We start from the raw sequence: 144,179 nt of genomic DNA, 5'->3' as shown, positions 1-144,179 counted from the left end.
CAAGAATGAAGACCAAAGTGTGGACACTTTGCCCCTTCTTAGAATTGGGAACAAAACACCCATGGAAGGAGTTACAGAGACAAAGTTTGGAGCTGTGACAAAAGGATTGACCATTTAGAGACTGCCATATCCAGGGATCCATCCCATAATCAGCTTCCAAACGCTGACACCATTGCATACACTAGCAAGATTTTGCTGAAAGGACCCAGATATAGCTCTCTCTTGTGAGACTATGCTGGGGCCTAGCAAACACAGAAGTGGATGCTCACAGTCAGCTATTGGATGGACCACAGGGCCCCCAATGGAGGAGCTAGAGAAAATACCCAAGGAGCTAAAGGGATCTGCAACCCTATAGGTGGAACAACAATATGAACTAACCAGTACCCCCCAGAGCTCGTGTCTCTAGCTGCATATGAATCAGAAAATGGCCTAGTCTGCCATCAGTGGAGAGGCCCATTAGTCGTGCAAACTTTATATGCCTCAGTACAGGGGAACGACAGGGCCAAGAAGTGGGAGTGGGTGGGTGGGGGAGTGGGTGGGGAAGCGTGTGGGGGACTTTTGGGATAGCATTGGAAATGTAAATGAAATAAATACCCAATAAAAGAAAAGAAAAAAAAAAAAAAAGAAGAATACCAAGCTTAGAGCTTTGCAGGACATGCCTAGACTATTCCAAGGAGATAGTCACCAAGAATAGTGTGAGGCAGGGGATTGTTCTAGACTGAGGGAAGACCAGAGATACATTTAAAGAAACAATGTGATCAACATAAACATAACAAAAATGTATCTTTTAGAAAGGTATCAAGTTTACCAAGCTTACTTGGTACCCCAAGCAAGAAACATGGTCCCAGAGCCTGAATTGAATTCTTGGGATACTCATGGTGGTGGGAGAACCCACTCCCTACAAAACAAAAAGACTTTTTGATGTGTCATGTTAAAAACCAAACAAGCGGGGTGTGGTGGCACACGCCTTTAATCCCAGCACTTGGGAGGCAGAGGCAGGCAAATTTCTGAATTTGAGGCCAGCCTGGTCTACAAAGTGAGTTCCAGGACAGCCAAGGCTACATAGAGAAACCCTGTCTAAAAAAAAAACAAAAAAACAAAACATAACAAAAACAAGCAGGGCTGGAGAAATGGCAGGCTCATTGCTATCTATACTGTGATGTGATGCCTTCTTCTGGCATATAGGTGTACATACAGATACAGTACTTATAGATAGAAAAACAAATAAATCTTTTAAAATAGAATAAAGTACAAAACAAAGAAAGATTTTTCTGAGGTTTTGAATTACATCAGTGAGTTTATCAGTTCCAGTATGAATTAACCTGGTCACAATCCTCCAAGAAACCATTTTCCTTCTAGAGTTAAGGGCTCTAACCATAAATTTGTGTTTAACAAGTATCTAGTGGAAAACAGCATGAATGTGTCCTAAGGAATGGAAAATGGAATTATTGAAAAACCTCTGCTAGGAACTGCTGAACCTAGGAACCTGCATGCAGTCGGCAAGGACCTGTTTGAGCAGAGCATGATGCAATGCCTGTGACTCCCATACTCTGGACGCTGAGCCAGGCGAGTCAGTGCTTCCAGACCAGCCTGGGCTACACAGTGAGACATCAGGAGCTGGGGATGTAGCTCAGTGGCAGAACTGCATCTCCCCCCACTTTACCTCAGCAAGAAGAATTTAGCACAAACCCTATCAGCCTCTGGTTTCACCTATCAGCAGATTCTGGATGCTTGCCATACGTTTTGAGAGTTGTTATATGAAAACAGGGGGTCTCCTTTGATTGGTTGGTTGGTTGGTTGGTTGGTTGACTGACTGATTCATAAGTCTGAAGATCTTATAACTTAAAAAGCAAGCGAAGCAAAGATCCCCGCTGCCATCCTGAATTGGAATCTGCTTTAAAGCACAATGTTAGAGAGCAGGAGAGGAAAAGGTCTCAGTTTTCACCTAGATTTGGCTTTCTGTAGCAAGCTATTAGATAAATGATGAAATGATTTGGTAAGTTAAAAAGATCACTTGTAAATTAGGGGTGAGTCCATATGAATGTCACAATGGTGTTCTTGTAACTTAGGGGAAACATGGCAAGAAATAGTCTCCTTTGGGTCATAGTGAAGAAGCCGGTATTAGTACCCATAAGTGACCCTAAGGTGCTATATAAAACAGAGGCTTGATGTAATAATGTTTACTTGATTATTTTCTGGGTTTCAAACATACTTTTCTTTGGAAAAAATCAAAGCACAAAGAGACTACATCAGCTTCCCCCCTGTGTGAACTACAAACCTAGCATATTTTAAGTGGGACAGGAAAGGTTGGGAGAGCAAATGAATGATGGGTGTCTTGTGAAAGGAAGCCATCCCTTCACTGCACTTCAAAGGGGGCACTGGGAAGCAGGTGGGCTGCCCCTTGGGGAAGGTGAAGGCAGTTGCTCTGTTGGAATGCACATGTGGCCAGGCGGCAAAGAAGGGTCCAGAAGATCAAAAGGAAACCTGAAAATCTCAAGTCACCCCAATCTGTCCCTCTCAACTAGGGTTACAGCACCAGGCATCTGAAAGCCAGCACCTGATCCTTTCAAGGTCAGGAGCCAGGACTCCAGCGCATCTGTAACAGATGCAAGACAGTCTGTCTCACTGCTGCCAGGCACAGACTGCATGGCAGCTGCAGAACTCGGCTCCAAGAGCTTCGGAGTTCACAGAGGGAACTTGTATCCCACAGGCTCTGTGCTTGTCTGAAGCCTCTCTAGAAGCAAAAGGATCTTTTAGCTCTGCTCACTTACAGGGACTGCTCACCAACAGCAACTACCGTTTCCCCCAAGCTAGCCCTCCTTCATGTGCTGGCATCCAGGCTGGCACACAGGATGACAATGTTGACAGCCTTGTGCCCTCTGCCCTGCAGAATAGTCACACACATGCAAAAAAGAAATTATAAATCCTTTCATGCATAAATCCGATCCAGTTCCAGTACCTTGCTTGTTAAGCCCTAGTCCTTTTTCCAGACCGAAATAGAAAAAGAAAGAGGAGAGGGAGGGTGGGAGGAAGGAAGAAAGAAAGGAGGGAAGGAGAGAGAGAGAGGAAGGGAGATAACTTTTTAGGTTGATTTAGATTTAATTTCCTATACGCAGTGTTAGCAGAATCAGGGAGTGAATAGCCTCTGAGATATAGCAAAGGGCCTGGTGGGAATGATTTCTTTGCACCTTATGAAAAGCAAAATAGCCTAGTCATTGATTCTGCTAATTACCTTTGTGAATACAAGCAACACATAGGATACTCTGCCCTCTGGTTTCTCACTTTCTCAAAGCTCTTAGTTCCAGCGGTGCATATGAAAAATGTTGACTAGGGCAGCATCACATCTTAAATGGCAGCTCACAGATTAAAAAGTCAGTCAATGTTTTGCTCATGTGTGTCATAAGAGATCCCATTTCCAAAATTAAATATTTGATGGACTTCTACTATTTTTTTTCTTTAAGTACTAACATTGAAAACACATGTAAAATATAGTCACAGTTTGGTGGAGTTCCTTGGAGGAAAGGGACTCCAGACTGAAAATAATTTTCTTCTAGTTGAAATCATGCTTGTGTGAGTAATATAAGGAACGTTCCATAAGGCTTTCCCTCCTCAGCCAGTGCTAAAGCATTTGGACAGGTTAGACAAAAGAAGACTTAGTTCTGTGGCTAACATGTATGGTTTATTACACTTCATATCTCATCTTCCATGATCCAGTGTGTCCTTCAGCCAAATTTCACAAAATAACAAATCCAGGTCAATAAGTGTTTAAGTCATGTTCTCTCCACCGAGGTCCCTGGTAATATTTGTTTACTTGATTTGATTGCAAAAGAGCAAATCAATAAAATGCTACTGCCAGAAAGTATCAAGCTGTGCCTACTCAATAAATGTGTTCATTCAGTTGTCAGGAAGCATGGCAAATTGTTGGGCAGAAAATCCACGCTAGCTGATTGTATGGGGCTTAAAACTGAAGTACCATGAAAGAGGAGCCAATGGTCCTTTGCTGGAAAACTCTGGTAGGGAAACTCCAATCAAGGACAATCAAGGGGCAGTCAAGTTTTCTGTTGAGGAATGTGTAAAGTTGGCTATTTAGAACCTTTAAAGAAAATAGGGGCTGAAAAAGTTTAACTCAGTTACAGAGGTCTCTTCACGGGGAATATAAGTGCCACTGTCAGTGAATGTCACAAAAGAATAACAGAAGATCTCATCACCAAATGGATAGATGAGGTGGGGTAAAGGGCTTGGCAGGGACAGCAAAGGGGCAAGGTGGCATGGTGTCACAGAGACATCCTTGCTGGCATACAGTGTCAGGGACACACCCAGGTTGTCATGGTGTCTCTTCACACTGTTTTCCAGCATCCCCATAGACTTCGTTATTCTGCCTGCGTTTCTGATAGATGCCGTCCCTCTTAAGCCACACTGCTCATTGCTACCCTGATTCCTACAAGTACAAAATCTGATCAAAGAAGAAATGTGTTGAATACAGGAACTTAAAAGTAGATCTGAGTGGGGGACGAGGAAAGAAAGCAGCAAGAAACCACTGGAAACTGGCTACTTATCTCAAGATGTGGGACAGCAGCTGACTAAAGAGTTCAGTTTTACAAATTGAAGAACTGAGGCTATATCAGCAGGAAATGGACAAAAATGTATTATGTTGCCCCATGCTGATAACACAGCAGGAGTAGGGGGAGAAATCTGGGTAAGAAGGTAGCCTGTTTGAAAGCAGGAGAGTCTCAGATTGCTTGGCTGCTGATGGTAATCATGTCCGGGCTTCCTCTGTCAGTGTCAAATCCCATCCTTCACACGGCGTCCTCTTGATTCACCTGCAACATCCCATCAAATCCATCGGAATAGAGAACTAAGAAAACTCAGTCCTCATCTGAGTCCTGGAGACGTATCACGTTCCTAAAAGGAGCATGTGAGGAGCCCCCATTCTTAGCTCTCTCCTCATAGGAACTGGGTTTCTCTTGATTCAAGTTGTAATCCCTGGCATTGAAACGCTGGATGGTCTAGGCATAACCACCTTATCTCTCATTCCTACTGGTACTACCAAAGTCACTACCACAGCCTCTTGGTGCCCACCTTCCTTTGCATTAGCTTGAAGTGTGCAATCCCACAATGCCTTGCCTCTTGCTCCAGCTCATTCTCATTTTTCCCCCTCCAGCTTTTCCATTGTGGTTAAATCGAGAGAAGCCAGGTGTCTTTAGTGGTCAAGGGTTCGCATCCTGAAAGTGTTAGACCAAGCGAGGTAGTCTTTTCCTCACAAAACCTGTTCCAAAGCTTGCTAGCTCCTACGGCCTCTCAGAAGACAGGCCTGTGAAACAGCCGTCAGCTGCATTGGTATCAAATGGGAGTGCGCTCCAGGTGCCAAGCCTTGATTGGTTCTTCCTGGGCAACATCGTTCCTATTCCTTCACCTCTACTTCTCTGGGATTGCTCTCCCAAATAATGCACTGATAAAAAAATATGAGACATGAATTTTGCTGGCTGTATTTTCTCTAGAAGCTGATCTAAAACATCCCTCATATCTTAAACTATATCATTCCAACCCTGACCTTAGACCTCAGCCTTTCCTCTTAATTTGCCCCCAAATTGAAGACATCCTACACTTAAGGTGGCATCCAGCTTGATACTCACACTGAGGGACGGCCTAGTTGCTAACCTGTGCTTTCATTTCTCTCTGCCGTGCCTAAGCTGACTGATTTTACTCGTGGTTTCCCATGACCTCTGCATCTTGAATCTCAGAACCCTGAAGAAAGGACACACACAGAGAAACATTTGTGAAGCAGGGACCTGATGGGGTTCATCAGTCACTACCAACACAATGGAGAAGCTTGTTAGGTACAGCAGAGGGGGAGAGGGTAGGTGGTCTTGATAGGAGGACTCTCTGGGTGGGCAGTCTCAGGCTGTAACTATGGAGAGGAGGATGCTACAGCACTAGTCTTTGCACACTGATAAATTATCCATACATCCAACACTCAGAGTGGACCTGCTGGCCTCTCTACAGCCTGACCAATACTGGTAATGGCTTTGCAAATTGCCCCAAGGGTTTGAGTACCTTGGAGTACTGTGCATGTGTCAAAGTACCCATTCCCTCAAGACTTCATCATTGAAGTTTTCTCTTCCACTCCCCACAAGGGCTGATAATCGCTCCCAACGCCCAATCCAAGAGAAGACCTTTGAAATCACATTCATCTTTAAAAGTCATACTGTGAAAATCTTATTTCTCTTTATTAATGGAATATTAACAAATACAGTTGATAGTGGCAGACTCACCATCAGAAGGCACACATGTGCATCAAGACTGTTGTTTCTGTCCATAATTCAGAGAAGAAGTCTACAAATGTGCCAGCCACACTTCCTCTGATCATCAGAGACATTTCCATCTTCCCCAGATATGGATGAGAAATAATAAAGTGACCAGAACTGATTCTGGTTGTCTGTTTTATAATACACGTACTTTTGTCATAGGGAGATGGTTGAATGAACACCCAACCATACCCTGGTGACACTTTCCCACAGTCAAGCACTAGGGCCTGTCTTAGTTAGGGTTTCTACTGCTATGATGAAGCACCACAGCAAACTGTCACTTGGGGAGGAAAGGATATATTTGGTTTATGCTTCCACCGCATTGTACAGGAACTCCAGCAGAGCAGGAACCTGGAGGTAGGAACTGCTGTAGAGACCACAGAGAAGTACTGCTCACTGCCTTGTTTATGACTTGCTTAACCTGATTTCATATAGAACCCAGGAGCAACAGCCTGGGTTCTCCCCCTATAGACCACTAGTTAGGAAAATGGCCTAGAGCCCGATCCTGTGGCAGCATTTTCACAATTGAGGCTTCCTCCTCTCTGATAACTCTAGCTTGTGTCAAACTGATATAAAATTAGCCAGCATAGGGCCATTGTGGAAGATCCTACTTAAAACCAGTCTGGGCTATATGTAGAATTCTATCTCAAAAATATAAGGTCTGGGCGTGCAGCTCAGCATTCGTGGGCTTACCTGTCACTCACACAGGCCTGGGGTTGATCCCCAGCACTGAAAGACAACAACAAAGCCCTTATTCTGCTTTTTAAATCTTCTGTGCCAGAGACGACCACAGTCACAGGAGTAAGCCTGTGCTTGCTCCTCATGTCTGAGGCTGTCACAGAGATCTTACAGTTACTTCTTAACACCATTATGTAATCAGAGTGTAGGTGTCTAAGGTCCAGATAGCACAGCTCTTCCATACCTTACCTTACAGACACTAGAACCTAAGGATATAGAAGGGCAGAGGAGGGAACAGAGATGGTGAATGTGCTCTTCCATGTATTTCTCTATGTATGCTCTACGTATACTCATTCTATGTATTTCTTGCATTTGAGCAAAGTCATGTCTGTTGCCAATGAAGTCCATCCACTGAGAGCTTGTCTTTTCTCGAGGTTTTCACCAGACTAGGGCACACTGCAGTAGATTATCAAGTAGATTCCACTATAGTGGAAAGCTATGCCTATCCCAGACCAGGCTGTTGAGAGGAGCAAATAAAACGATTAAATGTAAAATAAGCACAGAGATTATCAAAGGCAAGTCTTCAAAAATTAATTTATGACATTATTGATATGGAAAAGTCACACACAGACTCACAATGTGTATCTCGGTGTATCTATATCCCTGCTGTGGCCTTCCATTCTCTGTTTAAGTGGAAATCAGACAGTTGCCTACTCTGGTTTTTCAAGGAGAACAGAAACCAACTATTTTGAATTCTACTGCCTTGATGTGTGAAAGCTGGCACTTTCATGAACACTTGATGATAATGTATACAAATTCCACTCTCTTCACTGGGGACAGTGCTATTGGAGAAAAGTTTACAACATTGTACACCTTTTGGTTGTCTCAAAAACTACGGAGCTGTGCTAACATTCAGTAAGAACAGGGACTCCAGGTAAGTTGACAATACAAAAAGTTGTTCCATGTTCCTCAGAATGTCCATATCCACTTCTACCAATAAACAAACAAAACAAAACAAACAAACAAACAAACAAAAACCTTCATTGCAACTGTCTATAAACACTCAAGGTGGGAATCTATTTTTTGATTTATAAATTCCAGTGCATATCAACATACTTCTTTGAAAACTTAGAAACTTGGGAGGTTATGTGCCAACTGCAGTGCGAACACTTCAGCAGTTGAACAGCTTGCTAGGGCCAGATTGGTCCAGACGAGCAAAGGCTCTCCAAGCATGCCACATGCCACTGCTTTGTCGTGTGTCAAGGAGTCTCTGACCCCTGTTCTTTGCTCAGGTGCTCAGACTACAACGCTTTAGTGCTGAACTTACAAAGGCCTTTCTGTGCAGATCTTAACATCTCACCTTGCATTAGATGTGACAATTGAAAGGCAAGCAGAGATTTTTACTCTCTCAGACTCACAAAGCTTTCAGGATAATGAATTTGTATCATAGTTCATAACCTGCAATGAAATTGTCATTTATTTTTATACTAATTCCTAGCAGAATAACTGGATCACAGAGATCAAATTTCTTGTCAGAAGGGTAATTACCAGAGCCGGGGCTATATGTTTATTTTAAAGTTTTATCATTTAATTAAAATTGAAATTTTCATCTGAATATGGAGGTATGTTTTTCATAACACCTAGTGATAATATCCATTTTTATATTATGTGTTATGTATGTGCACACTACCATGTGTGAAGGGCAGAGACCACCATGCAGGAATCAATTCTCTCCTTCCACCATGCATGTTCAGGGAAAGGACTTGTGTAGTCAGCTTGGCAGCAAACTCCATATGTGCTGACCCATCTTTAAGATCCAATATACAATACCATACATACTTTTAAAATGCAAAATGTAATATATAGGTTGTTCTCAAAATTGTATACCCCAATAAATTACATAAAAGACAAGAGCTGAGTATTCTCTAGCAATGGTCACTTCAGAAGGCACCATGGTCTGTCTAGGGCTCCTGGGACAGCCATCTTTGTCTCTCTGCATTGCTATGGCACTTCTGTGACACTCGTGGTGACATTGTTCCAACATCAAGTGGAAAGTGGACCGTCCCCACTTGTTTTAGCCTATTCAAGCAATGTAGTTCTCTAAGGACACACTTCCAAGAGCAATGATTTTACTGTCTTGAGCCCCATCTCAGGATGGAAATGAACCCCAGCCATATGCAAAAGGCTCAGGTACACCCTTGTTTCTTCTCTTGACAGCTCAGTGGCCTATGCTCTCTTTAAGAATTATTAAAACACAATCTGATAATTTTTTTGGACAAATTAAGATCTCGTTTTCAATAGGCAGGCATCCTTAAAGCCTGGATAGGCTTCTAATCCCACATCTCAGTATTCATCTCTTTGCAACAGATGACCAGTTGAAGAATCCCCATCCTACGTTTGGTGGCACAGAGGTGCAAGGTTCAAAGGAAACCCTCCGAATTCTGTTGGCAAAAGCAGGAGCTTTTCATCAGGTTTGGTGTTGGGGGGGGAGGGGCGGTAATAGGTTCATTTGACAAGGTCCTGGCTGGAAGACAGAGCACATGGTATTTACTGACACTCTACACTCCACTGTTAACTGCTTTATTCTGTCACCCCGTGCTAAGACTGCTAGAAGTATATGACAGAATGGCAGGGTCTCTAATGTTAACCTTCCCAACACAGAGACCATCTCCTCTGCCTCTCATGCCTAACCCCAGGCCATGGCCAACACACTCAACACAAATACCAAATCCTGCACACCATGGGCCCTGTGCACCAACAGGGTTCTCTGAGGCATGTGAAAACAAAACCAAAAAGGTTTGAAGTCATTTGCATGCCTGTGCTTTTTAAGGAAAGTTTAATTCTCATGTTTGTCAAGCCCTCCAGTTATAAGGGCAGAGGTGATAACAGGCAGACAGGTTACACTTTGTGCAAAGCCCCCTGGAATTGCAAATGTTGTTTGGTTATTTATGGATATCCCAAAAGAATTTTAATACTGTCTGTGGGGAGGAAAATGTCTCTGAAAATAGAATACAAATTCGCACATAGGAAAAGACACTTAGATGTGGATGGAGAGTATCAAACGTATTTTTATAGTTAAATGTCTCATCACTTGGTAGGAGAGGTTTCTCTTACTTTATTTGGGATGGTTTCTTAATCCTTCCTTAACAGCCCCCTTATCCAAGAATAATGATTTGCCCTTTTCTGTTATTTCTGCACATCAAGCAAGCATTCCTCTTGAGGTATAGTGTTACTTTGTAATGGTACTTTTACAGAGTTACTGGAACTGGGGCCACCCTGTGCTGGGGTCCCAGGTTTGCAGTGCCATGCCTGGTGAAGCAGCCCATGTTTCAGAGGAAAATTCCTTCCACCTCATTTCATTTTGAGGTGAACATTTTTTTTTTTTTGGTTTTTCGAGACAGGGTGTCTCTGTGTAGCCCTGGCTGTCCTGGAACTCACTTTGTAGACCAGGCTGGCCTCGAACTCAGAAATCTGCCTGCCTCTGCCTCCGGAGTGCTGGGATTAAAGGTGTGTGCCACCACTCCTGGCTGAGGTGAACTTTTTGCTTTTCTGTCTTGAGTGTGCATACCCAGCAGGAAAGCAGAAAATTCCAAATGGTTGTTGGCATACACTGGTGGCCTCTGAAGTTGCAAGTCTTTCTCACTGAGCACTCCTTGGGCCTTTTCATGTGTGTTTGTTAAAAAAGCATAGTGAGGCTTATAGAATAGATTATATTTTGATTTTTGCTTCAGAATAATTTTGGAATTGCAAGGCAACTGAAGGACAACAACCAATACTGTATACCACCTTATATATTAACTAAAATCATAAACACCAGAATTGTTATTTGTACAGGCCTTTATACACTTGTGCCTTTAGAAAAGTCTCCAGAAATGTTTACCCATGGGCTTCCCAGCATCTTAAAGCCTGGGGCCAATACCTAGCACTGAGCTATATCCCAACTCTCTGCAGTTTTAATTTTGAGACACTAAATTAGCCAGGCAGCCCTTGTCTTAAACACTCCTCCCCTGTTTCTATTAACGCTTTTGTAAGCATGAGTCTTGTAGGACCCAGTGGGGAGGGGCAGAGAAATGGGCAATGGCACAAATATCACCGAAAACTCTGTGGTATGTGGGTTTGCTTTATAACCTTCAAGAGCAATGTCAGTGATTTCTCTGCTTCAGGTACGACGGTGACTGGCAGGAATTTATAAAGCTGATGATAGGTTTATCTGATACCATGTATTAATAATAACCCCAACTGCAACTGATGCAAAACTGCCCAAGTGTATCTCTAGATGCAGGTCCAGAATCATGACCCCTTAGCACTGATTACATCCAAGTGTTTATTAATATTTTGGTTAATACTTAGGGTGAATATGTTTAAAACTTCCTATTCTCACACTTGACTTACTCTGAAGAAGGAAAAACCAGCCAGACATGGATCAGAACTATAATCCCACTACTTAGAAGGTTGAGACAGGAAGGTCTGGAGTCCAGAGACAGCCCAGGTGATTGTGATTGTGTCCTACAAACAAATGGGACCTATGTTGGTATAACACTAAAGCCACACCAATGGGACCTATGTTGGTATAACACTAAAGCCAAACCATGTTTTGGGTCCCTGAGATAAGCTTGCTTCTTCATGAACTCTGCTCTGGAATCTCTAAACAATAGAACAAGGAGTTCAACTCCTTGTCCTCATCTGTCTGCTGCCAAGGCCAGGCTGAGAACAGCTTTGCCTTGAGCTCCTTGGTCAACAGAGCCCTGCATACAGAGACCCACCAGTTATGACCAGAATCTCTACCTCATCCCACCTAGAAGATAGAAGCCCCATGGTGTTCTGTTTTTAAGTCAGTACACCTGGAGTGCAGTCAAGGTGTCTGCTGCTTCAGCAGTGTCATCCAATGATTCTGAAATGAATCAATATGTCAGGGCATATAGATCAGTACCCCAGTACTCAGCATCACCCAGTGATTCTCAGCATCAGTCTGCCTCTGCATCCTCAGACTACCCCTCAATAAAATGGTGAACCAGGGCAATGTATATTAGAATTCAGGCTCTCCACCAGGTTTAAAGACATAGATCCCATGTTAAACCCATACCTGGCTCTCTCTCTCTCTGTTACAGGAGCTTTGAGCATCACAAATACTACTGTCACAATCCAGGCTTTGCAGTTGATGACTGCTTATGGGTCTGGCTTCATCATTAGCACGATGTTGTCATGAATAAATACTGGTTCTTCAGCCATTAAATGGATGCATTATCTATTTCATGGTATTCATTATTTTATTTTAATAGTCAATTTTACTGAGATTTAGTTACATGTGATGCATTTCAAAAATACAGTTTATGATCTGCAAAATGGCTCAGTGCACAGAGACACTGGCAGACTGACCTGACAACTATGAATTCAAGTTACCAGATCCCACAAGGTGGCAGGAGAGAACCGGTTCTTGAGAATTGTCCTCTGACCTTCAAGTGTGCACTTTGACATATAAATGTGTGCCTGTTCCAGTACTCAACTTCACCCACAGACTCACTCAATGAGCTTAAGAAACTTTTCCAGCTTTAAAATTGATAATCTGGGGTTTGGGATTGAGCAACTACAATGCATATAACTTTCTGACACACCATCAATTTTCAATTTTATAGCACAACAGTAAGTCTTGAACCTTCAAACGTTCCCTTTTCTGTAGTATCTCAAAGCAGCATTATAGTATTAACATGATCGTATCAAGGATACACACACCTGGCTCAGGGTTAGAAATACAGTCCCCTAACCTCCACAGAAATTAGGATGAAAACCATAGATAAGCAATGTGATGAAGACAGTTATAAAGTGATTGCACTTCAATAAAGTCAGCAACGTGAATTCTGGAACCTTATTGGGCTTCTCTCCTCTGGATTGGTTTATGGTGTTATAGAAAGCTCATGGCTTACCTTTTAAAGAACTTGAACCCGGCTAATTTCCCTAAGGCCTTATACATGAACATCAGAGTCATCCACCCAGGGGACCATTCCTTAAGATGCTGCTGCTCACTGCAGGGCAATCCCAGAGCAAGGTAATTAAAATGCAGTTTCCAGAGCCCAGCCTCCCACTGAATGGATCACAGCTGGTGCACTTAGAGCAGCTCTTCACTGGAAAGGAGGAAAGCATAGGAAGCAATTGCCTCACCTTAGCACTCACTTGGCCCCAGTAAGAACACAAAGTCTCCCTTTGTCTCCCTTTAACTTCTCTCAGGGTTGGTGCCTCAACATTATACAGAAAGATTGCCTCATCACTTTCTTTGAGAAATAAATTCTGCTCAGCACAGACAAGAGACCTAGATAAGGGCAAAGAAATTATTTCACCAAAGTCCACCTTGGTCAACCAACGAGTTGAATTTCCAGTTGTGTGGGCATCTCAAGGGTGGCTACATCAAGAGAGGGCAGTGTCCTTCTCCTGGTCGTCACTCACTGCTTGGCATCTGTGAAGATGGGCAGCACATGCTAGTGGGGCCAGTCTTGCATCTCCTGCAGGCTACCACAGCTGTTGTCACTGCAGGACGGCACTGGCCACACCATGCTTGGAGAAGGAGTTTTATGATAAGGCAGACGTTTATAAAATCAGCAAAACTTCTATAGTTTAGAGTGCAGTGATGGCATGCCATTTCTATCATACTTATCCTGGGTCAGATGCTATTCTAAATCCTTTATATATCAAGAGGCTAGATAATCACAGCAGTATCGTGTGGACATTATTAATATCAAATCGTTTGCATACATTCAAGGCAGTTCCCAAAATTAAAAGCCACCCTTTTTCTTAATACTCCTCAAGGCAAATTGATTCAGAGATTGTGGAGACATGGACTGTCAGACCGGTCAAAGCCAAATGGGTTACTTCAGCTCCCTTTGTAGCCACTCGTTGGATACTTCCATGTGTGACTTAACAGCTAAGCTTGTGATTATTAGACAAATATTTATGAAATGCACCATCAGCTTCCAGCAAACCAAAGGACAAGGATGTCATTAGATCATTGGAGTCTATAGCAGAGTCTTCCTCGCTTTGGCATAACCCACCTGACAGTCTCACCAAAAAAAGTCTGAAAAGTGTATTGATTTATAAAACCTTCAAGAAACTGTTATATTAGAACATGCTATTTTGAGTAAACTAAATGAGTGCCTCCAGGCTAGAATGACCCATTTTCAGCCCTGGAGTAAACTACCTCTTATTCTATCTGAGATAGATGCATTTTTGTATTAACAAGACCCAGTCCATGTGGATTGAAACCAGTACAGCCAACACTTCAACCACGGGCAGTTAACTCCTGAGTCTGCACTTCTGAACAGGGCAGTTCTTCTTTTTGGGAAAAATGACTTGATGCTAAAAGATGGGGGACATTTTTATCAAAAGTGGGCTGGTGAAAGAAACCATTCTCCCAGTGAAACACACTATGAAAAGTTGCCAGAAGCCCCTATTGAGCTGAAGGGCAAGATGAGGATGTATACCACACAGCCTTTCTAGTGAAAAGCATGTTGTTAAAAATAATTTGGGAGAGACTTGTGAATATGGTGTGCATTTTGGTGGCTTTCAGGTTAGTTACAAGTTGTCAGCTTTGCTTAAGAATAATTTACAAGTTGGAGGGATTGTTATGCATTTTAATGAACCCTTATTTCATGCCTCTTGGATTCCCAAGTCATCACTAGAAACATCTTCCTCGTTTCAGGAATGCCAAGGAATTCTCTTTTCTTCTGGTGCTCTTAAGATTCCTTTACAATGTGAATTTGTAGACTAGTTTAAGATTGTCATGACATACAGGTGGGATGTAAACATGCCTATTTATGACAACTCACAACTTTAACTTGTCTTCTTCCTCTGTCCCATTGTTCCCCACCTCTGGTTTGAGATGCCTACTCTCCTGAAGCAAATTCTCATACAAATTTCAGCCCAGTCTTGGCCTCGTTTTATTTCGGGGGAGGGTGTTTTCCATTTCTGAAGCAGCCTAAGGCCTTTGTGCTCAACTATCACTTTATTCCCTAAGATAAACTTATGGTGTGTCTAGAGTACTGCATTTTTACCTTATCATCCTGGGAAAGTCACAGAAATGCCTTTCCTGCCGTGCTTTGACCAGAAACAGACCTCAAGAAATACTGTCCCGGTCATGGGATTGGACCTCTCTCTGGATGATGTTCACATTTATATTTTACCTCCTTAGTTCTATAGGTGATTTAACTTTTGAAATATAGCAGTAATAAGAACCTGGACTAAATTCACTGTGTGTGGCTTGGAGTAGGAAGTCTAGATGGCCTCTAACTGGTGGGTCTGCTTTACTGTGGTACAAAGGCAAGAGGCATTCAACAGAAAGCAAGCTCGGGCGTTTAACCCTGGCCTCTTTCCTGTATAGCAATATGCAGTATATGGTGATGCTGGGAGGCAATGCAAGCCACACCCACAAGCCAGACACAGTCACAGTGACCAATATTCTACACAGTGGTTACATTAATGTTTGGGAGTGAACTGAGCACATTCTCAAATTACAATACCTTCAACTTAGAATGCGTTAAAGGACATCATTCATACTACCTCTGGTCATCTATGTCTACCTGGCATTGTCGGAAAGCTCAGGACTCAAAGCAATCTTTCAAAATGCCTAGGTATGTGCATCCAATGTTAGCCTCTAGGGTCTTCCCACATTCTCCAAAACGTCCACCAAAATTGCAGCTTTAAGAGGAGGAGGAGGTCATGAAGTCTACTCTAATCAAAGTCAATTCATATTAAAAAGGACAGTGATGTAGCACAGTATGAGAACTTGCTAGCATTTACAAGGTCCTAGGTTCAGTTATAGAAACAGAAGGCGGCAAGGAAGAGAGGAGGGAGGACAGAGCCTGACTACTCACACCGCAAAGCTCATCACGGGCCACGAGCTGACCCAGTGTTCCTTTAAAGTCCTTTATAAACCTCTGTTTGAATACAATAAATGTCCTGAGATTTTGAGCTTTGCACACCACACGAAAGATCCAAAATCTCAAGTTACCAGTAATGGGATGAGGCACTGTTCTTGCTGGTCCTCAGTCTTGATGTAATGTGGCCAGTGCTCTTGGCTTAATCCCTGATCCATGTCAAGCTTCAACATCACCAGCTGAATTGAGAGATTTTGTGTGTGTGTGTGTGTGTGTGTGTGTGTGTGTGTGTGTGCGCGCACGCACGCATGCTAGCTCTCACACTCACATGTGTGCATCCTCCCCCATCTGCTTTCCTTTCCCTTCCCCCACCCTCTCTAAGCCTGGACAGCTGGGAAGACAGGCAGCCACAAACAAAGTAGGTTAAAAGGTGTAAAATTCGGTGGAAAAATAAAAGATGACAAAAACAGGTGCCAAAGGGCTTTTGTACACAACTCCCCAGTTTCAGTTCTTTGTGTATGATTAGCAGCTTGGCTACAGCAGGGCACATTTCATGCTTATTTGCTCTTTTGATGTCCAGGAAAGAAGAATTAGCACCTGCTGCTGAGACAATTCCAAGACAATCTCCAGTGCAACTGTTCTACGCTAGGCAGAGTCCTAGATACTGGTCTTTTAGAAGCTCTTCAACAAAGATCGTTGAACCCTGTAATGGTGCCCCTTATTGTGACATACCGACTTGTGTGGTGTCTATCTAAAGCCTTAGCGTTCTATTAGGAAGCTGTAAGCTTTCATGACCATAGCATTGACTGGCTTGTCACAATCCAGCTGTCTTAAAGATGTTCTGTTGATTCATAAATTCTGAACCCACTCTGAAGACAATAGCTCTACAATTCTTTCCTATGCTAGTAGGCATTGGCCATGTCACCTGCACACCAACACTCAGTTGCTGTATGGCTGTTGTCAGGACAGGCAGCTGTATTTATGCCTCACCTCTTCTGGAACTAGTCTAGGAAGTATCCTTGTTGTTTGGCCTAATCTCTGGAACCCTTCCTTCCTTGCCTGCTCAGGCTTGCTGCATGTGTTAGCTACCATCTGTGGAATGTCCACCATGGCTGCCCAGGATCATTCTATCCTTCCTACACCTTATGGACTCTGGGTCACAGGGCTGTCTCTTTGTGCTAGCAATCAAATTTCTGATACCATTTGTTATCAGTATGCTGGGATGGCTCTTCTTGACCTACTCTGGCACGATAGCCTTCACCTTTTGGATTCAAAGCAGTAGAATTTAAAATAATCTACTGAGCACCAGATACCCCATTCTTCTCTTAGAAGCCTAGCATGCTGTTCCCCTTCCTTCTCTTGAGGCATACTTTATCCCAGAAGGTTCTCTGTCCATGCTGGGAGTATAGATAGCTCTGGCACGTCTGCTCACTTGTTCAGTCCTCAATTCAGCTCAGACCCAAACCAAACATCGTTGATCTTCTCTTCCTTCTGCTATTCCAAGTAAACCACCTTAGAAATTTCGTTTCTTCTTGAAATTGGAGCTCAGAATGTATAATCTTCATAGAAGTAAGTGCCTTCTACAGTCTTACCTCTGACAATTGCTTCCTTTCTTTCCAAATTATTGGAGTGGGGTAAGAACTGATAATACAAAGATGACGATCCATTCCTGACACTGCACACAAGGCGATGATGACATCATTGCCTCCAGTACACTGTGACCTCAGATTCATGAAACAGCCAAGCATTTATGTTCCCCTCTCATGGCCTTTGCTGTCAGGCTTTAGTGGCCTGGGTTTACCTCACTGTTATTCAAAATCCAGTCTCATTCCTTAGGAGCTAGGATTTCAACCTGGTCCTGTTTTACATACTATTTATAGGTAGAGTTATGTAGACACCGAGAACGAAGTGGAATTCTGGATCCACCAAGTCTCAGCAGCATGACTTTGCACAGGTTGGGTGTCCTGCCCTTGTAATTAAGTCTCTGTAGGTACAGAATAGGACAATACTAACATTCATCTCATGGTGATCCTTTCAATGACATCTGAGATAAAGTGTGCAAACCATTTGAATGTCAAAACTCAAGAAATATTACCAAGTATGATTAATCATCAGTCAAAACTCTAAAGGGCCACTCTAAACTTCAGTGTTAGAAGATGCAATGCTCTTCTTATGAAATGTTAAACTGAGTCCTTTCAAGTTTAACCTCGATGACTACACCTCCATAGAGATAAATGGACTCTGAAAGTAGAAGGCTAACTCACTCACTCGTCCTGCAGTTAACAGCAGAGGGTGGCCTCTGTGTACCGGCTGCCAGGGATAGACATTTTAAATATTTTACTGCTTAAACATTTAGTATTTAAAAAAAAACAAACAATAACAACAACAACAAAATTGGTATTTTACCCATGCAATAAATCTGTATTTTACCTAAAAATAATCTGTACATCAACAAATACTGAGAAAGTGCAAAGAGCAAAGGGCAGTGCAAACATCACTTACAAACAAGGGTAAACCTGCCCTGGCAGAGAATATCTCTAATGCTAGCAGAGGAAATATGACCTCTGAGTTCAAAGCTAGCCTGGTCTACAAAGAAAGTTTCTAGACAGCCAGGGCTAAAGAACCCCTATCTCAAAAAGCCAAAGAGGGTGAGATGTGGGCAGGGGATTTCTCTCTCTCCCTCACACTGACAGGAGAATAACTCCTAGGGAAACAGAGGGAGGGAGAAGTGCCAGGTCAGGATAGCTAGGGACATCATGTCTGCCAGGTGTCATGTGCCTGACAGACTCACAGCTATCCAAGATGTGCCTGTCCTCCAGGGACGTACTGCAGCAATCCTGCTGGTGAGAAGTCATTTTGGACCCATCTCTGGGCAGCACATCTCCTGTGACTAAGATTTTATAGTTTGGAAAAGTTTGTCCAAGGCAATGCCCCCCATTATTTCATCTGGGCAATGTGGTTTGGCAGCCACTCCGTCACTTGCCTTGGGGATTTCTCTCGTAAGAGCATTCGAGTAACCTGCCTGAGAATGATTTCTGTCAGTGACCAGAGACCTCACCGTTATCCTGGACATTGTCCCTTTATGATGCCTGTGGCCTCAGTGGGTGAAACAACTCATATGAACTGTGAATAGCAGCCACAGGCAGGAAGGGACAGGGTCTCAGTAAGACTAATAAAGGATTGTCTTTCTCCAGAATGACCCTGCAGCAGAAGGGATTAGTGAAGTTTTAAAGGCTTTTTCTTTTTTCTTTTTTTCCTGTCCAGCTCTGCTCTGGCATCTGAGGTTAGGAGACCCACACACACCTCTGTCCCAGCTGCAGTTTACCAGTGAAGGTAGAGAGCACACGCAACCCTTCAGCCCTGGGCTAGTCACCATTTGGGGTTAGAGAACCTGCCCACACTTCATCCTTAGCTATGGAGTTAGCCTTCTGAGGTTGGGGTTGGGAGTATACTCATACTTTACCCACAACTCCTAGTCACCATTTGAGGTTTGGGAGTGCGTCCTGATTCTGACCCGCACACCACATGGCCCTCCTCATCCAGGGCATCAATCAGCCAAGACACAGACCCACAGACCCAGTCTCCACCCAGCTCATGTTCCTGTACTTCACGCCTTCTTTTTGCTTTGTTTCTGCCACTGTCCCTCCTGTCTGCTGTGCCTTTAGTTCCTATCTAGCAAATAAACATGATTTAATCTTTTTAGCAACTGGTTCATTCTCTTTTCAAATTTTTTTTTGTTCAGTCACAATAAGTGATATATAATATATAATTATATATAGCGTAACATATTATAACTTCAGAAAGTTAACTGGGAGTTGCTCTTTAAATAAGAATTTATACTATAATTTAGAAACCCTACCCTTAGGATTTGTCAAAAAATTGCATACACATGTCCATAGACTTGTACATGAGTATTTATTCTGATATCACTTGGTTTTATGCTAATTTGACAGCTAGTCTCATACTCCACAGGCTTAAAACATAATCCAAATTAGACCTATCTTTATGTCTGATACCAGTTTTGCTTGTCAGTAAACAGGTCACTGAAAGTTTGGATCAACTGAAATAAATCGCACAGGATTTATTCTCAGGGGCTTTGAAAATTCAATAGAGTGAATTTAAAATTCAGGAAAACACTTTGCCTATGACTGTAGTATCACTACAATGGAAACAATTATGGCCAACCAAAGAAGGAGGTGGTCTTGGAGGTTGTGCAACACAGAGTTCCAGGGGGCTTTCTGTGGAGTCAGGTATAGCGATGGGGAAAGTGAACAAATACAGCAAAGCGCACATGTGCTAAGGTTTTCCATTGCCAAACTGAAACTTAAGCTGTTTGCTTCTGACAGTTGACCTTCATAGAGATGGAAATGACAGCTAAGGCCAGTGAAGCCAACAAGATTGCTTATATCTTATAAAAATGTCCCGCCCACTGCTTCTTGTCTAATCTTCCCTCTGCTTTCTGCTGCCTATAAACCATTTGCTCTCTGCAGTTCACTGGCACTCCGTCTGATTTTGCAGACAGGATGCTGCCTGATTCACAGGTCATTTTAAAAAGGCAACTCAATCCTGGAAACTAAATCTGCTGACATTTTGTTCTTTGTATTCATTCTGCCCATGTAATGTGCCCTGCAGTCATACAAGCATGCTGGTCTATCCAGACTTCTTATTGGAGTTCCATTTCTCTTTCACAGTTGACTTGTCATGACTCAAGGTCGACCTTCATCTCTTTTTCTGGAGAGTAGATCAATCCTAAGTCATCTTTTGATGTTTTTTAATTTTATTTATTTACATTCCAAATGTTGCCCTCCTTTCCTGGTCTCCCCTCTAAGAGTTCTTCACCCTATCCTCCGTCCCCTTTGCCTCTGAGAGGGTTGATTGACAGGACACTCTTAATACCCAGGAAAACTTACAAAACAGAATCCCTTCCAACACTTGTGATAGTGTAGTGAACAATTACCAAAACCTTACAATGACTCAATTTTCCTCCAACTGGGTAAATGGATAAACTGTGATGCATCCAAATAATATGATTTTATTAACAATAAAAAGGATGCAACAACACAGATGAATTTCAATAATCATCCAAAAAGGATATCAGTATGCACCATCTTATAATTTGAAACTGCAGAGGCATAAGAAGTATCTTTCACAAAGCCCTGATTCAGCTCAGTTTTCATAACATCAGAGCAACTACTGTGTAGACCAGCTGGTTCTTTAGGGTAAGGAGCTATAGAAAGGTAAGAAACATCTGTAGCCTCTATCCATTAAAATACAGGTAGCACCTTCTCCAGTTATGACTGTCAAAAATGTCTACTAAATACAAAGTCCAGAGGCAAGTACAGGGTACTTCCTTTTGAGTTTTTGACCACAGACCGCTCAGAGTCTAACCCCTCACCCCACACATACACCAATATAAGTAGATGTCATTTTCTAGGTTGCAACTAGAACAAGATACAATCCTGCTAAAGATACCACATACTTTGGTCACAGAACATGGAGATATCAAGCAGGAGCTGAGCTGGAAACTTGTCTCTCTGATAGCTTTTATAGTGCTTAAAGGTGCTATACAGACTAATGGGAAATTCATTAATGGTGTTAGAAAACTGTGAGCCCTGAAAGTATAGTATTAACCTGCCAGGAAAGATGTGCCCATTGATGGAATAGTGGCAATGTCTATTAAAGGGGTAACCAATTGATTCCTTGTAGGACTCCAGGCATGCACTCTACATGAGGGAATTCACACCTGTACTGCTAATCCCATTAAAACTCCACACATGGCCAGGAAGGTCACAGGCCCTGGATGGAATCTACTACTGTTATTGTGCTATATGGACATGTAAAACTGGCTTCTAAATACTTATGTTTTTACCTACAGATTGGTGCTGTGCCCAGCCTTGGTCAGAGAAGTGCTTCTTGCAGTTGGCTGTGGTTAATGCACACACTTCTAACTGGAGATACTGAGAATGATGGTTCACTGCTAAGACCTAAGTAAGACACGTGTATTACCTCCTTCAGTGCTCAGGGAACATCACAGAAGACGAGGCTGAAAACATTTACGAGCCGGAAGATGGGAAAGGGTGCTATGACAAGCTGTCTTCTGCTGCATCCATGAACTCACAGCGGCAGTGGTTACTTGTACAAGTCTTACAGTGTGGTCCCATCAATACTACCATGGAAGTGGGGCTCATAAAGCCCCACCCAGACCTTCTAAGGAGCTACAGGCAAGTTAATGGTTACTGGGGAACTGGGATGATACTTACTGTAAGCTGCGGGTTAGGTTGTCCTTGGTCAGGAAGTAAACCCCATCCACGGTCAGGCCAAGTGACCTATTTAAATGCAGTGAGCAATAAACCAGCTGGCAGAAGTAAAAAGGTTAAGGACATCTCAGATATCTATATATAAGTATGTATGTATGTATGTACATAAACACATGTATTCAAGAATTAGTGGGTCTAGAGGTATTCTCAACTATTCTGTGGGGATGAAATATATTCCAGCTTGGGAGGGAAAACCTCCGAATATATTTTTAAAATATTACCAGAATCTTAAAATCCTTTGTGGATACAAACAAAAAACCTTCTTTGAACCACCTAATCAGAGTTAGAAAGTCAGTACTCAAGTTGGGCTTTCCAAGAGAAAAATACAACCAAGTTTTAAATGATTAACAAGTTTACTATCGCTATTCACTTTAGGATAAATGTCTATGGTTATTTTAAATAAATATTAGTGAATATATATACTTTATCCAAATAAATTATACCTTAGATTTACCTAAGCATCTCCAATGTTTACAGATCAAATTACAAACACTTGCATTTTATTTTAAAACCAAATGGTATTAGCATTCTTCTTGCAGGTATTCGATAATATGTGTATTTTGACTTCTTGTAATCCAGCCATTGAGAACATTATTTTCAACCTCTTTCTTCACCCACTTTCATTGCCAGAGAGTTGATTCCCATACAACTTAAGCTAGCAAACTTATCCACTCCTGTTTTTTGTTGAGTACTAAAAATTATTTGGTTCTCTTAAATTTACAGCAATTCTACTTAAAGTGGCTTGTTTATGTCAACTTGTCTCCACTAAATTTAAGACGACCTACTGAGTATGGTGGTACACACTTGTAAGAGGGTCCAGAGGCTGTAAAGTGGAGAAAGAGGCTGCCTGAATCACACAGTGAGAGTCTGTCTCAAATATTTCATATTCATGTGATATTTTTACCCAAGCCTCACGTTGCCTGGAGATGCTCGTGCCTTTAGTGAGGACTGCCTCTGTATTTCACTATGTATGTATCTTTTGCTGGTTAATTTACTAAGCATCTGCCCATAATCTGGCTGCCTTTTAAATGGAACTTTTTTCAAAACTAAAGCCAAACTTCTCAGTGTGCTACAGGTTGCTATGAAGTCACCAAGTTCCACATAAGCTGAAAGCAGTCTCTCAAATGAGCCATCTTATTCCATATTCATTCTCACTGGAGAATGAATACAATAAAGCCAGGGGAAACTGCCTGAACTATGAACTACAAGAAACAAATTTCATTGTTTCTATACATCACTATATGCTCCCCCCCCCTCATTTAATAGTCTATCTTTTCAGATCAGGTTTGCACCTCCTTGAGAGGCTGAGAGATGAAGAGAGTCTATGCCAACTGCACATGCAAGGACTACAATCACACTTGTAAAGACTACATTTCCCAAATCTAAAAAAAAAAAAATCACATTCACACACACACACAACTATGCTTTTACACCTGCACCCATAAATCAAAAATCGAAGAACAAACTTACCAATGTGTAGCAGGTGACAGCTTTCTTTCCCCAAAGCACAAAAAGCACTTTTCTTGACCAGCTTTAAAAGCTCACAATACTTCATAAATAAGACAAACACAGACCATTTTACCACTTATAGAGGAAACTGATAAAGGCTGAAACATGAACACCTGACTCCTGCAAGGGAGACCAGCTGTTGCCTGGGATACCCAAGTGCTTAAGGCAGGCAGAGGAACAACACAGACAAGAATGCTTGTTGGGAGACCAAGCTACAAAAACTGGCTTCTAAATACTACCTCTATCAATTAGGGGAAAAGCAGCTTTGCACTAATCAAAACCAGAACCAGGATTACAGGGACTGAGGGGCCAGGAATCAGCCAGCATGGCACAGGATTCCTCACTGCAGGTCAGGAGGTGTGCCCCGGGGGCCAGCGAGGAGCATCTTGTAGTACCAGCACCTGGCATCTCAGTAGGTTATCCACCTGCCAAAAGAAAGATCTTGGGAAATGTGTTTTTAAATTCACCTTCATGTAAATCTTGTTGGCCATGTTTCTACCTGAGGGTGTAGATGCTCCAACACTGAAAATTACAGTGAAGTTAATTTTCAGGCTTTAGAAGGAGAGGCTCAAAACAAAAAGGATGCTAGATATTTGAAAGAAGCATGTCTTTTGTAAATGCCACTGTTCCTCAGTTAAATAAGCAGGTAACCTAGGAAACAAAGGATCAATTTTCTCATATAACTCTCTGTCTCAGCCCTTGTGTACCTTGAAAACCCTATTTTCTTTGCACCTATAAGCCCAGTTGTGGAGTGGTTCTGACCTGAAGGTGAGGAAAAAACTGCTTATTTCTTTCTGCCTTCACCCCACCCTACTTAAAGCATGAAGGAACTCACTTACCTTTTCTTAGGGAACCACAAGCTTGTCAGGTCTTTTCTCTTTGAGCAAAGACACTCCGTCTTGTTGTCAGGATGGCTACCACATGTACAAAACAGCACAAGATGTCAAGTGTCTGTGTTGAGAAGCCAGACTGTCTGGGGCTTCCGTTTTAGTACATCCCAGTTGTGAAACTTTGGAGAACCACGTCCCACCTATAAACTGGAGTAGGCTAAACAGGACTTAAAGCTCTTGAGGCTGCTGAGACCATCAACGAACTGTTCACTCGAGTAGTCTTTAGTACCATTCTATTGCAACAAACATTAACTATGGAACATTCTCTCTGTTCACAGTCATTTACATCTTTTCTGGCACGTTTCTACTTGAGGGTGTAGACATTTCAACACTGAACAACTTACCCCTTCCTTGGAACAACTGTGCTAAAGAAGTGGTAGAGCTGGCCTAGCTGTTGCCCCTGTAAGCAGGGCTGTTGTTCACCTTGCTCCAGGGCTCAGCTGTCTGTGAACTTTGTTTTAGGAATGTTCCAACTAGTAGGATAGCTCAGTAAACCTAGACTGTATGAAAACCACGGTTCATACAGAGTGTGTGTTTTCTTTGAGTCTGGACTTTTAGTAGGCCAGGAAGCTGGGGAAGAGGGATGTCAACGATTCTGTGCTCAATGAAGTTTAGGAAGTGGGTAAGGACTGTTAGCATTCTGGCCTTCTGGACACTACTTCTGACAGTTCTGTCAGAGCACATCTTAAAGGACATCGTAAAGCACAGCAACTCAGCTTAAGGGGGCTGATGGTTACAATAGTATTCTAAGAAATAGTATGCCAGTTCTTAGTAAGGCAACAGGTATTGATTTAATGTCTGAGCAGTTTCTGGATGTAGACCAAGAAAGCTATACATATTTTCACCAACCAAGCATATTACTGAATGTCAAAGCAACTGTCTTTTAGAACAGAACATGTCTAAAATATCAGTCAAAATGTGAATTGCAAATGACATCAAATAAAAGTTGCTAAGTTCTAGATCTTTGTCTTTCAGAAAATCACTACCTAACTTTATGTGACAATAAAATAGAAAGTTTCTTTTAAGATTTTGGTAGTCAATGGTTTATCCCATGAAAGAAATTAAATGCAGCTAGTTTTAATTATTCTGTGGTTCATCTATAATCTTGAAACTTGACTGCTCAAATTCTAAATTGAAACAAAAGTGTTCAGAGACTATAAAAACAAGACCTCTGAACAAGCATTTTAAAAAATACATACTGCCAAGTAAACGCATCAGAGCTGTTTGTTAATACTTTATTAGTATTTTCTAACAGACAGAACATAACACAAACCAAATAAAAATTTTAATTTCTGTAGTTAATAAAAATAACTGACATTCTGATTCTTTCCCCTTGGTTAGAGGAGAGCATTGATAGAGCGGTTAGGCACGATCGACACTTATATACAGTGATATGCACAAGGTAATTTTTAACAATTAAAATCCTAAAATGTGCTCTTTAGTTTTCCCTTATAATACAGGAGCTATGCTCCCATAAGCAAAATTTTCTACTAAGAAAAGAATTTTACAAGGAGTGACAAAAAGACTTTTAAAACAAGTCCTTAATTAAGGTGCAGCAACAACGGAATGAAGTTGTTGGGTTAAGAAGACAGTTAAATTAGATCTCAAAACATTAAAAATGTAGTTATTATACAATTACTCAAACATGCATTAAATGAAAATATTGCACAAAATTAAAACTGTCGATTGTGAAATTTATGTTGTTCTTAATTTTTTTTCTAAAAAAAAGGTACACTTTCATTGCACTTAACTCTTTTTTTCCCCAGACACCTGCAGCAAACTTGTAGTGATCAAACTGATATATTCAAGAAATTTTGTTGTTGTTGTTTAAATTAAGGCTAACAAAGTGCATCCACTGGTCAATGGCACAACTGTTTCCAGCAACTGCATGGGACACTTGAACTATAGGAAATGCTCATCTGAGTGCGACATTTAAGTCATACAATCAAATTTTAGGTGAATAAGCTGTGATGGATTTTTTGTAGTTTTACACTACCTGAAAAAAAAATATCAGAAAACCCAAAAGAATGATTAATTTTGACGGGTCTTGCCTAAAGGCACCACTACTGACTTAAAAGTGTTCAGCAGAAGACATAAAGCCTCTTTGTGTCTATGTTCATCTGTGCAACAAGGGCACTAAGTAGAATAATTTTATTAACCGTAGAACACTGTACTCTGCTTATCGGTTAAACACTCCACAGCTGGACCAAGCCTAGGACCAACGACCACAGATGTGCACAGACACGTGGCCATTTGACATTTCTGCTCCTGAAATATAAAAGCTTCTCAACCGAGATTCCTTTAAAGAACTACTTCCTCCAACAGTTCTGGTTTTGCTTTGTTTTGTTTTGGTGAGGTTGCAGCTGTCTTGCAGGGCTGTTAGAAGAAGAATCTGCATTTTGTATGACCTCTTTTTCCCCTGGTTGACAGTTTTCTCACTTTATTTTCACATGTACACACTAGGCTCTTGCATGAATCCTTCTGTATACACTTAAATGTATTCATGTAAGAATATAACTGAGACAGGAGGCTGTGTATGAATTATTGCACTTGTGGCCATGCTGAGGCTTCCCACAGACCTGATGCATCCAATTTTAAGCCTGGGGCCGAAGGGCCGGCAGGGCAGGAGCATATGATGAGTATAGGAAACATTTCTTCTGCCAGAGAAAGAGAATCTTCCTCACTTGCAAGTTTTGAAAGGGGTTTTACTTATGTAATTCTGAAGGACATGCAATGCATGCTGAGTGTGTGCATGCTACACATATGCACACAGCACTGGTGAGCATCGGAAAGCCTTACAGGAAGGCTTCCCTCTTATTACTAGGCTGCACTGGGTAAGAAGGATCTGAAAGACAGCAAGATAAATCCCATTCCAGCCTCCAAGCTCCCAAAGAGCTGGGTTATCAATCCTCTGTCCCTTTACAACAAGCACCCAAACGTTCTTTAGATATCAGGATACTGGCTCAGTGGTCTGAAAAGTAGTCTCACTATTTTAAGGTTTTAGTGTTAAATATTTTTAAAACAAAAAGAGCTGATATATCCAAACCCTTAGTCATTAGAAGTATTTAAAAGTACAGAAATCCTGCATATATGGGATATGAAGACTTCCTAATGGACAAAATGGAGAGAACACTAGGAAATGCAAAGGCTTCACAGCTGGAAAAGGTATTTTTGTTTCACTGATATAAAATATTAGGGCGTTAAATGTATACACCAAAGGGTTTTGAGTACTAGCTTTATTTAGAATTTTACATTATGCGAAATATAAATAAAAGCATATTTTTTAAAAATAGTACAGTTCTGTTTTCATTATTTATTTTTATATATGTACACATATAGAATTAGGCATTTGTATGTTTACATAGGACTAGAAGCTCATTAATCCTTTGATTTGCTATATTGGTAGTTACCTAAGGCATGTCTAGATCATACAATTTAAAGTTATCATATGGTAACTTTCAATAGAGTACTGTTTTAATTTCCAATTTTTAGAAGGACAATGTATTTGGCAGTTCTTACAATAAATAATTTCCCTTCTATATAATCAGTAATCTGTTAAAAGATTAAAAAATGTGAACTCCTAAGAGAGCTACCACATGCTTCTTCTGCACAGAATGCCAAAGGAGAGGTGGAGAGGTGAGGGCTGTAAGAGCAAGGCCGAGCCCTTACAGCACATCACCAAAGAGAATCAACCAACATTCCATCAATGAATAATAAATCCAATCAAATGCTAGTTTTGATTGGTTTTATTTTAAAATGCTTTACACAGGACGGTAATTTGGGAAGGGTGATTTCCTGCACTAAGGACATTCTTTCTCTCACTTTGCCCAGGCCACCTGGAAACAACTGGACAATTGTTCTGAAGATCACTCACCTGCTAACCCACATGATAGCAAAATGCTGATGACCCACAAGATCCTTGAGTGAGACAAATCTCTCCAGCTCCGGGCTGCGCTCTGCAGCTACCACAGTAGTTAGCTAAGTTACCTATGGCCCATTGCTTTGTGCTTCCCTCAGCTCCCACACACACTCTGGCACTGGCAGAGAATGCTGATTACTCTGCAACAGAAGAGACCGACTCCATTCTTGAACGAGATGGGGCAGGATCCTCTCGATGTTGCAAATAACGCAGCAAACCATGAAAGACGCAGGACTCTCTTGGTGTTGGTGGATTACAGTTGAGAAGGAGAACCAGTCTTACGATGTACTAGGAATCCGTTTTCAGACATGGAAAGACTGGTGTAGACACAACAGTACGTGAGTTACACCCCAGGAGATCTGTCCACACCATTAGTCCTGGACAAAATGAACACCAGCTTCACACGTTGGAGTGTCACCTTTTTTGTAAAGAAGGCGCTTGAGTACTTTGAAGTTTTTGTTTATATTTCTGCATTTGCTTTGACCTTGAATGAAGTTTGTTGAAAAGTTCACGAAATTTATACTGTGGAAATAAGGTTTCTAAAAAGCCTTCTAAAAAGACATACACCATTCTCCTATTTAGCTGGTTGTGCTGAAACATTTCAAACACACGAAGAATGCCTTTCCGTGTTGTCTCCGCTCCAATAATGTGCTTCAGTTCATCTGAATGAAGTACAGAAAAATACAAATATTCCTCAGAAGAAGGAAATACATACCTAAATTATGATCATAATTAATCTAAAGCATACAGCAGAGTAACTCATAAATAGTAGGTATACAATTAACAAGCTCTGTATAACTGAGTCTTAAAGCCTACCTAAACTATAGAAAGACAATACAGCACATGAAAGTTGGTAGCCATACTCATAGATTACAGATTACAATCACAATTCTCTCTCTTAAATCCCATACACTTTTGTTCCTCTACTACTGAAGATTTCTAATAACCAATACCCTTATAGTTGTACAGATTTGTAAGACTTTAGTAAGATGCAGAAGCAATGACTGTAGCCGATTTTGTTATACAGGCAGGCTGAGGATAGATACAAGGAAATCAAGGACTATCCCCAGTCACAGAACATCAGTGACCAAACAGGAAGCACAGAAAAACTGAGGTAACTGAGGTAGAGAAATTGGCTGACGTTTAGAATGCCTATTAGAGAAGGTAAAAGATAGAGACATGGTCTGGACTGTGAGAGCAGGCTAGTGTGGCCACTTACATGAACAAACCAAATTATCATAGAGAGAACACTAGAGAGCCACATAGGATTGTCCTGGAATTATTCATAAGGACCCCCAAAACAAAGCCATTATTTTGCTGTGTTAGAAAGAAAGGGTAAAATGTGTAATATTACATAAGTAAGGCCACACTATGTCAGAGAGAGAAGAAAAACCTCATTCTCCCTCACATCCAGAATCAATGCAATGCAAGTGTCTATGTAAACAGAGAAACACGCCTGTGCTGTGAAATGTAAAGCAGTGAAGACTAAACACTAGATGAGGAATGGCTGAAAGCAGGTGATGCACACGAATTATGAAAAATGATATACAGCTAATTGATTTTCTAGTTCTAAATCTGTTGTGGAGTTTTCATATTTTGGTGGTAAATAAATACACAAAAATATATTCAATAGTGAAAGAACAATTATCTAACTGTATAGAAATTCACTGAAGTGTATAGGCTCGATATGGTGAATTTTGGTGTATGTATTATGCTTATTAGCATTTTTGGATGTATTGGTTATTTTATTTATTTACATTTCAAATGTTATCCCCCTTCCCTTCCACAAGCCCCCATCCCCTCCTCCCTCCCAGCTGCTTCTATGAGGGTGCTCCTACATCTACCCAGCCACCCATCCACCCATTCCTGCCTCAGTGGCCTACCATTCCCCTATCCCGGGTCATCAAGTCTCCAAAGGACTAAGGGGCTCCCCTCCCAGTGTTGCCAGATAAAGCAATCATCTGCTACATATGCAGCTGGAGCCATGGGCACTTCCTATTATGTATTCTTTGGTTGGTGGTTTAGTCCCTGGCAGCTGGGGGGGGGGTCTGGTTGGTTGATATTGTTGTTATTCCAATGGGGCTGAAAACCCCTTCAGCTCCTACAGTCCTTGCCCTAACTTCCCCACTGGGGTCCCTGCGCTCAGTCCAATGTTTGGCTGTGTACCTCCGCATCTGTATTGATACCCTCTCAGGGGACAGCTCTATCAGGCTCCTGTCAGTTGAGTAATTCTTGGCATCAGCAATAGTGTCTGGGTTTGGTGTCAGCAGATGGGATGGATCCAGGAGGGGAAACTGGTGGTAGCCACTAGAAAGTCCCAGATGCCAGAGACCCAAGAGGTTCCCAGAACCCAACATGGAGGACATTAGTTGAAAAACCAGTGGATTGGCATGGCCCCCAGTTGAGAAATGGGGCCACCCACCCACCTCAAAAATATTAATCCAGATTTTTTCCTGTCAAAAGGAAATGCGGGGACAAAGAGTGGAGCAGAGACTGAAGGAAAGGCCATCAAGAGACTTTCCTAACTTAAGGATCCATCCCATCTGCTATTTGCAAATTTTTAAAAAATTTAAAAAATGAAAAAAAAAAAAACCTTGCAACTTCCAAAAGGTCATCATTAAAAGGTCATCATTGAAGCAGAGATACACTTTAGTTTAGCAAATATATATGACCCTACTATAAAACACAGGCTTAAGTATATATAAAATCACATGGTTTTCATCCACCATCAACCTCTTTTGGCCTTCTTCACAACAAGAGCTTCTCTGGCAATTCTCTCTGTAGCTGGAACTCATGTGACACAACTTCTTCTAGTGTACTATCTTTTTCTTTAGAACCTATCACTAACACATTAAGTTTTATTTGCTTGTTTTGTTGTTCCCTCTACAATACTACAAGCTTCAGGAAAGTAAAGCAACGCGCATGAACGCCTAGCACCGCTCCATACTTTTCACATAAGTACCTATGTGACTAAAGAGTTCCTGCAGCTGTGCTGGGCCACAGCACAATCTGCTTTATTATAAAGGTGCATGAGAAATAGTCTAAGTCACAGTTTCTTTTAATTTTTCTATAGTGTCATTTAATTATGCCACCAAATTTAACCACATATGGGGAGAAAGTGATAGCAATGTGGCAGATTTCTAATTTAAGATAGAAAACTAAACACTGAAAATCTAATTTAAGTATAAGGAAAGTCAGGCACATTGGCTTATGCTCATGTCTACAATCCCAGAGTTTGGGAGGCTAAAGTAGGACTGCACTGAGTTTAGACCATCATGGGCTACAGTGAGAATCAGACCAGTCTGAGCTACAGCAGGAGACATCATCTCAGAAATAATAAGAAAAAGAAGAAAAGAAGTAAGAAAATAGGTAACAACAGATGAGAAAACTTATACATTCATCTTATCCATCCTCTACATCCACAATTAGCATGGAGGAATATATCTAGGCATTGGCTAATAGTTAGGCGTTCTTAAAGAGACTTGTGACCCAGTGACAAAACTTCCCTAATCATCTCCTAGTCAGAAAAGCCCATTGATCACAGGCTCTCTTTCTCAGAGGAAAAAAGGACAAATAAATCTATATTAATGATACAGGAAAATCACAAATAAATATTCAAATAAGACCATCAAAGTGCTCATTTAAGAATTATGCTTTAATAAGGTTTAATTATATGATCATTTGGTTACCTGTACAGAAATGGACATGATTATTCTTTCTTAAGAATTCCTACTTTCTTTTGTTTTTTCAGTTAGAGGAATAATGTAAGCACGCTTGCCAAGTGCTAGGATTAAGGACAAGTGCCTGTGATGCTCACTATAGTCTGGGCTAGGGATCAAAATATAAGGCTTTGGCAATGCTAAGCAAGCACTCTGTCAACTGACCTACAACCTCAGCTCTACTCATATCTGTCATTCTTAAAAAGGAAGGAATAAAGGAAGGCAGGAAGGTAGAGGGGGAGAAGGAGGAGGAAGAAGAGGAGGGGGAGGAAGAAGGAAGGAAGGAAGGAAGGAAGGAAGGAAGGAAGGAAGGAAGGAAGGAAGGAAGGAAGGAAGGAAGCCACTGTTAGTGGCTTGTTTCAAAGGACTTGTTGGGGTTTGTTAGAATATATGAGAAACACCTACATATTCCTTGGTAGATCATAAGCCATCATCTGGTGGTCATTATAATAATAAAACTGAGCTAACTAGCATAGTATAAATGTCAAAAGTCAGAAGAAATACAAATAAGTCAAATTTTAATTAAATGTGTTCACTCACCTGGCATAATTGCAAATAATTTTGTTTTTCCTGCAATTCTTGTTCTCATTCGAATAGCTTTATCTCTGCATGGGACAGTCTCTGCTAAAATGCCATTGGGCCAAAATGCATCTCTATTTAAGAAAATGAAATGTTTGTGAGCAGTTTAATTTGTCTAATGACAGTAGTTGATAACTCATTACAAACTGCTAAAAAATAAAATATTCAAACAGAGACAGCATTTCTAAAATTTCATTTAGACAAAAACCAAACAGCATCCAACAGAGGGGTTTACTTTAGGGGTAAAAGAATATATACACAAAGAAGTAGCAGATAAATTCCACCCCTGGTACTTCACAGAAACTAGTAAAACGGGATTATATGGATCAGCACATGATGAACATTTACTCTCAAAAATGGGGACCTGTTAAGTGAATGTGTTATGCAAACCCACCAATAGCACCCTGAAAATGGACAGCCTAGCATCTTAGCAGCTCTTCTCTCTTGGCTATGCCATTCCACTCTAATCCTCTCTAACTCAGCCAGCAAGAATCTCAAGTTGGTGTCTAAAGTGTATTCCACACAATCAACTCATTCTCCTGAACTCTGATCCTGCTTCTTATGGTTTTGTTCACTGATTCCTATAGTGAACAGGTCTGGAGGAATGAGACTCTATAGGCTACCAGAGGTGTCCAACCTTTTGGGATAGAAACATCATCTCAATACTGTCATCTACAGATGTGCAAAAAGCCCCTTCCATTGCTATCTGGGCTACGACTTGGACATGCCTGCAGAGAAATCATTTTAACATGCCCTAGAAACACTTTGTGTATCAGGAAATAAAACCACCTATTGTGCAGACCTTCTACCTATTAAACCAAGTCAATCATCTCTGGAGAAAGGGTGCACACAGGGTTGAATGTCCCAGTTGGATCCAATCTACAGTCAAGGCTGAGAATTGGTGCCACAGAATTCAGCTGCCCTAACTGAAAAGAACAGGGCAGCTAGTCCAACTTTTAGAAACAATGTAGTCTAAAAGGAAGAAACTTTGCTTCTAGGCAGAAAATCAGATTCCCCTTTTCCTGTCACAAGAGCCTTTTGGCAAACTGCTTTTCTTCTTTAACCCTCTGCTGCCTCACAAGAGCCTTTTGGCAAACTGCTTTTCTTCTTTAACCCTCTGCTGCCTCACAATCAAATGAAGACAAGCTGTTAACCAGATGAAAAGGATATAAGATTAGAAAGCACATGGGGCTCAGGGAGAAACCAGTTAGTACAACACTGAAGATTCCTTTCTCCTTCCTTCCTGACAGGCAGCAGTACAGCATCAGAAGTTCCTAGGCTTGCTTATCTTCACGTTTACACACAGGGTTTACTTCTCTATCGATGAGCTGGGCCTCAGCTTCTCATCCTCTGGCCTCTATCCCAAACTCCACCATGCCCAGCTTTCTGCCTAATACTAATTTCAAAGATATTCTATGGGATAAAAATCTAGCCTATCATTTTAGAAATGTTTCCTTTGCTAGTCTACTTTAGAAAAAAATCAATCGCTCTACAGAATTACCATGTGAGTACATGCAGTTATGTATCTGGGGGTGGGTGGGGGGAGGGTACATGGGCCACAGGGTATGCATGGAGGTCGGACGACAACTGTATAGGAGTTGGTGGATTCTGGGATCAAACTTGGGTTGCAAGGTTGGTATGACAAGTGCCTTTACCCTCTGATGTTTCTCAACAGCCCCAGATACTTATAATTCTCTTAAGTCTTTGCTCATCACACCCCACGTTAAGGCCAGTGAAGAAACAAAGGCCATAAGTAAAAGTCGACTGGCTGGGTACAACAATGCTAAACCCTGCACTACATGGAAGAAGTGACTGTCTTAAGATACCTGAAACGCTTCACCGAGTCAGCTACTTGTTCCGGTGAGGTCATCCAGTCAACATGGTCAACTATTTTTCTGAAAATAAAGGATTTTGAATGAGTAAGCTTAAAGCCTTTTCAGCAAATATTACTGTCACAAGTTTCACAGAGTAACACTTTCATCTGAGGATAAGCTGCTTCTGAGAAGAGATATAATGATCTTTAAAAGCCCGGAGAGAAAGTCCATGATAAAGGGCTTGCAAGTCATTTACAGAATTCAACTCTACTCATCACGGCTAGAAGCAGAAGGACATGAGAAACGGTTACCTGTTAATAGTATCACCATATGTAGCTCTAATAAGCTGCTGGAGTAAATTCTTGATATTCCTTCTCAACCACTGGTTTCTCTCTTTTAAGTCAAACACCTCATCCATTAGAAGCAGCATTACCCTAAGTGGGATATTGTCATCCACCTGAAAAAAGGAAGAAAAAATTAGGATAACTGGTTAGCTTTCTACTGTGAATGGCTACTTCTATTGAACAAACAACACCATTGAAAGAAATCAGGCAATGCGACATTACAGCCTCCAAAAGCTCACATCACACACTAGTTCAGTAAAACATATTTCTAACAGCTACCGTTTTATGGGATCCAGAATTTTACAATTCTCTAAGTTCTTAGGCTGTAGTTTAAAAAAAAAAGCTTCTCAAGTGGATTCCTGATGATAGTCTTATAGAAATAAGGCTTAGGTTTAACTTAGCAGTCTGGTAATGAAATGCTAAAATTGAGAGTTATTTTCTGGTAACACTTTTTCATTACAATAAAATTATTTGGCAGGGTGGTAGTAGTGTATGTCTTTATTCCCTCCATCCAGGAGGCAGAAGCAGAGGCAGAGATCAAGGCCACCCTGGTCTACAGAGCAAGATCCAAGACAGCCAGGAATACATAGGAAAACTCTGTCTCAGATAGATAGGTAGGTAGATAGATAGATAGGTAGATAGATGAAAATATCTTTGTTATCTATATTTAACAAATGAAACAATGAAAAATGTTTTGCTTAAGATGTATACAATTACATATACACACATACATAATAACTTTTCAGAAAAAAATAAGCTAAATTACAACCCAGTAAAAAATTAAGCTAACATTATAAAGCATGTATTCTTATGAAAATTTTATGCCTTAATTGGTATAATTAATATGTTATTAACATTAGCAGAATTGATAGTTATTTATTAAATATGACTAGAAACTTAAACTAATTTAATTAGTACTAATTTAATTAGTACAGCTAATTCTATTCAGCACACACACTAATTAATACACTTTCCACAGACTCTTCATCTCACAGGGCTGGGTTTGGGCACTTTTTGTCTTACTGGTCTTTTGCTGTATATTATGGTTTCCAATTTTGTGTTTTTATGATTTGGGAGTTTTATGCACGTGTATCTTTCTTTGCTGAAAGGACCCAAATATAACTGTCTCTTGTGAGACGATGCTGGGGCCTAGCAAACACAGGAGTGGATGTTCACAGTCAGCTATTGGATGTATCACAGGGCTCCCAATGGAGAAGCTAGAGAAAGTACCCAAGGAGCTAAAGGGATCTGCAACCCTATTGTTGGAACAACATGATGTACTAACCAGAACCCCGGAGCTCTTGTCTCTAGCTGCATATGTATCGAAAGATGGCCTAGTCAGCCATCAATGGAAAGAGAGGCCCATTGGACTTGCAAACTTTATATGCCCCAATATAGGGGAATGCCAGGGCCAAAAGAATGGGAATGGGTGGGTAGGGAAGTGGGGGGCGCTATGGGGGACTTTTGGGATAGCAGTGGAAACGTAATTGAGGAAAATATGTAATAAAAATATTAAAAAAATAAAAAAAAAATGGTTTGTACCAGAGACCTGGGGGGTGAGAGTCTCTCACGACTCAAAGGGAGGGACTGTAGATAAAATGCCCAACAGTAGGGCGAGGGAACTTGTAGAGCCCACCTCCTGCAGGAAGACAGAACATCAAGCAAGGGATGAGGTTGCCATCCCACAGTCAAAACTCTGACCCATAATTGTTCCTGTCTGAAAGAACTACAGGGATGGAAATGGAGAGGAGCCTGAGGAAAAGAAGGTCCAGTAACAGGCCCAAAGTGGGGTCCAGATCAAGGGGAGGCCCAAGGCCTGACACTACTACTGAGGCTATGGAGCACTCACAAAGATGGACCTACTATGACTGTCCTCCAAAAGATCCAACAAGCAGCTGAAAGAGACAGACGTAGGCACCCAACCAATGGACAGAAGCAGATGACCCCTGTTGTTGAATTAGGGAAGGTTAAAAGAAGCTGAGGAGAAGAGCAAACCTGTAGGAGGACCAGCAATCTCAATTAATCTAAACTTCCGAGATCTCTCAAACACTGGACCACCAACCAGACAGCATACACCAGCTGATATGAGGCCCCCCAACCGACATACAGCAGACGACTGCTGGGTCTGAGTTTAGTCAGAGATGATGCACCTAACCCTCAAGAGACTGGAGGCTCCAGGGAGTTTAGAGATCAGGTGGGGTGGAGGTGGGAGGGATATCCTCATGGAGACAGAGGGGCAGGAAGAGGTATGGGATGTGGAACAGTTAGAGGGTGGATCGGGAAAAGGATAAAATCTGAGAGAAGAAAGAAAGAAAGAAAGAAAGAAAGAAAGAAAGAAAGAAAGAAAGAAAGAAAGAAAGAAAGAAAGAAAGAAAGAGAAAGAAAGGAAAAGAAAAGAAAAGAAAAGAAAAGAAGGAAGGAAAAGAGAAAAGAAAAGAAAAGAAAAGAAAAGAAAAAAAAGAAAAGGAAGGAAGAAGAAAGAAAGAAAGAAAGAAAGAAAGAAAGAAAGATTGATTGATTTTAAAAAATGGTTTGTTTTCTAAAGAATGAGCAAGTGGACTGTGGAGTTGGGTGGATAGGGATGTGGGGAGGACCTGGAACAAGTTGGGAGAGGGAAATGTATGGTCAGTATATATTACATGGAAAGTTTTTATTATTAAAGAATAAAATAAATTAAAATACTTTAATTTGAAAGCCTTCAGTCAATGATATACAAAATAGAAAAAAAACAGCTAGAATGCTTGTATGTGAAAAATTGTGCATGCCAATAAATAATAGTTACTGATTTAGAACTATATATAAAACTGATCATTTTATGATTTTCAATACTTTACTGCTCACTCTCTAATTAGTGCTTTAACTTAAAAGATGAGAAAAGGTGTGGGGCTTAATCATCAGGGGAATGCAAATCAAAACAACCCTGAGATTCCACCTCACACCAGTCAGAATGGCTAAAATGAAAAACTCAGGTGGCAGCAGATGCTGGCAAGGATGTGGAGAAAGAGGAACACTCCTCCATTGTTGGTGGGACTGCAAGCTGGTACAACCACTCTGGAAATCAGTTTAGTGGTTCCTCAGAAAATTGGACATAGTTCTACCGGAAGATCCAGCAATACCACTCCTGGGTGTATACCCATAAGATGCTCCACTATGTTCATAGCAGCCTTATTTATAATAGCCAGAAGCTGGAAAGAACCTAAATGTCCCTCAACAGAGGAATGGATACAGAAAATGTGGTACATTTACACAATGGAGTACTACGCAGCTACTAAAAACAATGAATTTATGAAATTCTTAGACAAATGGATGGATCTGGAGGATATCATCCTAAGTGAGGTAACCCCATCACTAAAGTACATACATGATATGCAGGCACTGATAAGTGGATATTAGCCCAGAAGCTCAGAATCCTTCTTAGAAGGGGGAACAAAATACCCACGGAAGGAGTTACAGAGACAAAGTGTGGAGCAGAGACTGAAGGAACAACCATCCAGAGACTGCCCCACTTGGGGATCCATCCCATAAACAACCACCAAACCCACATACTATGGCAGATGCCAACAAGAGTGTGCTGACAGGAGTCTGATATAGCTGTCTCCTGAGAGACTCTGCCAGTACCTGGCAAATATAGAAATGGATGCTCACAGTCATCCATTGGACTGAGCACAGGGTCCCTAATGAAGGAGCTAGAGAAAGGCCCCAAGGAGCTGAAGGAGTTTGCAGCCCCATAGGAGGAACATCAATATGTACTAACCAGTACCCCCAGAGCTCCTTGGGACAAAACCACCAATCAAAGAAAACACATGGTGGGACTCATGGCTCTAGCTGTATTATATGTAGCAGAGGATGGCCTAGTCGGTCATCAATGGGAGGAGAGGCCCTTGGTCCTGTGAAGGCTCTACGGGGAATGCCAGGGCCAGGAATGGGAGTGGGTGGGTTGGGGAGCAAGGGAAGGGGGAAGAGGATAGGGAATTTTGGAGGGAAAACTAGGAAAGGGGTAACATTTGAAATGTAAATGAAGAAATTATCTAATTAAAAAAAAAAAAAGGAAAAGGTGTGGGATTTTAGTTTTTCACAACTAGGTTGTAAACATGTGATTAATTTTAATGCCATGAATGGACAGTTTATAACTTAAATAGTCCAGAGGGGAGAGGGACTCATTTCCTCACTTCAGTAAGTAAATACTGTTCAATTATCTGATAAAATAAACTCAGTTTAATAATATATTTTTGAGATGTAACTATACAATCCAGAGTGAAAGATGTTACAGATATTATACATTACACTCATGAAGTATCCTAAAATGATCTTAAAGAAGGAAAATATACACATATATGAAACTTTATTATTAACAAATCTATCTGGAAACTGAAAACAGGAAATTATGTTTAAGATAAATCTCCTTAAGAGCCCTAAGCCTGGATTCAAAACCATTTAAGAACAGAAGCACACATATATGGTAAGGAAGACAACAGCAAACAAGGAAAGATGGACCTTTAGGAAATGGAGATGAGCAATCTCTACAGATAATTAATCAGAGATGAAGTGCAAATTTAAATGTTGCCATGGTAAAGCAAGAAAAACTGTATAAAAAAAAATCACAGGCCAACATATAGAGTTACAAAAGCAACAGACAGCACAGGAGGTGGGTACTTCAGAGATACATAATATACATCATGCATATGATACCTCATGCTCAGATAATATTCAGTACCCAAGTTAATATAACACACAAAAAACAAACACAGCTGAGTCAATAGAAAAATGAGGAAAAGATTTTGACACCCACAAGACATGACCCTGAATGGCTATCATACATGAATCTACAGAGATATAAATACTGACTCTAGCCAGATGTAGAAGATTAAAACTCATATCGTGCTAGTAATAATAAAAATGATACAGTTTTGGAACATTATTTCGTAGCACATACTACAGAATATATAGACCTATATATATTTTGACTCTTAAGTAGAAGGATATATATTTATTCTTTTCATTTCTATAATATGAATAAAACTATTCAGAGTTCTGTGCATAATCCAATACAAATTAAAAGACTAAATACAAATACTGCAAAGATACAGGTATTGAGAAAGAACTAGTATATTACAGCATAAAAAACTGTCACATCACCAGGTTGAACAACAACAAAGAAAAACAACAGGCATAAGGGAGACTATCCTTATAGTTCCATTTAAAAGTCTCAAGTGTAAAGCAGGACAACAGTCAGGAGAGCAGTAAGCCCACGGCAGAGGAGCCCACGGCAGAGGAGCCCATGCGGGCAGGGAGGACTATAGGTTCTAGGGCCCTGGTAACTGTTTGCTTGTTTGTTTAAATTAAAATGTTGAAGTCAGGAACTGTGCAGTCTGTAAGAATTTACCATGTTTAACATAATATGGAAATCTGAATGAATGAAACATATGCATATTTATTAAAATAATCTGCCAAAACTAATTTGAATTACAGCCTAAATAAAACTATAGAATAAGTTAACTCACATTATCATCGAGCTGAGCTGAGACTCGACAATGTTCAGGATCTGAATCAGTCTTCGTAATTAAAGGAGGGACCTGTACATTTACAAAAATAAGAAGTGAACAGAGAAACACTGCAAAATCCCAGAATCTGACTTCAATATTGGTGCAATGTATTAAAAAAGCTTAATATTCTATATTCTGTACTAAGCACACCCAGGGAACAGAACTCCAATCTTCTTTTAAGATCTCTTGAAAATATGTTAACTAGTTTAAGCAATTAACCATTATTCAATAAGGAGAAGAAGGAAAGAAAAACTAGAATCAGCTGAACCCCCTGCAACACAGGAAAGCCTATTACCAACACATACGGCCTGGGAAGGTCATATGAGTGACCCTCAGCAGAAGCAGTGCTGACACTCACATCAATGCTAAGGACAAGCAGCCCTGAAAGGATAATGGTGAACAGAAAAAAGAACTGCCTCTACACACAGGAAAATATGTCTTTAGTAAATGGATCTGTGCTATTCAGACAGAATTAGCTATAACACTCTTCTACAACTCAACTTTTAGGTTTATGGTTGGTCATTTACAGCTTTGATAGCATCCTTGCAAAGAAATAAAAAACTATATCAAAATTATTTTACAAGTGTAAACTGGAAATGCAGCAAAAGTACTTAGTCTAGTCCCATTATGGAGAAATCAAATGGAAAGGCTTCCTGGAAGCCTGTACTCCACCCAAGTATGCACATTAACGACAGGTGGAGACACTGACCAGGCCAAGGACTTCTTACTTTGTTGTCATGGGTTACTGTTTGAATAAGGAAAAATTAGACTTTATATTTCTGTATATGTTAAGTATAACTCATTTCCAAATATAACTCATTTATTTGCAAAGGAATCTATACCATTAAAGAATCAAAAAAGTCTAGTGCAATAAATTGATAAGAAATATTAACCTTGCTAATTTTAAATATGTATTGTAAATGAATTTGTTAAATTCTACTACAACAAAGACTGATGAATAAAAGGATTTTTAGTGTCAGTTTCTGACATAAATTTGGCCTTTTAAACTTTTTTTATGAAGTCTGAAAATTTTGGAGAAGACGCTCAATATATCTTAGGTGACATAAAAACAGTTTGCTTTAGAGACCACTAGAAATGTCTTTTTACCTTAAAAAATGACTGCTTTATGTCTTGCCCTAATCTCTCTGACATCCTGCCCACGTTGTCCGACATTTTTGTCACTCCTTCTGCCAAGCTATCAGGAAGGGATTTGACTGCATTTGAAACATTCCTCATAGAGTTGCGAAGCGGATTTACAAAAGTGTCCATCTAAAGCGAGAAAGAAATTATACTTAGATCAGTTACATAACTCAGAAGCCTAAGAAAATATAGAGTGCAACCATGAGAAGATGAAATGATTTTCCAGTCAATAATATGTCAATGCCTTAAAAACAAAACAAAACAAACCAAAAAAAAAAAACTGTTGACATGGTATATCTTAAAAACACATCTTAATACACACATGGATGGTTTAAAATTTTGACTGAGGAAGATACTATCAGGTTAGGTAAACCTTCACTGTTTGCTTATTAAATTCTGAATACCTTCCCAAACAAAACTTGATACAAAAAGAATTAACTACTCTATACTTTCACCATAATCCAAAGAATCGGTGAGACATTTGCCAGAGCAGGAGACATCTGCCAGAAAGCTACAGAGACAGTGGTACTAGCCAAGAGAAGAAAGTTTGCTGCAAACTTCAGTCAGCAAAGCTGAAGGGTGGCACCATAAGCCGTTGACGTCACACATGGAACTAGAGCTACAAAAGGCAGTTTTCCTGCTCCGTCTTCCTCACTGTCTCCTGATCCTCCCTTTTGGAATGGTAATGTAGATTCTGTGAAACTGTATGTTGGAAGTATGATTTTTCACAGGGTTACAGTTAAGAGATGTTGTAGTTTGGGGCTGGCATGGTAGAGGATTAGAAGCTGTGGACTGAAGGGTAGAGAAAATTACAACTCTCAAATATAACATAATATTCACTAAGGAGAACTCCATAAGCATAGGGACACGTTTTGAGGTTTAAAAAGAGTTACACCATTCAGTATGCTATCTGACACCTACTTGCAGATCAAGATATAAGCTCTGAGCTCCTGATGCCATGGACTCTAGCCCTATGAAACCACATAAACTCTTTCATATAAAAGCTGCCTTGGTCATGGTGTTTTATCACAATAGAAAGTAACTGAGACAGCCAACCAATAAAGCAGATATACTTTATGGAATAGTCAATCTTACTCAAGAAAACACAAAGAGAATTCATTTGTTTTTTTGTTTTTCAAGAATAAGTTTCTTTGTGTAGTCTTGGCTCCTCTGGAACTCTCTCTGTAGACCACACCAGACCTGGAATTCAGAGATCTGCCTGTCTCTGCCTCCTGAATGCAGGGATTAAAGGCCTGCACCACTATGCCCAGCTCAGCGTGCAGAATTCTAAGAGATGCCTTATGAGACTCTTTATGAAGTATTTATCATATTTAAAACATGCAACTATGGAGAAGATTGCAACTCTCAAATATAACATAATATTCATTAAACAGAACTTCACAAGCATGAGAGTCCACTCTACATTGCTCCTACAAATACAGGATTTGTTTCAAAACAGACCTAAAAGGGTTCTGAAAACAAACAGGAAAGAAACAAACTTTAAAACTATGAGGCACAGGACGAAATCCCAGAGAGATAGCACAAGTACACCCTCAGCATAATTTATACAGGGGCTGTCTATATAAGTTGCCAGCTCTCCTCAGTTCCACGTTCTAAGTAACACAACATTCCAATCGAATTTTAACTTAACACTTCTAACTATGACTAAGAATGACTTCAAACCACAACATAACCTTAAATTAAAAGTTACATCAAGCAGAGAAAGGATGCTTATCACTTATTCCATCTATGAATTAACTGTTCTACAGATTTTTAAGAAGAGAAACTGACAAAAATCAATGGTTTCTAAGGCATTTGTCAAGCTGAGAAAAGCCTCTCATAAAATGCTTGCAGATTATTTAATCCAATGATTACTTAGAGGGGTTTTCAGACTGTATTAGTAACTTAGAATATGATATGCAACTAACCTACAAGTGTTCCTGCTGATTATTTAAAATGATGGGGCATATTTAATAAAAACTGTTATCAATTCTATAGTTAAAATTAATATAATCACAAAACAGAAAATAAGGCAAATATCTTCATGATAGAAAACTGGAACACATCTCTATTGACATAGAAGATTGCATCCTGAATACAATTACAAAGGAAATAAAGCATGAACATATGCACATGTATGTGTGTGTGTGTGCATATACACATATGTATAGATACATACACACATTACTATTTTAAAGTCTATATATAAGAATTTATTTTTAAAACATTCAACTTAAAAATGTTAGCATCCATTAAGATGTTGAAATTTAACATTCTAATCATACAAACTCCTATTTATAACTCCTAAGTATTGTTGATTATTTTGCATCAATTCCCAAACCTTTTGTTTTCATTTTATTTTTGTTTTTGGGTTTTTTGTTTTTTGTTTTTTTAGTGGTAAGATGGGGAGAAGTGTGGTTGAAGCTTTTTAGTTTTTATTTTAAAATCATCTATGACTTCTAAAAAGTTGCAAAGGATTGCTGCACACTACCCTAAATTTTGCTTTTGCTCTTATTATTACCAGCAAAGATTAATTAGTTATGTGTGTGATACGCTTAAACACAGAATAATATCTTACTTGGTTTATGCAGTGGCTTAAAAGAGAAAAATCTTGACTTCTTGAGAAAACTAAAGTAACAAAATGAAAAATACACTGATGGTCCCTAGCAAAGAAGGAAGCAGGACTTTGAGAACTGTTTATAAGGCTTCTTTATTTTTAATTAGATATTTTCTTTATTTACATTTCAAATGCTATCCCGAAAGTTCCCTATACCCTCCCCCACCCTGCTCCCCTACCTACCCACTCCCACTTCTTGGCCCTGTCGTTCCCCTGGACTGGGGCATATAAAGTCTGCAAGACCAAGGGCCTCTCTTCCCAATGATGGCCTACTAGGCCATCTTCTGCTACATATGCAGCTAGAGACACGAGCTCTGGGGGAACTGGTTAGTTCATATTGTTGTTCCACCTATAGGGTTGCAGACCCCTTCAGCTCCTTGGGTACTTTTTCTAGCTCCTCCATGGGGGGCCCTGTGATCCATCCAATAGCTGACTGTGAGCATCCACTTCTGTATCTGCCAGGCACTGGCATAGCCTCACTCGAGACAGCTATATCAGGGTCCTTTCAGTAAAATCTTGCTGACATATGCAATAGTGTCTGGGTTTGGTGGCTGATTATGGGATGGATCTCCGGGTGGGGCAGTCTCTTCTGTTGATACCACGGTACTTAACTCAAAGTGCAGGCCTGGAACCATATTTTAAATTAACTAAGATAGTTTAAATAACAAGCACTTCACCCAAGAGGTAAAAATACTTTCAGAACACATCCTATTTAACATTTTTCTTGTGTTTAATTCAACTGAAACACATTTCCTCCCAGTAAAATACACTGACTACTTAAAATAATAAAAAGCTTGTAACCTACTTCAGGCAAACTTTTCTTAACTTTAGAAATCTGTTTCTTTGTTTTCTTTCTGTCAAGCGCCACTAGATCATAATGTAAGCTTGTATATAAGATATGATGAATCAGCCTGTCCCCATATTTGGCTTAAAAGCCAACTCATACAAAAAATAAACTAGATTCATTCTTGCTTGTGATTACATCTGTTTCCCAAGGATTGGGCTATATTGCCTTGCTGGAACCTTAACTACAAATGGTTTATACTGCTCTTCCAATGACAGCCATGTCTTTGTTTCAAAAGCTTGTTACAACCATCTTGCAACTGTATCTTTGTTTCCAGAGGTCTTTATGACTGCCTGTTGTTATAACTCCCTATAAGAGTATCTTTGTTTCAGGAGGTCCTTCCTTATAGCTAACTTGTTATGCTTATTCTGCTCCTGTAACCCTGACAAATTTGCCTGCCAAATCCTCCATTTGGAAACCCTCTACCGCTCAGCAATAAAAACCTTGTCTTCTTCACATCCATTTTGATCTCCTGAACTCCACTTTTAGAGAGAAGTAGTCCAATGTACACAAATTTTAAAAATGATGCTTTAATTAACTGCTTGCATGAATTAATGTGGTCATGATGATTTGGTCAGTGATCTTTCATTTGCATATTTGGTATTAACAGATACATCAAGCAACAGCATACTGACTAAGCCAACATGACAAGACATACTTAACAAATCATTTTAAAATATATATGTCTATATTTTCCTTTATTAAAAAAAAGCAAGAAAGATCTTAAAAGGAAATTCAATAATATGCTAACCTTTCGAGCAAAATCGCCCTTCCCTTTACTGTAGGCTTTGTTCTCAAGGAAATCATAGACACAGTGAGCCAGTGCTGGGGATGCCTTCATCATTTCAGGAGTCAAGAGTAACTAATAGGGAAAAGAAGAGATCTTAAGATGGTAAAATAGCATTGATGTTAATTCCACTTTATAAAATATCTGGCTCTACAGCTTATCCACATTAGAAACTGCTGTTTATTATAATACTGCTAAAGTTTAAGAGTAATGAAAATAGGATTTTATAATATATATGAATAGAAACTTTCAAGTGTTATAAAAAAATCCAAAACATATTCCTTTTATGAATGCAAATAAACTCAATAATCTTAATAATCTAGCTTAGTTGCTTCTAAGGCAAACGTGGTGACATACTGAGTCCAGGAGCTGAAAGTATAAGAGAGTCAGTCACCCTTAAACTTATAGTACCACAACTGGGAAAAGTCATTTTATCAGTGTACAAAACTGTTAGGGATCTTAACAAAACTAAAACTGAGTATTTTGAAGTAAAGTGTTTAACAAGTTTTATCAATGCAGCATTTATGCACTGCACTTTCCCGCTGGGAAAGAATGAAGTGACAGCCAGCTGTTCTTCCTTCCCCTCCTGGCCTCTCAATGCACAGCAGCAAATTATAATTATTATAACTTTAAATCTGCTGCTTGTGAAAAATAAAACAAAAACATACGAACAAACAAAAAACCCAACTACCAGCTAGAGATATAAATCCGTGGTCTCAACAGGTGGCTTCCTGCTGCAGTCTACTGACTCCTTTCGTAGAAAACAGGAAGCTAGATAATGGAACACTAACTAGGATGAACTGACAAGGTTCATTACTCTACCTGAGCTTTGGGTATTCAGGTGTAAAATGTATCTCTAGGCATTTGACCAGCCTACACAATATGTAACTTGTAAAATATGTTATTTCCTGTGAGGAAATTTTATGACTAAGATGATGAGCCCAGGATATATCTTCAGCTCTATTTCTCTCAGGAACTATTCTGAGAACAAAAATGAACTACGTTCTGTGGTAACCTAAAAAGCTATCGTGTATTAAATTATAAGCATTTAACTTCTGGGTACATCATACTATATATCTAGTTATAATAATCTGAAACACTATTATACATACTCATCTAAACACAAATAAGCAAAAGTCTTTAGTGCTTAAAAAAATGTCTAACATTAAATACAGAAACAATGAACTACTTAAAAGACTACATATCATATTTGATACTACTAAAATTAGTTATTCGTCCACAATTACAGCCAGCCAAACTATTCGGTTGTGTTGTTCTCACTGCTAACAAGGCTGGATGTGGGGTACAGTGTCACAGGCATGTCACACACATGCTGCACCAAACATACCTCAATAAAGACATCTAGTCTACTCATGTGCTGTAACAAATGAAATCTACAGGCAATACTATAACCACCTTACCTGCAAGTAGGCATTTAAATCCTTTTTCCTCTTTTCTAAAAAATCTCTATCCATATTGTTAAACGTCTTTTTACCAGGAAGCTTCAATATGCTTGACAGATTTTCAAACTAGAAGAGAAAAGACATTCAATACTTCTTTTTTTAAAAGAAATAATCTCCACGTAACAATTTCTCTACATGTCAAAGAATCTTCAGATAATTTGGGGCTATATTTCTTATATTAAACAAAACATCACAATCACATTGTCCACAAAACCCAAAATACAGTCACCCTTTTTTATCGTAAAAAATTGGCAATGGAGAATAAAAGTGGATAACTGATGAAAATGGACACTCTGCCATATCAAGTTTCATTTTGCAGTTCTAATTTTCAGATCAAAATTTAATAGTAAAGCAGCAATACTTTTCCTAGCCATTTGACTCATGAATAGAGTATTAAGAAAGTAAAATTTGAATCAAAGTTATGATATTATGGCTTGTTAAAATCTAAGAGACAATTTTAATATTAGTGACTATAAAATAATCACTGTAATATATATCCTTAAAAAGCAGAAAGACAAACTACTAATTATAGACAGGATCTGTATTACAACTTTGCATATACTTATATTAAATATTAATAACCTTTCCTCATCATATGAAAAGTAAACTCATAAGTGACACTGTGAAAAAGACCCAAGAGTCACTGTCATGCTATTGTTTTCTTTGTAATGTAAAAATACAGAGCAATATAGCAGTCTTGGTTTTGCAGACTTAATATGAGGTGCAACCATGATAGTAATCTACTACACCCTCTCAAGCACAAGCTGTTGCTATGTCTATTGCTAGGATGGCGTAAGGCAAGGCCTGGCCAACAGCCAGCACCTGAAACTTTAGGCAGTCTCTTCCCTCTTTCCATATTACATACACTGAGACAAGCAAAGCTGTTTTTTTTTAAATCCTTTGTTTAAAATACATTAAGACCAATTCCTGCTGCAAACATTAAGAGAGAGGAAGATGAAGAGAGAGGGAGAGAATATATGAGACTCAGAATCATTTCCATCCCAAACTGTAAGATTCTGACAATTAAATGCAATGAAAAAATCTAATTGTTTAGAGTGAAAATGTGAACAAATTCATTACGCAACATATGTGTAAAATAATAATTTTGCTTCAATCATTATCAAGACAAAAAGCAAATAGGGGCAATACATTGAAAGTATTGAGTAGTAATGATAACTCAGAAATTTAGCTATAAATAAAGTCAGAAGAAATAGTCTTCATTGAATACAGTATGCAAAATAGTTTCTGTTGCATCTATGAAAGCTTGAAGAAAATTACACCTTGTGAAAGTCAATAACCTATGTTGTTTCCAAAGATACACAATTGACTAAAATATTACTTATGCATTTGACTCTAAATTACTCACTCATGTTTTCAGAGTGCATAACATAGCATATCCTTTCTTACCAAAGAACAGGGGTCTGAACTGCATTTATCCAAATTCACATGTGGAAGACCTTACCTTATACAGTACATAACTTAAGACAGGGCCTCTAAAGAAATAATTAAATTACTCCAAGGCCAGCTGACTCTGTGCTGTACTTACAGTACACACCAGGAATGCACACATACAGGCAAGAGGTCATTTTCTAGTCTGAAACAACTGAGGAGCCGTAGGAGAAGCCAAACCTTTTAACACCTTATCTTAATACTTTCAGCTTTTGGAATTGTATCAAGTTTAGATTCTTAATAAACTGCTAAATTTGATGATGTAGGTTTAAAATTATGTTAAAAAATTCAAAATGGGGGCTAGAGAGATGGCTCAGTGATTAAGAGCACTGAGTGATCCTCCAGAGGTCCTGAGTTCAATTCTCAGCAACCACATGGTGGCTTACAACCACCTGTAATGGGATCCAATGCCTTCTTCTGGTGTGTCTGAAGGCAGCTACAGTACTCATATACATAAAATAAATAAATAAATCTTTTAAAAAAATTCTAAAATGTGTTAATACTCAAACACATAACATTTTTATTCATTTGAATAATGAATATTTAATATCATCATTGGCATCAGTGTGTTTGTGCACTTATACAGACTTTAAAAGGGGAAACAGAAATATGCAGTGTCCACACAAATGCATGTAGAGTCTGCCTGTCTGGTACACTGTTATTTTCCTAGAACTGAGAAGCATCAGACACACAGGAAAAACTTAATAAAAAATTCTCCAATAAATGATTGGGCAGTTCAGGCCATTTAAATGCATAAACACCTCTTGTTTTTAATCATTTTAAGGCTATTAGTCTATCTCTGTCTGCAGAATATTTATTTTAATGAGATTATCATGGTACCAACCATATTTTTCTGAATATAGTAAGTGAAAAGAATATTTTCTGATTTCTACAGTATATGTTATTTGAAATCTAATCATGTTATCTTTTTTAGTGACTTGACACTACTTATACAACTAAATTTTGAATCAAGACTTTCAAGAGTAAAAATAAGCTCCACAGATTATCTTTTCTATATCATCTGCTATTGTTTTCTTCTAAGATAAGGAGAAGAAAAAAGTTCTTATCAAAAATAGGAACAATTTCTTTTCATTCAACTTTAAAAATCTTTATACTTACTTTTATAAAACAAGATTAAATTTAGTAAGAATTTAAAACAGTATTTGATTAATGTCAGGTTCATTGTAGACTGCGGTTCAAAATAACTTAAGCAAGGGATCCAGGTTTAGCAACAATGTTGAAGGGAAGCACCATTCACAACAACAAAAGCTTTGACTTATGCCTGCGAAGCCCACGGCTGTGTTCAAATGAGATAGAACAGTCTCCTTCCCTGTGCAGAGCAACTCCTCTCAAGCAGAGGCTCTCTCTCATCCCCCTTCCACCCACCTTCCTTTCCTCACAGATCAGAAATATACATTCATTTAACTTTCCCATTGGAATTACCATTGGTGCTTTGTTGTTACTCCACAATGAATTAGATTGGTTCAAGTTTCCACATCTCATTTAGTGGTTCACTGCTCAAAATCATGCCCCCAATAAAGCCAAGTACAGAAATGATCAATATCTTTATATAATACGAACATCCTTAGAGAAATGTAGGCTCAAAGCTGAACCAAGAAACAGTGTAAAGGCCACAGGCTTGGCCACAAGCTTTAGAAACCCCATTACCTGCTCAGTGATTCTCATGTGGAAGTCATGGAAGTCACTATAACGCCGATAGGTTTTCCACATCTCCTCAGTGTTTAGGTTGCGCCGGTGTACAGTGATGGCATATAGTGCATATGTCTTGCCATGATCATTACAAACGCCTGCCACAGCATATGGGTCATAGTCAGCATATACTAGTCATTTCAAACAAAATGAAGAGGAACAAGACACAAAAAGGAGGGAGATGAAGAACAAAAACAAACAAACAAAAAAAAAGACAACATGAAATGAAGATTTTGAAATGACAGACTGAGACAAAAGAACGGCAGCAAAGGGTAAAACAGATTCCTATCCTCTGTGCACTCATGCTTATGGTATTATAAATGATGACTACAACATAAAATATCCTCAAAGTTTTATGATGACTCCAAGAATTGGTGTCTGCATTGAATTCACTTTCCAAGAGATTTTATTCACTATCAAGGATGTTGCACAGTACTCTTCAGAATGAAATAGTATAGTCTCCTAAATTTCATACCCCAGGAACCCCAGAAATCAAACAGTAAGCTTTTACCATACCTTTAAATCTAACGAAAACCTGTTCACGAAACAACAACAAAACAGCTCAGGGTAAAGCTTATCCTCTGGTAATCCTGTTCTCAGCTGTATGTTATGTTGGGAAATTAGCAACAGCAGGAGAAAAAATAAAAATGAAAAAAGTGTTTCCAATACCATACAAGCCTTTAAAAAGCAAAATCTGTTCTGTTTCTGATCTTGCTACTCTTAGATAAAGAAAAGAACTCTGAATTCTAAATATGTTTTCCAGTTCATTCTTCATAACTGTAATTCTGGTACTGTTATGAACCATTATGTAAATATCTGACATGCAAAATACCTGCTATGCGACTCCTGTGGGCACTGTGACCCACAGGTTGAGAGCCACTGCTCTAGGTGTCCAAAACCTTGCTGCGTCCTTTTCCTATCTATCAAGTGTGTGTGCATATAGATGAGCAGGCATGTGAGTATGTGTGTGTGTGCATGTAGAATAACACAATAGATATATATCAGTCTCTCAACAGAACTTGGAGTTGTGCACAGAACTGACTAGACTAGTTAACCAGCAAGCCTCAGGGCCACCCTGCCTCTACCTGCCCAACCTCTACTAGGTTCTCAGGGGCAGGCTACAGTGTTGGAACTGTACATGGATGGTGGGGATCTAAATTCTTTACCAACTAAGCCATCATATTTCCTCCAAGCCGATGGCACCTATATACTAAGTCCTTCAGCCACTTTGTCCTACTGCCATGTGTGGCAGACATCATGGTGTTTTCCCATCAAGGTCTTAAATAGGCCACTCATTTCAATCACTGTATTTTTTATTTTACATATTTATTGGTTCTTTTTGTATTTGTCTTAGAATTTATTCTTCTAAATAATTTTCCACATATTTAAAACTATTGAGATTGTCATTTCTGATTTATGAAAAACACAACTTTCCCTTACTGTGACTCTTATTTCTTCCTGGAGCTGCTTTCTCAAATTCACTTTCCACCTTGGCCATCTGAGTGTTCTGTACTTATGAAAGGACACATCAGGACTGCTGTTACCGCTGTATGCTATTTTCACATACTCAGCTCTTCGAAATCACCCAACTGAGCATCAAAAATAGTTTTAAATGTGCTTGTACTAATATGTACAAACTTTTTTCTTTCTTTTATTCTCTAGTCAATATATATTCCCTAATCACCAATTGTTTATACAGCATTTTACTGCACTGGGTTATAGAACTATTCGAGAGATGATTCAGAGTATATGGGAGGATATGCATAGGTCACATATAATACTCTATAACTTTATATAAAAGAACATAGCATTGTTGCTATGTGAAGAGAAATTGTATTACGTGTCTGGATTGAGACCATGAAGCAAGCACATGATAACTAGAGACAGTAAACTCAGGTTACACTCAGGCTTCGCCTTTCTGTGGATATTGGATACGGTTCCCTACTGTGGTCCTCACGGTCCTCAGTCTTTACATCTAAATCTAAAAAGGTTCCTGGTTCTTGCTTCATGCCAACCTGTCCTTTATGATACTAAGTTATAAGTAAAGAACACAGCTCTGCTTTTTCTAAACCCGAGGGCATGAAAATGCCATCAAAGCCAAGATGTTTCTATCCTGTTCATGTTTCTATCGTCTCTAGGCTTCACTGCTCCTTCACTTCCCAGAACTTGTTCTTCCTCATGACCTACAGTGCCTGGATACTGCTTCAGCTATTTTATAACACTGCCATATGTGGGTGGCATTGCGGCAGCTTACACTATCATATTAGCCAAAAGTCTAAAAATGATTGATATAAGGATAAATTGCAATGATCTGTAATTGTGAATACAAAAATAAAAGAGGGTTTAGAGCTAAATGCTTTTCTGTCTTCCAATCACCCAGCAAAGCAATTTCTATATACCTTCTTAGTAAATTATTTCAATAAAATGAAAAATAGATACCTATATTATCAAATAACAAATACACAGAACTCATTCTAACTATTCACAGTAACTTTTGTAAAATTTGTACTTCCTACTTAAAATTTGCTTTCCTTCCACATATATATATGTGTGTGTGTATATATATATATATATATATGTGTGTGTGTGTGTGTGTGTGTGTGTGTGTGTGTGTATATATTATACACATATGTATATATATTCAATATTTTTGTTTGGCCAATGATAATTATACTGATGATAATATTAGTAATAAAAATACTCTGGTCATCATATTCTACACATACATTTTAGCTCTATACACTGCTAACACTTTACTGTCAACTTTTTCATACAGACTCAAACAGAATCACAGATACATTTTTTTAAATCAAGTTAAGAATCTAGATTTTCTAAACACTATTGACAGATCAATAAAGAAATGACTTTATCAATTTTGATCAAGACATGTTTGGAAAAGGTAATGTAGAAGCCAATTAAGTAGATCATCATAACTACTAATTAATAAGAACAAGGAGGGGGCTGGAGAGATGGCTCAGTGGTTAAGAGCACTGACGGCTCTTCTGAAGGTCCTGAGTTCAAGTCCCACATGGTGGCTTACAACCATCTGGATTGAGATCTGACACCCTCTTATGGGGTGTCTGAGGACAGTTACAGTGTACTTACATATAATAAATAAATAGATCTTTAAAAAAAAACAAGGAGAATACCAAGGAATAGAGAATATGTATTAAAGGACTAAAAGAATCATCAGGATCTGTCACAAATTGTTAGGGAGCAGAGCCTACCCAGGTACGTGTACAACAGGAAGAAAAAACAAGTTAATGTTTTCAAATGCAGATAACAATTGACTTGATTTTAAAGGAAGACAAGAAGCTACTGTGTATTATAAATGTTAAGAAGATGGAGACAGAACTGGAATATTTCGTTTTAATAAGGCTAATGTTACTCACAGAAGCCATATACACATGGCTATGTAAAGAATTTTTTAATTAGGTATTTTCTTCATTTACATTTCCAATGCTACCCTAAAAGTCCCCCATATCCTCCCCGCCCCCACTCCCACTTCTTGGCCCTGGCGTTACCCTGTACTGAGGCATATAAAGTTTGCAATACCAAGTAGCCTCTCTTTCCAATGATGGCTGACTAGGCCATCTTCTGATACATATGCAGCTAGAGACACGAGCGCCAGGGGTACTGGTTAGTTCATAATGTTGTTCCACCTATAGGGTTGCAGATCCCTTTAGCTCCTTGGGTACTTTCACCAATTTAAATCTTCATCATGCTAATCACATGTAGCTAGTCAATATTTTTTAAGGATGAAATTTTTCTTGATGAAAGAAGACCAACCTTGGACCAGCAAGGCACTGGACTGTAGTTTTCATCTTTAATAACAGAAATTTTAAGGACATGAGATCATGAATCAGTGTCCAGTTGGGAAAATTTTTAATAAGCACCCATATATGATGCCTGTCCCACGTAAGCAATTGCCAGTGTAACTAGACAGACTTATAGGTATCCCACAAGATAGGCATTTTTATCCAGGTTGCTCTTGACAAGGAAGAAATTCCAGTAGAAACCTCAGAGAAGTTCATCTAACTGAAGCTGCAGAGTAAGCAATTTGAGCCCTGGCAACTGTGTTCTTAACTACTCTATATAATGTTGCTTCCCCAGAATTTCTGTGTTTGAATGAAAGAAAAGACAATTTATTAAAAACATTTTGCCTTATGCTTTCACGCCTTTAAAGAACAGTATATTGTTGAAAAATAAACAACTAAATAAAACAACTAGAAAATCAGAACAGCCTGAAAGGAGAAATATTAACACCAGAGACATGAACATGAATGTCTTCCTCTAGATATAAAATTTAATATTCCTAAGAAATAAAGATTAATATCTGAATAGATATTCTTAAAAAAGCCACCAACAAACATGGAAATTTTTTCAAATGTTTAAAAATTTATGGACGGAAAAAGGAATCAATTATGTCAAAAATTAAAGAGGAAAGAAACAATACCTCTACTTTGACAATGTGCTCTCAAAATGAGACTAAAAGGAGACTAATAGGTATACTCACTACATTTAAAAGGTGAAAAAACCATAGGTGTGTGGGTTCATTTCTGGGTCTTCAATTCTATTCCATTGATCTACCAGTCTGTCACTGTACCAGTACCATGCAGTTTTTTATCACAATTGCCCTGTAGTACAGCTTAAGGTCAGGCATGGAGATTCCTCCAGAGGTTTTTATATCATTGAGAAGTTTTTGCTATCCTAGGTTTTTTGTTATTCCAGATGAGTTTGCAAATTGCCCTAACTCAGTGAAGAATTGAGTTGGAATTTTGATGAGGATTGCATTGAATCTGTAAATTGCTTTCGGCAGGATGGCCATTTTTACTATATTAATCCTGCCAATCCATGAGCATGGGAGATCTTTCCATCTTCTGAAATCTTCTTCAATTTCTTTCTTCAGAAACTTGAAGTTCTTGTCATACAGATCTTTCATTTCCTTAGTTAGAGTCACACCAAGGTATTTTATATTTTTTCTGACTATTATGAAGGGTGTTGTTTCCAAGGGAGCTAAAACCATCCAGTGGATAAAAGACAGCATTTTCAACAAATGGAGCTGGCACAACTGGCAGTTATCATGTAGAAGAATGCGAATTGATCCATTCTTATCTCCTTGTACAAACCTCAAGTCTAATTGGATCAAAGAACTCCACATAAAACTACAGACACTGAAATTTATAGAGGAGAAAGTGGGGGAAAGCCTCGAAGATATGGGCACAGGGGAAAAATTCCTGAACAGAACAGCAATGGCTTGTGCTGGAAGATCAAGAATCGAAAACATGGGACCTCATAAAATTTCAAAGCTTCTGTAAGGCAAAAGACACTGTCAATAAAACAAAAAGGCCACTAACAGATTGGAAAAGGATTTTTACCAATCCTAAATCTGATAAGGGACTAATATCCAATATATACAAAGAGCTCAAGAAGCTGAACTCCAGAAAATCAAATAACCCCATTAAAAAAATGGGGTACAGAGCTAAACAAAGAATTCTCACCTGAGGAATACCGAATGGCTGAGAAGCGCTTGAAAAAATGTTCAGCATCCTTAATCATCAGGGAAATGCAAATCAAAACAACCCTGAGATTCCACCTCACACCAATCAGAATGGCTAAGATCAAAAATTCAGGTGACAGCAGATGCTGCCAAGGATGTGGAGAAAGAGGGACACTTCTCCATTGTTGGTGGGATTGCAAGCTTATACAACCACTCTGGAAATCAGTCTGGCAGTTCCTCAGAAAATTGGACATAGTACTACCGGAGGATCCCACAATAACTCTCCTGGGCATACATCCAGAAGATGTCCCAACCGGTAAGAAGGACACATGCTCCACTATGTTCATAGCAGCCTTATTTATAATAGCCAGAAGCTGGAAAGAACCCAGATGTCCTTCAACAGAGGAATGGATACAGAAAATGTGGTACATTTACACAATGGAGTACTACTCAGCTATTAAAAACATTGATTTTATGAAATTTTTGGGCAAATGGATGTATCTGGAGGATATCATCCTGAGTGAGGTAACCCAATCACAAAAGAAGTCACTTGATATGCACTCACTGATAAGTAGATATTAGCCCAGAAACTTAGAATACCCAAGATACAATTTGCAATACACAAGAAAACCAAGAAGAAGGAAGACCAACATGTGGATACTTCATTCCTCCTTAGAATAGGGAACAAAATACCCCATGGAAGGAGTTACAGAGACAAAGTTGGACCTAAGACGAAAGGATGGACCATCCAGAGACTACCCCACCTGGGGATCCATCCCATAATCAGCCATCAAACCCAGACACTATTGCATATGCTGAAAGGATCCTGATATAGCTGTCTCGAGTGAGGCTATGCCAGTGCCTGGGTAATACAGAAGTGGATGCTCACAGTCATCTATAGGGTGGAACACAGGGTCTCTAATGGAGGAGCTAGAGAAAGTACCCAAGGAGCTGAAGGGGTCTGCAACCCTGTAGGTGGAACAACAATATGAACTAACCAGTACCCCCAGAGCTCATGTCTCTAGCTGCATATGTAGCAGAAGATGGCCTAGTAGGCCATCATTGGGAAGAGAGACCCCTTGGTCTTGCAAACTTTATATGCCCCAGTACATTGGAACACCAGGACCAAGAAGTGGGAGTGTGTATGTAGGGGAGCAAGCAGGGCAGGGGGAGGGTATAGGGAACTTTCAGGATAGCATTTGAAATGTAAAAGTAGAAAATATCTAATAAAATTTTTTTTTTAAAAAGGTGAAGAAATAACCAACAGATAACAGTCCAAAAGTCTAGCAGACATTAAAGTATAAAATGCATCTCTAGTACCACTGAGAATCACAAGAAAACAAAGCCAATTTTAAAAATGCAGAGTATTTCATATCAAAATCTCTTTTCACTATCTAAAATGTAAACTAAGTGAAATTTAATTGATGCATGTAGCTGTATAATTCAGCATGTAGGAATAGCAAAAACACTTCACAATCTGGGAACAGTGAGAGGACAAGGAAGAAAACTGTAATTTCTAATACTTGTTAACATTATTAAATTGATGATCATGATAAGGATTTTATTTTATGTATTTATTTTTAATGATCTATCTGTCTGTCTGTCTGCCTGCCTGCCTGTCTGCCTACCTACCTATCTATGTATCTTTGCCTAGTGCAGAGTACTAGGTTACTCAATCCATTAAAGTATAGGTGAGACTTTGTGAGGAATGTGTCCAGTTCCGACTGCCTTTGTATGTATGCCAACTCTTGAGTGCATGAAAGCAAACACAGATCAGAGATCTTCATAAAAAAAAAAAGAGAGAGAGAGAGAGATGGGAATTAGGAAATGGATTATCAGCAACATTCAAGCACAAAGAGGAAAGGACTGGCTTTTAGAAGTATTTTCAAATGATACAGGGGCAACCTTAGAAAAGAAAAATATCCAAATATACAGGCAGCCAAACACTACAGTACTCAATGAAGAATGTGCCTCAAGGAAAAAAAATTGAAAATATAACCATAAAACAAACTGAATGCAATAATGAATGTAAAAATAACAGGGATATTACAACAACCTATATTTAAAAGTAGTGGTTTCTACAAAGTCTCTTACCAGTGTCTGAAATGTAGGCATGAAGTTGTACAGAATCATCAGAAGTCACACTTGAAAGGTCATCTAAAGACTGAAAGAAAAAATTGGGTAACAAAATATCACAGGGAAAGTATTGAGAATTGTAAACCACACATCCACCATTCCTATCGCCTCACATACCTTCTATAGTACATGTTCTTCCACCCCACCTTTTACCATGATGCTCTTCATTTACACTGAGGGAGCTAGGTAAGGAGGCTACATCCTGTGCTCCTGGCATTTGGGAAGCTTAGCACATACATATGATCTACTTTAGATGCACATTTCCCATTAGCTTACCTCAGACCCCTAAGACAATACTGAAAGTCATTAGTGAATGTGATGTAAATGAGCTAAATGCAGTCATCCTTTCCACACGTAGTTATTTTATACAACAAATACATTCCACAAAAAAACTAAAACAAGTATTTACTGACAACTAATAAAACCAAAGTTCTCAAGATAAAATGGCTTTAATAACAGTTTCATATACTTCAAGTCACTGACTTCCAATATGATATTTGATCTAGAGATTTCTGGATCTCTCTTGTAAAAGCTCCTACTTCAGAAATGGGGCAAAAATCATATTTTATAGTTTAGATATTTGTATAAACACTATAAATAGGAATATTCAAATATTTACAAAGCTGGAATATTTATAATATTGAAATATTATGCTTTATATACACACATATACATGTATATATGTATATGTATGCATATGTGTACATATATGTGTGTATGTATATACATTTCTTCCTAAGAGTATTTTAGGATAAGTTATCCAATGACAAGAGAAGATATATAGGAGAAATAATGTGTTCATTATTGAGCATAACATCAAATATCACCAGTGGAATTTATAGGCTAAAAACTTATCATTCTTAATTCTTAATCTAAATAATGAGGTATTATTGCTATAAAATTCTGAACACAAATATTTTTGTAATGACCAAATTGTTTTGATGCACACTTCAATACAGATATAGTTTGAATGAGAATGTCCCCCAGGGGTATATGTTTGCATGTTTAGTTCTCAGTTGGTACACTGTTTGGGAAGGAACAGGAGGTGTGGCCTTACTAGAGGAAGTGTGTCTCTGGGGTAGGCTCTTGAGTTTCCAAAGCCCACAGCAGTCTCTTTGTCTGAAGATCAAGTTGTAGCTCTAAGCTACTTCTCCAGCACCACGTCTGCCTGTCTGATGCCCCAATTGCCCTCCATAATGATAATGGACTAAGGCTACGAAGCTACCTAGAACCAAGCCCTCAAATGCTTTCTTCTAAGAGTTAACTTGACCATGGTGTCTCTGAATAACAACACCACAGTACCTAAGTTGAAAGCTATCCTAACAACTTAATATAACTTTTGAAAGTAAGAGAAGGAATTTAAAGTTTAAAAGATAATAACTATATAAATATAGTATTTGAAATTATGAAATTTAATTGCTTTTTTTTTCTTTTAAAGATATGGTCTCACTGTCTAGTCTTAACTGGCAGGAAGCTCACTATGTATATCAGGCTGGCCTTCAGACCATAGAGAGGTCCTGCCTCTGTCTCCAAAGTGCTGGGGTAAAGAAATCAATTCCTTTATACAATGTATCTGCAGGATGCAGGTGTGACCTAATCACATTTCTTAAAAATGAAAATTCAAAGTCACATATCCCTTATAAAGTTTGTATTCTTTAAAAGCTACACCAATGTCTTTTCATTCTAAGGAGTAAATAAAAGCTTCCAATATCATTTATCCACATATATCAAAAACCTGTCACATTATTTTCAAGTTACTTTACTAATTAAAATAGCCATAAGTAGTACTTACCAAATTTATGCTTCCTGTAGGAGACCCATTAAAAGATTCTATAAAAGAAAACTACAACTTAATATATAGAAGCAAAAACAAAATCTGACAAATATGTATAAAGCTGTTGTTTAATGTTTAAACATCAGTAACACTGGTCATATCCAACCAGAGCAACAAAAGAAAACTCTTTTCCACTTATAAGTATCTAACCTCTTAAATCTCCAAGCCAATTAGGCATATGAATAAAAATATGCATGCACCTGACATGTGCAAACAAACAAACTCACATTCACGTACTAGGTAACAATTAGTAATCATTTTTACACTTCTTCTCCTGTACCACATGATATTGTTTAATGCAATGCAAACACATGGCAAGAACTCAGAGGTGAAGCCCATTAGGTAACTGCAGAGACTAAGAAATGATATAAATAGTATCAGTCTTCAGTGTGAGATACAAATACACTGGTTTTTAAAGTATTTAATAGTCCATTGTTTCCTCATGGATTTGACATAAAAATGCTGAAGTCTAGATGCTAAAATTATTTGTATGAAATGTCATTTAATTAAGCAATAATGATGAGAAAAGTTTTGTTTTGTTTGGTTTGGTTTAATGAATGTTAGGAAAGAAGCTGGACCTGAAGATGGGTGTTTGCAAAGAGACAGAGACAGAGACAGAGTCAGTAATAGAAGAGGAGGAAAACAAGTACAAGGTGCCATGAGACTCACTGCTTTGTAAGGTGACTTTAAAAACAAAAACAAAACAAACAAACAAACAAACAATTTTAAGCCTTGGAAGAGAATTTAACTGTTAGAATAAAAATAAACATTAGCAAAGTAATCAAATAAAGATTATTAACATGCAGTAATCTGCTCTTCTTTCCCCCTTGGGCTTTATTATATATCTAAGCAAATTAAACTTTCAATTTAGTTTAAAAACAAAAGAAAACACTATGCTAAAACACTATTCATATATATAAAGTTAATGTACCTCTTCCAGATCTTAACTCATTTATAAATTTAACGTTCTTAAATGAATCTTCAAAAAGACTGAATCACTTATAATTCTGAAAGGAGTAGCTGATACAGCCTTCTGTTCTAAATAACATGTTATTCTAAATAACAAGGAACACTGCTTAGTTCCCCAAGCCTCTGACAACAAAAAAAAGTACAGAAAATTTCATCTAGGAATTTCATCTTTGGTTTATAAACAGAGAATTCTTAAAGTAAATAAGTCCTTCTTATGGAATAAAATGTTTCCTACCTAATCTGTGGTCTGGCAACCCCTTAAGCCTTGCCAGCAAAGTAAAGTTTCAAAAATAAGTAGTAGAATAAAGAGAACTAAACAGGAAGAAGACAACTTGTGACGCTAGACCTGTGGCCTAGAATCTAAATGTAAAAAACAATAAAGCTGACAGGCATTGAAAATCATTCCATATCATACTATTCCTCTACTATGATTTGGCTTTCACAACTGAATATTTTCTATGTGTAGAATGTATACAAATCTACCAGTTAATAAAACATTATCCTAAAATGTGGACAACTAGATGCCTTAGTGGATTAAGAGTGATGGCTACAAATTGAAAGGAGAGAACTGATCTGGCAAGGAGTGCTCTGATCTTAATATGTGTGTCTCACAAACACACACATACACACACACAGTATAATTACAAACTACGATCAGCGATTTAATGTGAAGTCACTCAATAAAGGATACATGAGAGAAGTGTATATACTTTAGAATAAAGCTAATTCAAAAGATCTTAACCTAATTTATGTATTAAAGTAAAAGGTTTGGACTGAAAGGCTAGAAAAGTGAACTGAACCAGTAAGAAGCCAGCTGTATTCACATAGAATATACAGGTACTATCAGAATCTTAAATCACATAGCACTTAGGTCACTTGACCATGACTCAATTCATCTTGTTCTATTCTAGATTACACACGAATCTACTTCAAAGTTAACAACAACAAGCATTCCAAATGGGTGAAATCACTACAGACGGATGCTTTACAATAGTTACTATAGCACGGTGAGCTGCCAGATGCTTTTGCAAACTTCATAAAACATCTAACATTTTCCAGCAGCAACAAGACAGACAGTAAGCTGTACAGCTTTCCTCTACCCCACCCTGAAAAACAAACTACACTCAAAAATAATCTACTTCCTTAACTACACAATTATAATTAAAGGGTTGAGTGCAACTGTATATCTGTTTTCAAATGATCTTGTCCAAAAAGCTTATGGATAAGTAAATGGTCATACTCAAAAGACTTTCTTACAGTAGTAATTAGTTCATCTAAATTTCCAACTTCCTTTATCTTTACATTGATTACTTATTTAGAACATATTAGAAAGTCCAAAATCAGAGAGCTAATTGGTCTTTAGAACAATCTCTGAATTAAATCACAGTAAAATGACCACTGGATTTAGGAGTTTGTGTATGAAAGCCTCTTGTGCCACCAGAGTACATTATTTTCCACTTACATAACTATATGGTTGTGCTTTAACTCATAAGACATTTTAACATAATTTTCACATAACTCTCATGAGAGAATTTTGATGGTATGGTGATGGAACATCACTCCAGATTGACAATTGACAAAAATGAGGCTTGCAGCAAATAAGCTGCTGCACACGGGTGCTGAGTGCAATGAGGGTTTGTCTAAATGCCCTCTGACTTGACATTTCAGCAACACATGGCACACAAGTCCACTTCATTCTCAGAACCATCATTTGAAAACCATAAAAGCTACAAGTAAATGACCCCGGGGCTTCCAGTAAAAGCCTCGCGTATAAGTGAGCATAGTTAAAGAGAAGCAGCTCGAACCCTGTCCAGGCTCTCCAGCCGGGGCACTACTTCTCTCCTCAGTCATCATTCTCAATTACTCTACCTGGCATATAATTCCTTAGTAGCAAAAGGGAAATCATCATAAAAATATTTTGACTGACGCATATTCAAAAAACATTCTTACTCTTGACATTCATTTATTCACTTTAAAATATATAACCATTTATATTTAGGGTGTAAAAATATACATCTTTCATCATGTTTCAGAGGTCATTCGTTTGGTAATCAGAATATACACTGAGACACAAACAAGCACTTTCTACCTTACCTCCATCCCCATCATCTGATCCTCTGAAACTAGGATCTTTTAACATGTCAAGCTCAGCTAGCATTCGCACATAGAGCGCATTCTGCCTAAAGGAAGGATAAAATCTTTCATCTCGTAGCATCAGTTCATATACCTGTTAAAATAATTTAGGTATTCAAAAATTAATGCACATTAATTAATGCTTTTACTAAAGTATTGCTAAAGCTGATTTTTTCTACAATGCATCTTTAAGTGTCGACAGCGAGATAGTACAACTAATGATCTAATATTCTGTAACTTCCAATGACTAAGGAGCCCTTCCTTAATATAAGTTATGTGAAATTACACCAGTTTTATTCTCTAGGAAAAGTATTTCCTAAGAAATAAATACATATTTTGAAGACTTACATCAATATGAGATTTTGAGGCATATATATATATATACATATATATATATACACACACACACATATCTAACTACTGACTTCTAAGACTACTCACTATCTGGCTCTTCAGATTCAAACAAAGCAACTCAAAATAAAGATTTTTCTCATTGGCCATTCAAGAAAATAAAAAAGTCATCTACATTTCTGTAATTAAGTTATTACTTCCATAATATCATTTTAGTAACTATTCTACTTTTCAAAAAAACCTGCATGCAAACAAAAATATTTTCTCAAGAAAGAAACTATTAGTACCTTTCTTTGAATGTCATCAAAGATTTCTGGAGTTGGATCTTCATGATTCAAAGTATCTGCTAATTTTGCTACTAAATAGTCATCAACAATAACTCTTGGAGATGCCTAAGGAGAAGAAATGTTCTTTGTAATTTCTAATATAAGTAAGCACTAATAGGAGTTAATAACAGTCATATTAATTTTTAATTAACTAATTAATTAATTAATTAATTGGTTTTTTGAGACAGGGTTTCTCTGTATAGCCCTGGCTGTCCTGGAACTCACTTTGTAGACTAGGCTGGCCTTGAACTCAGAAATCCGCCTGCCTCTGCCTCCTCAGTGCTGGGATTAAAAGCGTGCGCCACCATGCCCAGCTCGAATCATATTATTTAATGTAACCAGCACTTCAGAATCACTGGTTTCTAAATGAAACTTTAATATTTAAGAAAGCTAAAAGACCTATAGCGTTTTGTCCATTCAATAGTTTGCAGGAAACTGACAAAGATTTTTTTTAAGAGTTATTTACTTTAAATGTCTAAGTATTCTTTTGTTCTCTGTATCACAGGTGTTCCCAGTGCTCAGAGTTCAGAAGAGGGTGTTGTACCCCATGAGAATAGACTTACAGGCAGTTGTGGGCCACCCTGTGGGTGCGGTGGATAGATCTAGGTTCCCAAAAAAAAAAATCAGCCAGCGCTCCTACATAAGCCATCTCTCCAGCCCTTGCAGGCAGATTTAATTCTTGATTTTTACTGAGCAAATTTCCTCTTACTAGGCCTTACTCCCCAATTGGGAAAATGGAGATAATTCTACATAAGGTTATTCAAGACCCACATTAAGGATTAATAAGGACTTACTTAAGAAATACTGGTAGAGTGTGGCACACAGGCTATACTGTCATCAGGAGTTTAATCAGTCAAGCAATTAATAGTTAAGAATGTAAGAATTATATGACTCACTTATTTGATACCAGGTAACCCTTCTGATTGATTACCATTAACTGAAATTTGTCTTAGTAACCAACATTGCACCCAGTTCCAATGTGTTATGAGAACAAACTAAATCTGAAAGACGAATCTGTTACTAGAACTTTCATTTCAAAACCTATGCTACAAATGCAGATACAAAATCTTGTCTGTCTTTTTATATGGTACTGGGACTGAACTGAAGGCCTGTGCAAGTGAGACTGGAGCTGTATGCTAAGGTCCATCTGCAGCTCTCTTCTGCTTGCTTTCACATGGCTTATCTCTGTATCCTCACTTCCATCCATCATGTCCTTAAATCGAAAGTGACTACCAGTCTTGGCATAGTATTAGTATTTCCATGAACTTGGACATACTTGTTTGATTTTTATAAACATTAGATTCTTCTCTAGAGCAATGAGAATAAAAATACACAGGAAGATTATCCTTAGGTTTCAGCAAGGAAAGGTGACTGAAGCTATCATGCCCAGTATAATAAGTATCACACAAATTATTATGAACGATACTGCCAAAGATAGAAAATGGTGGCCATAATGAACCCTTACCTTTTCAGATAAATACTGCTCATAAATTCCAACAGCTGCTGCTCTTAAAAGACCTTTGGTTTGGTTGGTCTGCTGTTTGCCGTCTCTCTGGCGACCTGAGAGAACCTCGAGCTGTTGCTGGGCTGTAACCCGGTACCCTTCCACTGTCATCCAGAAGAAGAGATGTGCTTGGCCTCCAGTTTGCTGCATATAATCTACCACACAGAAGCCATGGCAAGACAGTTACTAATGGCAGACTTACAATTTCAAATATCCAGAACTCTGCATTTCACATACTGAAGTGGAGTAGAGAAAGCCCATGTGTCCTCAAGCCTACACAAAGAACTACAGCAACTCAGAAAAGTTGAGAGTGGGAGAAATAGTCTTTTCCAGGGAAGAGCACACCACCTGGTCAACCAATACCAAATAAATGGTCAGCCCTGAAAACACCTACACGTAACACTGTACAGACAGATCAGGCTCTACTGTATATTAAGGAATATGTATGTATATATGTGTGTAACGACAGTTAAAGAAAAAGGAGATCACTGATTTGAAGAGCAAGGTGGGGCACATGAGAAGGTTTAGAAAGAGGAAAATGGCAGAATTATATTAATCTCAAAAAATACAAGAAACAATTAAAAGCAAAAGGTTTATAAGTCTCGAATGTAAAAAGGTCATGTTAAAATCTAATTGTAAATTGGTTAAGCTAAATAACAGTTACATAGGAAACAGGAGAATGCTTTTTCTGTTTGTTTTTGAGGAAAAAAAAATCTCGCTAGTAATCCAGGCTTACAACTAAAGATCTCTACTTAATCCTCATGAGTATAGGCACAAATCACTATGCTCAACGTAAAGATTTTTAGTATCTTGTCTTGATAGAATTTCTAGTGAACAAGCTTCATGAGACTTTATGTTACTAACTGCTTCATCAACACTCAATATCTAATCTGAATGAAATTTAGTAATAACATGAAATTTTCTAGAAATATTAAAATTAAGATTAGCACTGTATGAAACCACATATACTTTGATTAAACAAAAGATGACTCAAGGATTTTTACTGGAAATGTCTGCCATAGAAAAATAATTTTAATGTGATATTAAAAAATAATAAGCAAGTACTATAAAATCAGCATAAAACAAATCTCTCACTCACAAATAAATATAATTTTACATATTATGTGCTCCAAATAAAGTATTATTTTTTTATGTTTGTTTTGAGACAGGAACTTATGAAGCTCAGGCTGGCCATGGAACTGCTATATAGCTGATAACCTTGTTCTCCTAATCCTTCTGCTTCTATTTACCAAGTACTGGGCCAAGAAAATAATGTTTCTCAATGAATTTTAAAGCATACTAGAACCTTCTATTATATATAATAATAATAATAGTTTGCCAAGTGTTCTTTAGTTATGAAAAACATTTTCTATTTCCAAACAAATAGCTACCTCCATAGTTTCTAAAGAAAAAGAAAAAAATGAGCTCAAATTGGAGTGCAAAATAATCATTCAAAATTCACTAATACTTTAAATTATAAAACTACATGCAAGGTAGCAGAACAGGAAGCCAACTCCATGAAGAAGTCCTGGCAGGGCCTGACAGAACTCTAAGGAAGACTGAGAAAAGACCTGGGAGAGTGAACTAGCTAAAATGGAAGACGGGACAGTCACTGATAAAAAGTATAGTGGGTCTTCAAAAGTAGTACACAAACTTAATATGATTCACTAATACCACTTATTGTTATATATGTAACAGAAATGAAAGAAGAATCTTAAAAAGCTACCTATACATCTATGTACACTGCAACCTGACTCACACTAACTAAACTACAGAAGCAACCCAAGATTCCTATGAGGATATGTGGACATGCAAAGGGTACTGGAAACATGCACATGCACACATGTGTTTATGTATGTGACAGCCTTTGGAAGGAGAAAAATTCTGACAGATGCTACAACATGGAAGAGTCCTGAGGTCACTTTCATAAGCAGGAAGTCAGCCTTATCCCAGAAGAATCAGTGTAGAGAGATAGACACAGGATGCTTGTACCTCAACAATGTATGTAATATCACTGAACTATATTTTTATTAAGTTTTGGAGTTTTGTGTTACTTTTATCTTTACCACAAGTTTAAAATCCAAAAAAATTTAGTGTCCCTATTATTTAAATGAAGTTTTACCTACCCATAAAAAATTGTAGTGCAACATTGTCTACAAGAATGCTGTCCAAGGGGACTGTACAAAGTTTCCCAAAGTTTGCTGCTAGCTTCACAGTATTTATTTCCTACAAACACAAGTGAATACAAGTAAGGACTTCAGTCATCAATCATTAGGGTAGGATGTTTATATGAATATAAGAAAATGCAATATTCTATCAAAACGTGACAAAAGCAAAGATTGTATTATGATTCCCAATAAAAACTCTGCTCAGTAACTCTAAGTGCTTATTCATTTTAAGAAATAGTTACCAAATAATCATTTAAAATATAACACTGATTTTCCCCAATATAAGATAATCTATATCATTGTTTTTTCATGTATTCTCTATTTCTACATATTCCACAATAAAACAAACATTATAGGAAATAAAAGCAAAAGACTATGTTTGAATGTTTCATGTACCTAAAAATCCATAATGGACCTCATTAACTTTACATTTTGATTAGCATTTATCTAACAGCTTCCTGTTATATAAAAATATATCCAAAAAGCAATGTTGCTTTTTACAGAGTAAAACCTCTGTTGCTATTAAACTATATATTTCTTTCAGACTATAAGAGGTAAAATATAGTCAAAGCAATACAGTAAGAGAAGAGGCTCAAAGTGTAATGAGCATTTAGTGCCAGGCACTACCCTGGATCCATTCCACATATAACTTCATTTAAGCTGAACAGCAATCCTGTTGGTTAGTATCAACCTGACTTTACAGACAAGGAAAACAAACACCAGAAAGGTTAGTTATGGTCTAAACTGATCATGCATGTGGGAGGGTCCGGCCCGCTGTGGGTAGCAAGAGAGCTAGACGGCTTGAGTCTGTACTGTATGGGAAACTGGCGTTGTGAGCCAAAGAGCAAGTCAGTAAGCAGCATTCTTTCACAGTTTCCAAGCTAATTCCTACCCTGACTTCTCTTAATTACGAATTGTGACCTAAAAGTGTAAGACAAAATCCTTCCTTCTCTATGTTGTTTTTGATCAGTGTTATCCCAGCAAAGAAAGGCAAGCAAGAACTCATGTGAAAGTGCAACTTGACCATCAACACACACTCATCTCTACTCAGCTCCAACTAGGCTTCAGATTTTGTTCCCACGAACTTACTGAAGCATTGTGGGCTAGCAGTAGACCAATATACTATGCTGTACCATTTCCTGCTACAACAATTTGCACATCAGATGTTGGCAGTGCGTATACAGATGCTGTGCCGACTACCATATCACTCTATATGCTCATAAGCAGGCTCAGAAATTAAACCTCTGCTGCTTCTAACAACCATCATCAATATTTGGGTGTTTTGTACTTATTTTTGTCCTGATTCACCAAGTGTTTCTGAAACAGCTGTCAAATACATCTTATCTTCACATAAATTTCACTAATTATTGTTTAAAGCAAACCTTATTCTTGACAACTTTAACAAACAACATTCTATAAAATGAGACCTCTCTCCATAGCTTAACAGAGATCAGCAGAGTCCTGCAACACTGCAGAGGGGAACCTTTCAAGCAGTGTTAAAAATCAATCTTCCAAAATGCTTTAGAAAGAATAATACTGTATCATATAAAGTTATTGTTTTGGGGGCTAAAAATACACTCAGTTGGCAAAATGCTTGCTGTGCAAGCTTGAAGATCCCCAGAACTTATACAAAAAAAAGCCAGCCACAGAGGTTTGTTTCTATATCCCAAGTACTGGAGAATGATACGGGAGAGACAGGTTACTTTCAGAGCACAGTGGCCAGCATCTGCAGTTCTCAGGGGAGCTCCAGGTTCACTGAAAGATCCTATCTCTAAATAAGGTGGAAAACAATGGAAGACACTTCTATCACACATACACACGCGCACACAGACACACATGAGCAGTGCAGGCACACACATGCATGTGCTCTTTTTGTTTAAGTCCTATTGTAAATAACTTCATTAATTAATATCCTATGTTTTACCACAAACTAGACATTTTAATCACAATAAAGTATTTACAACTAGGCATTATTTTACAAGTATGTTATACTTACTTTGCCTGACTGTAACCGTTGTATTCTTGAATCACATACTTTCTTTACAAATAATAAGCTATTTATTTGATTTTTTATAGTGTTGATATCTGAAAAAAAAACCAGATTTAGTATAAACTAAAAATGGTTGAGGTATTTCAGAAATACTTTTATTTATTGTAATTCAACAAAATAATCAATATAGCAATTTTGTTTCAATAAAAACTGTAATTGCTTCATGAAATTATTTAATTTAATCATATAGTATGTTAGGGAAAATAGCAATACCATTACCCTCAAATTTAGAAAGCAATGTTTTTACTCTAAGAACATGTTAATACAGGAAGGAATGCTTAATTTGAGTATTAAAAAGCAGGTATTTATGATTCTACTTATGTAAATTAAGTTTGATTAAGGCTACGGTATTCCTTGAAGAGACTCACTTACCATCACCGGCTGTATCTAAGGATCTAAGATACTGTAGCTCTTCTGCTGCCTTATCTCTGACTGCCTCTAACTCTCCAATATTGTCACTTAATTTAATAATGTTCATAAAGGCCTCATAGTTGCAATTTGAATCACGGATCTGAAAATAAAGTTTTAAAGAACAGGTAGGCAAGGGATTGCTTACTAAGAGAAAAATTCAATATGAAACCCCAGGCACACACCACTCACTACAAACCAAGTGAGTACACCAAAAGAAAAAAGCAGAGTGTAAGCAATTACAATAAAATGGGTCACACACTATAAACAAAACAGAAGCCACACATAGTAGGTACTGAAAAGCACAGAACGATGCTCAGAATGACTGAGGGCAGCAAGGAAATCAAGGTGGCTGAAGCTACATGAGAAAGACCTCAAAACCAGAAGATGAGATCAACAGGAACGGAGTAAAAGTTCTTTAGTGCTGTAGGGGCTTGAGCTCTCACTGTGAAAGAAATCAAGTCAACTAGGATTAGACACTCATCTGTTCTCTTACTCTGTCTTGTAGCTCTTGGTATTCTTCTTGTTTTTATATTTCCATTACTTCCACCTTCAATAAAACCCTATCTTGGTGGTATAGGGAAACTTTTCCTGGGACACCCAATACGTGCATGTCTACTCGCTCCAGAAAGGGAAACCATGACAGACCAAAGTCAAACAGACCAATGGATTGTTATTGGTACCACTAATGGCGATGTGGACAAGGGGTTTCTTATATGGAGCAGGGATGATTTATAAGCAGAACCCCAACATGGGTAATAACTTAGAAAAGCTGCAGGTCTTAGAGGTAGCTCTGCAAGTTTACCAAGTTTCTTGGCCTGAGCAGGTATGAGTAGTCCCAGCAATAATTCATTGTTTGTTTGGTGTAATTATGACTTTGGTCTGCCATGCGCTCCCTTTCTGGAATGAGTAGACACACATCTTGGTGTCCCAGGAAAAGTTTCCCATACAGCACCAAGGCAGTTGTTTGTTTGTTTGTTTGTTTGTTTTTAATTAAAAGGTGGAAGTAACAGAAGAAAAATACCAGAGTACAAGCCAGAGTAAGAATACAGATAGGATGAGTACTCCTTTATGAAAGTACACTGAGGGAAGACCTCCCTCTCATAGGCACATTCAGCAACTACAAGAGAGGATTATATTAGACTTGATCATGGCTTGGTTATCACATGGTGAGTACCTGAGCATTTAATATCTACACAATAATCTCTATGTTAATCTCTGTGTTGGATAAAACACTTTCATCTAGGCAAAACAACAGAGCTACAGAAAGGCAGCAAAACGTCTGTGACTCTTCAGCACAAAGCCAAAGGGCGGAGACTGCAAAGGCTCAGAACCACAAAAACAGACACAGTCACAATACTGACGCTTGCTTTTCATTAGAAACAAGGAAAGCAAGAAGACCAACTTATTTTTCCAATCAAACACCTTCAAAAGTACTAATATAAAACAGTCAAGCACTCTAGAGAAAACAGAAATATGTAACCTTATAGCAAGCATATTTTCCAATAAGCAAAGGCTTAGTGAGTTTGATGCCATTACTGCCATCAAGCTTAAAAAGTATACAATTCCTTTAAGAAACTGTTCACATAAAAGAAAATAAGAACAAATTTAAAATTATAAGAAAACAATGTGGATCATTAAAAATGATACATGTAGACTAGTACTCAGAAGTTTTATTTTTCCTTAGTATTTTTTTAAAGAAACTATGATATAAAAAAAAACCTAAATTGCAGTACTGAATAAATTAAGTATATGTATAAATATATAAACTATCTGTGACATGAGCCCACGAGACAAGGAGTTGAAATGATTCTGCTGGCAAGGCTCAGATTGGATATGAGACAGTGAAACACTGTTCTATGCATATGCTGTTGAAGCAGCTCATTCTAATTTTTATAACAACCACTAAAATTGTAATAGTTACAAAAGAGAAGGAAGAAATACTAGCTAAAAAGCTGCCTGACCTTCTAAAATGAAATACTAAATATTACACAATTAACTAAACAAACAAACAAACAAAAAAAGAAGCCTGAAGACCAGAGTATTAAAAGCATAAGCCTTATACTTTGAGGACAGCAAGGCAGGTCTTAAACACTTCAGATAGGTAATCTGTAGCATATAGGAGCATTGTTAAAATCTTCCTAGACAACACAGGCAGTAAACGCCATTACTTAAGATAGATAGTAGCAACACCATAATAGAAAGAAAGGTACCAGAAAATGCAGAGACAATTTAACACGTTCCTTTTATTCCATTTCTTTCATATACTGTTGGTTAATCACTTTGATCTTCAGACAATATTTTTACTGCTAAAAAACTATTTTAAATACTCAAATACAAGTCACAATATTAAAAGGTACTTACCATCCATATGACATATTGATTAATATAATCAGGATCACTGAGTTGATTTATTAATGGAAGAAGAATTCCTCGTGCAAGGATTTCCTAAAATTAAATTTAAAATACATACCTGAATTTAGCATATTCTCAAATCTAACAGTGGATTCCTGAAACAACAGTAAGCGCTATAATACACATGGAACATGGACTCACTGCAGCCTTATAAAAAGGTGAGCTACCATGCTAGAGAGATGACTCAGCTGCTAAAGGCTAGGCTCACAACCAAAATATAAAAGGTGAGCTACCACCTCCACATCAAAATACATTAACTTAAACACATCTCTTTGACAATTAGAAGGGAATTATTTTTAAAAACACCATAAAAGGACACCTCTGGCTTGTAAGTATTTATGTGAATTTCTAAAAGACAAAATATTAGAATAAAGGTGTTTATAGACTAAAGAACCTAGTATTTAAAAATAAAAAGGAGAAGATACACATCAACTTGAGATTATGTTTATTTTAAGTGATGAGATAGAACAAGTACCGTGTGGTATCAATATTAGGTAAATCTGCATAACTGGAACACAAGTGTCTCCTCTACCTGAGTATTATCATAGTAAAAAAAAAAAGTGAGAAATAAATAATAAAATCTACCTACACTGTCTACAGTCCCAGGCCTTGCAGTTTTTATGCTCTCCCAGAACCACTGAGCCTATGAAGTGTGTCCTGAGAGTTCCAGCTCATCTTTCTCACTTGCAAGTTTAAAATACAGCTGTGCCTGCATTTCCAGCTCTGTCTCTTAGAAGGATTCTTATTTTACATCTCACATTTCTCTCACATGGTAGCACTGCCTAGGAGCCTCCATGTATAAATGTAATTCCTCAACTAGTCTAGTTATTTACTTATCTTTAAATATATTTACCCACTCCTCTAAGCTATTTAAGTCCAACAAGGGCATATATTTACACAAATAGAAATGAAGACATAAGAACTTAGAACTGATACTACTAACATAGACTTTTAAAGCAAGTTTTAGTCATAGTTTAATGCCTGTGATATCTGAAATTAACAAAATTCATCCTTGAGAATACTCATAATGCTAACAATACAACATTAAAAGACTGATTCTCTTAAAAGACCATTTGCTCTGTGTGTGTGTGTGTGTGTGTGTATGTGTGTGTGTCCATATGAATCCAGCAGTCTTTTTTTCTTTAAAGAAATACTGTATAATCCTGCATGAGCAAATATTGTCACCAACAACCATTATCCCATACTGAATTAGTTTTTAACAAGCAGTAATGTAGGCACCAGTAACTTCTAGACACTGTTATTGAGAGTCTTAACAGTTCTAGATTATGAGGAATTGATCCTTTCAGAGTGAGCTGTAGCTTCTAACTTTTTTTTGTTTTTGTTTTACTCCTGAGACAGAGTCTCAGGTAACAGAAACCGGCCTCAAACCTTTTATGTATCTGAGGTTGACATTGAACCCTCCTGCCTCAACCTCCTAACATTTGAGATTATAGACACAAGACACTACGCCAGGCTTTCTACTGTCTTTAAAGATATATTTATATATGAATTTCTTTCTTCAAATTCTGTTTATGACCTACATGTTCAAAATTTAAAATATAGTTTATAAGGAAAAAATTCAGTCCCCAAAATCAATTTTCTAATTACTTTTCAAAATGAAAAAAAAAAGATTGGAAATAAATGTCATTTTATGTTTATTATTTAATATAATCAGTGAATCTGTCTTAGAAAATTACTCTGGTCTTCTAATTCTCCTCAATAAATGTATGACTAGACAAAGGTTTGTCACAGGATTGTACTGCATCCCTGTGGTCCCAGGGATGCACAATAACATGCCTCTGGCTTGCAATTCTTAGAGCAAGACCCCCAACCTTTTCACACTTATTATTATAATATGGTGGCTGGGGAGACACAACTCAACACATGTGGTCAGAGGAAAATTTGAATGGACTCCTCTTCCATTATGTGGGTTCTGGAAACTGACCTCAGGTCATTCTTGCTGGTCCAAGGCCTCAAATTTCTAAAAGATTGCACTAAATTCCAATTTAAGTTACTGAGTCATGAATCCTTCAGTGAATAAACCACAGTGATAGAAAGAAAGTAAAAGTAGTTAAATAGCAATTACCTTAGACAATTACGGTATTTGTACAATCTATGCATTAAAAAGAACAAATGCAAGCTGGGCGTGGTGGCACACGCCTTTAATCCCAGCACTCGGGAGGCAGAGACTGGCCTGGTCTACAAAGCGAGTGCCAGGACAGCCAGGGCTATACAGAGAAACCCTGTCTCAAAAAACCAAAAAACAAACAAACAAAAAAAAAAAAAAAAAAAAAGAACAAATGCATACCGCAGAAAAACCTCTTAATTATTTAATATAAACAAAATTACTCTTGTGAAAGTTTAAATTTAAACAAACAAACAAAAAAAAACCTGATAAAGGGCTATAAGTGAAATGAACAAAATTGACTTGCTGAAATCAGTGTTGTACTAAAGTAGATTTGACCAAAAAGAATGAAATCTATCATAAAGCCAATCTACAGTGATACAAATACATTGACTACCTTTTTGTACATTTTTAAACAATAATGTCACTTCACAAAGCAAATCTTCATTCTTGGCTCTGCAATAGCATGTATGACACAAACACCAAGAGGACACTTCATCTTCCATCACAAGATAATCACTGGTTTGGTATGAGCTATATTATCACAGTGAGCTAACCACTAGACTCACAAGAATATAGATACTGACTGGTATGGACTCAGCTCCCAGTCCATTATGGAGAAAAACACCAATTGAAAACACAAAATCCAATTTATTACTTAAAATAACAGTGACTACTACAAAGGAAAAGAACTCTGCACTGCCTTCAGTCCTGGGAAAAACAGAACAGGAGCTAGCTAAGAAATTAACAAAGTCATTCTGAAGGAGAATTGAGAAGCATGAAACAACTGTCAGTGAGTGAAAAGAAACTGGTACTTCTGGGGGAATAAAACGGGTGTAACTACAGTTGCCTGGTGACAGCTTTATCTTCAACCCAACTCTAATTAGTTACTTACAGGCTCTTCCAAATCAGACCTCAACCTGTTTTCATCATTGTAGCAAGCAGTTTAGCAATAATCCAACCAAAGGTGTTTAGCTAGACTGCCTCCACCCTCAATCTCTGATCAAACTTCTCATCCTCATTCGTGCTATCTGATCATCCTGGCCCTCCTCTAGCAGGAATCTAATGAGGGTGTATAACCTGTGGCCACCCCTTATCTTTCATCTGTCATAGTTAGCTTCAACTATCATCTTGATAAAAAATAGGAAAGCTCAACTGAAAAACTATCCAAATCAGATTGGCCTGTGGTCACTTCTGTAGGGCATTTCTTAACTGATGTGGGAGGACACAGCCACCATGCCATCACTACACAGGTTGGCCTGACCTATAAAACTAAAGTGAGCTGGCATGCTGGTGAGGATGTGGGGTAAAGGGAACATTCAACCACTGCTGGTGGGAGTACAGTAAATCACTGTGGTGGCTCCTTAGGAAGCTGGGAATAGATCTACCTCAGGAGCCAACTCTATCACTCTTGAGCATACACCAAAAGGACCCTACATCCTACTACAAAGACACTAGCTCATCTATGTTCATTGCTGCTCTATTCAAAATAGCCAGAAACGAACAGACTAGACACCCACCAATAGAAGAATGAATAATAAAAATGTAATATTCAGTGGGTTCACTGATCACCTCCCTATTCCTTGACTATAAATTTCCATTTCTTTTTTTTATTAGATATTTTCTTCATTTACATTTCAAATGCTATCCCAAAAGTCCCCTACACCCTCCCCCTGCCCTGCTCCCCAACCCACCCATTCGAACTTCCTGGCCCTGACATTCCCCTGTACTGGGGCATATGATCTTTGCAAGACCAAGGACCTCTCCTCCCATTGATGGTCAACTAGGCCATCTTCTGTTACATATGCAGCTAGAGACATGTGCTCTGGGGGTACTGGTTAGTTCATATTGTTGTTCCTCCTATAGGGTTGCAGACCCCTTCAGCTCCTTGGGTACTTTCTCTAGCTCTTCCACTGGGAGCCCTGTGTTCCATCCAATAGATGACTGTGAGCATCCACTTCCTTATTTGCCAGGCACTGGCATAGCCTCACAAGAGACTATGGTTCCTGTATCAGGTTCCTGTCAGCAAAATCTTGCTGGCATATGCAATACTGTCTGTGTAGTCCTATAATGAGGCTTTATTTCCCCCATTTGAAACATTCCTGAATATAATCTCTTTTTGGAACTTTACTACACAAACCAGAGATGATGCTTGTTGCAGTAGAATGGAATTTGCACAGAGACACGCAACTGGAAATAGGCAGAGTGTGAGTCTTTGGCACACTTAGTCCTAAAAGTGTTATTTTTACCAAATCCTTCCTTTCAGGGTTCAAGGAACTATGCAAAGGAGGAAGCAAGAGGATTTTAAGAGACAAAGGTGATGGATGACTTCAAAGAAACATTATCATCCAGCCACAACAGGACTCAAATATGATCTCAAAACCTGTACAGGATCAAGACAGGCAGGGTTCCAGCACTAAGAAGGGGAAATAGACACAGAGTCCCACCTGTAACCAAGAAGCTATCTATAACTGATGCTATTGGCAAAGAGAAAAATCAACTTTCTCCCATGGAGTCTCACTGGGTATATCAACCACACTTAAGGGAAGGTCCCAGCCCAGGAGTAGCTGGCCAACACAAAATGAATGCAATGATATTTTGTGGACATCATGTTTTGTTTTGTTTTGTTTTGTTTTGTTTTGTTTTTGTCTTACTATATTTCTGTTAGGGTGTTGTGAGATTTTTCTATGTTTCTTGATTTCTGTTTTGTTTTTGAGAGTGACACAAAAAAGGAACATGAAGTAGGGTGGGTAGGGAGAATTCAGGGAGGAAACATGATAAAAATATATTGTATGAATACTTTTTCAATTTTAAAAAAAGTTCTATGTATTATAACCAAAGAATAAAGTACCTAACTCTAAGGCAGTTCTCAAAAGTAATGGCTTGTGACTCTGGAGAATTCAGAAAAGGTCCCCAAGGTCATTTTTCCCATTCAAATGCTACCCAGGCCCAACCCTGCTAGCTTATGAGGTCACACAAGGTTGGTGAGCTCAGGGTAATATAAATCCAAATGTTTTTCTCATTTCCTTTTTACTCTCAGATTCTAACAAGCATACAGTAAGACTTTAAAAGGAACAAGGTGGCATGTCAGTGACCTATCAGCTAAACGAGTGTATACTTACATAGTCAGGGTTCAAAATTTCATTTTGTAATTTATAACACATATATATAGTATAGATGAAGAATCACATTTTAAAAAGTTCTTTGATACTTCAATAATTATGACGTTTTACTGGGTCTTATGGCCAAAGATTTTTGAGAACTATTGCGCTAAGTTCCTTTATGTCATTATTTGATATGAATTTAGGCTTACCCTGACAAAGTATCGCATGATCTTGCTCTGGAAATCTCCAGGAGGTAGCAATAAATATAATAAAACCTCACACAAATCCCTTAGGAATCCTAAAAACAGAAAAAGTAGCTATAATGACATTAGAAAATCTAGAGTCTCTATCTATTCTTAATATAAAAAACATTTTAAAGATGGTTCGTATTCATCACAACTTCCTTCTTTGCTACTTACATATGTGTTCACTAAACTGTCTTCACTGTTCTCCAGTATGACCTTACATTAATCAAAGTTCTATCGGTTTGAACCAGTCTTATTAATCATGAGATCTTTTAATGACAAAATTGTTTTTCTCTAAAACAGTTTTAAGGGCACAATGTATTTTTCATTTCTATGTATTAATTATTACCCTTGCATACTTAGAAGTTATTTGTACATATAAAGATAACCTAGTAATTATTGATGGAAAACAGCACTTGTACAATTTCAGTATGTAAAAACAATGTAGCCAAAAGCTCTTCTAGTATGCTGGTTTTAGGAAGCTCACCTCACATGCATACTTCATAGCACTGCAAGTGCCTGTTACTTAACTACTTTCACACAATTTTTATGAACTGGCAGTGAAAACTGAACTTAATAATAAGTATAAACAGGAAAAAAAATAGAAAAAATGGGGAAGAATAAAATAATAGTAAAGGTGAGAAAAGTTTAGCATATTCTCAAAACTGAAGAAAATCACTTCCAGAACTACCAATTCTTCATTATTGCTGTTCCCACATGGAAATTTCCTGGGAAACAACTCTAAAGCTAATCCCATTGGTAAAAATACATGCCATAGGAAACACCTAATCATGAGACTAAACTGAAATTAAAAAAAAAAAAACCTCTACCAAAATTTGTCTAACTTCTCATCAAGAGGAAATTTTATATAAACATCAAGAAACACTTATTCCAGTATCTAGTCAAATAAATTAAACAGCATATAGCAATCTAAACATTTTATTTGAAATTAACTAGAAATGCTTTTAGGATAACAGGTATACTCAGGGTAGAGATAGTAAATTGAAATTAACTATTGTTCTCAAAATGTAAGTGTTCAGTTATTTAAAGATAACCGTCAGGATGAGAAAAGGATGCAGAAGCTATTTGAAAGCATTATAATAAAATAGTGTTTTCTATATAAAGCTATCCTGTGTAAGAAAAATGCCACCCTAGAACTGCTCTGCCCCCTTGTCTCTATCCTGTGACTGGACTCAGAAAGGTTATAGTAAAAGTGAAACCTTCTTCATCCTTGGGAGAAGTGCACACTAGATCCCGGCAAACATCCTTCTCCATTTCAACTTCAACTTCAAAAAAGGTTTCTACCAGATCCTCTGCTGTACCTAGAACAACAAGGAATAACTGAGAATACACAAAGAAATAAGACATTTTTACATCCTGACTTTCAAATGAAATAAAATCAGTACCTTTTACTTGATCATCTTTCTCTGTTACTCTCTGTTGAGCCTTTCTGAATACTCGTAGGTGAGTGCCAAAATCATCTACAATGCGTGTAGTAAAATAAGGCTGCCAGTCTATTTCTTTTGACCTTGTAGAAAAAAAAAACAATAAATCATTATATAAGCGCTTTACAAAAATGTACATCTACTTTAATGAAGGTAACTGTCAGAGCCCCTGGAGCGAGAGTTATAGCAGCTACAAGCCGCTAGTCATGGGTGTCAAGAAGCAAACTCTGGTCCTTTGCAAGAGCCGAAGGTGCTCAGAACCACAGCGCATCCCTTAACATCTCATGTGGAGATTTTGTTCCTTAATTACTTTTCTATCTCAGAGTTTATGACATAAGATTCTTAAATACGTCAGCTCTTATTTCACTTTGTCTTCTGACAACATATTTTAAGTAATGTCCAAAGGTATAAAAATTCAATTTAAATTCTTAAAATTAGCAAATGCAGTAAAATGGTTTTAGTTACATATGAAATAAGCCTCCCCGTAGATCCATCACATAATTTCTCAACACAGATATAAAAACACCTGAGAGGTTCAGACTGTCTACTTGCTTAAGATGTTGCAGACATTTCTTGGTTTCTTCTGAATCCCTTCTAAATTTTCCACACATTCTTTTAGTTACACAACCTATCTTCTGAAACCAAATGTATATGGTAACTTACTTCTTTTTTGTATATACCACCACTTAAGACTACAGCCACTAAATAACAAGACACACAGAACTGCTTAGCTTAAAGATGATGGTCAGCATAGCATTACAAAACCGTTTAAAATACAAAATGTTGAATATTGATCCTATAAAATTATCTAGTACAATGTTTCAACAGCAGCACACGTTAGGAAACATCTTAGTAACTAGTCATAATATAAAAATAGCATATAACTCCAATAAAACTTTCAGGGTCATACCTAAGGCAAAGAGAAGTAAGATATGCTCCTGAAGAGGATGGTCAATGAGAGACCCTAGGCTAATGGGACCAGGGAAGAACACAAACTCACTGTGACCACTGACAACACATATGAAATGAACAACTCAAGTGGATGTTTATTTGATGGTTGGCACTGCGTTTCTTCTCAGTTAGAGGCTTTGCATTCTAGCAAATAAGCCATCTTTAATAAGAAAGACGAGGCACTGATTAAAGAGTCAGATAAGTGGCAAAGACAAGATGAGCATTCTGCCTTAACTATGGATATAAAACTATGGCCAAACACTGGCAGTCCTATCCGTAGGTAGCACACAAGTAAATGTCCACAAAACTCAAATCAAAACAGACTGCTGAGTGGAAACATTGAAGAGCAGTGATGACATTGAAAAGAGTATGGATTTTTTTCCCAAACAAATCTTGTCTATTAATTATAAAGGCACATTTATAGTTTGATAAACAAACCTTAACTAGTAATGTAAAAGCACAGTTACACTTTGACTTACATGAGAAGTCAAACAGAAATTAAACATAACAGTGTTTCGATCTTTAGAAGCTGCAAAAGAATCAACAGTCTCAAAATATAAACACATGTTTAAGCATACAAATTAACCTGGCATCAATATTATGACTCAATATAAAATATGAAATAAAAATGTAAACCATCCCCTATGCCTTATTCAAACAAACAAACAAACAAAAACAAAAAACAAAAAACAAAAAACAAAAAACAAAAAACCCAACCCAGTCCGTCATGTTGACACACATGCACTGAAAGCAAGCAGCAGCTGAAGGATCTCAAATCAGAGGTGAGTCTAGGAATTCGCACTGAACCTGAGACCTGCGTTGGCTACACAGTGATACTCTGGTTTTAAGAAGTATTTAAGTCATAGTTTATGTGAGCAACTTCCAGTTTTATAATGTAAGTGTACTTACTACAGGCCATTAGGTAAATGGCTCCATCTAAAAAGTTTGGAAGAAAAATATTATACTATTTCATTTTTGTTTTCATTGTAGGACAAAACCATTCATTACTGAATTTTTTAAATGACATAAAATTTGCCAAAATTGAAAGGCATTTTAAAACCCATCTCAATTCAATAGAACATTTGACATTTAAATTAATAAAAATCATCCAATAATGCTATTAGTATAGACAATTCAATGCTAATCTAGATTTCTACTTCTCAAAATAGAAATAAAAGGGTAACACTCCCTCTATTTTGAGTTTCTTACATTATTTGCAAAATTAAAAGAAATTTGAACTCCAAAGAATTCCCTATACTAAGAACAACAACCACACTATTGTTTTTCATTTATATTAGGAGATTACACTAAAAGTGTTTAATATCTGTCTCGACAAAAAGCAGAAAAGTTAAATAATGCAGTACTTTATAAAATGGTGCATGATTAATATGTGAGGAATGAGATGATTATGAATAGAAACCATTCAACTACACATTCTCAACACAGCTTCTTAGGAGACTTTTTTATTATTATTAGATATTTTCTTTATTTATTTTTCAAATGCTATCCCGAAAGTTCCCTGTACCCTCCCCCGCCCTGCTCCCCTACCCACCCACTCCCACTTCTTGGCCCTGGTGTTCCCCTGTACTGGGGCATATAAAGTTTGCAAGACCAAGGGGCCTCTCTTCCCAATGATGGCCAACTAGGCCATCTCATGCTTCATAAGAGACATGAGCTCTGGGGGTACTGGTTAGTTCATATTCTTGTTCCACCTATAGGGTTGCAGACCCCTTCAGCTTCTTGGGTACTTTCTCTAGCTCCTCCATTGGGGGCCCTGTGTTCCATCCTATAAATGACTGTGAGCATCCATTTCTATATATGCCAGGTCATAGCCTCACTCGAGATAGCTGTATCAGGGACCTTTCAGCAAAATCTTGCTGGCATATGCAATAGTGTCTGGGTTTGGTGGCTGATTATGGGATGGATCCCTGGGTGGGACACATGCTCCACTATGTTCATAGCAGCCTTATTTATAATAGCCAGAAGGTGGAAAGAACCTAGATGTCCCTCAACAGAGGAATGGATACAGAAAATGTGGTACATTTACACAATGGAGTACTACTCAGCTATTAAAAACAATGAATTTATGAAATTCTTGGGCAAATGGATGTATCTGGAGGATATCATCCTTAGTGAGGTAACCCAATCAGAAAAGAATACACATGATATGCACTCACTCATGAGCGGTTATTAGCCCAGAAACTTAGAATACCCAAGATACAATTTGCAAAACACAAGAAAATCAAGAAGAACAAAGAGCAACGTGTGGATAATTCATTCCTCCTTAGAAGAGGGAACAAAACACCCATGGAAGGAGTTACAGAGACAAAGTTTGGAGCTAAGACGAAAGGATGGACTATCCAGAGACTTAGGAGACTCTTAATATCACTCACTCTAAAGTTACAGCCAACGCCGCAACGTCTCTCTGTTCACGCTGTTTACAGTACTACTCCCAACGATACCTACTGTAGTAAAATCATGCTGGTTATTGCACAAGGAGTCTGACAACCTAACAATAGCCCTGTTGGCCAAATGGCTATTTAATGCACTGTAACATCACATAAGGAACCCAGTTCTACACTGGGTTCCAACATGTGTGGATGCCAAAGTTCTGGGTTTTCCAAAGGACTTGGATCTCCACAAACAATGAGCACAGTTGTTAGATGAACACATACATGCACAAGATGGAACCTCTAAATACTTTATCACAGATGGGGGAGAGACCCCCGAGACCCTCACCCCTCGGGACCTACTGACAGACAGTGGTTACTAGAGGGAGTGTCCTTTTCTTCAGTGGAGTAGCCTGATGCTTTATTCACACTCCAGTACTGGGATTATAGATGTGCACTACCATGTCCCACGGGAAAGTATGGCCAATAATAAAGTACGAGTAACCTTATTTTAAAACAGAGCAAGGGCATGCCTAGACATCTCCTTAGTGTTGACATACAATGACTAGTAAGCATACAAGAGGATACTCAATGTTAGCTTTCAGAGAAATGTAAGGCAAAACCAAAATGAAATGCTATCTCACTCCTACTAGGTAGCTATAATCAAAAATGATACAACTGTCAAAAAGAGAGAAAAATGTTAAGTTTCACACACTACTAATAAGAATTTAACAATGCAAACACTTCATTTGCATTTACTCAAGATATTAAATATAACTGAGGTATTAAATATGTTTTAGATATATGCCCAAGAGAAATGAAAATAATTATTCATATAAATAATGTAATCATTATATTCCATAATAAGTCTACTTTTCTACTTATCTTTTAGTTAAAAAATTCCCTTTCATTTGGAAGTTGTTTTCCTGTTGTACAGAATGACATGTATGAATTTTTTCTATATAAGTGCAACTTACCTAGTAGCAAACTGAATGAGCGCATTTTGAAGAGTTTGCCTAATTTCAAGAAGAAATGACTCATCATCACTTAATGTATAATACCAGTACTGGACATAATCCCTCAAGGAAAACTGGATAACCTACAGCAAAACATTAAGAAAAACAAGTTTTTAGGATTTAAAAACTAATAGCAAAACAAACAAAAACTAAGACTTATATTCTTCTTCTATAAATCTTAAATTGTGATAATAAATTCCTATCATCTCTATAAAAACTTCATATTAAAAGCCATTGTAAAAATGTTTTACAACCCCAACTCATTTACTTCTAATTTTTAAGCAAATTAAAACATCATCTAAAGCTACCTACATTCAGACAGAGAGTTTGAAAACATTTTGGAGTTTGGAAAATGTTTGGAAAACATTTTCAGTCCTGTAATATTCTGAAGAGTTCAACTCAGTTCAACTGGATGAGATGTAAATAATGCTACCAGGCATTAATAGAAACAAATATTTTGAAGATGCCCTCATAAGATCCATTGTAATCAAAGTATATAATCAAAAATATTTGTGAGGGGATATCATTATCTAATTCTAATTAACATTTTCAACCAAGTAAGAGATAGAAATTTTAAGGAATAAAAATAACTCAAAAGTCTAATTTACCTAACCAATGGGATTATTCAATAAGACTGACATTAATATTTTAAATTATAAAATTAAGAATTTTTGATGGTGGCAAACTTTTTTCTAATCTAGAGCTAACCTATAATAGATATCTCACTATATAAACCACCTCATTAGAGGTACCTAGTAAGTAGAATTTTTAAGTACAAAATTAAAAAAAAAACATTATTATATAATTTCAGGACACTGCTTAAATACCTAAGAGGTGTACCTTAGCAATTGCAAAAGAAACATACATCAAATACAATAGATGGAATTGAAATACCACATACTGAAACTCACTTGCTGGAGAGGCTCATCAATTATATTGGCACCCGTCAATCTTCTGTCAATCTTTATAGTCCTGGCTTCCCGTTTCATTTCTTCTAAGCACTTAAGGGAAATCATGATCCATTACTGAATAGCTCCTTGATTTCAGATCTCTCCAACTTGCTTCAAATTGAATTGTTATGAATACTTTCCCGTATTTTCCAGCCATTAAATAATTTAATAAAATAAATATAAGCCAAATTTGATTACTCGGGGCAAAAAACTGTTAGATATCTGGGGGGAGGGGGAACGCTATTAATTTTTATGTTACATTAGCAAAAGTGATTTAAAACAAAAAGGTGTGGAAACAGAAAAGAATGGTAATTGCCATTGTTCAACCAAACCTTTAAACTGTGCAATTAATATTTATGATCTGTCAATTTACTATCTTTACTGATACTCTTAAGTGTTCCTTCCTTTTCTAGCTACCAAGAAAACACAATCAAACAAAACTTCATTTTAAAGTTTATTCTTAAACAAGGAAAACATAGTTCTCTCCTCTTTAGCAGTCATCAGAATGATCATTATGTTGGAAATAGGGAAAAATGAACTAGACGTCTCTTAACTAAATCTAAGGATCAATATAGTCATACATCAAATAGCACGTCAGGAACTACGGGCCAAGCAGCCGAGACGAAAAGGAAACTACAGATGACATGAAAATGAAATACACACACACAAGAGCATGCACGCGCACACACGTGACAATTTATAGCCTAAGATTGAGTTGATGGATTTCTGCATATTAAACCATCCCTGCATCCCTGGGATGAAGCCTACTTGGTCATGATGGATGATCGTTTTGATGTGTTCTTGGAAACTTTATATGCCCCAGTACAGGGGAACGCCAGGGCCAAGAAGTGGGAGTGGGTGGGTAGGGGAGCAAGGCGGGGGGGGGGGGGGGGGGGGGGGAGGGAAGGGAGGGGGGTATGGGGGACTTTCGGGATAGCATTTGAAATGTAAATGAAGGAAATATCTAATAAAAGATTGAAAAAAAAAAAACTTGAAAGCAAAAACCCTAACACTTAAATGGTTTTATTACACCACTTTTCTTGCTTGTTTGCTTTGTTTTTTTGTTTTGTTTGGGATAGCGTCTCACTACATAATCTTGCCTAGCCTAGATCTCACCATGTAGATCAAACTGTCCTCAAACACAAAGATCCATCTGCTTGTGCCTCCCAAATGCTGAGATTAAAGGCAATTAAAGGAGTGTCCCATCACAAAAAGGTTAGACCACAATTTCTTTGCTTCTTTTCAGTTTAGATAATGCCAATATTTATCACTGCACTAGGGTGGTCAGAGTGTTTAGTATAGAAACATACTAAGCAGTGTGTTGTCTAGAGCAAGATTATATATCCTAGGTAGTCAATAGGCTATACCATTTAGATTTGCTTCTGCACATTCTATGATACTCATACTAATAAAATCCCTTAATAATATACTGCTTAGAATGCAAACTTACTGTTCAAGAATGCACAACTATATTTAAAACACATTTTTAAGTATAATATGAACCAATAAGGACTGTATTCCATAGACTGTATTTACAAATCACACATTTAAATAACAAGTCAAAACTTATAAAACTGATTATAAAAAACATAACTATCTTGACTTTATCACCATGCAAAATCTTAATTCTTGAAATGTTTCCTATTCTTTGTTATGCACTTTCTAAATGAATAAAAACTACAGACAGCTAAGAAAGAAAAGGCCTAATTCCTTAGAGTTTTGTAAACAAAATCAAAGGATATGTAGTGATAAAAGTTCTAAAGGAACAGAAAACAAGAAGTTCAGGTAATTAAGAAAGTTTTAAGAATTACATCTAGCTGTACAACTCCAAGGTATTCATCTATGGAAAGATAAGTCAATATTCAGAGGTAGGTGCACAGCCATGGTTACTGCAGCACTACTCCAAGATCCAAGACTAAGTCACCCCAAAGATAAGTAAGTCAGTACAGGCATACAAGAAAGTATTACTGTGCCATAACAAAGAAGGAAATCAGGCCACTTTCAGAAAAAAATGGATTTATCTTGAAGACAATGTTTTAAGCACAATAAGCCAAACGACAAATGACAAAGGTTTCATGGTTTCTCTGATACCTAGAAAGCAACAGACAACCTGAAAGTATAGAGGGACTATGAGGATGAAGATGGAACTGGGGAGGAGGGAAAGATGAAGAAAGTAAGCCAAAGGGTGAATGTGATCAAAGCATGTTTATATAGAAATTTTATACTGAACGCACTAATGTGTATAATTAATATGCTCTAATAATTACAATAAACAGTATGAAGAGAAGTTTTTAAAATGTATAAATGAAACATAAGCAAAACAGAATGGAGTGGGATGCTTTCATTGCTATAATATAATCTAACACTGTACATTACTTACTTGCACATCTGCATTTTAGCATTCATGTGACTGCAAGGTTAAATCACTGGCAAACCATTTGCCTCCCCACATAAAATGAGAGCCACATCCCACACAACTTGAAGGTATAGCACTATGAAATGTATGTACCCACAGAACTCAATATCTACTTCATTTATAAAACCTGATACTTTACTAGAAAAATAGCATTATTCAGAATGAGAGCTTAACTGCAAACTATGCTTTCCAAAGTAATTAAACAAAAAAAATTTACATTTTCTGTGATTCCTATTCAATTTATTTCACTCAAACCAAACAGTCATTGGCATTCTTTAAATTATATAAATGTGTTTGATAAAATTATATAAATGAGTTTGATATTAATCAGGAAAACAAATTAAGCTAACAAAATTTTATCTTTTCCTCACATTTGCATTCCCATTTGTTTACATAAAATACTAAGAACGTTTTCAAGATGATGTTTAAGATCTCAGTAAGTTCTCAGTAAGATCAAGCAGCTCCCAGGTACACATATGTGAATGACAGCTTGCTTGGCCATCCAGATGGTTACAATGATCGCTGCAAAGAAGTATACTGTGGGCTTCACATTCCTTTGCACGACCTACCTTAGGAACCCCAGATGATGTTGGAGGAAGAAATGAGTGTTCACACTGTTCTAGGTATTTTTCTGAGTTAGTTTTCCCATACAGAAGAGTAACCACTAAACCCCTAAGGGGGGAAAAAAAGTAATTATAGATTAAAAAAGTATTTCTATACTTTATCATAGTCATTACTAAATATACTTCTTGGGTTTTATGGTTTAGCATTTCTTAAAACTTAAGTCTTGACATTTCAAAAATCAAGATTGACAGATTTCTGTTAGGCTCTAAAACTTAGAACAGCTAGAAGTATTCAGTGAATTACAAAGTGTTTTTCAAAGTTTTACTCAAATAGCTTCTAATTTTAAAACCTTCAGTCCCAAGAATAATGGAGTACGCCTTTAATGCCAGCACTGAGAAAAGAGAAGGGCAAGCAGATCTGTGCACTGGAGGGCAGCCAGAGAAATGTAGAGACCTTGTGTCAAAAGACCAAAACCAAAGTAAATCAAGGGGGAAAAGGGAAGAAGGTCAATACAGAAAGAGGGAGGAAAGGTAAAATAACACTGATGATGTCTAAGAAAGTCCATATTGTTATTATTTATTTGTCTAAAATTACATATAATACATATAAGCATCTCTGTGTGGTGTGCTTGTCTTCAGAATTTTCTATACATAACGCCTATGAATGATATGCCCTTGTGTTTTGGTCCTATATATTCAGTTTAATTTGATTGTGAGAAGCACTTAGAAAGAAAGTAATTATTTAAGCTTGTGCTCTTAAGATCATGACTGATAAAACACTAATCTTAGCCTCTGATACAACAGTGAGAAATCGAGGTCAAAGAAGACTTGTAACTATAAACTAGTTAATTCTTTTACTTGATGCTTAAGTACAACAAGAAGCTACAATTGGCTAGAGGATAGCTGAAGCACTAAGGGTTTGACTCACAGTCAAAATCTAGGGACTACAAATTTTTAAATAATCCATCTAGCTGGCTATAGTGGTGCATGCCTATAATCCCAAGCACTTGGGAGGCAAATTCAAGGCCAGCCTGATCTACAAGCAAATTCCAGGATAGCCAAGGCTACACAGAGAAACCCTGTCTTGGGGAAAAAAAAAAAAAAGGTAAATGAATAAACAAATACCCACACAATAAAACAGCAAATGTCTTGAAATAATACTGACATTACCCCATGATTTGACAACAACCACCTGTGCGCTTCCCCCATCAAAGTGTTTTTCTTAAGATTGCAAATAAATGATCAGCTTTAACTGTAAGGAAAAGTGTCTATATCATCATCATTTTATATGAATACACTAACTACACAACACTTCAAAACTTAAGTTCTTTTATCAAAGAACCACATGCACTGTTCACAGGAAAACCTATTCCTTTCTTTTTTTTTTTTTTTTTTTTGGTTTGGTTTTTTTTTTTTTTTTTTTTTTTTGAGATAGGGTTTCTCTGTGTAGCCCTGGCTGTCCTGGAACTCACTTTGTAGACCAGGCTGGCCTCGAACTCAGAAATCCCACTGCCTCTGCCTCCCAAGTACTGGGATTAAAGGCGTGCACCACCAGGCCCGGCGCACATATTTAAAATTTTAAGAAAAAGCAAAACCAAACTAGGAAATTACTTTTAATTTATAAAATATCACCACTTGACTCTTAAAAAAAATCTATTTTGTTACTTAAATTTACAAAACATTGAATGATACAAAGTTTTACTGAAGGGACAGTCAGTCAGCATAATCAAGGTCAGGAAAAGAGAAGATACAATTCAAAAAATGATGACCTTGGTGGCCATAAGGAAGCATTCTGAGAATGTCTCTTCAACTGGGTTTCAGGGGAAACAAAAGACCCTTACTATGTCAGGGAGCCCCAGTGGGTAAGTGAACTAGTACAGAAGCACACTAATTCACAGTACAGCAGGAGTTTGCAATTTCACACTCCATCATACAACTATAAACGTTACTTCCAATGAGCTATCTTTATCTAAAACCTTTATAGAATTCTAAGTATCCAAACCATTTTTGGAAGTTATTCCTTGATAAATTAGAAAACTCAATAAACTTGTAGTAACTGTGTAGAGAGTACATTCCATTTATCAAATTCTGTGTGTAATTTACTGTTAAGAAATCCTTCTCAAGTGGGGCAGTGGTGGCACATGCATTTAATTCTAGCATTACAGAGGCAGAGAAGGTAGATTTCTGAGTTCAAGGCCAGCCTGTTTGAGTTCCAGGACAAGCAGGGCTACAAAGAAATGCTGTTTCAGAAGTGGGAGGGGGAAGGAGGGAGAATGGAGAAAGAAAGGGGAGGGAGAAAGAGAAGGAGATGGGAGGGGGGAGGGAGGGAAAAAGGAGGAAGAGAGGAGAGGGAAAGGGAAGGGAGGAAGAGAGGGAGAAGAGAAGGAGGGAGAAGAGAAGGAGGGAAAGGGGAGAGAGAAGGGAGGGAGAGGGAGTGGGGAGGGAGGAAAAGGGGGTGGGGGAGAGAGAGAGAGAGATCCTGTTTATTGTCTTAGAACTCTCACCATCCTCTCTAAGTCTACAATTCCTCTTTCCAAAGTAGGAAATACTTTAAAATAATTTTCCTCCTGTCTTGAAAAGGGGCTTATTTTAATTATGAAATTAGTAGAACCTCTACCTTTCAGATTCTTAAAAGTTTAGAAAAGCATCTCTTTATGAAAAATCATCTTTCCAGTCACTAAAAGCAGCCTTGATCCTGTGGTGTAAAGTGCAACCATGCAAGTCAGTGTAGTTAGAGATCTCTTACTGGCTTTGAAGGGCACATTTAGTTTCAGACATCCTGTACCAATATTTTCATTAAAGATATTCTGAACTCTGGGTCACCTGACTCCTGCGGCTGAAATAGATTTAAGTATTTCAGTTCAAGGTACTGCATCTAGGTAATTACCAAGAAAATATTGAATCTAAAAACAATATAGTTTTGTGGCAGAACTGCCCAGTAAGCAATGGTGTGCTCCCTAGAAAACAGCCACCCACGACTTTCACTGTCTACATACATACACACTGCACGTCCACCTCAGGTAGGACGTGGGTAGCACGTGGGTAGCAGGTCCCCTCAGGAGTCACCCCTTCATATCGCACAGACCCTGTGTCCTGGTTTACCTGCTCAATCAGGTAAAGCCACCTCCAGCTCTATGTTCAAAAATCATCCAAATGGAGGTTTCAAAATACTTTCAAAAAGTATTAGAAGTGCACACTGTATACTAATTACATAAAGTGGACTTGATAAACACAGCACAAATCAACAACAAATACTTACTCTAGCTGAGCTAAACTGGGCGGTGTCTCACAGGACGTTCACCACCTAGACTTTCCTCATAATACCAATTGTTATGTGCACTAAGCTATAATATGGTTTGGCTGGAATCTTCTTTATAAAGGCTTATAACTTAAGGGAAATTACAATACGATATATCAAGTAACCATAAAGAGGAAACTATAAAAGCAAGTAGTCATCTGAACTGTCTGGGCCAAAGTAATAACATCCATCTGAAGACACAATGATTACTTGACATCTAATGATACAATGAAACAGTATCTCCTTTAATGTAAAACTAGATGTGTTATCTCAGCTGGTCACAGTTTACCAACAGATAATAAAATTCTAACTTTAATTCAAGAATATTAATTTATATTATAAAAGATACTTCATGTTTAGTAATTAAAATTTCATTATAAAAGATAACCACCACATACAAAAGGATATCTGAATTTTACTTGATTTTTTTTATAAACTTTGGTAAACAAAATTTGGAAAACAAATCACACTCCTAGCTCTCATAGTCAATTTATTTCTATTTTAACAAAATATCACACACATAAAATTATAAAATTTTCATTGCGTATACTTACCCTCCCACAAAGCAGAGGATATAAAATGCCAAATAAAATATTACAAAGGGTCCAAAGGTTATTAGAAAAAGGACAATGCCAAGGCTTCCCCATCCCCATATGGATAGACTGGCCTGAAATAAAGCAAAGGAACAAAGGGGACGTAAATAAAAACAAAAGAAAGAATTCTTCTGTAAATTAGAAGAGTCACTTTTCAGAAGGTTTTAATTTCTCCTTTTAAACACCAATGATCAAAATTTTTCATTTTATACATTTACAGTGTATTTTAGTAAGCATTAAAGTATATACTTTTGGAAATGTAATATATCCTTGGAATTCATTTCCAAGAAACAATAGTCAAGAAATTTAGAGAGATCATCAATAAATACTGAGGGGGGAAAAGTTGCAATAAGAGATAGTAATACAAATTATTTAATGAAAACCTGCATAAGAAATAAAGTATTTATAAGATAATTGAATATTTACATTTGTAAAAGCATTCAGAAAAGTATTAGGATAAGTAACTAGTTTACTTAGTTATTATTTATAATACTTTAAAATTAAATCTCAAGGACTATTTACGTACTTTTAATTAAAATTTCAATATACATTATCTTACTGAAAATTAGATTTTTATTGTATCCAAGTATTACACAGAAACTCAAGAAAATATACTTGAGAAAACTCCAATTTCTATCACCAAAGCTAGCCACAGGTTTAACAAAGTATGTCCACAATCTTCATCTTTTTCAAAGAAAAGAAAATTAGTTATAAAGAAATACGCTGTTTTATACAGTAAAAGTATTCCTTTGTTAAAGGCAAATTGGATTTCAGCAACTTAAGTCTTAATGAATAAATAAAGACATTCAATTCAAATAGTTTCTCCATAAATTTGCTATGCACTGTATACAAAGATGGTATTTGTCTCACTACTGTTACCAAGAAGAACAGAGAAGAATGGCTTATAAGACAAAACAATTAAGACACTGAGCCAAATGAAAGAGAGAGAAAGGAAGAAAAGAAAAGAAAAGAAAAGAAAAGAAAAGAAAAGAAAAGAAAAGAAAGCATGCATTACAAGATGTTACACTAAACAAAATTAATGCCAAAAACCTACAGCACAGCCAATACATATTGTCGATTATGAATGAAAGGGTTTCATGCAGTCAGTCACTGACTCCTTCGTGCATAGTTAAGCAGAGTTGAAGGTGCTGATACTCTTAAGCAGCAGAGCACAACTGTGTACAGAAGCACAGGCATACATGTGTATATGGCTCCACATGTTTACATTCTCAAACTATGAAAACAGTTCATCAGGTAGGACAGCTCCTCCAGAGAAAAGGACAGCCAAGAAGAGAACACAAGAAACAGAAGGCTCTCCCACAACTGACTTAGGAGGAATTTATTTATGATGCTGAGCTTTCCTATTTATTCATATTCTCTTCTATGTTCCTCATCAGAGGCTTTTTGCTATCACCACCTCCCTGGTTGGAAGTAAAGCAAAAATCACCCTTTTCCCTTTTCCCATTGATCATCACTAAACTCAACATACATCTCACCACAGTATTGCCATATGCCCACCAACAAGCAACATTCTGTCCACCAAACTGTTACCAACTTCCCCCAAGAGTTCTGTCTGGTAAACTCCCCTGAAAGGTGAAACTAGACATGGCACAGACAGGTATTGCTCAGCCCACCTTCTCTAGTGTAATCTGACTTACTACTAGCATTAATACCCTTTATGTATACAAATTGATGCTTGTTCTTTTCAGAACTAAATAATTTGTCAATTAATGATATATTCTTAAGTTTTTAAAACAGTAAAATAGCTTTCCTAGCTTGGAAAACAAGAGAGTCTTCTCAAATACTTACTCACCAGGCTATTTAGTTCTAATTTTATATATCTTCTACTTAGTTTTATGTTTGAATTATATCTTTCTCAAACAGATTTTCAAGGGGCTGGTAAGATGGCTCACTGATAAACGTTCCTGCAGACCTAAATTCCTATCTGGGATCAATATGAGAAGAACCAACTCCTGCATGTTGAACTCTTCGAGTGCACACAGTGAGACGTGTACATACACAAAATAAAAAATAAATGCATAAATAAATATGTAATATTTGATTTGAAAATAAAATTTCAAAGTAATCACAATTAATTGTATTCATTACTAAGCTTAATTAACAAAACAATTTCCAAGGAAGACACAAAATTTGTATTAAATGTCAAGTTTTCTATAATGGGGGTAAGGGAAGAATGCCTAGACAGACTATACTCAAGACTGGCCTCAAACCAGTTATACATATAGTCTAGACTAGCTCAAATGCTAAGCAATCCTCCTGTTTAAACTCCTAGTAAGTGTGCATCACTACACCCTCAAGTTTCCAGATTTTTCCAAGTCTAACAGTAAATTAGTATTTCTTACACATAAGAAAAAGTCTACAATGTTAACTTAATTAAGGAGAGAAATTTGGTTTGGTTTGGTTTGGTTTGGTTTGGTTTGGTTTGGTTTGGGTGTGCTAGCTTGTTCTGTTATTTCTTCTTTGCAGTTTCATTATGTGTATGCACACATGCTTTGGTCATACTCTGCAATGCCAAGGGTCTAAGGCAAGGGTTTGTTCAGAACTATATATAGCTCCAGACCCAGGGAAAAGTTTAAAATCTTACAGACTAACAAAATTAAGCATGTCCAATTAAGTCAAGAAATTGTTTGGGTGTTAATCTCTTACAACTATCTACTAATTTCAAATTTAAAATTCCTTATTGAAGCATCAGAACAGTGCATTATCAAAAATAATATTTTTTCATTAAAATATTTACCTAATACTAGTTAATCTAGTTAAACAGTTATAACTCTAATAACTTCCTAAAATGATCATGGATGATGAAATTTAGGATAATTCTGACTATGTCAAAAATCTTCACGAATTCAGACAAATAAAACCTAAAGATGCCAGAAAAGAAAGAAATCTACATTTACATGAAAGAATCCTCCATATAGTACCATTTTCTTTGCTAAATTCACAAATCAACACTGAAATATCCATGCTGATGTATCCTGGAACCCTCACAACTCAAAGGTGGAAACCTTGAGTCTATCACAGGGCTTCTCAAGCGTCAAGTACCTAAGCTGCAGATTCACAGCGTTGGTAGCTGAGCTAGGGCCCAGGATGGTTTTCCCTAACACACTGTCAGAATGCTTTATACTTTAGACCAAACTATATAGTTCCAGATCCAGAAAACATTATATACGATTCTAAACTCTAAAAGGCTCTGAAAATCAAACTGTACTAAGCAGTAAATTAGAAAACAGTCAAGTAGAGGTGTACGCTGATACAAATGTTTCCTGGGCTCTGGAGTTCAAATTCCACCTGTCCTATTGGTTAGCTGTGTAATCATCACATGCTCTCGGGCCCTCACCCAGGTTAGGTGCTACTGTAAAGAACACGTGAGCCCAGGCCCCACTGGCCAACTTTAATTCAATCATTGTCATTTCTACTTTAATAGTAAAGAGCAGCTGGAGATGCACGTAGCTTAGTTGCTAAGTTTTTACCCAGCACACAGGAATTCTGGATATGGCCCTCAGCACAGTATACAACCAGGTGAAGTGTTATACGCCTATAATCCAGGACCCCATGGTAAAAGCAGGAGGATCATCAAGTCCGTCAGATACAGTGAGTTCAAGGAAAAATTGGGCTACATGAGACTTTGCCCCAGGAAGGAAGGAAGAAAGGGTGGGTGACACACACACCCACATTAAAGAAATTAAGATATAAGGATTTGTTTCAATTTTCAAGGTCACACACCTAATACTGGAGTGGATGACAGTTAATACAGAAAACTCTAACTGGCCAAAATGGTAAGAATAAGTGTTTGGTGATAAATGGGACATTACTATCGTCTCTCCAAAGTTTCAGGGTATAGGGAAAGTATCATGGAATAGGGAACAGGAAAACAAATGTGATACCATGAAGATGGCAGAACCCTGTAACAAAAAGATGTTGTGAACATGATATAGCTATAGCATTCATGCGTTCACTGAGGCTGTGGATACATGCACGAGATGGAACCTCTAAATACTTTATCACACATGGGGGAGAGACCCCTGAGACCCTCATCCCTCGGGACCTACTGACAGACAGTGGTTACTAGAGGGAGTGTCCTTTTCTTCAGTGGAGTAGCCTGATGCTTTATTCATATTCCAGTATTAAATAAACTCCAACCCACACTCCTGCAAGCAACTCTAATTTAACTCAGTGGGGCAGGCACACACAGAAAAAGGGCTTGAAGACAGGGACAGGTTGTTAAGACTCAGATGCAGATATTTACACTCACTCAACCAATGGACAGAAGCCAGAGACCCATGTGGTTGAATTAGGGAAAGGCTGGAAGAAGCTGAGGAGGAGGGTGACCCTGTGGAAGACAAGCAGTCTCAACTAACCTGGGCCTCCCAGATGTCTCAGCCACTAGACTACCAATGAGGCAGCATACACCAGCTGGTATGAGGCCATGACACATATACAGCAGAGGACTGTCTGGTCCTGGTCCAGCCTCAGTGACAGAAGATGCAGCTAACTAACCCTCAAGAGACTGGAGGCTCCAGGGAGTAGGGAAGCAAGGTAGGGTAGGGGTGGGATGGGGACATCCTCTTGGAGAAGGGGGAGGAGGAATGGGATAAGGAACTGTTGGAGGTTGAAGCAGGAGGGGAATAACAACTAGACAGAAAAAAAAAAAAGGACAAGAATAATAAGAAAAAAAAAAGAAAAAATTCCTTCAAAGGTCTCACTATCAAGAAATAGAATAAAAAGGATCATAGCAGATAGAAATAATTCATCTTTTGATACTTTATCAAAGCATACTTATGTTCAAAATTTGAAGTTCGTACATACAGCTGGTACTAGAAAAGATGTATTTCTACAAAACTGCTGTTTCTTAATGTAAAATTCTTCATAAGAGATCATCTCTCAAGTCAGTCAGTCTGACCATAGACAATTGTAACTAAGCAACATTATTCATAAATACACTGCATATTCCATTCCAGTCAGTCCGAGAGCATCCTGGCATGTGAGAAGCAGGGCCAAGTGAAAGCAGCTGTTTTTGATCAGCCGGTGACAAGCTGTCAGAATTCCCATATGAAGTACCTTGGACTCTGATTTGAGTTACTACATGAGATAAACTACTCTCAGAGCTATAAAAACCAAGTACACTCTTCAAATTTTTATTTATTTATTTTATGGGTGTTTTGCCTTCATGGGCATCATGTGTATACCTGGTGTTCACAGAGATCAGATGAGGGTGTCAGATTCCCTAAAACTGAGGTACCGACGACAGTCATGAACTGCCACTTGGTTGCTACGAATCAAATCCAGATCCTCTGCAAGAGCAGACAGTGCCCCTACCTGAGACATCATGCCAACCCCCAAGTACATTTTAATACATTTCATGGCAGAGGGTAACCAAACAAATGGGGCCAAGAATCAAAGCTTATACAAATTTAATGCCAACCTAAGAAATTATATATAGTTCAACAACCAAAACAGCCATAAGAGTGGCATTATCACAAGTCTAGCCTGTCTTCCTCCCACCTAATTCTATCTATAGTAAGCTGGAAACTATTCTCTAGGAATTTCAATCGAATGTTATCTTGACAAGAGACCCAAGCTTCATTTAAGGCTATAATATAATCAAGATCTGATGTATACATGCCAATTTACTAAATATTAATCCATTTAGTAGCTAAAAAGGAAAAACAGAGACTAGAGGAGAGAGAAGTCAAGGGTAGGATAAGGGGAAAGAATGTAAAAAGCAATGCACCTCTCCACCTGACCAGATGGCTTCAAGCATCATGTGGTCATGCCAGTACAACCCATGCCAACACCCCACTCTCCAAAACAAAACCAATTCAGAGCTCCATCCTCCTTCTCCCCAGGGAATAACACATAAAAATAGTAGCAAGCTCTTGGCTAACTCCACATACTCTGGCACAATTTATCTAACCACCATGATTTGCAGCATCTGAAGTAGTAATGTTGTGCTAAGAACCCAACCTTCACTTTTCATGCTCAGTAACAGAAAAATCTTCCACTCACCCAATTCAAGGTACCTAATGTACCTTTGGGGAGGATGCCAAAAGATGGTGACATGGTCTAAGTTTTCAATACAGCTGTTGAGTAGACAGGGACAGAGAGAGGACTTGTGAGGACAGATATTTCAGTCAGGCACTTGGGTCTCAAAGCTAGCTAACTGGGAATACCCTCAGAGTTTCTCCTTCCTGTTACAACTGGAAGGAGAGCACAACAAGTAAATTATATACATACATACGTATTGCTTCTTTGGTAATAGAACCTGTGTAGATGACTTCCAAACAAATCCTTAATATATTTATTACAGTAATAGTAAGAAATTACCTCTCACAAGCCAAGAGAACCTCAAGAATGTAATAATAAAGAAAATATGTGATAACAAGCTGCTATGAATTCAGTGGGTTTTAAGAGTGTATGTATTCTTGTTGCGTGTATGCCTGCTGTGCACACGCACAGGGTCAGAGGACAACTCTGGAGGGCATGAGGATTTCCTTCCACTTTTGCATGAGGTTTGGTGATAAACTCAAGTTTGTACAGCAGTACCTTTTTCCAAAGAGCCATCTTGTATGCTCAAACTCTGTGGGTTTTATAACAAGAATTTATCAATTCAGGAACAGTTACACCAAGTATAAAGTAATAGCAGGCAAAAAAAATTATACACACACACACACACACACTATTTATTTATTAGGCATTTTTCCTCCTTGTTCCCATAATGCAAACAGCGGAATCAATGAATTAGGGACCAGAAACAACTAGTGTTAAAATTAAATTTAAAAATCATTATTTTTTGAATGCCTCCTCTGATGCACAAAGAAATGAAGACTACATAAAATGCTGATGGAGTATATAGAAGTAAGCAATCCTAGCAGACTTCTCACAAACACTCAAAGTCAAAAAAGGTACAACTGGTTTGCTACAATTTTCTGGATTTCTGATAAGAGGTTTAACAGACAGTGAGGAAGGAAACAGACTAATCAAGAAAATACTAGAAATCAATTTATTATAATAACTGTCAATAAAGAGTTTTAAAAAAAAATAAAATTTTAAACAATTAAAATTTTAACACTCAAAGTTTTTGGGGTTTTGTTGTTGTTGTTTTGTTTTTTGTTTTAATTAACTTGAGGGCTCAGAAGTTAAAGGCACTGACTGCTCTTCCAGAGAAGCTGGTCTGATTCCCAGCACCTACACAGTGACTCACAACCATATATAACTCTAATTTCAGGGATTCTGACACCTCATGGCTTCTATGAACACCATGTGTATATGTCTGTGTGTTATGTGTAAATAATTAAATAAGTAGATAATTCTTACTTTTTAAAATAATGTCTTTTTACTTGATGTACAACAGTGTTTTGCCTGCATGTATGTCTGTGTGAAATTGGAATTACAGGTTTGAGCCGCCATGTAGGTGCTGGGAATTGAACCCAGGTCCTCTAGAAGAGCCACCAGTGCACTGAACTGTTCAGCCATCTCATCTCTCCAGTCTCGTAATTATTTCTAAAATAAACATCTCAATCAATATTCATCTAAAAACAAAACACATACACACACGCACAGGAACACACATATACAAAATAACGATGCCCTTACCTATACATTATGCCACAAATGTTAGTTAGTACATGCTATTAAAGAATGCTTACTTCAGGGTGGGGAGGATGGTAATCTTATGACAGAATTTTCACCATTTAGAAAACATGTTGCTATTTATAAACATTTCCCTTTGCCAGATTAAGGTCAATTTTAAACTCTTTAATAATAACATTGAAGTATACCTTATCCAAAAATTCTCTTAAAAATAACTAAAATCAAAAAAAAATTGATTGAAAGCAAAAAATTTAAATATACCAAAGATTAAGACACTTAAATTTCCACTGTGAGTAAATTATGAGTTAACAGAATTCATTACACCAAAAACAATCAATTCTATTTATTTTGAATAACTTTTTTCTATCAGCATATTTATTCTAATTATTTTCGCTAAATAAAATTGTATACTGTTAAAATATGCACAGATATCAGAGAAAATTACAATGCTCCCTTTTCAAAGGAAATGATAGACAGGTTCTATCAGGCAGTGGGATACAGGGGATCAGTTGAGTGCTATATATTTCTAAAAAAACCTTGTTCTATATATGATCTTCAAACAGTACAAATATTTTACATAATTATGAAAACTACACTCAGTGAAAATAATCACATATAGAGAAACTCCTTCCAGTGTTTTCACAGTATGGCAAACTAATGGTGGATTTTAATGGAAAATAACATAAGAATAGCAGCCAAAATTCTTCTATCACTTTAAAGAGCCTTAAGTATTTTACCTTTCCGTAAAAAGCAATACTGGCAATAATACGCATCAAGGCTAACTGGAAGAATGACTGATCTCAGTCAGGGGCAGAAACGTTCTTAGGATGAACCCTCTAGCACCAGAAGATGGCCCACTTACACTAGGAGGATTCCAAAGACATCCACCTCCCCACCCATGGCATGGTCAGAGCAATGGCTGTGATGGACTGGCCCAACTCTGCAAAAAGTCCCAGTGATCTCTTCTAAAGACTGACAATCCTGTCATTTGTCTTAAAGGTAAGAGAGAATTAAACATCTACCAAGTCACCACTGTTGACAAAAAGAAAGGTTGTTAAGAAATATTTCATATGATGATGGATGTACTGCAATTCTTAATGAATTACATGTCTACATAAATCTAGCTGCTAATTCTTGAATGAAAAAGTAACAGAAACAGATGCCTCATAGAATAATGCGATACAAACACCACTATCTACGGATTGTGCTACTGGGAAAAATAAAGTTAAACGTGAGCCTTACTTTAAGAATGCAGAAAACTGAGAGAATGTTACAAATGCCATGGAGATGAATCAAGCAGAACTCATATGGTGGGAAAAACCAGAGGGTAAAAAGCAAAAGGAAACAAAGTTTCTTCAACAAGTGAAATTCAAAGGAAAGAAAAAGAATGATGTGGAATAAGAGCAGGAAGCAATCTGTAGATTAAACCAGCATGCATTGAAATTTCTCAAACTGATTTTAAACAAAGTATGGCAGAAAAAAAGAAAGCAAGAAAAAAGGAATTTGGTAGTTCTAAGCATTGTTAGTATAATGATATTAATAAAATGGAATTATTTTAAGCTGGCATAATGATAATGTGGTTTTTAACAGTGAATTTTTAAAATATATTTTCAAGATGAAATCAAGTATGTGAACTATTCTTCAAGATCACCTTCAGAGTTCTATTGAAGAAAAAGTAAAAAGCATGTAGCTACAACAGCCTGTGGGCTGACAGGAGCACAGGGGGCTTGGTACACTGTTCTTCCTACTTCCCTGTTTGTATATGATGTTTCCTACTTTTAGACTTGATATCTTTCACTGAAATATTTTTAAAACACAACAATCATAAGGCTCAGTTGGACAGTCAAACATTTACTCTCAAGTAGTCACTGCAGGGAGATAAATAATGCCTAAACATGTTGTATATTTACAGGCCAGGAAACTCAATCTGAGTTAGTCATTTCCTATGATTAGTTAACTGTGGTGCAACACACATGAAGCTATTCCACTAAGAAAAATATTGTTTTAAATACAGAACTACTGGGCATAATGAAATACACCTTTAGTCCCAGCACTGAAGAGGCAGAGGCTGGTGGAGTTTGAGGCTAGCTGATCAGGTTCCAGGTCAAGAAGGACTACACAAAGAAATCTGTCTCAAAAAAAAACCAAAAAAACAAAAAAAAAAAAAACAAAACAAAACAAAAAAAACAACAAATCAATAACAATAATGAACTAAGTACTGAGCTCTAATAACTTGTTTTATATATAGGAAAGTAAACTCTTGACATAAAAACTACTGTCCTTCAAAGATTGTTTTGGACATTTCAGACTGATTGTATGATAACTAGGTCTGTGTCAAGCCTTAATGCTGAAAGCATAAATAAAACAGATTCTGCTTCCAAGGGAAAGAGGATAATATGAACTTGGCATGCTGGTTTGTGTCAGAATCCCAACATTAAGGAGCTGGCTACCGAAGGATCCAGTCTGTGGCCTGCATGTCCTACAGTATAAATGAGGATGGGGAAGGCAGCCATATGCCTCAGCAGGCTAAAGACGTCTGTACACACCCGGCAACCTATGGACAGGAGAGACTTCACTCCAAGTCATTCTCTAACCTTCCCATGATGCACTGTAGCATGCACACACACACACACACACACACACACACACACACACTACAATACATTTTTTAAAGAATGAGGAATAGTTTTTTAATATAAGTTAGTGCTTCTAAACCTGAAACAGTTCTCAAATTCCTTTTAAACTGTCTTCAAAGGGTAGTCTTGTAGCCTGGGAATATGTATCAGAATAGAGTGTATACCTAGTCTACACAAGAAAAACCCATAGAAAAAGCCATAGCCTTAGTTGCCAGTATCAAAAATAAAGCTAACACTAACACAAACTACACTTTTGTAGTTTGGCAAGCAATAAATAAATAAATAAATAAACAAACAAACAAACAAACAAGATAAGATAAAGTTCATCCTAGTGCTATTTTGCTAAATGGGCATGTTGTCAAGCTGCCTTCTAAACATTTATGCTTACCCACTTAGGGTAGTTCTGCTCTCAGTCGTAGCCAGAGATTCTTCTTTGTGCAGTGGACGGCAGTTAAAGCGGTGACTCATAAGTGGTCAAAGCGCTGACGGTAACTTAATGTTCAGGGTTCAGCCCTAAACAGGGTATCTACAACTGCGACCTACTCACCCAATCGAGAACATCGCAGAGGGGGGCAAAAATACGTAAGCTCCAGAGGATGTTCTGAAATGTTGTCTGCTGGATATGATGAGGGCCATCATATTCAAACAGTCAGTGCACAGGCTCAAGCCAGCTTGCTCAGTCAGCATTAGAGCAGGCTCAACTAATGAATCCTCAGGATTACAAAAAGCGAAGAAGAGGAGAAGACAAAATATGAAGGTGAAAGGAGGAGATGCTGGGGATTACCTGAGAGAGCAGAAAAGGGAATTGAAAGTGGTATTATCAAAATATATCAAAGAATAAACAAAAGGTATGAAAGTAAAATCCAGGAATTCAGCCCATCTCCTTTTCCACTGTTGTCAAGAATATTGCAAAATGCTGTAGTAGATGATGCTGCCTTATGCTTATTACAAAGAATTTAAAAACTGAGAAAGGGTTCAGAAAGTCAGCCCACTTCATTTGTCCAACATATATATTTTCCTTCCCTAATAGTCTAGGTTCTAAATAAAATTTTAAAAATCGCTATGAATCAAGGTTTCTGACTTTTTTAAAAAAAAAATCAAAAAATTCTGGCTGGGATCAATAAACGTAAGCTGTAATCAGATAAAGAAACTGAACTGTTTCAGGTTTAGAAGCACTAACTTATATTAATAAACAAAGCTGTAATCAGATAAAGAAAGTTCAATAGTGTTGTCAACCATGAAAATGAACATGGCCTGCACTAGAGCCATGGTCTCCACACATACTAAAAGGTTTCTTGATGCTGAGTCTAATTTTGTTTGAAAATGGTCTCTCACTAGGTTACCCTTTCTGGTCTTGAACTCCTAGCCTCAAGTTAACCTCCTCATCGGTCTCAGGAGTAGCAGTCAGGCTGCAAAGATAAAATTTTACTCCTCTTTTAATGAGAGAAAAAGACAACTGTCTATACTTAAGTCACTATCAGAGTGAGAAAACACAAGAGTAATAAATTGCAGAGAACCCATTTCTTAGTGAAGGTTAAGGCATAAACACATGCCCATTTCACAAAGGGCTTTGACTTAAGCATTCTTTCACCTTAGTTTAAATTTAGAATAAATCCAATTACCTCAGGAATAATTAACTCAGTGGAATAAGGGAGGAAAGATCAGAAATTACAAAAGGGGTTGCACCCAGATAATGTCTGTAATGTGATAAAAGTGAGAAAGGGGACCAAGACAAATAAAAATTACTCTGTAAGTATACCTGTGATTATTTCTAAACACAAGAAAACATACAATCCTAAGGATTGGCCTTACAATTATGCACATAATCCTCAAATATTCTTTGTTTTCTAATCCATCCTTTTCCTGAACATATAACACCAAGTTTCAGAAACTTACTCAACTACACTCTATTTATGCCTGAACTTTTCATGAGTACTATAAACTCATCAGCAAAATTAAATTGGGTGCATTCACCAAGTATCTCCTTTATTCTCTCCCTTAAAGAGACTAATGCCTGCTCAGTTATTAAAAAGAGAAACATCAGAGCTGTATTAAAGCATCCTCTTGGAACTTGCTCCTCCTATGAGTGGGCAAAGCCTGTTTGTGTTTTACCCTTTATACTTCCTGGAGCCTCCCCTCTTCACTGTCACAGCCTTAGGCAAATCCTTCACTGTAACTACCTGATGGCTCTGGGTAAGAATGGGTCCATGTGCTCATCTATTTGAACACTTGACTCACATTTGGTGGACTGTAGGTAGGGTTAAGATTAAGATATGTGACTGTGTTGGAAGTGTGCCACTAGTGGTAGGTTCTGAGGTTTCAAAAGCCCACACCAGGCTCGGTCTCAAGATGTCTCTCTGCCTCCACCTTGCAGATCAGATGTAAGCTCTCAGCTACCACTCCCATGCCAGACCTGCTTGCTGCCACCCATGCTTCTGCCATGGTGATCATGGAGTAACCTTTTGAAACTGTAAGCAAGCCCCCAATTAACTGCTTTCTTTTATAAATTGCCTTGGGCATGGTGTCTCTTCCGAGAAACAGAACAGCAACGAATACACTGACTCTCCTATACTCCCCTTAGTGTCAAAACTATCTTTGATAAAGATTAAAAAATACTGTTCCATGAGCAAGACCAGTTAATTCTCTTGCTTCTATCTGCTAGGATGGAATACTTTTCCACTCTAGAAAGATTCTCTCTCTAGCAAGTTCTTTCCAAGAGCCAGCACAGTGTTATCTTTCATGAAGCAAACCTTTCCTTTTAAACATCTATTTTGGACAGTTTTATGTCCTATTGATATGAGTAAAATTATCTGAAAGGAGAAAATCTCAATTGAGAAAATGCCTCCATAAGATCTGACTCCAATTTTCTTAGTTAGTCACTGATGGGGAAGGTCCCAGCCCATTCTGCATGATGCTATCCCTGGGCTGGTGGTCTGGGTTCTCTAAAAACACAAGCTCAACAAGGCATGGGGAACAAGCTAGTAATTAGCACCTCTCCTTCAGCTCCTGCTTCCAGGTTCTTGCCCTGTTTGGTTTCCTGTCCAGTCATATGGAAATGTAAACAAAATAAACCCTTTCTCTCCAAGTCACTTTGGTCATGGAGTTTCATTGAAGAAGTAGTAACCCAATCTAAGACAGCCACTGTGCATTCTTAAATCCTTAATTCTAAAAGAGTCTAATATTTTTCATAATGTAGTGTGTAGGAAGTTCAAAGAGCGTGAAGTCCTGGGTGATGTGTATTTTGGCATGGGCATAGCCTGTTGAGGACAAGACTAAGTGGCCCATGGGAAACTGGCCAAGTCATTACCCATATGCTAGGCTGAAGAGAAAAGACAAAGCTGCTCTCCGGAGTCCAGTATGAGTTTATGAATGACTGGTCATTGTGTGAAAAGACTAACAACTTCGGGGTCCTCCTCCCTGATGTCGACAGCCTGAGGCTGCTAGCCTACTGAGCTGTTCGTTCTACTCATATTAGCCAACCCTCCCACATCCGGTAGCTAATAAACTTGCTGAGATCCCAAGTAGCCTTGGAGCACTCCACCTGATCTTAGTTTCAATGTGCACATCTGTGTGCCTGTCTTTTCTTTAATGTCATATCATCCACAAGTAATGAAAAACAGAAGGCTTGAATTTGAAAGAAAGCAAGGAAGGGTACATAGGAGGATCTGAGAGATCCTTTAACCGTAGGAAAGCAGGATGCTAAGGCTCTTTCATGCTTGTGGTCCATCTGAGCCTTAGGTGCAGATCTATCGGCTCGATAGGATGAGTACTAAGTGCCATACCGAGCACAGAGTGTCAGTAGTCAGTGAGTCTGCATCCCTCAAAGCCTGCAATGATGCAATATAAATCTATTCCCCTTTATTTTTATATTTATATGTACTTTTATTAATGGGATCATACAATATACACTAAATATCTGACCATGAATAGTCCATTTAGCAAAATATTAATAATGCAAATCATATGCTAAAATTAGTCTATTAGTAAAACTATATACAAAGACAGAAATTAGAAAATCTAACCTCTACTGGAAATAAATTAATAATAATTTTAAAATAGACTCTAAAAGAAAGGTTGGATTAAATTACTCGCAGGCCTTTTTTTCCATTACCAACCTTTCAGGCTTTGAGGGATGCAGACTCACTGACTACTGACACTCTGTGCTCGGTATGGCACTTAGTACTCATCCTATCGAGCGATAAATCTGCACCTCAAGCTCAGATGAGCCACAAGCATGAAAGAGCCTGGCGGAGTGGGTGGGGGAGCGTGCGGGGGACTTTTGGGATAGCATTGGAAATGTAAATGAAATAAATATCTAATTAAAAAAAAAAAGAATGAAAGAACCTTAGCACCCTGCTTCCCTAAGGTTAAAGACTACAGCAAATCCACCTTTGGATATATTCCGATATTGCAAATAATGACCTGAGTTACCAAAAAAAATAACACCACCCAGTGTAACATAAAAGATTTGGAGCCTAGAAATTTTTAGCAAATGATGTCACCTGTCACAGCCAAAGAAAAATCTTAGTACTTCTGCAAAGATTGTGAATCTATAGCACAACGAACCCCCAGAGACTTCAGGGAAATGACTTTCTAGCCAGAGTCCTCTAACAAATGACCACCAAGTTTTTTAAAAGTGAGGCAATCCCTATCTACCTAAGCACCAGATAAATGAAAGTAATTCAAGAAAATAAAGCAAGCATAATTGCCCCTCAGTTTCCATCTTGCAAGTAAGGATACCTAAAACTATGAGCACAAAAATCACATACAAAACACCTCACAGTCCACCTATAACAGTATACTTTTGGCATCACTTAAACCCCGTAATACAACCCAAGCTTCATCTACTTGGCATTACAGCCTTAACAAATTTTTCTGAGTTTCATAATTCAAATACATGTGAAATTAAGTAAATATATACGAGATCATTTAAATTTTAAAAGGTAGGACCAGCTAAATGGTAAAGCACTTGCCAGCAAGCTTATCGACTTGAGTTTGCTTCCTGGACACACAGTGTGGAAAAAGAAAAACTGACTGCCAAATTCCTCTATGCTCCAACACATAACATGCATGTGTGCACACACATAAAATAATTGTAATAAAAATTTTAAATTGTGAAATATGACATGTGTTCTGCTTAGTAAATGGGTTTTAATTGCTAGTTAACATGGTAATACTATAATTATGTGCAAGTTGTATTTTCACAGAGTACTATTTTCTTATTTCTCCTATAAGCTATCAGCAAATTTGTTTTACAGTTCACCTAATTGTGACTAAAAACTTGCTGAAATTGCATGGAATTATTTTCCGTAAAGTCTTTATTCATACTCATCATATTTACCAGGACCATTCTTAAAGCATGGAAGTATTGGACTTCTAAAAGATTTCATTTTTAAAAGAAATTTAATCAATCTACTGACAGTCATGTCTGAAGTCTCACATTTTCAAGTTCAACGGGGAAAAAAACCCAAAAATTAGATGTAAAATTAGCAACCTGTGTTGGCTGACAGGTTTGGTGGTATGTGCTTGTAATCATGCACTCCAGAGTGTGGTCAAATTCCAAACCTAGCCTGGGCTGCATGGAGTAGCGAGCCAGAGTAGGGGGCTCCACCAAATACATAAATAAGTTACAGATTAGCTAATATTCTTTGAGCAATATGAATCATTATCAATCACAAATTTTCAGTCCCATGTAGGTTTTCCTTGAGACTAAGGCAACTAATTTCTTTATTAAAGGTTTTTCAAACCACCTGTCTTAGTCAGGGTTTCTATTCCTGCACAAACATCATGACCAAGAAGCAAGTTGGGGAGGAAAGGGTTTATTCAGCTTACACTTCCATACTGCTGTTCATCACCAAAGGAAGTCAGGACTGAACTCAAGCAGTTTCAGAAAGCAGGAGCTGATGCAGAGGCCATGGAGGGATGTTCCTTACTGGCTTGCTAACCCTGGCTTGCTCAGCCTGCTCTCTTATAGAACCCAAGACTACCAGCCCAGAGATGGTCCCACCCACAAAGGGGCCTTTCCCCCTTGATCACTAATTGAGAAAATGCCTTGCAGCTGGATCTCATGGAAGCATTTCCTCAACTGAAGCTCCTTTCTCTGTGATAACTCCAGCTATGTCAAGTTGTCACAAAACTAGCCAGTACAGCACCATACATAAAATCCTAATGCAGAAGTAAGAGAAGGTGGCCTAAAGAGGATTGCTTTTCATTCTGTCTTGAGTCCATACTGTTAAACAGTGAAACAAGTAAAATCTATCAAATCAGGACCTGCACAATGTAAATTATTCCTGAAAGGTAGCATATATAAAAGCAAAAAGTATACTCTAACCTTTGTAGTTCACTATCAGGCACATATAGAACACACACCCCCAACTCAAAGCAGCACAAAAGAGCAAAACTGGTACGCTAGGCGAAGAGGTTCTGGAGCCTTGCTGGTCCATGTCAGAACAAGCAGCCTATAACCACTGCACTCACTAAGCTACAGAGCAACACCATAGACTTTGGGTCTCTCCTGGTATCCCATAGAATCAATCCAAACCTAAAGAGGACACACCCCTACATCTTTCTAAGATATTCAATACATCACAGGTTTAGTTAGACTGTTTCCTAAGGACTCTTCATCCAACATCCAATTATAACCCACCACAGTTGGTCAACATAGTCTTAGACTATTTCTGAACTGATGAGCCACGTTACCATGAAGCAATCCATTGACATAGACCTGTCCCATTCTCTAACCATACTTCTTCTCTTTATCCAGTTTCCCACTTTTCCCTCCTTCCTAAAGCTTCCCTTTAGGCTCACTCTGTTCCATTGTAAAAGCAAACACTCCCATGAAACCAAAAACTTCACTGTCATTTGTAATAAGGAAAAGCCACTCGGTTCCCCTGCAGCCTTCTCCAAGACTGATTATTCTTTCATTTTTCATTATTATCATATTTTGTATGTATCATTACTATCTCATCTTCTAGTCACAAGCAGTGAGTAATTTTTCTACAACAACAACAGTAAACACTAGTAATACTCTTGCTCCTGAACACAAGTCTTGGAGTACTTCAGGAAGGGAAGGGAAGAGGTAACTTTAACACTCTACTACCAGGATAATGCTCCTTATAAACTGCATCAGAACAACTAAGGATGGAAATCTCAACAGTGCAATTTCCAAATGGGCAGCACAGTGAAGGACACTGGCAATTTACAAAACTCTCCATTGACTGCAATCTGCAGGCACATTAAAAAGTACTAATTCCCAAAGCAAAGCTAGGCTTTCAGTGCAGATGGATACATGGAATCCAACATTCTTTTTATCCCACATACTGGATATCCTGAGTCATCTCAAAATACACATGGACAATCTACCTCATATTCTTTTAAAAGCCCTTCATCTCAGCCAACATTCACTACAACTCTACTAAATCACTATAAGACCGCCATATGGAAGATCTGTATGACAAGAACTTCAAGTCTCTGAAGAAAGAAATCGAAGAAGATCTCAGAAGATGGAAAGATCTCCCATGCTCATGGATTGGCAGGATTAATATAGTAAAAATGGCCATCCTGCCAAAAGCAATCTACAGATTCAATGCAATTCCCATCAAAATCCAACTCAATTCTTCACTGAGTTAGAAAGGGCAATCTGCAAATTCATCTGGAATAACAAAAAACCTAGGATAGCAAAAACTATTCTCAACAATAAAAAAAAACCTCTGGTGGAATCACCATGCCTGACCTCAAGCTGTATACTACAGAGCAATTGTGAACAACCAATGTTTTAATAAGAAAAAAAAACCAAGACTACAGCAAGAATGTAAATTTTCATTTCTGTAATAAAGATGAAAACCTTTAAATCAAAACTTGTTTTTTTTTTAAATTTATTCTTTAATCATTTTTTTTACAGTCCAGACTTTATCTCCCTTCCAGTCCACCCTGACTATTCTACATCCCATACCTCCTCCATCTCCTCCACCACCACCACCACCACCACCCTCCCTTCAAGTCTCCAAGAGGATGTCCCCATCCCCCTACCCCCACACTACCAGGACCCCACACACACACTCCCTGGGGTCTCAAGTCTCTTGAGGGTTAGGTGAATTCTGTCACCCAGGTCCTTCCCTCCCACACCCCCCTTCCTGGATTTGCTTTCTTCTCCCTTCCAAGTGGGACTGAAGCATCCTCACTTGGGCCCTTCAGCTTGTTGACCTTTTTGAGTTCTGTGGACTACATCCTGGGTATTCTGTACACTTTTTGACTAATATCCACTTATTAATGAGTACATACCATGCATGTCCCTTTGGGTCCATCCATTTGCCTGCAAAACTCAGCATGTACTCGTTCTTAATAGCTGAATAGTATTACATTGTGGAAATGAACCACATTTTCTGTATGCATTCTTCTGTTGTGGGACATCTGGGTTGTTTCCAGCTTCTGGCTATCATAAACAAAGCCACTATGAACAAAGTGGAACACATGCCCCTGTGGCATGGTGGGGCATATTTTGGGTATATGCCCAAGAGTAGTATAGCTGGGGCTTAGGGTAGATACATTTCCAATTTTCTGAGGAACCTCCAAATTGATTTCCAGAGTGGTTGTAACAGTTTGCAATCCCACCAGCAATGGAGGAGTGTTCCTCTTTCTCCACATCCTCGATAACATGTGCTGTCACCTGAGGCTTTGATCTTAGCCACTCTGGTTGGTATAAGGTGGAATCTCAGGGTTGTTTTGATATGCATTTCCCTGATTAATAAGAACTTTGAACATTTCTTTAGGTGCTTCTCGGCCATTCAAGAGTCCTCTGTTGTGAAGTCTCTGTTTAGTTCTATACTCCAATTTCTGATTGGATTGTTTGGTTTCTTTGTGGCTAGCTTGTGTTCTTTATACATCTTGGATATTAGCCCTCTATCAGATGCGGGGTTAGTGAAGATCTTTTCCCAATCTGTAGGTTCCTGATTTGTCCTATTGACTGTGTCCTTTGCCTTACAGCTTTCCAGTTTCAACCCAGACACAAAACCTTAGACACACAATTTGTCCTGCCTATGAGATGTACAAAGTGAAAGATGGAATAGAATTTGAGGGAAGGCCCAGCTTGAGATCTGGAGCACAGCCCTGACACTATTAATGATATTCTTCTACACTTACAGACAGAAAACCAGCACTCCCGTCATCAGAGAGGCTTCATTGATAGAAACAGATGCACAAACCCACAGCCAAACAGTGGGCAGAGTTTGGGGAATCCTGTGGAAGAGGGGGAAGAAGGATCGAAGGAGCCAGAGGGCTCATGGACAACACAAGAAAACCAACAGAATCAACTAACGTAGGCCCACAGAGGCTCAGAGACTGAACTGCCAATCAGAAAGCATGCATGCAACTGACCTAGGTCCTCTGCACATATGCAACAGTTGTGCAGCTGGGTTTTTATATGGGACTCCTAAAGTAGGAGCAGGATCTGTCTCTGACTATACTGCCTGCCTTTGAATCCCTTTCCCCTAACTGGGCTGAATTGTCTAGCCTTAGCAGAAGATTGTTGTGTATGGCCCTGTTATGTGATGGACCTAATCTGACTGCATCTTGTTATGCCAAGTTTGGTTGATATCCTTGAGAAAGTAACTCAATTTGTGATATGTAGAGAGTATCTTAGTTACTTTCTTTTTTTTTTTTTTTTTTTTTTTTTTTTTTGAGACAGGGTTTCTCTTTATAGCTCTGGCTGTCCTGGAGCTCACTTTGTAGACCAGGCTGGCCTCGAACTCAGAAATCCGCCTGCCTCTGCCTCCCGAGTGCTGGGATTAAAGGCGTGTGCCACCACGCCTGGCTCTTAGTTACTTTCTATTGTGACAAAACACCACAGTCAAGGCAGCTTATAGCAGAAAGTGATTAATTGGACTTATGGTTTCACAGGGTTAGAGTCCATGATGGCAAAACTAAGGTAAGGTGTCAGAAACAGCTCAGAACTTATATCTGGAACCAGAAACAGGAGGCAGAGAGCACAATGAAATGGTGCAAGCCTTTTTGAAACATTAAAGCCTACCCCCAAGTGTCACACCTCCTACAACAAGGCCAATCCTGCTAATTCTTCCCAAACTGTCATATTAACTGGGGGCCAAGTATTCAAGCATATGAGCCTATGGGAGACATTCTGATTCAAAGCACCACAGAGTATTAGAGTCCCCATATTAACATAATAACAACCATTCCTTATGTTTTACATTAATTTTATTATTTAACTTTTTAAAGGTACTGAATATTCATTCTGGAGGATCTCTTGATTTTAAGGTAAAATTTAATAAATTCATAAAAATAATCTTAAAGCCCATTAAAACCTGTATGTAATTAATATCCACTAATTTCTAAAGTCTATTATTTAGCTCTGTATATTTTATGTATTCTATTTTTTATGTTTTCTCCAATCTCCCTCTAGTCCAAGCTCTTTTTAACAGGATTAGACTACTACAGCATTTTGTGTTGAACATTCAGATTTTAGATTAGAAAAATAGATAAGAAAGAAAGGTAACACATAAAAACACTGATAATTCTAAAACAGTTGCGGTCTGATTAAACACCAATGCTGTTTGTCATTAAAAAAATTTTTTTAAGTTTATTTCAAAGTCAGAAGCAGAAATCAAGAATGAATTACAAAGTATCTTATGGCTTGAAGAAACACTGGGTAACATATAGCATCATATATTGAAATCACGTCATTACACTATAAAATGTATATAATAACTGAAACATTGTTTCATAGTTATTTCTTCCATTGGAACAGTACCACTTCAATCTATTTTATAACCTCCAAACCTCAAGAGATGGTAACCTGAAAGGCTATTTTTTGCACATGTTGGTTGTGAAATAATAATGAAAAAACTTTAAAACTCACAATGCAAAGGATTACATATCTATCTTGTTCCAAACCACAAGCAGGTTAAAAAAAAGGCTCAATGTTTTAGGAATAAAATCAATTCAAGATTAAACAAAGCAACATCCAAGGACTTTTCAAATATGAGGTTTAGGGCAAGGATTAAGCTCAAGGCGCCAAAACTCACTTTAGGATTTTCAGAAAAGCATGAGACTTGACAGTGTCTCTGGAAACTGAAGAAGACAGTGCTACAAAGTTAACAATGACAAACTACCTCGGTTGACACATAATAGCTTCTCATGCTACAGAATATACTATGTAGATCATCACACCAGTTTAAACATCCCAACAGGGTAGAAATGGGTTATTAACACAAAACTCTCCTGATACATATTACTTCTGTAAACAATGGATGGATAGATGGGCAAAATGATCCAGTAGTAATCTGTGTAACAAAGAAGTATTTTAATCCAGAGAATCTGGTGGGACCTGAATATTTTGAAAATGTTCTCTCCCCCAAATTTTCCAGCTCTGAAATCAATGATAATTTTTATTCATACATACTTGTAAACTTTCATTAAAAGTCATCAAACTGAAACATTCAACAAAGTGCCATGAAAATCAGCCGTTTTGTACTATTATAAAGCAATCATATCTAAGTTATTTTCACTTGTCTTAATTTTTCTTGCGGGAGTGTTTAAGATTCCTTCTATCAACACATACTTTAGTGTGAAGTACCCAGTTTAACATTCTGTGTCAAGACTGTCGGAATGCAACCTTAATCATCACTCTCAAGTACTCACATGGTAGGAAAAAAATACAGTATGTAAATATAAATTATGCAGTCATCAGACCAGTGTATTGCAAGTATTATTTTCACTAAGCTAATGGGACTTGGCAGTCTGTCAGTAAAATGTGATATACTATTCTAAGAATATGTAAAGCTTTCGAAAAACAAAGAACAGACTCAAAGGTCTTACAAGTTTTTAGTGACAGAGCATCTGCCTCTGGCATAAATGCCATAGGCTCCCAACATCTACTGAAGAAATAAAACAAGATTCACAGACTTTCTCTACCTAGCCTTCTGGTTTCTTTTCTAGATCAACTGCAGGTGGTCAGGAAGTGAGGGCAGGGCTGCTGTTAGAAGCTGAATCAGGACTGCCAGCTCATCCAAACTCAACCTGGAGTTGTATGGCTAAGCCAAGTCAGATTCATCTTTGAACCACTCTCTCCAACCTTCTTTTCCTCTTAATTTTACTCTTTAATCAGCTAACTTGTTTCATTCTGGCTAAAGAATTTAAGAGCTCAGTTTTAATGGACAAAGTGTAGCAAGAAACTAAATTTAGCTGTGACAGTGTCTGAGCACAGGTTTCTTAGTCTGACTCACCACATCACCAGATCTTATTAGCATGCATGTGTCTAACACAAAGTAGCCAGTCTCACTTGATAAACAAATCTACCTCCAGTACAATTTTAACTAAAGCCTTAGAAATATTATTTATAATAACATGTTTCAATTTTATTTTCACAAATTTTCCAAGGTTGTTATTATCTCATTTTTACTCACAGGGAAACTAATGGTTACAAAGTTCAAAGGACTATTTCATTATCCCATCATTAAATAGGGATTGTGATTCATTCCTTATAATGCTTTGCATACAAGCTAATTTGTATGTTGTCTCACTCCTGTAAATAATATTAGCAACAGACTTAAGTATGCACCAGCATTATTCAAACATATGCATTTACTCGATTACAATATTTTTTTAAATATTTTATGCAATTTAAAAGCTATCATTTGCTGTAATTCAAAGTGCTCTCTACTGAATATTTGGGGAACTATATTATCAAAATAAAACCTGACTCTAAAATCGAAACTTAATTCTAGAGCATGGGCAGGTGAGAAATACATGACAGTCTGTGAAATCACAAATTTTAAAAGCCATAATCTGAGAAGCTTGCTCAGGAAAAGCAATCCGTGAAGTCACGGATCTACCCCATCAAATGCCCCTTCATCGGCCAGCACGGGGAACCCTCGGGACAAAGGCCAGTTCCTTTCTTCTCTAGTTCATGCTCCCTGTTTGTCACTGCTGCTTGCTTATTCAGCTTCCTTGATTTCACCTATCTCAATCTACTTCAGATAGCCCCTCAAACCTTTTAATGTAAACTAGAAATAACACAAATCCTCAGTAAGTGTGAGTACTACACCTAGCAATATGATTACATTAAAACATGCAGCCTTTTATTATCTGCAACAGTTTGCAGATAAGCGCTGGTACTGTTTACAGTAAGAGATATACAGCAAAACATTTTGCAATGACCATATGAAAAGGCCTGAAATCTTGAAGCTACTTCCCACTTCCACCCCAACGGTTAACTTATTTTCCCCAAATAAACTATAGGAAAATTTGTAAACATATACCAATGTCACAGTACTTCTTCTCATCATAACCTAATAGTATACCAATTATACAATTCTCTATCAATTTCTGTGAAAAACTAATCATCAAACTATTTGGCGTGTAAGGTCACTGATGAAGCATACCACTTCTATAGCATGTGAAAGGCCTTCAGTTGTAGGTGTTAACTAAATTATCACCTTTTTGGCTTTTGTTTGCAATCATAAGACCTCCTTATAGACAGGAGGCATGGTGACACACATCTGTAACTCCGGTTCTCAAAAGAATAAGACTGGATGATCTAAAACCTAAGGCCAATTTCTGCTACACAGTAGGTCCCTACTGTGCTCTCTCTGACCCCTTTCTCCCTTTCTCTCCTTCCTCCCCTCCTCCTCCTCCACCAGTTCCCAGCTGGCCTTTCTCTCCCTCCCCTCCTTCCCTCCCTCCCTCTCTCTGCCTCTACTCCCTTCTCAACCCCCTTCCCATGTCCCCAAATAAACTCTATTCTATTAAACAAAAAGTCAATAATACAACAGAAAGAAATAAAGATAATAAGAGCATGATGAATTAAAAATAATAAAAATAAAAATAAAAATAATCACATTATTTTGATGTCCAATCTCTGAAAACTTGAAAAAATACAGAAGTCAAACCCCTTAAATTTCTTGAAAATATATATGCCATCATTTAAAAATTAAAAATAAATCCTTTTAAAATGTTTGTGCACAGGATGGAGGAAAGAGAACATTTATAGTTTGGATCTGAGGACAACTTTGTGAAATCACTTTTCTCTGTCCACCTCCATGTGAAGTCTAGAGATTAAACTCAGGTCACCAGGCTTGTAAGTAAATGGCTTTTGTGCTGGACCATCTTATTGGGGCCCCAAATTAAAGTTCTGGGATGGGGAGTTCAAATCCCCTGCACCAGCATAGAATATGTACTTAGCAGCAGAAATCTGGTATCTATTACCACTCTGCTAGGGGTGACAGACATAGGGTAAATACCGCAAGCCTAGCAGAATCAGTGAGGCCCAAGTTCAATGAGAGAGTCTATTTCAAAAATGAGGCAGAGAGCACTAGAGAAAGACACCCTTCCAAAACTCCTGGCTTCTACACACACACACACACACACACACACACACACACACAAGTACAGTTTAAAGATTTTAAAAGAACTCATAGAATGGTAGGAAATACTTGCAACTATAACTGTGGTCGTGTTTACTGTTCCCAACACATAAGGAATTCTAATATTTTAATTTAAGAAAACCAATACCCCATTTTAATAAGCAAAAGGCCAACATAGAAATGAAAAACTGTTCACCATCAGGAAAATGCAAATTAAAGCTACAATGAAGATATTACTTTATATCTCCTTGTTAGAGTAGCTACTATCAAAAAGATGAAAGATACCAACAGTGGTATGGAAATTAGTATAGCTATCATAGAATAAGATACATGGCCATTCTTCAAGAACCTGAAGCAGAAAAAGCTCCACAATACAAAGTTTGGATTCACATCTAAAGACCTGAACTATATGTCAAAGGGATCTGTGCGCGGTACATTACAGCACTTTTCACAACATCCAAATAGCTAATCAACTTAAAGAGTCCATCAGGATGAACGGAGGCAACACTTACTTCATGATGGGTGAGCATGCAATTCACTGTGGTAAATGAAATAAACCAAGCAAACAAACACTTCACAATCTCACAGACAGACTGCAAAAGGAACTCACATATCAAAGGAGAATGGGCATTATCAGGGTTCATCTGGTAGAGATGGCAAAGGTTGGTCAAAGGCTACAAAGTTTCAAATAGGGAGAAATTTTTAGGCAAACTAAACAGAAAGATTAGTACCAATGTATTTATTAAAACACTAAGTAAAGCTCATTTGTAAAAGGATGACTGTAGAACCTGGAAAGGCTGTCACTGCTATTAATACTCAACAACATGCTGCTTTTATTGAGGTACGTGTGTGTCTGTCAAATTATATTGATAAAATTTAAACTTTTAGAGGCTTAAACTGTGCTATCAACTTAGGAAAAACATATCCCAATTTATTATGGTAAAATGACACTACCCAGAAATTAACAGTCACATTGGGCTAGAAATAATAAACAATTTTTCCATTTGCACAGAAGTAATGCACTGTATTAAATATGCAAAGTCCTACCTACAAGAATTTGATTACAGAAAAGGAATCAAGAATCCTCTAAATAATGAAAGAAAAGTGAGGTGATGGATATGTTATTTAAGTTCACTAATTTATTTCAAACTGTATACATTAATTCAAAATACCACACTGCACTCTATTAAACATACAAGATTGTGAAAATAAAACATTCATTTAAATTTTAAGTCTTGTGGGGTGGTGGTAATGAACAATTTGGACCCTAGCACTTGGAAGCCAGAGGCAGGGGGATCTCAGTGAGTTCAAGGTCAACTGGTCTACAGAGCAAATTCCAGGTTAACTAGGGCTATACAGGGAAACTCTGTCTCAAGAGAAAAAAAAATTAATAAAATAAAAAATTAAATTAAAAAACCAGTAACATTCAGCCAAGTGTGGTAGCACATGCCTTTAAACTCTAGCACTGCAGAGGCAGGCAGGCAGATAGATCTCCATGAGTTAAACCTTAGCACTGGAGAGGCAGAGGCAGGCGGATAGAGCTCCATGAGTTCAAGACCAGCCTGGTCTATACAGAATTCAAGGACAGTGAGGGCTACATGAGACCCTGTTTCAAGAAAACAAACTAGTATTTATCTTAGCTCTTCTAAACATGCCAAACAAGGCAAGTGTGCAGTAGCAAGTCAGGGTCATTCCAATGAAAACCTACCACTCCCTTTGTAAAGTCCTGCTCACACCTCTTCACATGCCTTGAATACCAATGCACCTCCAAAGTTCTTGTTCTCGTTAGCAGCCTTTACAATGCCATTAATAAATAAAGAAGCAGCTCATATAGTTTAAGGATTAATCGATCCCAAGAGTATTTCCACCATAAATACACTAATCAATAAAATTCTGCCATAAGTCTTTACATAGTACTTACAGGCAAGTGTATGTGTGCAGTTATGTACTAAAGGGTCCCTAGAAGCCCAGCCCTTTCTTTCCTTGATGCGCAACCATCCACTACGTCTCAAGGCTTCACCACATAAAGCATGAGCATTTCTGGAAGCCTCCATGGTCATATAACTTTGCAATAAGCTATAACTGTATTGCTTGCTTCCTGAGTCAATCACCCATAGAAAGCAGTGAGCAGTCCTCCAGAGAGGAAACTGATTTCATTCTCGTTGAACAAGAATCCTCCTAATTCATCTGAACCACAAAGCCTTTTAATTTCTTAACAAGCTGCGAGGGCTACAAGTCGTACCATTAAGGTCTTTTCCCAACTGTTTCATATCTGTTAATCTTGAAGCCAAACCAACCAGTGTTCATGTCTAAAATCAATAAACCTGGATGAAGTGCTTTAATCCAGATATCAACTACTTTATTTAAAACTCACTCAAGGCTCCATGTATACACGTCCAGGCACTTCTGTCTCTACCTCTCACTGCATTCATTCTCTTTTTCAGCTGTTGTCTGCTTCTGAGGCAGGCTCTCATGTAGCCCAGACTGCCTTAACAGCCACATGCTGGCCTAGCTCCTCTTGCTCCCACTTCTCCAGTGCTAGAATTGCAGGTCTGCACCATCTTGCCAGTTCATTGTTTGTGCAGGCACAGAAATGGCAAATGACTGACAACTGATTACACAAAACAGCCTTATGCTGCATTACCACAAACAACTTAGCACATTTTCCTCCTTCTCCTATTACTTTACTTAGCTGTCATAAACTATTTCCAGAATTATAACAACTTCTGAATCAGTATAGCTTCTGAAATATTAAGAAAATGTTAAGTTTACTAATGAAATTCAGTGATTTTTAACAATATTTTAATACTGAGGAAATTCACACTAATTAAAACAAACTCTAACATTTAAAAAAGCCCCAATTTTGAGATGTAAAGTTTACTATTCATAAGCAGAAAGCCAGAAAATATTAAGCAAATAATTGTCAAATATTTCAAATAAATTTCTGCAAATGTTATAGGAGAAACATTAAAAAATAGTAAGTCATACAGTGAAAAAAAGGAAGAAATCTTAACTGGAAATTAAAAGTACCTGTCTCATGCATGATGGAAAATAGAAAGATACACAAATGCACAAAATGAACAGAGAATCTTCCAAATAATTCATCCACACTAAAAAGTACTTTAAGGTAAAAAAAAAAAAAAAGAAATCAAAAAGTTGAAAATGAGAACTGCCTAACTAGGCCTATACTTTCATTCACACTAGTATCATCGACAGGTTTCAAAGGGCAATGTAGATATTAGTTTGCTTAATTTGAGTAATTTTCCCTTTTACCTTATTTAAAATAGCTCTTAATGAATAACTCATGCTATCTCATTCCTGAAGTTTCAACTAAATGTGTAATTTGACAAATGCAAAAGTGAATATTTTCATATGAATCATTATTATTGATATTATGATCATATATGTACCTCCACTTTACTTCCTTTATTAAGAATAGCACTTGGGAGGCAGAGGCAGGCGGATTTCTGAGTTCGAGGCCAGCCTGGTCTACAAAGTGAGTTCTAGGACAGCCAGAGCTACACAGAGAAACCGTGTCTCGAAAAAAAAAAAAAAAAAAAGAAAAAAACAAAAACAAACAAAAAAAAGAATAGCATAGTGACAATATCAGAAGTGGAAACAAAAAGGGCAAGAATGGGAGAAAGGAGGAGAAAGGAAGAAGGGACCAGAAGAGAGGGAGGGAAGGGGTCTACATTGTGTGGGAGGTCACAACACACCACACAACTTCAAATAAGAAGGCTTAAGTGTGACTCTTACTCTGTGGTTTTTTAATCAAGTTATTTTCACCTTCTCAATCTGTTTTGTCACACAGCTAATAGTGACAATATCACCTACCCTAACTCACTGCCTTCTGACCAGGGAAATGCCTGCTAAACATGAATAATAAAAAAGTTAAAAAGCCTTTCTTAAACTCATCACACTAGATTTCGAGACCTAACAATGAAATCGCATCCCCTAACTCCTAAGACTCGGGGACTGGTGAAAGGCATCACTTGCATACGCACAAAGTCATTTGTATCCACAATATTTCAACATGGGAGCTGACGGGGCTTTATAAAAAATAAAATGACAAGCTAAAACTCTTAAGTCGTGAATTCTTTTCTGTTCAACTAATGACAATATTTAGATGAGGAAGTAAGATGTTTTAAAATTGGTCAAGAAAGCTGAAAGGCAGCTCAGCAAAATGGTTGGTCTCTGAGCTGAGTCAGGAGATGTGATTTCTAGTGTCAACTATTCCACTAATAACTGTTTGACCTTGGACAAGTCTCTGGGCTTCAGTCTGCTTATCTATAAAATGTCTACAGAAAATCAGAGATGAGATCAAAGTACAATTTAATCTGAGTCTTACTTGGAGAGGCAGCTTGATAAAATAAGTAAAATCAAGTAAGCTTGATAAAATAGCTCTACAGGCACTGCCAGCATTGGAACCCTGGCTCTGCCACTAACAAGACTGATGTACACACACAGCATAAGGACAGCTTACTACAATCTCTGACCTGTTTAGAATGCTTCACTGAAACATTAAGTCCTACTAAAACGCAGATGTATAGAATCCTCGGGGTATCCAAATCAAGACAGTACCCTTGTATTAGCACACTAGTTTCCTATGAAAAGATCAAAACTCTAAAAAGTTTTATCAAAAAGATAGTTCATGCTATATATTATAGACACCACTGAAAAGTTACTAATACTGATGTAAGAGCAGCTGCTCACTGAAGTATCAGAGTAAAATAAACTTGGGATGCTACTTGCTTTTTAAATCCACAACTAAAGACAACGTATAACCATAGTCTGTGACAATGAAAGTAACTTCGGAAATACTACGTAGAATTAGGAAACGTAAAGTGAACGTCTAACTCCTAGAAATGTGTAGTTCCTAAGTTAACAATCAACCAATAGGGGTTTCCCAGGCACGTCGTGTTTGCCAGAATCTGGGCACAGATGAAAACAGATACTAAGGTACAAGGCTACTTAGTTAGACGAGTTCCCAAAACTTGGAGAACCCAGTGTGTCCTATTGTACCATCGCTTTTTACACAGTAAAATCCACTTGTTTCCAACGTATTATGTCCTTTTTGGCCCATGTAGGACTGCTTCCCAATGACCATCAACGTTTAGTACCCTCACATCAGCTCCCAAAGATGTTCAAACCGGTCCCTGACATCAGGATCCTCACAGAACCTTAAGGGAGCAGCCTCTGGGATTTTATCCAATCTACAAGCGTCAGACATCCACACCTGCAATAGACCATTCGCCCTGCTATGTCACCTCTGGTCACTAAACTAGTTGCATCGATTAAGTTCTTCCCCCTAAAGTACTGCTAGTGCAGGCAAACTCTACTTCTTCAAACGTCTGGTTTTTGCACTGGACAGTGGGCACTAAGGAAGGGGAAACTGATTGGTTCATCGTTGCTGCCCTACTTCCATTTCAGGTCAAATGAGAAAAACTGTTCCCACAGAGAGAAGCAAGGGGGCCATCCGCGGGTCAGGAAGGTGGATGCCAAACTGAACTTTGGGATCAGGGACTGAAGGAACGTGACGGGATGTGGGGGCAGGGGAGGAGGGCGCGAGGCCAGCGAGTGTGGCTGGAGGAACCTGGCTCACTTCGCGGAGCAGCCAGTGTAGGGCTCAGGCCGGCTGCCACCGCCAGGAGGTTGACCCGACCCAGCCGGGAGGGGAAGGGCCCCGCAAGCCGGGGACACCGACAAGGGCCAGCACCGGGACGCGGGGACCACGTCCGCCTCGGGGCAGGCGGAGCGGACTCCAGGAAGGAGCGACAGCTCGGGCGAAGGGGAGCGGCGGCAGGAGGAGGTGGAACTCTGCCGAGTCAGCACCGCGCCCACTCGGTGGCACTTGTGGGAACCCGGCGGCTGCCCGCCCGGCCAGCCGGGCCTCGGCTCCGGTCGGGCCCAGCGCCGGGAGCGGCGTCGGTGACGGGCGGGCTGGCGCCGGCCGCTCACCCGCCTCTCAGGTAAACAGTGGGCGCCGCTTACCTCTGTTAACATCATTACACCCCGGGGGAGTGAGGTCCTCCCTAGCCTCGCCGCATGGCAACAGCCGTAGCAGCAGCGGAAACTGCCCGGGCCGCCGCCAACGGCGGCAACTGCTGCTTCAGTCCTGTCCCGGGCGGCGGCTTTACTCGGCTTCGCTGGCTTCCCCCCGGCCCGGCTGCTCGCGACGGACGCGCCGCCATCTTGGAAGAGCGACGTCCGCGTCTCCCCGCGACGTGCGCTCCCATTGGCTGGCGCGCCGGGCGCGAGCGTCTTGTGACTGTCTCCATGGCGCCGGCGCGCGCAGGGTCGGCGGCGGGGGCTGGGCCGCGCGCGACCCGGGACCTCCTCTGCGGGCTGGATCCCGGGCCACGGTGGTGGCGGGTTTGCGGGCGGGTGGCGCAGCGGAGGCTGGGTGCCGGCGGAGAAACTGGCATCTCGCGTCTCCCCGACCCTGTGGAGCCTGTAGAGTGCTCCGGACACTCGGCTGCGGTCCCCTCCGCAGCGCGGTGACCTGAAACTGCCGCCCGCGCCGCGCCTCATTCCGAAACTTCGGCCGAAACTTGCCTCTGTTGCTCCCAGCGCTCAGTAAGTCCTGTGCTGGGTGCGCGACAGGTTGTAGACGCGATCAGGGCAGATCGCCTTCACCCCGATCCTGGCAGAGTTAAGGGCTACTGCTTTGCTGATTGGCCAGAACCTGCTCAAGCCTGAAGGCTTAGGGTTTCTTTCATAGTCTTAAAAATCAAGCAGCTTTTGCCCGGTAGCTGTAGTCTCTATGGCTTTATTGGGAATTAAAAATATATATATATATATATATGTTTATGTATCAGAGTGAACGCACTTCAGCATATGTCTCTGTAAGTAGTTACGAATAAAAGGAGACTGAACTCTGAAGTTCTGTGGCTAGAACTGCTGATACCGTGACACCTATCTCGGTCCACGTCTACAGGAATGACACTAAAAATCACTCGCTTCTTCCTGAATTGCCCGTGAAGTAGTTTTCTTTTCAAGCCTCTGCTGTTACAAACCAATTTACAATGAAACTGAGAAGTGTTTGGGCTTGAAAAATAAAACACTTGTATCTCATTCTTACCGGAGGAAAAAAAAGAGAAGAAGTTTATAAAAGGGATTGTGGAAAACTAAAGCCAGTAGTTACTTCCTTTGTGATGGAATCTGCACTTAACAATGGTACTATTGTGCTAAATGTAATTTAAGGAGGTACTCATAAATTCTCACCACAGTGAATAAAGCAAGTGCATTACAAACCCTGTGTTCTCTATTCTGTTCTGTCCCTCAAAAGAAAATTTCATTTAAGATGTCATACAGACTTTGAAGAAAAGCCCTGACTGCTCCAGTGAGTTTAGAGCAAAGTTGGGTTTTGTTTGTTTGTTTGTTTGTTTGTTTTTACTGGGCAACTTATATCTAATTTTTCTGTTACTGGAACAAGTGCATTCTAACTTCTGCAATACAACCAAATATAATTGTAGCACTGGCAGATTAATCTATAAATAGGAAACAAGATTGGAAAATGCAAACTGTGTTAATACTGAGAGAAACCAAGAGAAGAGACAACAAGGAACCTGAAAGAAGATACTGTTCCATCCTGTAAATAAGAATGCAGAAGGTTCATTAATGTTTAAAATACCGACTATTGAATTAAAACTGTAATTTAGGTGGCTTCCCTGGGTATTCTGTTCCACTTTTTCCATCAATTTCCTTTTGTATAAGAAAGATGTTTTCCCTTTTTTAAAGGTGACAAATTAGGAGCCCTAGCTGAACATGCTCAGAGCCCAACATTAAATCCCCAGGACCACTTAAGTCAGGCGTAGCAACAAATGCCTGTGATCCCAGCACTTGGGCTGTGATGCCTGGAGCATTAGAAATACAAGGTTATTGTCAGGTTAGAAATAAGTAAGCAAAGCCAGTTCAAGGCCATCTGTAGCTAAGGGAGACCCTGTGTGAAAGCGGGGAGGAGTGGAAATGGATTTGCACACAAACCTGTGCTGTGACATGGGTGTGCCTTTAGCATTCAGAACCTTGTAAGCCTGGGAACAAAGCAAGATTCCTAGTCCTGCCGATCAGATTTCCCAGCCAGAATCTTTGAGTATGACCTAAAAAATCCTGTGCTGATTGTCTGCCCACACACACCCCTTCCAACACCCCACACACAACTTATTTCGACTACACAGTTTGTTCTAACAACTCAGGCCCACTCCCTGCTCCTGTAATAACTGGACATCCTGTGACAGTAATTAGCACAGCTAGACAGTAATAATTAACACAATTGACTCTATTCAGAAGAATTCTTACCAGTACCAGCAAGGAACCCTGCCCTGGGCTCACATTTACTATGTTGCCCCTCACCTACCATCTTCTCTGTTTGCTGTGTTCTCCTTCTCATAGTACTTATACTTGCTGGTTCCCTTCTTATTTTCTGTCGTCTAGTAGAGTGCAGGCTTCATGAAATCAGGAATTTCATATATTCAGCTATGCTGCCTCAATGCCCCCAAACACTGGACCAGTATGTGGCACAGAGTGGATGTTCAACGTTTCTTACATGGATAGTGAGCCATTTCCTAAGAGACCTCAGGAAAATACCCTAATGGAAGCTAGAAACAAATCCTCTGTGTTGAAAACTCAAATATTTAAAACTTAATTTTGCATACTCTTATTTTATATTTTTGAGTCACTGCAGAGCTAGCAGGTGTCAGGACAGACTTTGTATTTTCCTAGTGACACTAGGAATGAACCTAGGCCTCGTTGCCTGCTAAAATAGAGCTCTACCAATCAACTATATCTCTAGATTTCTTGTTACTCTTTGTCTTTACATAGAGTTTCAGTGTTTTCCTCCAACTGGCCGTGAACTCACTATAACCAAGGAGGGCCTTGGGTTTTCAATCTTGCCAGGATTATTGGCCTAGTTTCTCTTGACCATCTTACAATGTTGTTGTACAAAAGTATTGCAGTGTTGGATATACATCAGTCTTCTAGCTAAAGCAATAAAGCAAAATGTGCCTTTGTAGAAAGTTACAGAATCTGAGTTATGTAGCTGGAGAAGAAGCTGCCTACACAAGCAACTCTAAAAGTCAAAGTAAGCCCCCAATTTAGCAAGGGTCACAACTCCATTCCCTGTGACCTTGAGGATGTCCTATTCCTGCCAGTTGGTTTAGAGGAAGTCTGAGATAGGAGGCTGCTGGACTACCGATAAGAAATTTAAAACAAAACAAGCTTTCTTTTGAAGCACGTGATACGGCAGAGGGTGTGCTTCTAACAGCTGTGTGGATCAGCCTGAGTAACAGCGAGAGGATGACCCAGGAGAGGTAATGGGCAAAAGCTAACCTAGATACTGATGGACAGGCCACTGATGATCTCCATGTCTGAGCCTCCAAAGGCTGAATAGTTATTGCCAGTTTCTTTGGTTTCGAAACAAAAAAGATTTTTTGACATAGTCATCTTTCCACAAAATGGGTCTAATTTCATTTTGAGAAACTGAAAAAGTATGTGTCCTTAACTCCCCAAACAAATTGCATCTATCCAGCAATGTTCATATTTAAATTTGTGTGCAATAGGCCAATCTTAGTTTTATTAGTAAATCATGATTATAAAATTCACAGTGTTGCAATATATGTATTCAGTTAAATCAAATGAGGAAAGTTAAATATTTTATTATCTTTCTGATGAAAACCTCCAAATCCTCACTCCTAACAGATTTGAAATAAGCCACCTGCTGCTGATGTACACTGTCCTATAGAGAGCACTAAACATCATACTTTCATTAACAAGGTCCAGAGCTGCCGGGCGTGGTGGCGCACACCTTTAATCCCAGCACTCGGGAGGCAGAGGCAGGCAGATTTCTGAGTTTGAGGCCAGCCTGGTCTACAGAGTGAGTTCCAGGACAGCCAGGGCTCTACAGAGAAACCCCGTCTCGAGAAAAAAAAAACAACAACAACAACAAAAAACAAGGTCCAGAGCCAAACCCATAACACAAGATCGAAATAACATACTGAACACAGACATACATTCTAAGAACACACAACAGTGTAGCCCCATTCAGTTTGAAGTTAGCAGGATAATTCAAGTCTCAGCGCTGTAAAGTCAAGCTTTGAATAGCCCAGCATATCCTTTTCTTCTCATGCATGGTACTTTATTGAGGATCTACTGACACAATTTAACACTAAGACAGACAAATAATAGGGAGCTTCTGCTAACAGCATAGAGAACCACAAAATGATAATGTTCATTTATCTCTTCAATAATAGCTCTAAAACAAAATTACACTAAGATCTATATAGGAGTACATTACAAATATGTAATAGCCTGATATGGTAGTAGAATCCAATCAATGGTTTTAAAAACAAATACTTTGAGCTGGGAGATGGCTAGATGGAAAATGTTTGAGATAGATAGATAGATAGATAGATAGATAGATAGATAGATAGATAGATAGGAAGATAGAAACTTATATATACTGAGGACCTGAGTTCAAATCCCCAGAACACATGAAAAGCTGATCTAGGTAGGTCAGATCCATAACCCTGCTGCTCCCCCAGGAAGAAGAAGTTTGAATGCCAGCTTGCCTGGTATGTGCAACAGGAAGAACAAAAGAGACCTTGCCTCAACCAAAGCAGAAGGTGAGGACTGGTCCTTACAGTTGTCCTCAAAGCATACATAGACCATAGCATGTACATGCCCCATACACACACATACAAATACGGGCTTCTTTTTCTTTTGAGTATTTAAAACCACAAAAGCTAAATATAGACTACTTTTAAACATTTTATTCTTGATCACAGACACTGGTGCCATTTAGTATGGATCATAGCAGGCATTTGGAAGAAGCCTTACAGATCCATGACAGGTTTCTCAGGTCACCTGCTTACCACCTCACTGGTACTGATGCTTGTCACTGTGAGGTGCTTCCCTCCTCAAACACATAAGTGGATGCTCACAGTCAGCTATTGGATGGATCACAGGGCCCCCAATAGAGGAGCTAGAGAAAATACCCAAGGAGCTAAAGGGATCTGCAACCCTATAGGTGGTACAACATTCTGAACTAACCAGTACCCCGGAGCTCTTGACTCTAGCTGCATATGTATCAAAAGATGGCCTAGTTGGCCATCACTGGAAAGAGAGGCCCATTGGACTTGCAAACTTTATATGCCTCAGTACAGGGGAATGCCAGGGCCAAAAAGTGGGAATGGGTGGGTAGGGGAGTGGGGGGGAGGGTATGGGGGACTTTTGGGATAGCATTGGAAATGTATTGAGGAAAATATGTAATAAAAAAAATTAAAAAAAAAAGAATCACAAAAGGCAGTCCTTTCCTAGAAAATGCAAACGTGCGCTGTTCTTCTCTGGGGACAGTGCATTAGCAAATTGCTTGGAATTCTTTTCCATGAGAGGTTTGTCACTTCTCCATTTGGAAAAACTTGTTTATTTGACAGTTTCATACAAATAATAATAAATTTAGTCACTAACATCTTTCTTCATACTTTCCTTCCCCCCTCCCCCCGACCTTCTCCCCATGGAGCCCTCTCTCCCTGGTATGTCTGCTTTTTGTGTCCAACACTCCAAGTTTAATGGCAGGACCTTGCCCAAGCATGGGTGGGCGGTTACCTATTAGAACACAGGAAGCGAAGCGGAAATGTCAAATCACAATTACAGATATAGGGACCTTGGTACTTCTTTTATACTGTAGTTGTAATCCACACTAGTTTATTAATCTGAATCTCTGCTTTTTATATGGTGATGTGCTTTCGGTTGCCCTTTGCTGTTTCATGTGTTCTGGTCAGTGTGGGATGAGTGTTGTTGTTGTTGTTGTTTTGTTGTTGTTGGGGTTGGGGTTGATGGGTGTTGGGCACTTTTTTGTTTTTCCTTATGACTACTTCCTCTACTTCTGGTTGCATAGGCTATAACTGGCCCTTCCTCAGCCAGGCCTAAAATCAGTCATTTCTCAAAGAAACCTCTGCTCCATTCATTGACAAATAATCTTAGAAACAAGACCTGGACTCTAGAAGTACTCTTTCCTGCTTGGACTGTTTTTCATTTTGGGCCATTAGAGCTAACAGAGCCAAGAGACTGCCGGAGTTACTTTTCTTATTGCTGTGAGAAAAGCCCCTATAAGAGTATTGAGAGATTAATTTTGGATCAATTTCAAGAAATACATCCTATGGCTTTCTTAGCAACAGATTGCAGCTTGTTCACTACAACCAACCAGGAATAGAGACCAACTTTAAGATCTACCCCCAAAACCAATTTCTGTCAGCCATTCCACACAGACCTAAAGATTCCACAACCTTCCAAAACAGTGCCACTTGAGTGTCACCAAATGTTCAATCATGTGCATCTATTGAGGACACTTTGCATACAAACAAGAACAGAAATGCATGTATATACACCCATCTACAAGTATGTTTGTACGTAACCATCTATATCTATATTAAGCTAAACATAGCTGGTCATGCTAGTTCAACCCTATAGTCCCACTGATTGGGAGCCTAAGGCAGGAATTCAAGGCCAGCCTAGGATATATGAATCAATATCTATAAATACATAAAAGTGTATACAAATTTCTCCAAATCTAACATATTATCAGAAAGCTCATTATAGCCTTCTCTCTTTATGTACAATTCATACTTCAATAGTAAGAAACTGGCTTTCTATCATCTGTGTGTGTGTGTGTGTGTGTGTGTGTGTGTGTGTGTGTGTGTGTGTATTTAATTGTTCCTTTCAATATATATAGAGAGAGACCAAAGAAAGAGTTCAGTGAAGTGCTTATTTTGAAAGCATAAGTTTGATCCTCAGAACCCAAATAAAATTGCTGAGCATTATGGTGCACACTTGTAATCCTGGCCTTGGGGAGGCAGACAGAGCCCATGGGCCAGCCACCCCAGCCAATGGTGAACTCCAGGGTAAGCAAGACCCTGAAAGGAGGTGGACAGCATTAGTGAGGAGTACACCACACCTGAAGTTACCTTCCAGTACACACATGAGCCCATGTGCACACAGACACCCAGAGGCACATATAATCATCAACACACATGCATTTATAAATGCATGTATAGCAATATCAGCATTATTAGCATCTACTCTCATGGGAAACATTTATTACCCAGAGTACAGAGTTTATGCCTGCAGAATCATTAGTTTTATAGACACACACATTTCCAAAGATACTGGTATAGCACCTCTTCTCCCCTAACCTTCAGTGAGATTGTCTCCTGTATTTAGAATACAGTTGGATTCCTGGTGGCCGTTGGCTTTCATTCCTGAGATCGACCAGATCGAAATGGCTTGGGTTTGTTTTTATTTGCGAAGGATGCCTTGCTGCCTGTGCAGTGAAGTTCCATGCATCTTCACAAATTCATAATGTCATGTATTCACCTTCATTATCACACGGAACAGTCTCATGACCCTAAAACATAAGGGAAGAAGATGGCACAGTTGCTTTCCCATGGTCATTTGTAGATCTGAACAACCAATGACTTTATTGAATAGACATATTCTCTATAATACCCAACCAGCTAATGTTTACTAAGTTTTTACTGTGTGTCAGAGTCTAAGTGCTTTCACAACAACCCCGTAAGATAACAACTGTTATTATTTCCATCTTACAAAGGAGAAAACTAAAGCCAGAGAGTAAAAATGTTTTGCCCAATTTATACAACAAATATAATAGTACAATCAATATTTTTAAAAGTATATATACATAGGTGCATTTATCTTACCATATATACATATATACATATAGTCTTATATAAACACATGTGTATATCATGTAGAATTATATGGTCAGTAATTATTGTATCTGTATTTATATTCAGATGCATTAAGGTAAACCTTAAAACTAAATCATTTCACACATCTTTGTCTTCGATTTGACAGGAGTCACGAATGTGATTGGACTCTGACCTCCTGTTTTTGTCTTCAAAGGAGGAAATGAGAAACGGAATCAGTTCTAGACCAAGCCTAATATGCCTCCTTATATAAGGCTTACCTCAGCTACTTCCATGTTTACAGAAGAAGGGTGAAATCAAAGCCTGCCATTATATTGCATCCTGTCTTACTGGCCTAACAACTAAGGCTGCTGCTAGCTTTTTACTAGTTTGCTCTCAGAACCCGGATATACTGTTCCATAGCAGTGTGTTAGTGGGCTTGTAGTCTGGCATGCCTTCACCCTTTTGTCAATGATATTTTGTTTTCAGTTTTGTTTCAGAAGATTTGAAGCTGAAAACTACTTGTAGTAAATATATAAACAGCTAAATGGAAGAGAAATTACACATGTGCCCTGGATAATTATTGCCTATGCAATAAAAATAGAGTTGAGGACAGAAGGTTTGCAGCATGGCCCTGCCTCTTGGTATTAATAGAACAAACATCCTTGAAGTGAAAACTCACCAGTTAAGTTGTAGTTTCTTTTTCTGTAAAGGTAGATTGAAATGTATAGTTAGATTAGCCCTGCTATATGGCCCATAGCACAGCAGGTTATCTTAATCGCCAGGCAAAACCTGTGCAGCAAATCAAAAGGTTCTCTGGGGTTCTTTCTGCTTTAAAACTCTGATATCGCTGACAAGGAGCCGGTTGCAGTTTCCTTTCCTATCACTTCTCCCACTAGCACATTCCTCACCCACTGCCTTACACAGAGCCTCACTGCTGAGCAGCTGCACTGCTGCTGTGAACTGCTTTGCGAATGGTAATGAACTTCCATTGCCACCTTTCCGCCCAGGACCAGACACCTCCTGCCCTGAAAAGCATATGTGCAGATGATCAGAAATCAGAAGAATTGGAGGAGGAAAAATCAAAACCAAACCAAAAGCCAAAACAACCACCAAAACCCTGTTGGCAAGTAAGAGAAAAGCCTTAAATAAGGCATGTGCGAAATCAGCCTGCTCTGGAATATAGAAGGACCTTTCACCTCTTTTGCATGGGGAAGATCTGTAATTTGTCTTGTTTGTTAAATCAGCAAAATGCTGAGGGTTTCACATGTTATTTTTAAAAATAGATGTCCTTTTCGGGCTTTCCTGCTGCTGGGGAAGCGCTCTTTCCGTTGCTAACCGAAAGCCAAATGTTCTGCTTTGAATGGGACCTGTTTGCTTATATTGATAGAAATGCTACATGAAGGGATGAATGGAGGACTCTGTGTGTGTGGGTGTGGGTGGGGATGTGGGTGTGTGTGTGGTGTGTGCAATTTTTTCTGCTTCTATAAGAAAATCACCTGCTTTGAAATACGTGGTTGATAGAGGGCAAATATCCAAAATATACAAACAACTCAAGAAGTTAAACCAAATAGCCAAATAACCCAGTTAAAAATGGCGTATACAGAGCTAAACAAAGAATTCTCAACTGAGGTATCTCGAATAGCTGAAAATTACCATAAAGAAATGTTCAACATCCTTAGTCATCAGGGAAATGCAAGTCAAAAAGACCCTGAGATTCCACCTTATACCAATAAGAATAACTAAGATCAAACACTCAGGCAACAGCAGATGCTGGCGAGGATGTGAAGAAAGAGGAACACTCCTGCACTGCTGGTGGGATTGCAAATTGGTACAACCCTTCTGGAAATCAATCTGGTGGTTCCTCAGAAAATGGGAAATAGTTCTATCTGAAGACCCAGCTATACTCCTGCTGGGCATATACCCAAAAGATGCTTCAACATGTAACAAGGACACATGCTCCACTATGTTCATTTTTATTTATAATAGCCAGAAGCTGGAAACAATCCAGATGTCCCTCAATGGAAGAATGGATACAGAAAATATGGTACTGGAATACTACTTAGCTTTTAAAAATGACAACTGCATGAACTTTGTAGTCAAATGGATGGAACTAGAAAATATTATCCTGAATGAGGTAACTCAGACCCCAAAGGACATACATGATATGTACTTACTGATAAGTGAATATTAGTGCAAAAGCTCACAATACCCATGATACAGCTCTCAGACCATATGAAGCTTAACAAGAAGGAAGGCCAAAGTGTGGATGCTTCAATCCCACTTAGATGGGAGAACAAATATTCAGGCAGAGGGAGGAAGGGGTCTAAGTGGGCGAGGGGAGAGGGAGGGAAATAAGGGGGCAGGATCATGTATGGAAGGAAGCAGGAGAGAAGCCAGATGGCCAGGAGAATGAATAAAAATAAGTAGCAGTGGGAGGTGGGGAACTTGGGGGACCACTAGAAAGTCCCAGATGCCAGGTATTCGAGACACTACCAGGACACAATGAGAATGACATTTTCTGAAATACCCCACAAAGACTACCTCCAGTAATTAGACATGACCCCCAGTAGAGGGAGGGGACCATGCACCCATCTCAAAACTTTTAACCCAGAATTGTCCCTGCTAAAGGAAATGAAGGGACAAAATTGGAGAAGAGGCCATCCAGAGACCACTCCTCCATGCGATCCATTCCATCCATAGACACAAAACCCAGACACTGTTGCTGGTGCCAAGATGTGCTTGCAGACAGGAACCTGGCATGGCTGTCCTCTGAGAGACTCTGCCAGTACCTGACTAAGACATATGCAGATACTCACAGCCAACCATTGTACTGTACCTTGGGACCCAAATGGAAGAGTTAGGTGAAGGGCTGAAGGAGCTGAATGGGATTTCAATCCCATAGGAAGAACAACAGTATCAATTAACCAGACCTCTCAGAGCTCCCAGAGACTAAACCACCAACCAGTCCTTGGCTCCTGCTACATATGTAGCAGAGGACAGCCTTATCTGTCTGGCATCAGTGGGAGGGAAGGCACTCTGTCCTAGGGAGGCTTGATGCCCCAGAAAAGTGGGATGCCAAAGGGTGAGTCCAGAGTGGGTGGGTAGGTTGGGTGCACCCTCTTAGAGGCAAAGGGAGGGGGCATGGGGTGAGGGGTTCATAGAGGGGAAACCAAGAAGGGGGATAACATTTGAAATGTAAACAAATAAAATGATTAATAAAAAAGTTTTAAAAAGAACATGATTGGATAGTTAACAAGATAATTCTTTAATAGAATCATGGAATTTGCTATTTTGTTTATACATTGTTTCTGATTAACCTTAAAGATGGCTGTGGAATTCATACTGGAAACACTTAGCATCACTTACCACCCAGTGATCAGGGCTCTCAAAGAACAAGTTTCTGCTCTTCACATTTTTTGCTTGACATAATTTAGCCTGGAATCAGAGGAAAGAAATAGATGGAATCTGGCTCCCTCATCAAATCCTATGATCACAGACGTAAAGCGCAGTGTGATCACTCTGTGTCTCGGCCTCTTTTCCTGTTGCTATGATAAGATAGCCTGACAAAAGAAACTAACAGGAGAAAGGATTTATTGTCGCTCACAATGAAAGTACAGCTCATAACAAGGAAGTCTTATCATCTGGAGCTTGAATGACATCACATTCACAGTCAGCAGAGTGGGAAGGAAGGATGCGTATGCTACTCAGCCCCCTTTCTCTATTCATGCAGTCAAGAATACCAGCCAAGGGAATGGCACCAACCACAGGCAGGTTTCCCACCTCCATTAAGGTAGTCAATATGATCCCCACAAGCAAGCCAAGAAGCCAGTCTCCCAGATAAGTCTAGGCTTGGTCAATTGGCCATCAACACTAACCATCGCACTCTATTTAAGGAAAGCTTACAGAGAAACATCACCAACAATATAATGCAATGTGCACGTATACCCAGTGATCCAGGCTGTGGGAAAACATACAAGGGACTGCAGTACAAGACTGAAGTCAGCACAGGAGCAAATATGGAGATAAAGTGTAGAGCAGAAACTAAAGGAAAGGCCACCCAGAGACTGTCCCACCTGGGGATTCATCCCATATGCAGTTACCAAACTCAGACACTATTATGGATGCCAAGAAGTGCATGCTGAAAGGAGCTGGATATGGCTGTCTCCTGAGAGGCCCTGCCAGAGCTTTACAGAGGTAGAGGCAGATGTTAGCAGCCAACCACTGGACTGAGCACAAGGTCCCTAATAGAGGAGTTAGAGAAGGGACTGAAGGAGTTGAAGGGGTTTGCCACCCCATCGGAAGAACAATATCAACCAACCAAAACCCCCCAAAACTCCCAGGGACTAAGCCATCAACCAAGGAGTACACATGGCTCCAGCTGCATATGTAGCAGAGGATGGCCTTGTCATGCATCAATGGAAGGAGAGGCTCTTGGTCCTATGAAGGCTCCATAGATGCCCCAGTGTAGGGGAATTGAGGGCAGGGAGGTGGGAGTGGGTGGACGGGTGGAGGAGCACCCTCAAAGAAGCAGGGGGAGGGAGGATGTGATAGGGTGTTTCCAGGAGGGAGGGAAACCGGGAAAGGGGATAACATTTGAAATGTAAATAAAGAAAATATCTAATAAAAAGAAGAAGAAGAAGAAGACTGGAGTCAGAGTAGACATCAAAATAGGAAGATTACAAGTTAGAGACCAACTTGGGCACATAGTCTGAGTCAGCCTAAACCACATAGTGAACTGTGTTTAAACACAACAAGCTGTATGCAGTTGTGTGGTAAACTACAGAGACTGAGACTGGTGGATCACTGGAGTCTGAAGACATTTTGGGTTACAACCACAGATTAGAGGTCAACCTGGGCTATGTAGTGACATAATGAGACCCTTCTCAAATAAATAAATAAATAAATAAATAAATAAATAAATGGAAAGAAAAGACTATCTGATTATCCTATGCTTCAGATAGGACCTAAGGCCCGTTGGTGGTGGCACCTGCCTTTAAACCCAACACTAAGAGGCAGAGACAGGCAGATCTCCAGGCTTGAGGACAGCCTGTAAAGTTAAATTCTGTAGTATTGTGCTCTTAAGTACGTTACTGTGAAACACTTTTTCTACTTCTAGAATCTTCAAGTGTGCGGGTGTGGGTATGAGTGGGTGGGGGTGTATGCCAAACTCCAGCTGCGTCAGCTGCATTTTCTTTAACTTTCCTCTACTAGGAGCCTAGCCTTTTCTGCTTTCCCAGACCAATGGCATTTCCCTCCAGTCACCTGATAATTAACCATATTGATAAATCTATCCTTTGACCAACCCATGCTATTTCACTTGAGGCTAGTTCCCAGCTCCTAAACCATTCACTTACAACCAGGAGCTCAGGCTCCATCAGAGTACAGAGAGATGATCCAGTGACCTGACACTTATCAGCAAGAACAAGTCACAAAGCACGTGAACGTATATTCTATTATATACGTGAACTGATCATGCTATTTTTCTCTTATTTATTAAACTCTTTTAGTCTTAAACCAGGTGCCTAGAAACAGTTTTATTGTTATTTTGAGACAGGTTTGCTCTACATTTCTCCAGTTTTCCTGAAACTTGCTATATAGATCAGGCTGGTCTCGAACTGACAGAGATCTGCCTGCCTCTGCCTTCCCTGTGTGGAGATTAAAAGTGTTAGCTGACCTTAAAAACACTTGAATGCATTTGTTTCTGTTATAATTCTATAGTTTGGCCTTGTGTTTTTCTTTGATTATTTTAAGGAATGAAAATGGAGTATGATGGTGCCTGCCTGTAAGACTTAAGGGCAACAAGTCTGGACTCAGACTAATATCAGACAAAATAATTACCAAATGATGTAATACTATGCAGTTACCAAATTCATTTATTGAAAGGTTATTCCATTCACTTGTTTCTCCTGTTTCTTAAAGCTTGTACAAGTCTGAATTACAAGAAAGCCACCAAGGAAGAGGCTTGGTTTCCTTGCTAAATACATAAAAAATAAAATAAATATCAAATGTTTCTCAGTGTCATTTCTGTTAGTCGAAGAAAAATAGTACATCCAAGCTAAGCAGCACGTCCAGACTGTCTCCTGACGCTTTGCCTCTCACAGTTGTCCAGAGGATTTCGAGAAAACAAGACAGACTCAAATCACAAAATGAAGACTCAGAAGTCATTTTTAATCATACATACCAACCATGAAGCAAGGAAGCCTTTCAGTTTGTCTCCTTTTTTTTTCAGTTAAACTATAAATGGCTAGAAATAACATGTTTTGTAAAAGCGATACAAAAAGCTTTCTTATCATTTATACTAATAAAAGAAAAAATGAATTTGAAAAATCCCAAAATGGTGAATACTCTATAATCCATCAAATCCTAAAGTAACATTGTTCAAATGAGAGTTACTCTTAGCATAGAACCTACATAAATATGGCTTGAGGAATCTGTTTTCCCAGCTAACCCTCAGCAGAAAGAGCCACTGCGGCCTCTCTCTAACCAAGGAACAATTGTTCAAGTTGTTTCTTCACTGGTAGCTTCCTCTTTAGGATCATGAAAGCTATCTGCTAAGATTGGGTTGAACTGTCTCAAAGGAACAATTGTTCAACTCTTATTCTTTTTCTAGGTGATTTTCTAACACAATGATTAAAAATTAAAATATACAAGCCAGATGTAGCAGTGAATGGCTGTCATCTAGGAGGTAGAAAGTAAAGTCAGAAACATGAGGGGTTAAGTTAAAGCCAGCCTTGATTACACTAGCAAGTTGGAGACCAACCTGGGTTACAAGGGACCCATTTTTTAAAAACCAAGAAGCAAACAAAAAAGGAAAGAATAATTAAATATTAAAGTATCTAAACTTACAATTAATAAGTTACATATAAATGTAACAAACATTGGAAAAAACCTTCATAATTATTTTACTGCTCTGTGAGGTTAGATGGAGTTTACTGGTATCTGTAACATGAGGAAGCACTCAGAGAAGTGTGCTGGAGTGGAAAACAAAGATTAAAATATTGTTTGGTTGATTCTGCAGAGTTAAGAAAGAGATCAGGAAATGCACAGTAAAGTTAAAAGGTGCCAGGACTAGCTTTTACATCATGAATGTCACCAAAGATTGAACTAGCCTTCACGTATCAGCAGCAACTCTGCAATTCAGCAAAGACACTGCCCACACTATTGACAAACGAGGAGAGTCCTGACAGCTCACTTGTTAATGAAAAAGAAAATACCAGGCAAGCATTCATCTTTGTCAAACACTTTTTGTCAATTTTAGCTCCCTTTTAAGGATACAGGAGTTCAACAGAAGTGTTAGAAGCACAAAACACTGCATGTTATGTTGTTTTGTTTGCTACTTGTTATAAAAATAAAATACATTTTAAATTTATATGCACACATGTACATATCACATGCATCTGGTGCATACTCACTGTGTATCCCCAGGAGGCCAGTTTATCTGAGGAGTACTGATACCCTAACCCCTCCCCTCACACAGCCTCAGTTTATCCACTGGTTGTCAACATGTCCCCTTCTTCATGGTGCCCGTCTAGTAGTTTTCTTAAAGATGAAGAAGGTAATTCCTTGCCAATTATCTCAACTGTCTTAGAGCCCTGATCCAGGAGCCCTGAGATGTTGGCTACAAAATTTGAAGAGTTAAGTTTTCCTTCCAGTTACAGACTCTGCCTGCCTAGCCTTCCTGCCACAGAGGTCGTAAAACCCCAACTGGATTAGTGTTGGATACAGTAGATAGAGGCTAGCGGGCCTAATGGACAAGGACTCCATCTTTGTGTTTGATGTTCTTTCTGGCCTTGCAAAACTAGATCTGTTGGCAAGTATGTTTTCTACCAGATGAAAATATGTCTCTGGAAAAAAACCTAAGATCATTACATTCAACCAAGAGGAGCATAGTTCCCTGCTCTCTGTTGGCCCTGGAGCCTGCTGTCACCACTCACCATCTCCCCAGCCTGAGGGCCACCATTCTCTCACACTCAAAGATGAATCTTTGCCTCATGACAACATCAACCCACTCTTTCCTATCTGCAGTGAGTCCTGACTAGTATAAAGCCCGGTGCAGTCAGGGGCATGCCTCGGTGTGCCTGCAAACTTCCTGAAACTGTACAAAACTTTGTGTGATTGATTTTAAGTGCATTTTTGCCCTGGAGGAGGGTTTGTGGCTACCATCCGATTCATGAAAGGACTATAAATCCATAAACTCTCACCAACGTTCATGCGAATCAAAATAACCAAATAAATAGCTCTGTGTGCTAGAATTCGCTCAGCATCTTTTGCCCTCGTCCAGCAGTAACTACAGGCACCTGAGCATGATCTGAGTTTGCCTTCACCTGATTTCTTAACCTAGATTTGAGGCCTTCCTCAAAGTTTGAAATCCCAGAGGAACATTAGGTTTTTATTTGATCTTCTTTGCTTTCTTCACATCCTAGCCTATTTGTGTATGTGTGATATTTTTAGCACATCTCTCAAGAGATTCTAAAATAGGCATTTTTTCTATTCTCTGGATTTATGAAATTTTAAGTAAGATGAACATCTAGCAAGAAATCACTGTCTTTATTCCACTAAAACTTTAAAGAGTAGCTTCTGTGTATCCTTAGAAATAACTTGAAATGATATTAGGTATTAAAGTCCAATTAGGAGTCAGATGCAGTGACACACCTCAGCTACTCTAGCACACTGAAAGAGGAGACAGGAGGATGGCAACCTGGGGCAGACCTGTGTGTGCTATGCCGTGACACAAGTCTCAGTGATCTTCTGCCCATTTTCCAGATGTTTCAACATTACTTGAAAACAGACTTCTATGCTTAGAGGCTGAGTTATGAAATAGGAAGAATCATTATTGAAGAAAAATTAAAACCGGACTCAGTATGAGTGAGAAAATGGTAAAATATAAGAACCTATCTTATTCTCTTGTGATTGTAGCTATCAAGCAGAAAAATAATTGAACTTGAAAAAGCAAAATAACGTGCTCCCAACAGTTCGCATTCAATGCCTTTACTTCAGGAAAAGCTAAAGCAATTTCAGAGGGCGATTTTTGTCTGAAAAGTAATTTATTGCTTGGGTAAGCATGACACATGGGGCTTTGTGAGCCCTGCTCACCTGACTGGAGCAATATTATGGCAGCCTTTGTAGTTTGGGTTCACTATACCTAGTGCACGAAAAAGAATTCTTTGAATCTCCCTTGGAATATAATGCACACAATAGTATATAATATAGTGCTTTCATTGAAAGTAAATTTGTTTTGGAATTTAAGTTTTTTTTAGAACTAAAACTCTACCACCTCAGACCCAAGAGACAACATTATAAATAACCTAAAGTGAACCCAAAATACTTAAGGCTTTTCACATGAAGACAACTAGAGTAATAAGCACAGCTCCTGATAACCACATGGAGGCTAAAGCTTGTAAAGCAACTGGCCTATTTTATGAAGAAATTTGCCACTTTCAATGTGTATGATTAGTTGAAACTTAGTGTCACATCTTAAAAAAAATCACATAAGTCATTAAAAGTTGCCATCTGACGAGCATTAATTGCCACACAGAAAGAAATTCTATCTTCAAGTCTACAACTGAAGCTTGTCTGTATGGGTGATTGAGCTTAGTTTGACTTATAAGGCTCTACTATTTTGCAGTATATTTGTCTTCATAAATCTCTCTTACTCTATTAGCTACTTTAATAGATAGATACACCTAACGATAAAACCATATTGAAACATAGATGAAAGAGGCACAGAGAGAGAATAAGTCACATAGGTGTATGGGCACAGCAAGGTGAAGGAATTGGTCCTTTAGCATTCCTTACAGTACTCAAATCTTCCTTGAAGGCACTTGTGATAAGTTTGCTAACTAGCATGCTATTGGTTCAGTTCTTAAAAGGGAAAGTTAAATCCCGAGAAACACAGTTTGGAACAGTGCTATGTAAGTCACTGATTTTATTAGATACTCACTCACTTGTAATTGTCTTCTACAAAATACCTTATGGTGACACCAGTATTGTCCTAAACAATGATGTGTAAAACCGAGCTTAAGGCTGTAGTTGTCAACAGGTCTCACATGCTCACAAAGACAGAAGCTGTAAGCTTGGGGCCTGTGTGGGTCTATGCCAGGTCCTCTGCATACACGTTATGACTGTTAATTTAATGTTTCTGTGGGACTCCTAACAGTGAGAGCAGCTGTATCTCTGACTCCTTTGCCTGCCTTTGGGACTCTTTTCCTCCTATAGGGTTACTTTGTCCCCAGGCTCAATAGGAAGGCGTTTGCCTTGTCTTACTCTATCTTGTTTGACTATCATCTCTTAGAGACCAGCTCTTTTCTGAAGAGGAAATGGATCTGAGGGTTTGGATCTGGGGGAGGGGTAAGGGAGGGGGACGACTAGGAAGGGCGGCAGAAGGAAAATCGGTGGTTGGGATATAAAAACAAATGTTAAAAAACAAAAACAGAAACCCTGAGTTTGTTACCAGCTATTCTTCCGTGACATGCAGATGGAGTCTGAGAGCAAACAATCTACAGATCTCCGTGGTAACTCATTACCAAAGGCTTTATGAGTACCAAGGTGTCTGTGGAACACATCATTCATGCCTAGATAACCCAGCAAAGAGTTAGAATGCTGTCTGTCACCTTTGTACTGTAGCAGAGAAAACTATGAGCAAATGACACGCAACTTGCTAGGCTTAGTACAGTTTCCCCAAGCGTAGGGAAATAATCAACAAAAAGGGAAGTATGGCCAGGCATAGAGGAACATACCTTTAATCCCTTCGCTGGGTGGTGAGAGTTGAGAGAATGTCTCTGTGAGCGCAAAGCCAGTTGGTCTACATAGCCTGTTCCAGGCCCTTGCTTTCCGAAGTGGCTCATGGAGATGTGGAGTTCAACTCTCTAACACAGGGATTACAACTCTATACCATCAAGACTGGCTTTGTTTTATGTGAGTGCTAGTAATCAAACTCAGGTTCTCACACTTGGGTAGTAAAGCACTTTTCCAAGGAAGCTACCCCCTTACCCCAGTAAATTTATAATTTTACTTAGATATAATAATTTAAACTAATGTAGACAGGGACTATTCATGAAAGCCAGTTTGGAATTGTTTATAAAGCAAAAGATGATATACTTATATGATGCAATTTATAGGACGAGTACATTGTGAATGAGCTGTAGAAACATTCAACTTCAGGTAGAGCTGCTACTGATCACATACTTGCCACACCACAGGAATTGCATGAGCACCGTTGCTTTTGAGGGCTTTGCCCTCTGTTAAAATGAACTTCCAGACTGAAAGGTCTGTCTTTGTATGCAGAGGTCCTACACAAAATGCGATGTGATGAACAGTTGGTTAACTTACTGTTGAACAACAAGGAACTGTTCTCAGGTGAAAATTTACCTTCGAATCACTTCTCAAGGTTTGTATAAAACACATACCCAATCCTCACTCCCAAGTCTACACAGACTAGACTTTAAAAGTTCTACAAATTGGGAAACATTTCTATAGTACAATGTATATAGATATGGATATGGATATAGATTAGATATAGAAGTAGATATAGATACAGATAGGTATAGGTACAGGTACAGGTACAGGTTCAGGTACAGATACAGATACGATATAGATAAAAAGTCCTGGAAGCAATGTTGGCAATGCCAGGAACAAGGCAAGGATGGCAATTAGCTTCATGGCTACTCAACTAGAATTGGAGTCTTTAGATAATTCAATCCAAACAGAGACAATAAAAAGTATAAAACTTGGAAAAGAACAAAACTCTAGTTACAAATATTATGTTGGTAATTTAGAATACATAATGATGCTGAGGTTAGTAAAACTTTGAAAATGGAAGTAGAGATTAGAGTCACTTAAAAATGGATAGTTTGCACACATAGAAACAATAACCACTTAAGGTATGTAATTTAAGGGGAAAAAGTTAATGAGAACAGAAATGAAGTCTTTAGAAGTCTTAAGGGGGAAAATGTACTAAATTTACTTAAGGAAATGCTTTGAAACATTCTTATATTCTGAAAGTATACCTGAAAGAGTTGAAAGACATTCCTAGTTTATGGAAAGAAAAACTCAAAACACAATGGGCAAATTTCTTCAAAGTTAATATGTTTAAAATAATCCGAAATTATTATTATTTGATAGAGACAGATTAGTCATAAAGTTCATATAGAAAATACAAATATTCTAAATAAAGACAATCTAATGAGTTGAGGCTAGCTTTATATGATATAATTATACCATAAAATTTCTATAATTAAAAAATGTGCAATGTGGATGCTTGAATAGAGAGACCAGTGGAACAGAATGTCAAATCCAGAAATAGGTCCAAGTACATATAGAATGTAGGAAATGAAAACCAATGCCAACTTAAATAAGTTGAAGAAATGATAGATTTTTTAGAAAAATATATTTAAAATGTAGAATTTTAGAAAAACGACAAATTTAGCCTCATACTTCATCCATACAAAAGAGAGATCCCTAGATACATCTGCTATCTGTGAAAAATGAAATCACACAGAAACTCAAGGAAAACTTGAGTAAAATGTATTTAAAACATGAATGTAAGTGAAGCTTTTCTAATAAGACTTCAGATTTCTAATAATTCACAGAAAATATTTTTCTTTGTGGTGCTTGTTGCTGAAGCCTTTGTCTGTTCTCACCAGAACAAGAAAAGCCAGTAAAAGGTATCTAGGGTAATCCGTGAAGTCAACTACAGGACTGGCTAGTTAAAGAGTGCCCAAAAGGACTGGGCAGAGCTGTCTATATGTGTGCAGCCTACTCCTACCCTCATTTCGTTCAACTGGGATTCTGCCCTCGCATTCAGACCTCATCCTCCTCCAAAACTAGGGCATCTAGCATGTTATTCTTGTACTAAGAAACCCTGTGTAGCACTTTCTATAATCTTCCTGCAATCGCATTGTGTCTTTGCCCTTATTTCCCCATACCATTAATTATTGACTAAGACCTGCTGTGCAATAGCCCAGAACCTGATTATCATCAAATGCGTTTCTTCAGGTATTTGTATTTAGATACTACGCGTGTCCTGGGTTATACGAGCCTTTGTTTTGCTTGTCATCTCTATACTAACTGTACCATTGACTCTGTTCAAGTGATAACTTCTGTTCAAATCAAGCCCAAGGGTTGTTTTGGGGTGTTGTTGTTGTTGTCGTTGTTGTTTTTTAAACTTTTCTCTCTGGTCTACTGGTCATGCTTCCTCAGTCAGACTTAGGTAATTCTCTACCCTCAGTGGCCCTTGCCCATGCAATCCTGTCTTTCTTCTCTTCAAGTAGTCCTCGTTGCTAGAGTTAGATAGCTGGGCCCACTGTTTTCTAACCCTTGCCTTGTCTAAATTACCAGATTGCTTTTGATTGAACTGTGGTAGACAATAGAATGTAGTTATATTATATTGTAGTTATATTTATTATATTATATTATAAGCATGCTAGTCAATTTTCTGATACTATAAAAAATACCTTTAATCATCAACCTTATGAAGAGAAAAGGTTTGTTTTAACTCACAGGATTGGAGCTGTCAGTCTATGGGAAAAAACCTTTTCCACAGATGTTTGGATATCAAAAAGAAGCAAGAGAAGAAACTAGGGCCCCTTATTCCCTTTAGGGGCATATCACAGTGTCCTAAAACCTCCCGGTAGGCTCTATTTCTTAAGTTGCACCGCGTTCTAATAGTGCTAAGCTGGGAAATATACATTTACTCTGTGGACCTTTGGGCATTCTAAATCCAAATTATAAGAGAAAGGGATAAAAGCAACGTAGAGTAAAATACATGCAAAACCAATATTATTTAGGTAAAATTTTCACAAAAGTGTTGTATAGTTCACAGATCACACAGATGGTTTTGTAGAAGAATTGTAGAGGAAAAGAAATTCCTCACAGTTATTTCAGCCTGCACCGCCTTGTCTGTCTGCACCACTGAGCCACTGCTGACCTGCGAGGGCATTTATATTAAGTGTGTACTTTTGTTGCTTCTCTCGCTGCTGTGACGAAACTCCTGACAAAAGCAATTTAAGGAAGATTTGTTTTGGCTCATGGTTGGAGGGCATCCAGTCCATCGAGGTGGAGAAAGTGTGGCATAGGAGTTCGAGCTGGCTGGTCACAGGTCAGGAAGCAGGGAGAGGAGAGGATTAGCACTCAGCTTGATCTCTTCCTTGGTTTGGTCTGGACCATTAGTCCTCCAAATGGTCCCTCCCACTTTCAGGGTGGGTCTTTTTCACTTAATTGTCTCAGGGATGCCCTCACAGGAACTCCTAGAGGTGTCCCCTATGTGATTCCAGTCCAGTCACCTTGACAATGAAGATACCGTCACATTGAGCAATAAGTCTACACTATTTACTATCACAGTCTATTCTCTCTTGACTGATGTATGTATCGTCTTTTCATCCTAAGCTGAAAATTATTTCTGAAGTCACTATGCTGTGCTAGGCATCAGTGCTAGGGAACATGGAGAGAAAAACAATCCTATTTTCCCCAATATTACAAT

At 38.5% G+C, this 144,179-nt stretch overlaps 1 protein-coding gene across 2 annotated transcripts; it reads right to left on the bottom strand.

Moving 5' to 3' along the window:
• Positions 1–26,282: 26,282 nt before the first annotated feature.
• Positions 26,283–122,546, bottom strand: Snx13 (sorting nexin 13). 2 transcript variants are annotated; one of them, XM_021178789.3, is made up of 26 exons: positions 121,992–122,546; positions 91,340–91,452; positions 87,494–87,596; positions 84,470–84,559; positions 83,520–83,641; positions 79,163–79,284; positions 78,977–79,078; positions 77,721–77,809; positions 72,232–72,315; positions 69,832–69,970; positions 69,406–69,494; positions 67,368–67,467; positions 65,203–65,396; positions 63,699–63,803; positions 63,022–63,154; positions 59,917–59,954; positions 58,083–58,152; positions 50,447–50,619; positions 47,288–47,395; positions 45,831–45,941; positions 41,586–41,747; positions 40,437–40,508; positions 34,903–35,048; positions 34,604–34,672; positions 32,739–32,851; positions 26,283–29,141 (listed from the first exon to the last, which is right to left on the bottom strand). In XM_021178789.3, exons 1-26 carry the CDS (start codon positions 122,529–122,531, stop codon positions 28,894–28,896), a joined length of 3,435 nt encoding a protein of 1,144 aa, XP_021034448.2. In that variant the 5' UTR covers positions 122,532–122,546; the 3' UTR covers positions 26,283–28,893. The 2 variants fall into 2 exon arrangements, with proteins under 2 accessions (XP_021034448.2, XP_021034449.1); XM_021178790.3 differs by having other exon boundaries at positions 50,447–50,586; positions 121,992–122,183.
• Positions 122,547–144,179: the final 21,633 nt, after the last annotated feature.

This window comes from Mus caroli, unplaced genomic scaffold, assembly GCF_978045245.1.
Source record: "Mus caroli unplaced genomic scaffold, Mus_caroli_1 scaffold_14, whole genome shotgun sequence".
Lineage (NCBI taxonomy): Eukaryota > Metazoa > Chordata > Mammalia > Rodentia > Muridae > Mus > Mus caroli.
The sequence above is the reverse complement of the archived record's forward strand: the minus strand, read 5'-3'. Positions and strand labels throughout refer to the sequence as shown.

Coding starts and splice junctions, on each gene's coding strand:
- Snx13 (XM_021178789.3), bottom strand. CDS start 122,531: ATGAGGCGCGGCGCGGGCGGCAGTTTCAGGTCACCGCGCTGCGGAGGG. Junction 41,748..45,830: donor AGGGCGATTTTGCTCGAAAG/GTTAGCATATTA, acceptor TTCTCGCTTTAG/ATGGACACTTTTGTAAATCC. Junction 40,509..41,585: donor TAAAGCAGTCATTTTTTAAG/GTAAAAAGACAT, acceptor GTAAATGTACAG/GTCCCTCCTTTAATTACGAA.